Source organism: Grampus griseus (genome assembly GCF_964374135.1).
Source record: "Grampus griseus genome assembly, chromosome: 3".
NCBI lineage: Eukaryota > Metazoa > Chordata > Mammalia > Artiodactyla > Delphinidae > Grampus > Grampus griseus.
This window is the reverse complement of record NC_139019.1, coordinates 118,162,065-118,306,243: the sequence shown is the minus strand read 5'-3', so window position 1 is coordinate 118,306,243 and position 144,179 is coordinate 118,162,065. Positions and strand designations below refer to the sequence as shown.

At 43.5% G+C, this 144,179-nt stretch overlaps 1 protein-coding gene across 1 annotated transcript; it reads right to left on the bottom strand.

Moving 5' to 3' along the window:
• Positions 1 to 82,547: 82,547 nt before the first annotated feature.
• Positions 82,548 to 133,217, bottom strand: NDFIP1 (Nedd4 family interacting protein 1). Its single transcript, XM_082651257.1, has 8 exons — positions 132,961 to 133,217; positions 103,243 to 103,330; positions 99,394 to 99,524; positions 96,187 to 96,274; positions 95,100 to 95,224; positions 93,095 to 93,161; positions 89,846 to 89,951; positions 82,548 to 83,584 (listed from the first exon to the last, which is right to left on the bottom strand). Exons 1-7 carry the CDS (start codon positions 133,021 to 133,023, stop codon positions 89,848 to 89,850), a joined length of 666 nt encoding a protein of 221 aa, XP_082507383.1. The 5' UTR covers positions 133,024 to 133,217; the 3' UTR covers positions 82,548 to 83,584; positions 89,846 to 89,847.
• Positions 133,218 to 144,179: the final 10,962 nt, after the last annotated feature.

The following is a 144,179-nucleotide window of genomic DNA, read 5'->3' as shown; positions in this document are numbered from 1 at the left end:
TCTGGGAGCCTGTCTCTGACACCGAGTAGGCTCTGAGAAATGGTTATTGTACAGTAAAGGAGAGATCTTTCCTCACTTACTCTAGAAAACTAATGAGCCACAGATTGGGATAATATCTCTCTCCTTCCCTGTGAGTTGGGTGGCAAGAACATCAATAAAACATCAACAATAATAATGGCACCTAATATTTGCTGAGTATGCGTGAGAATGATAGCATCTCAAGAGCAGGAGCATTGCCTGCCTAGTTCTCTACTGTATTTCCAGCTCCCAGAACCAGGTGCTCAATAAATATTCAGAATTGAATGAATGCAATTCTCATTTCAATGTCAGAAGAACCTTATGAGGTAGACAATGTTATTGCTCCCATTCTACAGATGGGAAAATAGAGGCATAGGGAAATTAAGTAATTTGTCAAAGTGACATGACTAATAATGGTAGAGTTAGGATTAGAACACAGACAATCTGACTACAAACACCACCACCACCACCATGGTCCATAGAGACATCGAATGACAACTTGTGATGACTGAACCAGTACTGGTAACAATGGCTTGGTTACACTAATGGAAGGAAGATGAGGCCTGAATTAAAACAAAACACTGAATAATCCAAAAACCATTTTCATTTGGCCCAGGAATATAGCCAGAGACATACTCTCAGAGGAGCAGCTACATTCAAACCATATGGACTTGGCCCTGATCTGTATCCCGGGCGGACACTCTCTTGAAGGGATCCTCAAAGGATCCAGCTCTTGCCCTCCAAGCTGCCCTGAGCTAGGGCATCCCTAAGATTCTCCAGAAAAACAGTGTCCACCCACACCTCTGGAAGATATGTCCCTATTTTTAAGTCTCTTCTTCCTGAAGTCTCATGTATAATGCTTGTTTTGCAAACAGCATATTTCTCCCTGTTGTGCCCTTAGGATGAAAACATATTCCTTAATTTGAAAAAGTCACCTATGAAAAGGTCCATTTCTCAGCACAGGCTTGAAGGGCAAGCTGAGACTGTTCATGTTGCAGGATGAGATCCTGCTACATATTCTGACTTATTAACTATATCCAACTCTTCTAGTTTCTCAGAGCCCCTCCTGCCAACTACAGCAAACACAGGCGGATACCACTGTGCACACAGCCCACCTGTGGAAGCATGAACAAGCACAGAGAAATGCTTGTAAGGCTGGCTTCAGTTTGAGGCAGAGGGCAGGTTTCATGTGGAAACCTGGAGCCTATATGGTTTCAGCTCAGCTCTGGTCCTCACTCAGTAAACCATAAGCAAGCTACCCACTCTTTCTGGATTCAGTTTCCTTCTCAAGAGCTCAGAGATACATGCAGGGCTTCTCTTTTCCAAGGGGTGGGGTGAATATGCCAAAGGGATCTCAGTCCAATGTGGGTTCAGGTGAAAGGGCAAACTGGCCCTGAGAATCCCATGGGTTGAGTACGATTTGAAGATATTCTTTTAAAAGAACCATTGTTTCCTTAAATTTAAATTAGTTGCTAATGGTTAAAAAAAAAAAAAGAGAGAGAGAGAGAGAAAGAAAGAAAAAGAAAAAAAAGAGGAGGTTTTATATTTTTAAAAATTCAGAGATCCAGGAATTGGAAACTCTAACAACATCAGATGGATTGCATTCCCAAAGGGAACAGAGCTGAGTACTGGCTCTCACTGATTTCAGACCAGGCGGTAACTCTTTCGACCAGTTTACCCCAGTCTCCACCACTCCCTATTGCTTAACCCTGTTCCATGTTAATCATTATGAAAATGTAATTTAAGTATTGTATTTGTTTTCTTAGTAAATTACAAGCCTCATAATAGGTCAGAATGGCAAAATTTCCTTTGCGTAAAATTTGGTATAGTTCATAAAAGCCGAGTTTAGCGAGTGCCCTTGCTTTGCAGGTACGTTGTGCATATGCTTGGTTTGCCAACTGGGTAATCCTGACTTCTTTAAACTTTGGGGTCTGGGGCTCCTACCATGACTCAGGGAGTAGCTGACCAGAGTGGCAGAGCACTGTGAGAAAAGAGGGTACAGAGGAAATGTGGGGCTCATTTTCCACCCACCCTTAATCTACAGTCAAATGAGACCTGGCCTCAAGGGGATGGGGAGGGGGTTGGGTAGGAGTCTTCAGTCTTCCTAAGACTGGAAGAATTTGATCCTTCCACCCCAGTTCTGTGCAACACTAAAGTTTTCACCTGGTGCAGACAAAGTTCAGCCAGCAAGCTGGTCACCTGTTTGAAAATAAAGTTTTATTGGAAGCCAGCTATGCCCATTTATTTACAGGTTACCCGTGGCTGCTTTCACCGTACGAAGGCAGCATTGAGTGGTTTCCACAGAGACCATGTGGCAAGCCTGAAATATCTGCTATCAGCCCTTTATAGAAAAAGTTACCAATCCCTGTTCTAGCAACTCAGGTTAGCTCAAGCAAAGGATGTTTGTGGTCAAGACATAACAGGGAATGTGCTAGATGCCAGGGATAGAAGCCACAGAGAAATCAGGCCTCGGGGGAACTAAAATTGTAACTGCAGCTCTTTCTCGTGGAATTACTGATTCTCTGTTTCTTCCCTGGTCTCCTTCCACTGCTGCCTTCCCCAGCTTCCCTTGCCTTCCCTCAGCTTGCACATGGCTCCTCAGGGCTACCGACACCCCTTCCATATCGTGCAAACCCTAACAGCTTTTCAGCTTTGATCTCCATTGCGAATGGCCACAGCCTCTGAGTTTCCCAATTCTGAACTCCCAGGGGAGGAATGTGATTGGCCCAGATCATCTTTTCAAGTCTGTGATTCTTGGCGATTCCTGGCCAGCCTGTGACTGTCCTCTCCCCTCAGTCAGGAGCCCACCCTGGATCCACATCAGTGACCAGGGGGCTTTGCCACATGAAGCAGAAAGTGTTATCCCCTCAGCAGGGGCGGTAGGCACAGAGCCCTCCTTTAGAAGAGAATGCCAGAGGGCAGAAGCCAAAACTTAGCGAACTCAACTTGTGAGGGACCTGGGCTTTTCTTCAAGCCAAAGAACTCTCTTATTCACAGCATTGACCGAAAAGCCAACATCTGAACAATCAACATGCCCCCTCGGAGAAGGGGAATGGATCCCCCTTGGAGTTTGCAGCTGGCTCTTTTGTGAGCAGAGGACCAAGCCCAACTGAAGGAGAGATGAGCAGATCAAGTGTGGCAACTGGTGGAATTTCAGAAATCACTGTCTTGTCCTAACTGGACCAGCAGACAAGAAGCAGAAAGATATCTAGCCTGGACTCTACTGGTGGTCCGGTGGCTAAGCCTTTGAGCTCCCAGTGCAGAGGGCCCAGGTTTGATCCCTGGTCAGGGAGTTAGATCCCACATGCTACAACTAAGAGTTCGCATGCCACAACTGAAGATCCCACATGCTGCAACAAAGACCCAGCACAGCTAAATAAATAAATATTTTTAAAAAAAAAAGAAAGAAAAAAAGAAATCTAGCCTGGCAGACCTTCTCCTGGTTTTGCCACAAACAAACTGAGTGCAGACGCATGTGGTACTTCCTCCTGATTCCAGACCAGGCCTGTTTCCCACTGATCAAACGCTGGGGCTGAATCAGACCAGCGGTTCTCAAACTGCCCCCAGCCTAGCCAAGATCAGGCCGTGCCCCTGGCCACCATCACAAGACTGTTCTACAAGAGAGTCCTGGGCTCCAGAAACACCCAGCTGCTTCCCAGCCTGCTGGAAAATGTTGACTTTCTATTTCTCCCTTGGCCAAATTCTGCGGGTAGCGTGGCTCCCCGACACGTAGGCCACACAATCAGCTCTCACAACCCACTTCCTCAAGGTGATCCCATGTCGTTCTACTGTCCATGATAAACAGCTCCAGACTGGGCAGCCCAGACCCAGGGGAAGCCAGCCTGCTGTGGATCTGGAAAGTTCCCCAGAGGCAGATAGATGGCAGCTGCTTCTCTGGCCCAGGCTGAAGCCAAGCCACAAGCTGGGAGGACAACTCAAGCCCAGGCCTCCGACCACTGATGCAAATTGGGCCCGTAGAGCCTGGCCAGGTCAGAGGGGGCCCAAGGAGCTGGAACTCCGAGGGACAGCTGAGTGGGGAGACAGCCTTCATCATCCTACTAAGTCACTAAGAGGTTTCTGAAACAGGTGGCTCGAATTTCCTTGGAAACCCAGAATAATCCCCCATTCGAAGTGTTCGCGAATCTTGTTGTCACCACCTAGTATTAATGGGCAGGCGCTGCAGAAGGAAACAGAGTTTTCAGCTGCATTTTTGTACTCTGACTTGCCTGACAAGCTCAATAAAAGCTTAAACAAATATTAAAAAACACACAGAAAGTCAGGCTGGTTTAAATTAACTTCCCAAGCACTTCACCTACTGTAGGAAGAAATTATAATAAAATGTCAGAGCAAAAATAAACCGCGCGTGGAAATAAAAATAAAACATAAAATGCCCTCTTACAACCCACTGCTCAGTACGATTTAGTTCCTAACAACATATCATTGTACATGAAATTTTCACAGTCCTAAAGCGTATTTGGGCATTAGGAATGTTGACTCTGAAAAATCCATCTTTTACACATTGGGAAATCATCCCTTTCCCTGAAGTCTTACGGATATAAACCATTAAAAAAAAAAAAAAAGGTCTCTGTTAACTCTGAAATCATAATTCTCCCAAAAAGAATATGTTGCTGGACAACATGACCCCCAATTCCATTTCTCTTAGGCTTCCGCATCCTCAGTCTGCAGCTGGGGCTCCACAAACACTCTTTGCGTCAGTGCTCTAGAAGGAAGGAGTTGGAGGTGGAGATATGACAGGTTCAAGTCCGGCCATCCCGCAGGCTCACCCAGCGTGGAGTTTCAAACGGGAGAGATACTTTGTAATCCTTGGGTGCCCACGCTATGGCCTGTCACATCCTCCAACCTCAGTGCTTACAGTGAGCCGGATATACTAAGAGATTAAAGAGCAGGGGTGTTTGGTGCTCTGTTTGCAGGGTGAAATAAAAAGAAAGAAAGAAGGCGGGAGAAGGAGAGAGGAAGGAAAGAGGAAAGGGAGGAGGGAGAGAGCCAGGGGAGGAAAGTGGGGGGAGGGGAGGGGGCAGGGAGGAAAGAAGAAAGGCAGGCAAGTGAGCATCTCCTGCTCAGTTAGTTCGTCTTGAAAAAATTCTCTCTCGAGCTGGTTACTCCCTCTCGGTTTGCTCAGCCAAGCTGATAGACCCTCACTTTCCAACCAGAGAGAGTGCGGGTGCTGAGAATGACCTTGTGGGCCTGCATACCCCTCCTTCCCCCGCCAGGTTCCTGTCACACCGCGAAGGTGATTTTCTGGGAAAGGGTTCTCCTGGCAGGGCCTGGGTGGAGCAGCCTGGTACAGCCCTCGTTATCTGGCTCCCAGCAAGACTTTCCAGGGGGACCCATGCACGCCTCCCCTTCCTCCAGGGTCTGCGGAGAACTCCCACGGAGCTCTCCTCCATCAGGGAGCGGAGCCAGAGAAAAAGCCCTGGACGGCAATGGAGGGGAAGCAGGCAGCCATGGGACACACTTAAGTATATACACGTGTACGCCCATAAGTGGCATCTCCATATGTGGACAACCGTACAGAGGCACGTATAGCTTTCCTGGTGAGTCAGTCATGACCTTCCCAAGAGACTGGGAGTTGACCCACCAGCTGGCAGGGTGTGGACAGCCGTGCTAGGGATGGCAGGCCTGGCTGTCCCTCCAAGAGTGGACTGGTGGCAGTGGAGGGACACACAGAGACAGAGACAGAGACACACACACACACACACACACACACAGAGCGTGATCAGGTCCTGTCCAGAGGGCGAACACAGACTAAAAAATGCAACTATTCCTCTAATCTGCTTGCGCTGAGCGTGCCAGAAGCAAATACCAGCGGGCCTGGAAAACATGTTTCTGTTCCTTTGCTCGGCTCGGAGCCATCCGCCCTAACGTGGAAGGAAAAAGAAGAGGAACAGATTCCGGGGCTGTTTTGTCTGGCTCGCTGGACCCTCTGCCCCCTTCACCTCTGGGAGGGAAGGACGGGGGACTATTTGGAGCCCCCCATACGGAGAACCTCAAACGGCCCCTTCAGTTTCCCACAAACAAGCTTCAGAAGCGGAAACTGGCCCTGGCTCCCTAGGGCAGAAACTGAGAGCTCAACTCTGAAACACTTCCTTTGCTTGGTAACAATGCACGGAGGAATTTCCACAAATCCCCTTAGCTGTCATGACTTCCGCTCCTCAACTTGGGAAAAGACAGCCTGGGACATTCCAGCCCCCACCCCTACCCTGGTTGATCTGTTTGGCTCCTAGATGGGCCTTGGAGAACGACATACATTCCCCTTCCCTATTTTCCCTCCTGGAGACGAGAAACATCCAAGTCTGACCAGGCTGTGCAAAGAGGCCTGGCCAGGCCAGCGGCATCACCAAGAGGCTGTTCTCTGGCTTTGGAGAAAGTGGGAGTTTAAAGGGAGGGATTGGGAGGACCCAGGCCGTAGAGCAAACCAGCCTGTGTCTGTTTGGGCTCCACCACTTCCTAGCTGTGTCACGCTGGGGGATTACTCGAGCTCCTGTCTCACTAGGTGGTCATGGGGGGTGCCCCATGATGCGGCTTTATAAAGCATTCAGCACAGCTGGCACACGGCAGGAATTTGATAAATGTGATCTGCAGCAGTCAACCCAAAGGTCTGCTACCTTGAGACTCCCCTGCCTCACAATGGCAGAAAATCTGTGCCCCCCAGTCCCTGTGAGTGTCCCTCAATCCCATGTGCACAGACTGCAGTCACCACGTGGGGTCCACTCAGCTCTTCTGCTCCAGCTCACAAAACCCACTGGGACTCAGCTCGGAGCTCTGTGGTGACCTAGGTGGGTGAGATGGGGAGGTGGGGTGGGAGGGAGATGCAAGAAAGGGGGGATATATGTATACATATAGCTGATTCACATCATTGTATAGCAGAAACTAACACAACATTGTAAAGCAACTATACCCCAATTAAAAAAAAAAAAAAAAAACACTTGGGAAAAATGCCCCAAATCCACGTGGATATCCGTGTCTGCAGTGCTTCCCACAGGTGCTCCTGGAGCTTGCCACCCGTCTGAGGGCCCAGGTGGAGTGCTGAGTTCTGCGCAGAGGCCAGGAGATCCCTGCCAAGCTCTGGACCTCACTCGACCACCAGGTCACCAGAGCAGCTGTGCTCATGTCCAGAACTGCACAGAGTCTCTGGTCTAACCGCAGCTCCTAGTTTCCAAAATATGCTGGGAGGAATCATCTACCTTAGAGGAGCCTCAGTTTCTTCATCTGGAAAATAGGAGGGGGATATGGACTCAATTGTGTTCCCCCAAAATTCATATATCAAAGTCCTAAACCCCCAAGATATTTGACTATAGGACCTATAAGGAGGTAATAAAGGTTAAATGAGTAGGGTGGGGCCCTACTCCAGTAGCATTAGTGTCCTTCTAAGAAGAAGAAACATCAGAGCTTGCTCTCTCTCTCTGTGTACAGAGAAGAGACCATGTGAGGACATAGCAAGAAGGCAGCTGTCTGCAAGCCAGAAAAACAGGTCTCACCAGAAAACAACCCTGGTGATACCTCGATCTTGGACTTCCAGCCTCCAGAAGTGGGAGAAAATAAAGTTCTGTTGTTTAAGCCACCCAGCCTGTGGTATTTGTTTATGGCAGCCTGAGCAGACTGATACAAAAGTGGTGAATAGAATCAGTGCTCTGTGGACTAAGGGGTACATTGGAGGTGCCACAGAGGCTGGGAACCATGGGAGGCAGGGCAGAGGGAGGCTGGGGAGATGGGCCTCCAGATCCTTCATACCTCACTCCATCGGAAACAGCACCTATTTTAGTTGGTTTTTTTGTTCAGGTTTAAGCGCCTTTTTTTTTTTTCTAAAAAAAAAAAAAAAAAAAAAGAACGTTTCCTTGATGAACAGGTTTTTGAAACCCCAGGATGGAAGGATTTCTGAAAGCCCATGTCTGCAATCCTAATAGTATCTATTACCTGCACTGAAGCATTATGAAGTCTCAGGACTCAAGGACCTGACCAGCTTGAAGGGTCCATGGCTTGGGAGCCATTTTGGTTGCCAACACTGACGATGCCTTTACCATGTATCCCAGCTGCCTTCCACGGTTTACATTTATTAACCCATTCAATCCTCCCCAACACCCTATGAGGAATGCTTATCAGCACCATTTTACAAATGAGGAAACTATGGTTCAGATAGGTTAAGCCACTTGCCCAGGGCCACACAAAGTGATCTGTTTGATTCCAAAGCCCATGACTACCCTCACTATCTTAGAAGAAAGGAGAAGTCACAGGGCAGTCACTTGGTCAGCAGGTATCACCCCAATCTCACTGCAGCTGAGACCTGCCATACAGAGTGAGGAATCTGCCCCTAAAATCTCAGGACCTGAGTCAATGGGCTGTTTCCTAATTCTCCTCAGAATCCTATGTTCCTCACGAACCAGCGTTCAGCTATGCTGCTCCAACTAATTTTTGCATTTGCTGCTACATATTTGGATTTGGGCCTCTGAAACACTGAGGTGAATTTATGTAAAATGGGCAAATGATCATTTTGAATTTTGTAAATGTTACTTAATGTTTTCTTACTGGACCTGCAGAACTAACAATGTCTCATTAAAGATTCCAGACATTCAAGAAAGGATGAGTAGTGCTCGCTTCGGCAGCACATATACTAAAATTGGAACGATGCAGAGAAGATTAGCATGGCCCCTGCGCAAGGATGACACGCAAATTCGTGAAGCGTTCCATAATTTTTAAATTATTGAATGTGGAAGAGAAAATCAAGCTTAGTAGTTGAAAATTATTTTCAGAGCTTTAGATGGCCATCATGCAGCAAATGTCAGTCATTTTTATTGTTTATACATGCCTTCAACATTTTATTTACAACTTCCTTAATTATCTTTATGCCCATTATTTGATTCTTTTTTTTTTTTTTTTGTGGTACGCGGGCCTCTCACTGTTGTGGCCTCTCCTGTTGCGGAGCACAGGCTCCGGACGCGCAGGCTCAGCAGCCATGGCTCACGGGCCCAGCCGCTCCGCGGCATGTGGGATCTTCCCGGACCGGGGCACGAACCCATGTCCCCTGCATCTGCAGATGGACTCTCAACCACTGCGCCATCAGGGAAGCCCCTGATTCATTTTTTTGATTCATTTTTAAACTTAAGAATATTTTATATTTGTTGATTTGACTTTGTCCTGACAAATTATGTGTATATTTGTATATATTTATGTAATAGCATATAATACAATAGAAAACGTGTATATATTTACACACACAAAAAAAGAAAGGATGAGTAGAATAAAACTGTCATTATTTGCGGATAAATGATTGGCTACATAGAAACTCCCAAATGATATGCAAATATAGTGTCTGAACTCATAAGGGAGGTGTGCAAGATTGCTGGATACAAAAAGCATTTGCATTTGACTATATACCAGCAAGAATCAGTTAGGAAATGTAATTTTCTTAAAAAGATACCCATTTCTAAAGGCCACCAAAAAAAATTAAAGTACCTAGGAATAAATCTAGAAAGGATATGTAAACCCTTTGTGGAAAATGATCAAACTTTAAATGTCATTCAAAAAGATCTGAAGAGATGGAGAGAAGTACAATGTTCTTAGAAAAGAAAATTTTAAATCATAATTCTGTTAATTCTAGCCAAACTCATCTATACCTTTAATCCTTTAATGCAATGTCTATAAAAACATCTCAACAGTTATTTTCAAGGGACTTGAAAAGCTGTTTCAAAAATGTATGTGGGGACTTCCCTGGTGGCGCAGTCGTTAAGAATCCGCCTGCCAATGCAGGGGACAGGGGTTCGAGCCCTGGTCCAGGAAGATCCCACATGTCGCGGAGCAACTAAGCCCGTGAGCCACAACTACTGAGCCTGTGCTCTAGAGCCCACAAGTCACAACTACTGAAGCCTGAGTGCCTAGAGCCCATGCTCCGCAACAAGAGAAGCCACTGCAATGAGAAGCCTGCACACTGCAATGAAGAGTAGCCCCCACTCGCCACAACTAGAGAAAAGCCTGCGCACAGCAACAAAGACCCAATGCAGCCAAAAATAAATTAAAAAAAAAATGCATGTGGTAGAACAACTGTCCAAGACAGCTAAGACACTTCTGAAAAAGAGTTAGTAGGAGCATGGGGTACAGTGGCAGGGGGAGCTACCCAACCAGATACTATGACTTACTGTTAAAGCTGGAGTAATGAAGACTGTTCATTGGAACAAGGACAGAAGATGGACCAATGGAACACAATAGAGGAGCTCGATCAATACTCATGTATATGCAGAAGTTTGATTTATGACCAAGGGGACATTTCAGATAGTGATTAAAGCCTGGACTCTTTGAGAAATGGTGTCGAGACAATTGGTGAATTAAATACAAATAGGTGAAATTGCATCCCCGTCTCACACCACATAAAAAAAAAAAAAGGCCCATCCATTCTGGGACTTAAATATGAAATACAAAAGTGTAAAATTTTGGGACTTCCTTGGTGGCGCAGTGCATAGGACTCCGTGCTCCCAATGCAGGCGGCCCGGGTTCGATCCCTGGTCAGGGCACTAGATCCCACATGCGTGCCACAACTAAGAGTTCACATGCCACAACTAGGGAGCCCACCTGCCGCAACTAAGACCCAGCGCAACCAAAAAAAAAAAAAAAAAAAGTGTAAAATCTTTATAAGGTGATTAGAGAAATATTCTACATGCTCAAGGATAGGGAGGATTTTGTAATCAAGAAGAAAAAGCCTAAATGATAAAGGAAACAACTGATAAATTCAACTACATTTTAAAAAGAGTGCAAAAAGACAACTTGTTGGGGAAAGATATTTGGGACATATTTCACTAACAGGATTAATATACAGAATATATAAAGTACTTTCATGAATCAAAAAGAAAAAGTAAAAATAAATTGTAAACATGAGCAAAAGCCTTAAGGAAGCATTTCACAGAAGAGGAAACACAAATGGCCCACTGACATGTGAAAAGATGCTCAATCTCATTAGTCATCAGAGAAATGCACACTGGAAACCTTGATGAGATGCCCTTTCACACCTAGTCTTAGCACATGTACTCCTTCACACCTACCAGACTGACTATGATTAAAAAGTCACTCAGCCTAGGGCTTGGAGACGATGTGAAGCAATGGGAACTGCCATTCACCACTGATGGTGACATAACTTGGTACAACCACTTTGAAAAAAGCTAGACCTTTTCTAACAAAGATTAACATGCACACTTTCTACCACCCAGCAATTCCACTCCTGTGCTATGTACCCTAGACAGACTCCTGCCCAAGGGTTCCAGGTGACGTGTACAGGGGTTCATTGCAGGGTTTTTTAGTAGAGCCAGGACCTGAGGGAGAAAGAGAGGCTCCTGGGGCACAAAAGGTAAGGTGCCATTCACCCCAAGGGCTGTGTAGGTCGTTGACTCTAATATCACACCCTTGGTGTCTGCAGTGGGTTGAATGGTAGCCCCCCAAAAGGGGGCCTGAAACATATGAATGTGACCATATTTGGAAAAAGGGTCTTAGAAGATGTAATGAAGATAAGGATCTAGAGATGAGATCATTCTGGATAATCTGGATGGGCCCTAAACTTAATGACAAGTGTCCTTATAAGAGACACAGAGAGGAGAGACACAGAGGGAAGAGGGACAGTCAAGTGAAGATGGCAGAGATTGGAGTGATGCTGCCACAAGCCATAAACCAAGCAACACTTGGAGCCACCAGAAGCTAGAAGAGGCAAAGGCTCTCTCCTTCAAAGGGAGTGTGGCCCTGCCGACATCTTGATAACAGATTCCTGGCCTCCAGAACTGTGAGAGAATACATTTTGGTTGTTTCAAGCCACCCCACGTGTGGTCATTTGTTATGGCAGCCAAGGAAACTAATATAGGGTCTCTCTGCCTCACTGTAGCCCCAGCTCTGTTGCTCAGAAGAGTAAAAAAAGGAAACCATCCTACTGTCCAAAAACAGTAGAATACAGGAATAAATTCTGGTGTTATCTCACAAGGAAACATTACAGCCCAATGTATGAACTGCAGCTACATGGGTCAATTTGAAAGAACCTCCAAAAAATGAGTGAAAGAAGTCAGGGAAAACTACAGATATATGCTTCCATTTATATAAATTTCAAAAATAGGCAAAAGGAAACAATGTATTGTTTAGGTTTTCACGCACAGGTAGTAAAGCTATAGAAAATAGCAAATGACTGACTAACACAAAATAGTGACTACGATTATTTCTGGGAGGGAAGAGGCACTAGCAGCTTGCAAAGTCATGGGATTTTAGCTGGATGCTGGGGGACTTCCCTGGCGGTCCAGTGGTTAAGACTCCACACTTCCACTGCAGGAGGCATGGGTTTGATCTCTGGTCTTGCATACCACGCAGTGTGGCCAAAAAAAAAAAAAAAGCTGGACGCTGGGTACAACGGTATTTCTTATTTCTCTCTACACTCTACGTGTACCTTTCATAGACTTTTTGATACCTTTGATATTATTTATAACAAAAATGAATTAACAAAGAAAGTATAGGCTTATGGAAATTAATCTTGTCGGTATGCTCTCCTCAGACGAAAGATGCCACAGGACATGGGCTAGTTAGATCATAAGTCATTCAGTCCATCACCTGACACATACGCACCAAGCTCCAAGAAGGGCTGATACTGTGCTAGGCTCTGACCTCCAAAATGAGGGCACAGATTTGCAGAGAAAAGTCTTGAGAGCTTGGAGAAGACAGAGGAAAACACACTGACTTATTTGCAAAATTAATTTGCAAATTGAAACGTGTGTGTTTTTTTTTAACATCTTTATTGGAGTATAATTGCTTTACAATGGTGTGTTACTTTCTGCTGTATAACAAAGTGAATCAGCTATACATATACATATATCCTCATATCTCTTCCCTCTTGCGTCTCCCTCCCTCCCACTCTCCCTATCCCACCCCTTTAGGTGGTCACAAAGCACCGAGCTGATCTCCCTGTGCTATGTGGTTGCTTCTCACTAGCTATCTATTTTACATTTGGTAGTGTATATATGTCCATGCCACTCTCTCACTTTGTCCCAGCTTAATACGGTATTTGTTTTTCTCTTTCTGACTTACTTCACTCTGTATGACGGACTCTGGATCCATCCACCTCACTACAAATAACTCAATTTCGTTTCTTGCAAATTGAAATGTGTTTAGGGGTCACGACTTACAACATTTTCCGTTACCCCAAAGCCTGAAAGCTTTCAGTGTTTGATAAAGGGATAAATCTACTGACTGGATAAATTCCATCCGGTTAAAAATGGAAGAAAGAACACATGCACTTAACACCCCAAAGCTCACTAAAATAAGATGAAGGGATTTTTTTTTTTTAAGAAAGACATAAACCCAGAAGGACAACATGAATAGGAGAAGAGACAGCAGAAAAAAAAAAAAAAGAAAGAAAAAAAAGCAAACCAAAATAAACAAAAACCCAGCAACAACAAGAAAAAGAAAGCTGGAAAGCAGATGGATGAGTGGTTTCCAATTTAGCAGGCCCCGCAAAGCTGACTCCTAAGCCAGAGCCAGGCGGGCTGAGTTGCCATATAATTTGCACGCAGATCCCTGCAGAGGACTCAGGGCTGGCAGCCCCAAGTATCCCTAGAAGTGGGGGCGAAGGTGGAGCCTATGAGCTGGAGAATGCGCTCAAAGGCTGTTTAAGTGGAAGTCGGACTCCTTCCGTCCTCGCTCAGTGCAGTCCCGGGTCTGCCTCTCCCTGAGGCTGGTGGACCCCGGGAGGTTTATTCTCTGAAGAGGGATACACAGAGGGTCTCTTTCCTGGGGGCAGCAGCTCAGTAGACAACAGTGGGATTAAGTGAATGTCTGCCTACGGTGGCAGAGACACCCCAGCCCTCTGCCTCCATCGGTTCCCCAGAAGGTTGGCAGCCGGGGGACCTAAGGATGGTGATTGGTACCCTGAAGAGCTCAGTGCTTGCCAGCCCTCATCACTGTGTCTCATCAGTATGTCTCTCTCCCCTGGTTCCACAGCAGAGTGGTGGGACTGGAACCCAGACACCCAACCAAGCCTTCCAAGCCCATGTACTTTCACCTTTTTCTGCTGGCTCCCCCAACTCAGACAGATACTCCCCTCTGACCTCCACCCCCAGCCCACTGTCCCCAACTCCAATATACTTGTAGAAAGAATTAGCTGGCATTCCATCAGACACGTCGAGGGCCTGGCCACCCTTCCCTGACCTCGGTAAGCTCAGCCCTCACATTCCCACACCCATGGTACCCTGGTCCACAGTGGATTCCTCAGGATTTTCAGGAGGTTTTCTGAAAATCAGGAGGAGATCTGAAGAGTCCCCAAGGGTCCTGGGCCCTGGAGTGAGAGATGATAACAGAGGGCAGAATCTGGTCCTCGAGGGCCATGCTTGAGAGCTTCCTGGTCAGACTCACAGCCGGTGGGTGAATGGGTGTCCCCTTCCCCAAGTGAGGGAGGGGTTAAACAAGTGCTTCGAGACCATCACATGCAGGGAAAGAGGAAAAGCAGCAGCTTCTGTGCCTTCCAGACCTGCAATGAAAACCCCAGTCTCCCCGCTCCTGCCACCCCACTGCTGCCAACACTGGCAGAGATGAAGGGTAAATCACGTCTGTCTAAGAGCCTTCTGAGAAGGGTGGCAGTGAAGCCGTTTCCACACAAAAGGCAGCAGCTTCTAGACTAGCGGGAGGACAGGGATCAGGAGTTCAGGTGATTCGCAGCCCTGCCCAGGATGGGAAGCGCTCAGGCACAGCTGGCCTGTCTCCAAGGGCTGGCGCTGTTTGGTTCCATCTCTCATTCACAGATCTGCCTGACTGGTCCGCTCCAGAGCGGAGACCCCATAACGAGTCAGGAAAAAGAGCAGAAATACTCGCAAGAAACCCAAGAGGAATTCTGAAAAGATCCTCCACACCCACTCCCTCCCTGCTCCAACCCCAACTGTCATCAGCTCAAGCCACAAAGCCTTCCGTCCCTGGGGAGCCCCCAGCGCCATTCCTGCCTGCGGGTACCACACAGCCAGGACAAGAAAGCATTCCTTTCGGTGGGGCGAGGAGGAAGCGGGCCAGGCCCTGCCAGGCGGGAGGGGAAGAAGGATTCCATTCCCATTGTTCTCACTCAGACCGCCCAACAATGGGAGAAGGCGCAGGAGGAAGGAGGTGCCTTGGGAGTCTGTCTGACCTGCTGGAGCAGCAACAACCAGGGCATTCCAACCTCCCTACTGGTGTTTTCTCCCCCCTCCCTCCCCTAGAGTTTCCCACAGCATCCCTTCTTCTTCCTCTCCCTGCCCCCACCCTCCACTTCACCTTCAATCGGCAGGAACCTCAGGGCAGGGGCCCCAGCCCTGGTGCCTGTCACCTGTTGCCAGCCCCTGCTTGCCTTTAAGCTCTCTGCAACATTCCTTCTTGCAGACCTGCAGCCTCGACCCACAGAGCTAAAACCCAAACATCTCCCCAGTCTGTAGACCCCACACCACAGTTCCAGGGCCACAACCACGTGGGGTAGAGACTGCTAATCAAAATCAGTTTCTTCCATTGTAGTCATCACTGTTTTTCATGAATACGTGCCAGGTACTGGGGATACAGCAGCGAACCAAAGAAAGATTCCCGTCCTTATGAAGCTTATGTCCTCGTTTTCTGCTCTCACCTGTGTGCCAGGTCTATGTGGCAAGAAAGTGTCTCCTCGGCAACCTGGCCGGCGGTGTGGCAGTATGGTGCAGTGGTTAGGGGTAGGGTTTTTTGACGCCAACTAGACCTGGGTTCAAGGCCTGTTTCTACCCATGTGCAAATTATATAACCTTAGGAGGATTTTTCGTAGCCTTCTACGTCTCAATTTCCTCATTTGTAAAAGTAGGGGTTTAGTATGGAGATAAGCATTACTGTTAAAAAAAAAAAAATTTAGTTATCACAGGGGTTGTTGTGAGGATCCAGTGAGAACATGCATGTCAAGGGCTTGGCCCAGTGTCCGGCATGTAATAAATAAATGCTCAGTTAACATCGGGTGAGCTCATGGGACCACTCCTCCATGGGGAAGCTGTCTTAGGGAAGGAATCTTTGCTCTGGTTTACTGTGTACTTGCTAAAGTTCCACTTGCCCTGACTGCTCCCTTTTCTGCAACATCTTATTGTGAGCCAGCTCCCACCCCAGAAATTCACAGGGTTGTTTATTTTCCATTTGTCCATATGCTCACCACAAACACAGAGGAGCTTCTCAGAGAGGCTTACACTGAGGAGCTATAATCGCAACCTTGCAGCCAATGCATGGAGCCAGGGGACAGGATCCAAATGAAAACGCTCTCCATATGGTTCAGATTTCTGGGGTCCTTGAGAAGTACAACCCAGGAAGGTTTTTAATTATGTCATTGGGCTGTTTGAGAGAAAAGAGTACCCTCTGAGAGGACCCTTTCTGAGCTACCAAACTGGAAGATGACTCAGTCTCATCAGCTATCTCCTTTGGTGTTGGGACAAAAAGGCAGGTCCCATCCTCCTGAAGACCTTCCTTCCCAAGAGGGTGAACACAAGAAGGTTTGAAATCATTCAATGAACGCAGTAGGGGCAGGGCCAGGTTGGGGACTGGTGACCATACTGTCACAAATAAATCTTGCCCACAAGTGATGTCTACCTGTTCATGTTTGCAGTGGGGGTGGAAAACCATTCTCAGAGTAGATATAAAACAAGGCCCTGAACTCACGAAACCCAGCTTCCCCAAAGATGTTAAATCCTAGTCTCATTTGGGGGCCATTTATGCAGATATTGAAAGACTCAAGGAGACATCCGAGGAGAGCGTGATCTAATCCTACTGTCTTAGACGAAGGTGCTTTCCGAGTTCTTCTCACCATGAACTTGACTTACTGGAGCCTCACACTGCACACAGCCTCCTCATAAGTGTTACCACATTTGCTTGCCTGTTGTCAGTGTGCCTCAGATACCTAAGGAGTTTCCACTGAGCTCTTTGGCTTCTAGACACACAGGGCCGAGAGGAGGTGGGCACAGGCATCATGTCCCTGTTGACCTGAAGATCTGGGATTGGCCGAGGGAATCCCAGGATCCACACTGGATTTCTCTGTGAGTGTGTTAGGGGGTGGAGGCGAATTAGGGGTGCTGGCTTGTCCTTCTGTGTACACTAGTCCATTGGAATAGGGAATCTGGTGTCAGCTCAGAAAACCCCAAGGGGACAGGCCTGAAATGAAGACATATTAAGTGGCAGAAGGCATGGGACTGTGTTTACTAATTGTGACATCCCTCAGGGTCTGCCTGGCAAAGTGAATGGCACGTAGAAGACCCTGCATCAGTCAGAGTTCTGGTAGGAAATAGGGGTCCGCTCCAACCAGAGGAATGAGAAGTTTCATAAAAGTTCAATTTACAAACTTGAAGGAAAGAAACAAGGGATAGTGCAGTGTCCCAGGGTGAGTCATAGTGGGGGAGCCTGAAGAGGCAGGGGGAGGGGAGAGTGCCCACCAAGGCAACCCAGCTCACTCTCCCTTCTCCCCCCAGCCTCCTGCTGGTGCTTCCCATTGGCCAAACCCAACCAGAAACCAGAGGGAAGTGAGCCCAAGGTGCAGACCGCCCCAGTCCATCCCCCACGTCACACGGCAAGGTAGAGAAGGGAGACACTGGTTCTGGAGGGGCAAGCAAAAAGACACCCAGCCCAGCCCTCAGTAAGGATTTGCTGGTTGACTGAGAAGCCAGCATCTGACCCATGATGAAGCTAGAAGGGAAAGAGGCCTCTTGGTGCTCCTTTGTGTTATTGCTGTGTGGGGATAAAGTCAACACACTGAACACTTATTCACCAAGCACGGTATTAAGGGCATTACGTAAATGGTCTCAATCTTCACAACGGCCCCAGGAGGTGAGTGCTGCTATGATCCCCATTTTACAGGGGAAAAAACTGAGTCTCAAAAGGGTTATGTAATTGGCTTGAGACCCATACTTATTAAATGGATTCAAGTTTAATCTTACTGCTTTATTTTTATTTCCCCACTTTTCATTATGAACACTTTTAAATATAGAGAAAAGTGGAAAGAATAAAATAGTGAACATCCTTATATCAACCACCCAGATTCAATAACTGTAAGTACTTTGACATATTCATTTTGTCTATAAGTATATGTAAATATGTAGTGTTTTTTTTTTTTGCGGTACACGGGCCTCTCACTGTTGTGGCCTCTCCAGTTGCGGAGCACAGGCTCCGGACACACAGGCTCAGCGGCCATGGCTCACGGGCCCAGCCGCTCCGCGGCATGTGGGATCCTCCCAGACCGGGGCACGAACCCGTGTCCCCTGCATCGGCAGGCGGACTCTCAACCACTGCGCCACCAGGGAAGCCCTGTAGATTTTTATTTAGAAAAAATATAAGATAATTTGCAAATATTCCCTCATGCACCTTCTAAAATACGGACACTCTCCTCCTAATCACTCTACTATTATTACACCAAAGAACATTAACACCAATTTCCTGATAACAAGCAAACCAGTTTTGAATCAAATTTCTCTCGTATTCCCTAAAACATCTTTTAACTTATTTCTTTATTTGACCCAGGAGCCAGTTAAAGGTCATGCACTGCATGCAGTTGTTATGTATTTTTGTTTATTTGTTTTCGTTTTTGTTTAATGTACCTTAGCCCCTTTTAATCTAGAACTGTCCTCCCAAATTTTTTAAAAAAATTATATCAGCTTGGTGAAGAGTCCAGGCCTGCTGTCTTATGGAATGCTCTGTATTCTTGATTCATCTGACTGTTTCCTCATGGTGTTATTTATCTTGCTTCTGTATTCCTTTTTATTTTTGTACACTGGAAGTAGAGGCTGGATTAGATTCGGGTTAAACATTTTTGGTAAGAATCCTTTACAGGTGATGCTGGCCCCCCTACTGCATCTCCTCAGGAGGGCTGTGATGCCAAGTGACTCTCAGAGCCTGCACTCTGACCTGCCAATCAGAGGCCAGTTCCCCAGCCAGGTAGGAGGGGTGGCGGAGGGCTGGAGACAAGCTCGCCGACCATTAGAAAAATCCAGACTGAGGAATTCCTTACTGAGAGCTGTCTGGTTGGGAGAATGGAAAATCCATGGGAAAGAATAGGGTAAGATGGGGGAGCGACAAACGACCCTGCCTTCAGAGAGCCTTCAGTCTTCTCTAAGCAGCTGTGAAATAGGCCAAGAGCTCCGAGAAAAAGGCCAACTCCCCGCTGCGAAGCACACACAGAGAGACCTGTGCCCCATTCACATTTGAGCTGCCCCAATCCGCAACGTGACGCTATTTACCACCAAACATGTTTGCCTTTCTTTTTGTTCCATACATTTATGTATCATTTTATTCTTCTATAGCCACAATCAAATCTGAAATATGAGGTAAGTCTCCAGGGATTCAGTAAAGTTAATATATTATCTCCACAGATTGAAAATTATAGAAAGAGTGATTTGGTAAAAGTGTACAGTATCCTCACTTCATTTGTTTTCAAAAGTATTAAATTGCTTGTTCTTTTTTTAAAATTGAAGTTGATTTACAAAGTTGTAAAGTATCTATTTTATATATAGTGGTGTATAACTGTTAATCCCAAACTCCTGATTTAGCCCTCCTTCCCTCCCCTTTCCCCTTTGGTAACCGTAAGTTTTTCTGTCTATGAGTCTGTTTCTGTTTTGTAAAGAAGTTCATTTGTATCATTTTTTTATATTCCACATATAAGTGATATATGATATGTGTCTTTCTTTGTCTGACTTACTTCACTTAGTATGATCATCTCTAGGTCCATCTATACCACTGCAAATGGCATTATGTCATTCTTTTTTATGGCTGAGTAATATTCCCTTGTAAATATGTACCACATCTTCTTTATCCATTCCTCTGTTGATGGACACTTAGGTCGCTTGCATATCTTGTCTATTGTAAATACTGCCGGTATGAATATTGGGGTGCGTGTATGTTTTCATCTTTTCCGGATATATGCCCAGGAGTGGGATTGCTGGATCATATGGTAGTTCTTTTTTTCGTTTTTTAAGGAACCTCCACACTGTTCTCCATAGTGGCTGTATCAATTTACATTCCCACCAACAGTGTAGGAGGGTTCCCTTTTCTCCACACCCTCTCCAGCATTTGTTATTTGTAGACTGGATGTTTGTCTTTCTTATGTGGTCCCTTTTGCCCATCAAGTTATGTGGGTTTTGTTTTGGTTTGGTTAAGGATTGTCCTGTTGCAAGAAATAAAAATCCACCTCAGGTAACTTAAGTGAAAAAGTATATATTATAAGGGAATGGATATATTTAAAAACAGACAGACTCATAGGGGTCTCAGACCAAGAGCTGTCCTACTCCTCTCAAACCACATCCAGATGAGTAGAAACAGGGATCCCACATGGGTCCTAAAAGCCCTGGTTTTCAGGACCTCCTCCTTTGGGCATTAGATTAGGATCCGTGACCTAATCAGGATCCACCCTGGTCCCATTGGATTTCTGCCTCCCAGGAATTCAGCACTAGAACTAAGACAGGCGGGTCAGTCTCTGCTCGCTGCTGAAATTGAGGACGTGTCACTTTAGTGAAGCCGAGAAAGCCAGCGTGTAGAGAGGGAACAGTGAGGCCAATACACAGAGGCCAGAGGTGTGTCTCAGGGTCCCAGAGGAAAAAGAGAGGCATCCCCACCGGCTTCTGCATGAGGGAGCCCAGTTCCTTATACTATATGACCCTTTTGGCTTAAGTCAGTTTGTAATGAGTCTGTGTAACCTGCCACTAAATCAATGTGACCAGGCAGTAGCATACCAGGGCAGGGCAGAGGAGCAGCTTGCCCCGTGGGAAGGAACAGTTTATCACGGACATTGTTTAGAATTGCTGGTGTATGGCGAGCAGTCCTCTGCTTCAGTTTCATTCTTGACTTTTTATTCTCTGCAGAAAACACAGCCCCTTAGTGCCTGCACTGGCGGCCGCTCCCAACCGCCCTGCTCTTTGAACACCACAGAGACTAAGTCGGTGAGGACCAGACCAGAAGGGGTTTGGACAGGTTTCTTAAAGCCTTTGTTTCCCTCTGCTTTCCCAGCCCTAATTCAAATACACTCCTGCAAGGAGCGCCCCTGAAAGAATTCCCAAGGGGACTGAAATTTTCCCTCTTGTCAGCCTGTGCAGGGGCAGAGGACAGGTTCTGCCTGTGGGGAACTCAGCCCTGGATGTCAGCGGGCCTGAGCCTGAGTCTTCAGCCTGTTGCCAGCTCCAGCTAAGCACCCCGCCCCAGAGGCTGCATTAGTACCCAACATGGATTTCCTCATGTCAGGAGGGTGGCGGGTGTCATTCTCTTTCTGTGACATTCCCTCTTCTGTTTACTCAGTGAGATCCAGCTCTTAAGAGGAAGTGAGGGTCAAAGATGGGAGCCCAGAAGCCTTCCTGGTAGAGAAGATGAACTTGTACACAAGACCTCAAGACCCAACCCACTGTTACTACCTCCTCCAGAAACACTCCAAGAATGCCTGCCTCTTCCCAGGCCTGTGTGAGCTTCCCCCTGCAAGGCCGAGATAAACGCTATCTCAGGGAAGCAACACTGTCCAGTGGTTAAGAATGTGGTCTCTGTAACCCGGCTGCCTGGGTTGGAGTTCCGGCTTCACCGTTTCACAGCCAGTCACTTTAGACAGGTTACATGATCTTACTGAGCCTCAAGTTTTAAAAAACAAGTTTAGCGAAGTGTAATTGACATATCATAAAATTCGCAATTTGACGACCGTACAATTTAATAATTTTTAGGAAATTTACTGAGTTGTGCAACCATCACCATAATCGAGTTTTAGGATATTTCTATGACCCCATAAAATCCCTTGTGCCCCTTTACAAATAATCCTCATTTCAACCCTCAGCCCCAGGCAACCATTAATCTACTTTCTGTTTCCACAGATTTGCCTTTTCTGGATGTTTCCTATAAATGAAATCATACAACACGTGGCCTTTTGTGTCTAGTTTATTTCACTGAGCATAATGTTTTTGAGGTTTATCTACATTATAATATGTATCAGTACTTCATTCCTTTTTATTGCCAAATAATATTCCACTGTATGGAGTAGATAGATTTTTTTTTTTTAATCCATTCATCAACTGATAGATATTTGAATAATTTCCAGCTTGGGGCTATTATAAATAGTGCTGCTATAAACATTAGTGTCTAAGTTTTTGTGTAGCTATCTGTTCTCAATTCTCTTGGGTATATACCTAGGAGTGGAATTGCTGGGTTATATGGTAAACTGATGTCTAACTCTCTAAGAAACTGCCACACAGTTTTCCAGAGTGGCTCAGCCTTGATTTTATTATTGCAGACTCAGTATACCGAGTCCCTACCTTGTCTGGGTGCAGTGAGTCAATGCATAAATGAGTCAATGTACATAAAGCACTTAGCACAGGGCCTGGCTCGCTCAGGAAATGCTACTTATTATAGCTGGTGTAATTAGCTCCTGATTACCTGACTCAGGGAGTGTGTCTGATTTGAGTCTTTATCCCCAGACCTAGCAGAGTCTCAGAAACTTGAATACAGGGCCGGTTACAGGCAGAAGAGGGTCGAGCTGCCCCAGAGGCATGCAGTGCCGTGGGGAGGGTCCTGCGGAGCGCGTGTGGCAGGACTTCCCGGAGGCAGCGGCCATTGAGCTGGAAGGCTGCCTTCTGCAGGGGCACAGGATAGATCCCTAAAGAGATACCCTTCACACCTCAGGTAAAGCATCCAAAATACCTCACCTTGGACTGAATCCCGGGGCCCTCTATTTTCCTTTTGGCACAGAGGAAGAATAATGGGGGATACTTTCTGCCTACTTTCTCCGTTGCCCAGCAAAAGTTGGGAGAAGGACTTCCAAAGGCATGCAACCTGACAGCTCTCGCCAGCATCAAATTCTTTTCCCCATCCTCTGCCCTCGACCACTGAGGCTAGGAGCAGGCTCTGGGGTGCCCTTCCAGGGGGCTGGGCCACGGGCTTCGGAACTCGCCGCTCGCCCCTCCTTAGGATGCCCCTCCAGCTCCTTCCCACCCATCCTCCACAGCCCCAGGTCCCAGCCTCTGTCCCACTCATTGTCGTATGGTGAACTCCCCACACACCCACTGTGTTCCCCAGGTCCCCATTCTAGCCAGGCCTGTGCGCACGACAGTGTGTGTGTGGTGGTGGCGGGTTAGCGAGGAGGATCGGGGTTCATTAGGGCGCTTACTCTCTGCCTGCCTCCCCCTCACTTCCCCCCCCACCCCCGGTGCCCCTCACAAGAGCTGGAGGTAGAGCAGATTGGTGAGCGGAGATCTGTGCCCCCACCCCTGCCCCAGCCTGATTTATCTGAGGCTTTGGCTCTAATGCACTGTAGAAGTTCTCCACTGCGGGACCTGCAGCAGTCACACCTGCTGCTCACCTCCACCTCTCACATCTGCCGGAAGCCCCCTCCCCAGGGCCCCACCGGCCTAGGCAGCTCAGGCTGGGGGAAGGGTGTAAGGGAGGGAACACTTCCCATCCCAGAGGGCAATTTCAAAATCAATGCATTGCGGACCCAACAGCAAGCCAACTGCAGGTTTAAGGAAATCAGTGGAATGTATGCAATTAATTAAAGGGTAGGACTCAAGGCAGACTAAATACTGGAAATCAGGAACCGGAGTCCAAGTCCCTTCATGATCGGAAGGGGGAACTTCCCCATTTGATTGCAGAAAGCAATTTACTTCAATTAGCAGTGACATAAACAGGGTGATTGCTTAATAGGAGTGCCAAATCTCTAAAAAAAATAAACAGCCTGAATTTTATCCCTCACCATTACATTAGCGGAGCAGGATAGCTTTTCCCCAGACAGGTTGGATTAACCCTTCAGGAGCCACCCCACTCCTAAGCGGAGAGCTGCATGCCTCCGCAAGGTCGTTACATGGTGGTCCTAACATTTTTTGTGCATTTAATATGTGTGAATCAATTTGCTTGTTGCTTTCATGTCCTTTAATCCCCTCAGTAATCTTATGAGATATGTATTACTACAGCCATTTTAACAGATGGGGAGAATGAAGCTCAGAAAGTTCAAGGGGGTGAGCTTTTCAAATACAAATCCAATGACGTCATTCCCCTGCTTACCTTAAAACCATCCCACGGCCTCTAAACCCTTGATCGTGGCCTGAAAACCCCACAAGATCGATCTCCTGCCTGCTTCTCCCACCTCTACTCAAAACACTCTCCCACTAGCTCACTACATCATACATTTTGTGGCCACTGCCTGTTCCTGAAACATATCAAGATCGTTCCCACCTCAAGGCCTTTGCACCTGCTGTTCCCTCTGCCTGGGATGTTCTTCCTCCATTTCTGGGTAGAACTGACTTCTCTCCTCCAGATCTCAGGTCAAACATCACCTCCTCAGAGAGGCCTGCCTCGCTGTTCCCACTCCCTTTTGGCTTTTGACCTGACACTGAGAATTACCCAAAATTATCTTGTGTGTTTATTGTTGGTGTATTCCTTGTTTGCTTCCCTCCCTACCCCCTGACCCCCAGCCCCAAGCTCCATGAGGGCAGAGATCCTGTCTCCTGTCTGTCTTATTCACCGCACAGGGTCAAGCACACAGGAGGCAGACAGAAGTTACCTACTTAATAAAGGAAGTGTTATCCCTGCTTTTATATAAAGGAAGAAATTGAGGTCCGGCAAAGTTAAGCCACTTCATAACGCTGTCAAACAGCCGGTGAATGGCAGAGCTGGGGTTCGGACAGCTTCCTCCCATGTAGTTACACTACACAGCCCTTTGGATCTTTTTTGAGAAGTTTCCCTTCCCCCCATCCACTTTGCCCCGCCACCTTCTCACCCTACCCACCCGAGCCCTAAGAAGCAGGCACCCATCCAACCAGCTGGGAGAGCATTAAAATGGCAGCCCCAGGGCTTCCCTGGTGGCACAGTGGTTGACAGTCCGCCTGCCGATGCAGGGGACACGGGTTCGTGCCCCGGTCGCAGAGGATCCCACATGCCGCGGAGCAGCTGGGCCCGTGAGCCATGGCTGCTGAGCCTGCGCGTCCGGAGCCTGCGCTCCGCAACGGGAAAGGCTACAACAGCGAGAGGCCCGCGTACCGCAAAAAACAAAAAACAAACAACAAAAAAAACGGCAGCCCCAGAGCAAAATCTCTCCTTTCTGCTGAACCTCCCTCCATCATGGGTATCGCTGGTACTGTTACTCCTTAGCTGGGCAAGGTCCTTATTCCAAGAATGCAAATTCTGGAAGTTAAAGACCTTAAGACCGTCTTCCTTTGGCTCCCCATCTGGAAGGAACTGGGCTCCTCTTAGGAAAAGCACCCCCAGCCCCAGGGAATGTGGAGGACGTAGAAAAGTTGTTTGAAGGAGCTTATGCTGCCCAGTGACTGCCACACCACCCACGCCAAATCCCACCGTTGGCCCAAGCTCCCCATACTGCCAGTTGGGTAGGGACTGCCTGGCTTATCCTGGGCTGATTAAACTGGAAAGAGAAGGCTGGGGAAGCCACGGTCAGTGGCAAGACAAGTGGCCGGGAGAAGATCAGAGAGAGGGTGAAAGTTGTGGAAAATGGGACGCAAGAACCTGAGGCTTGGGTTGCGGGGGAGTGGGACTCTGAGCTTCTCCCTGCAGCCAGGAAGATGGGCTGGGGCTGACCTGAAAGCAAAGCTCTTCCCCTGCCTCTGCCCGCTAGATGCTGGCTGACTGGGCCTCACCATCTTCCTCTGGCCCCTCCACATTGTCACCCTCAGGTCAAGTATGGCTGTCATCACTGTCCCAGATTCACGGTCCATTCCCTGTGTGACCTTGAGCAGGGCTTTAACCTCTCTGAGGCCACTTCCCAGTTGATAAGGAGATCACAGTACTCACCCAACCTAAAGGCCGGGTTTCAACAACTTTAAATAAGGTAATGAATGGGAAAATGCCCTGGAAAGTGTAAAGTATAAAGAACACCAAGAACACTCTTGTTTCAGCCTAAGTAGGAACAAGACTTTACCATTTACTAAACATCTACTGCCAAAGGTAGTTTTTTAATGCCCCATGTTTAGAGGAAACTGAGGCTCACAGAGCACCTTGCCTCCAACCACTGAGCACTGAAGCCTAGGCGTCCATCACTGTCTCTGTTGCATGCTGGGATGTGACACTGGCACGCAGACCTGATCTAATCGGACAAAATCCTGGGGAGAGGGGAGCAGCCTGGTGCAGGCCCTGAATGTAGGGGAAGAGCATTGCGGGGTGAGGGGGCACAGGGTACAAGATGAAGATGGAGAGGGGGCAGGGTCAGATCATGGGGCCTCCCAGGCCATGGAAAGGGGTTTTCATTATTTGGTTCCAAATTGCAATAAGAAAGAGATTAAAAAAAAACAAAATCAATATCTTTAAAAGCAACCCTGGCAGCACGTGTAGATGGCCCTGTGGAAAATAGGGGCCAGGATGGGGTGGGAGGAATGATGGAGCTCGAAACAAGAGATATTTAAGAGATACTTTGAATTTAAGAGATACTTTGGAGGTAGAACCCACAGGACATGTTGGATGTGGGCGGGGATGGTCAAGAGAGAGCACTAGAAGTTGAAAATAGTTTACAAAGCAGTAAAGCAAAAATCCAGAGCTGGGGACTTCCCTGGTGGTGCAGTGGTTAAGAATCCGCCTGCCAACGCAGGAGACACGGATTCAAGCCCTGGTCCGGGAAGATCCCACATGCCGTGGAGCAACTAAGCCTGTGCGCCACAACTACCGAGCCTGCGCTCTAGAGCCTGCAAGCCACAAGTACTGAGCCCACGCACTACAACTATTGAAGCCCGTGTGCTCTAGAGCCCACATGCCACAACTACTGAGCCCACGTGCCACAACTACTGAGGCCACACGCCACAGCTACTGAAACCCGCGCGTCTAGAGCCCGTGCTCCGCAACAAGAGAAGCCACTGCAATGAGAAGCCCACGCACCACAACGAAGAGTAGCCCCCGCTCACCACAACTAGAGAAAGCCCAGCGCAACAATGAAGACCCAATGCCACCAAAAAAAAAAAAAAAAATCCAGAGCTGCCTTCTTGTTAGGGACACTTGAAACATTTCAGAAGATCCCAAACCTAGTGGATAAACATGGAAAAACTCTTGCAAACAAGCCTCATGTATGCCCTCAGGAAACAGGGACGTATGGCGCCTCTAACCCCATTGGCTAGAGCCATCTGCTCCTTTCTTTAATTAAGCTCCTCTCTGAGCCCCTTCACTGTTAATTATTCCCAGCTCCTGGGTGGGACAGGACCTCTTCTCATGAGACTGTGGCCCAGCACAGCCTTCAGAAACGACTTAGCGTGGCTTTACTTAGGCTTTGGCGCCAGCTTCGGGCCTTAGAGCCTCAAATTCCCTCGCGACCATGGGGAAAGAAGACTGAGTCCCATTTGAGGTCATAAAATGTTTTCTAAGGAGCTCAAATGTCACCTCCTCCATGAGGCCTGCCCTGACGACTCTGAAAAAAGAATTCCACCTCCCTGTTATTCTCTATGTTTGTACATAGGGGCTTTAAAAAAAATTTTTAGTGATTATCATAATTTATAATTACCAGTGACTCATTTGATTACCCTTTGCCATCCTTTCCCCACCAGGCTGTGCCCTCCTGCGGGCAGGGAACATATCTGTCTCTTCAGCTTGCATCTGCAGCCCCCAAGCACACTGCAGTCACCTGGTAGGTGGTTTACATATACCCATTAAACTCAAGGCACTCAACCAGAGCTTTGAAAGCTCCCATCATGCCTTCCTTCTTGTGGTCTCTCTCAGGCCCCGGAGCTCTGACTGCCACTGCCAACTTCTGTCCACAGGAGCTGTGTTCCCAGGGGGAACTGATCACTACAGTGGCTGCTGAGTGCATCATGTCACGGAGGTCAAAGAGGTTACTGATAACAGAAAGAAAAGCCAGGCTTCACTTGTTAAACGATGGTACTCAGAGGATTATTGCAGACGTAAGTTTTTCAAACAAGGACTCTGAGTGCTGGCCATATGCCAAGCACAATGCTCAGAGCTGGGACATGGTGGATAAGACCAACGTGGTCCCAGACCTTCTTGGAGCTCAAGATCTCATGGGCTCCTCAGGCTTTTCCAAGAGCCATTTGTTCCCCAGGGCAGATGTCCATGGCCAAGGAATCCAGCTCTTCTCCTCCCTTCACCCTGCATGGGGCAGCTTTCAAGTTCCCCAAGGAAGGAATCAATGCAGCAAACCCCACCTCTACTGACTTCAGGCCAAGAGGACACTAGGAATGAAGCCTTCAAGCTTTCATATCCCAGCCTGCAGCTCATTAACTACATGACCTGGAGCACATGACCTCTGTAAACCTCATTTCTTCCCCTGCAAAATGAGATCAAGAGTCCCCACCCCAAAGGGTGGTTATGAGGATTAAGTGACGTGATGATGATGATAATTGCTAACTTTTGGAGTTCGTTACTAATGCCAGACACTGTGCTAAGAGTTTTGTCTGAATTATCACATTTAATCTTCCCAACAACCCCACAAGGAGAGCTGTTATCACCCCCGTTTTTAGAGATGAGGACAGGCAAATCACATCATTGCCCGGTGTCAACTAGCCAGCAAGTGGCAGAGCTGGGATGCAGACCAAGCCATTGTCACTACAGTCTATACTACAACCCATTGCCTTATATGGCCTCCCCCGTGTAAATGCAGGCAAAGTACAGGTTTGGCGCCTGGTATGAAGTAAGTGCTCAATAAATGGTACCTCTTAATTAAGCAACCGGAGGATCCCAATATAAGGCTGCCCAGCGCTGGCGGTTCTTTGGGACTGGCCTGGGATCTCCCAGCAGTCACACTCTCCCTGACCCGTCCCTGTTCCAAGTCCCCAGTCTGCCTCCTTACAAAAGCTCAGATTGAAACAGACGGTGGCTGGACTTTCCCTGTCATCTCCCTGGCAGCTCAATCACCATGGGCCACCCAGCGTCTCAGCCGTGACTGAAGACCCAGACCTGAGCCTCCCTGAAGAAGCCAAGTGGCCAAGTCGTCTCAAGGGACTAATTTTTGCTCCCCCTGTCCCCTTCACCCTACCTGCAGGTGATGGCCTGAATGAAAACAGCAGGGGACTGGGAGGTAGTTCCGGGTACCGCTGGGACAAGCACGACTTGGGTCCAAAGAAAATGATAGTATGAGATCATTCATTATAATATTTAGCTCCCAGAAGAAACCACTGCAAGCCCCATCCAAACCACAGACAGCTTTGGCAGCCCTAGTATCCTCTTACGGTTACATAAGCTTTGCAGGGAAATAAATACCAACTCATCTTGAAGGAATTTTAAGGGCTAATAATCCTTAACCAGTCTGTGCAGACAGGGCTCCCTTCCGAGGGAGGGATTGTGGTTTTCGGGAGGAAGGATTGAGAGGGCCCTGGGGCAGGGCTTAGAGGAGCCCCCATGGGCCTGGCTGCAGGGCCATTCCTCAGAGAGGCTCGGTCCCGCGCGGCCTCACTCATGGGGCATTCATCCCCAAGGCCAGCTGCGGCCCTGGCCACCCCCTCCTTGTGTACCACCAGAATCCACTCTCCAGGTGCCTTTCACAGGTACTGAGCTCTCCATCACGGGAGATGCTCCAGCATACTCAAATATAAACTGCCTGGCTCTAAGGGATTCAGTTCCAGGAGTTTATTATTATATTATGTTTTTTAGGTATAAGAACTCGCCCTTGGCATCAACAAAAGGCAGGATGATATGGGAGAAAGAATTTGCATTCAGAAACCGAAGACCTGTAATTTTATACCAGTTGGGTCACCTTGGGCAAGTTGCTTCACCTTTTTGAGCCTCAGTAAAATAGAAATAACAATTACTCTCTTCTGCCTGCCCTGCCTGGTTGCTGGAAGGGGCAGGTAAATTGCAGGTGTGTGAAAAACGCCTTGCAAACAGTTAGATGCTGCAGACACACCAGGCATTAAGCAGAGATGGTGGCTTCCTCCCTGGGGTGATAGGAAAAGCACTAAAAGCCCAGCCTGACCATCACTCCATGCATGTCTAAGGCACATTCTTCCACTGCCTTGTGTCTTCTGGGGGAAGAAGTGTGTCTGTAGATTGTGGAGCCAGATTCCCTGGTTCTGAATCCTGGATCTGCCACTCACTAGCTGTGTATCCTCAGCCAACTCAACTTACTTGACCTCTCTGTGCCTCACTCTTCTCATTTTAAATGGGTATAGTAATAGTACCTGTCCTAGAGAGGCCTTAGGAGAATTAAGTAGAAAATAGATATCTAGTGCTTAGAACAGTGTAAGTACTATAGTGTTATTAATATCTTAACCAGCTAAGTAAGTTAACTTCTACTAGCCACTGTCACTGAGCAGAAAGAACAATCCTCACACCAGATGGGTAAATTTGCAAAGGGGTGACAGAAACAACTACTACCATTTAATGAGCAATTAATATATACCAGGCACTGTGCTAAGCATTTTACATACATTATCTTACCTAATCTTCATGACAGGTGGTAGCATTATTGTTCCCATTACACAGAAGAGGAGACTAAGCCTCGGCAAGGTCATGTGACTTGTCCAAGATGACAGAGCAGGTAAGTGATGGCGTCAGGACTTGAACTCAGGCAGTCTGGTACTGAGGTCAATTCCCTTAGGCTTATTGGAGACTTGGGTGTTATCATGGCCTCTGGGATCAGAGTCACTGTAGTGAAGGGCTAAAGGAAACAGGGACTTCTCTGGTGGCTCAGCGGTTAAGACGCTGCGCTCCCAATGCAGGGGGCCTGGGTTCGATCCCTGGTCAGGGAACTAGATCCTACATACATGCCGCAACTAAGAGTTCGCATACCACAACTAAGGAACACATGTGCCGCAAAAGGAGCCTGTGAGCCGCAATTAAGGAGCCCGCGAGCCGCATCTAAGACCCCATGCAACCAAATAAAATAAATAAAATTTTAAAATAGATAAAGGAAACAGGCAGATCACGTGTCATGAACACAATGGGTGGCCTGCAGGCCGTACCGCAGTCCCAGGCCATTCTCAGGGATCCTGGCATCTCTGGTTTCCAAGGAGGAGGGGAAGGGCCTCCCTTCAGGGCCAGATAAGACTGCAAGGTTTGGGGAAAAAACGTCAAATCTGAGGGACGAGTCAAGTGCAAGAAGAGACTGAGTCCCATCCCAGCCTCGGTGGCCTTTGTTCCTCTGTCTGTGGACAGAAGTTGGGGGACATCTCTCCAGAACAGTGAGTCTGGGTGAGCAGACCAAACGCCAGGAGCCGAGGCTGCTGGCTCAGCCAGGTAAAGCCTGTGGGAGAGGTAATAAGTAACTGGGCTCAGTGAGGTTCAGCCTGTGTATCCAGGGCAACTACGAGGTTTAATCATCCAGAGATCATAGCGCTGGAACAGGCCCCCCTGAGCCCCAGAGCTGGCAGGCCACATTCCCCGAGTGCCAGGACCAAGGTGCTTGGACCCCACTGCTCTCTCCCCCCCGCAAAGCAAGGGAGGCCCTGTGACGTCCTCTAGCAAAGATCCGATTGGCCCCCATATTAAAAGCAACAACTTTGATCCCTGCCCAGAAGTTCTTACTGGCCAACTATACTCACAGGAGAAAAAGAACCTGTTCAAGCCTCACTCCCCAGACTCCTGTGCCTCCCAAAACACTCATAGGCTGAGAATGCCCTGGAAAGGTGGTGGCTGGCCCCTCTGTGCCAGGCCTGTGTTAAGTGCTGCCAGGCTTCTGGAGATCTGGGTGCCGTAGGGCAGGCCGGGAGAGGGGTACAGCCACGAAGGGATAGGGGAATGGGAGCCTTGGAGGCCCTTGGAGAACCTCGGATAGACACTGCCACGTAATCCTGCCCATCTCCTCCTTATTTGCTAGCAGGCCCCGAGTTGGTAGTTTGGGTCTTCCTCCCCGGCCTGCAGAAGGGCTCCAGGTGGCCGACCAAAAGGCTCGCCGGCCAGCTGTGTTGGGCCCTCTCGGCCTACCCGGCCCCCAGCAGGGTACTCTTCCCGCAGAGCCTCACCCACCCTACCCGGCTCCCAGCAGGGCACTCTTCCCGCGGAGCCTCACCCACGTGGCAGCCAGGCAGCTGGCAGCTAGTTTTATGAGCATCCAAAATCCAAGGGGAACCACAAAACCACGCTGGGCTGCAGACAACCGATGGAGAAGGAGGCCGATGCTGGGGACGCCCCTGCATCCCCGTGGGCTAGGTTCCCACGGGGCTCTGCCTGGTGCAGGGCAGCGGTGGGAATCCACTCCCTGCCCACCAGGCGCCACAGCCTCCCAAGTCTCAGCATCAGCCCCGTGAGCTGCTTTCTCGCCAGGTAGACTCGAGAATGGGAGACAGTGGAGGACGGCAGGGGTGGGTGATTCCACGACATAGCTCAGAGGGTCAGTAACCAAAGGAGACTAGCTGGAACCTTCTCAAATATACGGAGCCTTTTCACTGCCCATTACTAACTTCTGACAAAGGGGAAGAAATCAGGAGTTTGGGGAACTCCCCTGGCTAAAGGATGGTATGTGGTAGAGGCAGGGGGGCAATGTTACAGAATTTTCTAAAACTGCTTTTTTTCACCAGACAATAGGTTGGGGATACTTTTCTGTGTCAGGAGATATAGTTGTACTGTATTCATTTTTTTTTTTTTTTTTTTTGCGGTACACGGGCCTCTCACTGCTGTGGCCTCTCCCGCCGCAGAGCACAGGCTCCGGACGCGCAGGCTCAGCGGCCATGGCTCACGGGCCCAGCCGCTCCGCGGCATGTGGGATCTTCCCGGACCGGGGCACGAACCCGTGTCCCCTGCATCGGCAGGCGGACTCTCAACCACTGCGCCACCAGGGAAGCCCTGTATTCATTTTATATGTTACTTTCAGGTGCCTTTTTTCAGCTGTGAGATTTGGAGGGCATAGAGATGGATGGATCAAAAAAGTGTTAGGGCTTCTCTCCCCTCTTTCTTGATCACAGTCACGATGGTATCACAGATCTTAAGACTGAAGGTCTTAGCTTAGGGCAACCTCCTTCTGAGTGCTCCTCCCTAACCACTTCGGAGGGCCTCTCTCCCCATTGGTCTTTACCTCTGTAAGGTTTTCTTCTCCTTCTGATCACTTCATCACAATGTTAACTAAATATTTTTTGATTGTGTATCTCCTTTGTCCTCCACTAGATTAAAAGCCCCATGAGCACAGGAGCTTATTTTAAGCACCTAGCATAATTCTAGTGAGTTCCCAATAATGAGCACTTCCTGATAATGAGCACAGAATGAGTCTTCAATTCATGTTTGTTAAATGAATGAATGAACACTAAGTTCAGAGGGAGATAGCAAGAGACATAAGATGTGGTCCCTACTTTTAGTCTCACTATTTAGGGAGTGAAAACGATGGTTGTAGACTTCCCTGGTGGCATAATGGTTAAGAATCTGCCTGCCAATGAAGGGGACACAGGTGTCTGCACCACCAGACAAGTCCCAAAACAAACTTTTTGATATGTGAAAGACTCTATTAAGAAGATGAAAAGACAAGCCACAGATTGGGAGAAAATGTTTGCAAATCACATTTCTGACAAAGGAATTGTATCGAGAATATAAAAAGAACTTGTTAAATAAACTCAACTGTAAGAAGATAAAGGATCCAGTTAGAAAACAGGCAAAGTCTTCAACAAATGCTTCACCAAAGAGATTATGCAGATGGAAACAAGCACATGAAAGGGTGTTCAACTGGGAAATGCAAATTAAAATCACAGGGGACCTGTGCACGTAAAGTGCAGGTAAAAATACTGGTGAAACTTGAACAAAATCTGTAGTCTAGTTAACGGTATTGCACCAACATCAATTTCCTGGTTTGTCAATGTAATACTATAGCTACGTAAAATGCTACCATTGGGGAAGCTCACTGAGAGGTTATTTTTGCAACTTCTCCAAGTCTGTAATTACTTCAAAATAAAAACTTTAAAAAAATAATAAGGAAGGTCAGTATGGGTTAAAGCTCCAAATGTGAAGAATGAATGTTAAAAGCTTTAAGCTCCAGGGGAGGTATCGAGTAGGCAGTGGTCAAGAAAAGCTTGTATTTAGTATTTAGTAGGTCCCTACCCCATGATGCATGCCAGGCATCGTGCCAGACAGCGGGGGGAATTTAAAAACCCTGGGCCTGGGACTTCCCTGGTGGCACAGTGGTTAAGAATCCACCTGCCAAAGCAGGAGACACAGGTTCGAGCCCTAGCCCGGGAAGATCCCACATGCCACGGAGCAACTAAGCCCGCGTGCCACAACTACTGAAGCCCGCATGCCTAGACCCCGTGTTCCGCAACAAGAGAAGCCACTGCAGTGAGAAGCCCGTGCACCGCAACGGGCTAGTTGTAGAGTAGCCCTCGCTCTCCGCAGCTAGAGAAAGCCCACGCACAGCAACAAAGACCCAATGCAGCCAAATAAATTAATTAATTAATTTAAAAACAAAACAAAAAACCCCCTGGGCCTATTCTCAAGAAACTTTGAATCAAGAGGGTAGGGAGTTGGGGGAAATGCCCATTGGTAATGGCAGGACCCAGTAGACACATCGTAAGCTGGATCTTGGTCAGGACTCTGTTTATTATGTGGACCCCTACAGTCTCATCTCAAAGGAAAACTATGGTGACACTTCAGGTCTTGGGGTATTGATGTCAACTCAGACCCTGTCTCCAACAGTCCTCAAATACCTAGGTAGTCCCAGTTCCCCAGTGCAGTGACTTGAATAAATGGCCACAGGTCCCTCTGAAGGAAGGATGGGGATATTATATGTCACAGCATTACAGGGTTCTTCTTTCTGGGAGACCTAGCCACCTCTTAGTCAGGGGCTTCCAGGTCTAAAAACTGGCTTAGGTCTGGAAACCTGGAAAAAGATGGTATCTTTTTATTGGACCCCAATCTCTAATTTGTCTCTCCTTGATTTCTTCTGCTGGTACAAGCTGAATAGTACCCTTACTAACTATCTAGCTATTTGCCCCAGAGACACTGATATACCAACCACCTCCATAACTTTCTGTCAGGCACCCTTGCTACCACTTCAGTTTTGCAGGCCATCGTGATCATTATGGTCCCCTGGCTTCTGGAGGTTGAAGCACTGTCCCCTGACCTCTATTATTTGGGGGTCCTATCATTACCACAGCTATTGGGGAGACAAAGTCTCAAAGAGCCACTCTACCCTCAGCCCTAGCCTACAGAGAATAGCCAACACTGAACTTTGAGTGATGCGGGGGCCCCTCTCACCAGCATATCCTTTTTACCTCTTGGCGACTGGTGTGTCCTCTGAGCCCTCCTGGGGAAGATGAGGAGGCAGGTGTTCTGGCTGTACTTAGTTGCTCTATTTCAGCACACCTACCCTCCAAGCCTTTTCACCCCCTCCTCCATCATCTGCCATGGTAACTTGGCATTTCAACTTTGCTTAGCAGGGGTGGTCACTTTCTCCATGCCTCTGGGAACATCCTAGGAGTGACTTAGTACCGCCTCCAGGGTCCTGCATCTCAGGAGAGCACACCAAAGTCAAACTCTTTCCTGTTCGATGTGAACGTTTTGGTCCTTTGATAGACACCCTAAGATCCAGGCCCATGCACACTCTCCCGACCCCTCCAAGCGCTGCCTGGCTTGGTCCTACAGCCCCGGTGGGATGAGCCCTTTCCTCCCATAACATCCCTCACTGGGTTATGCTCAACTTAACCGTAAGTTCAGGCCTAGTGGCCAGGAAGGAAGGTGAGGACAGATCCTAGAAGTACCTGCGCCTTCAGGGGAGAGGCCGTTGCACTGTTGTCCAGCACTGTGCTAGCCCTTACGAGGGAGGGCTGGGCCACTTCTGCAGGCTCCAAACGTCCAGCAGAATTTGGGGACTCACAGTCTTCTGGGGCACCCACCTGAGATGTCTCCATCCCATTTGTCAGGGTTCTAGGGTCTTGACCTTGGCATAATAGAACTGCTTGGTTGGGCATTTCACTTTCTTTGAAGGTTAGCCACTGAACTGGCTTGGGTCTTTGCCCTCTTCTGGAGATTAGAACATCTTTGTATGCAACAGAGAGGCCTTCAGGCTTTCACACTTGCCTTTCAGTTGCCTGTTACTGGAATCAGCTGTCTATTATCTTTCTGTACAGCATCAGTGGGGCTTAGTAATAGCCATCCAATCCCTTCATCCATACAGCTCTGTGAACTCCATACCTTGCAACACCTCCCACGCCTGCTAGTGCATCCTCCACTTCACCACCAGGTGAGTTAACAGTGGGCCACCACCTCATCCCAGGGGCAGCCTGGGTTCCACCTCTGCTTGCTGTCAGCCCTGGGATAAGTGATCCCGCTCCAAACCCCACCTTATCGCCTGCTTTCTTGAACCATTCCCCGGACCCACTGTCACAGGTTGGGTTCTCCAGAAGCAGACGCAGATGTGGAGTCTGGGGTGCAAGAGGCTTATTAGCGATCAACACCTGTAAAAGGAAGGGGGCAGAAGCAGAAGCAGCGGAGGGGAAAGTCCAGCTGCAATGCAGACCCAACCTGGCAGAAAGCCCTGGGGCCAATGGTGCACCAGATTTATCCCTGTCAGGCTGAAGTGGTCAGGCCTTTATACCCTTACCTCCCCCGGCCACTAGACGTGGGCCACCCTGGGGAGGGCACAGCCTTGGGTGGGACAGTTTCTAGCAGCAGAGGTAGATCCTGAGGGACGTGAGAGCTGGGAGCTGCCTGCTGACAGCCCTGCAGCTGGACAGCAAGTCCTGCCTCGAAGGGAAATCTGGGGGATGAATGAGAACGCCAACCCATTTTAGCTGATGAGAAACTTCTTCCCCAAAACTTGAAACATGGGATTTCAACAGAAAATAAAAGAAGGGAAAGTAAAAGAAGGGAAAGACTTTCCCAAAGGGAGAAAACACCTGACGGTTTCCCAGAAGACAGGAGAGTGAGAGGCTTGGATGGGGGAGCTCCATGGGGGAGGCTGTCCCCTGGGCCTGGGGACATGATCCCCTTTAGTGAACAAGACATGTTTGACACTTGCTATCTATCAGTTTCATGTTTTGGAAAAGTAGCTGAGACTATTGGTCATGAAAAAACCCCTCAGAGAGCAGTGGGCACCATCTTCAGAGAGAGGGCTCCCAACATTTCTCCAGGGGGGGAACCTGAAACACTAGCAAAGTTCTTGGGACAGGTACCTTCTCAAAAATTGTGCCAGCTGCATGAAAAGATGCTCAATGTCACTGATTATTAGAGAAATGCAAATCAAAACTGCAATGAGGTATCACCTCACACCAGTCAGAATGGCCATCATTAAAAAGTCTACAAATAATAAATGCTGGAGAGGGTGTGGAGAAAAGGAAACCCTCCTACACTGTTGGTGGGAATGTAAATTGGTGCAGCCACTATGGAGAACAGTATGGAGGTTCCTTAAAAAACTAAAAATAGAGTTACCATACAATCCAGCAATCCTACTCCTGGACATATATCCGGAGAAAAGAAACACGCACCCCTATGTTCATAGCAGCACTATTTACAAGAGCCAAGACAAGGAAACAACCTAAATGTCCACTGACAGAGGAATGGATAAAGAAGATGTGGTACATATTTATAATGGAATATTACTCAGCCATAAAAAAGAATAAAATAATGCCATTTGCAGCAACATGAATGGACCTAGAGATTATTATATTAAGTGAAGTAAGTCAGACAAGGAAAGACAAATACCATATGATATCACTTATATGTGGAATCTAAAATATGACATAAATGAACTTATTTATGAAACAGAAACAGACTCACAGACATAGAGAACAGACTTGTGGTTACCAAAGGGGAAGGGGGGAAGGTATAAATAAGGAGTTTTGGATTAGCAGATACAAACTACTATGTGTAAAATAAACAACAAGGTCTTACTGTATAGCACAGGGAACTATAGTCAATATCTTGTAATCAACTATAATGGAAAAGAATCTGAAAAAGTATATCTGTATCTATATATATGTATCTGAATCACTTTGCTGCACACCTGAAACTAACACAACATTGTAAATACTTTAATTTTTTAAAAAAGAATTTGTGCCAGCTGGCTATTCAACATCACTATAGGAAAAAAATAAATGGAGAGGGACTGGCCCCCTCAACTCCCTGAAGGAAGTCCTGGCATTAGGATGCGACCTGATCACTGATGATGACTTCTGCCCAGGAGAGGTTATAAGCAGGGTTTTCACACCGTCCCCCAGCCCAGACTGACTGAAGGCAGAATCCCTGGGGTTCCCCTACCACTCGGGAGCAAAGGGCCAAACCAGTAAAGCCTCACTGTTCTGTTAATTATGGAAAATAGAGAATAGCAGGACACTGGATTAACATTTCATCCTCTATATATACCTCATAGAGTACTGAAATATCTACTTCATTGCTTATTTTCAAAGACCTAAAAACTGGAGCCCTCGTAGAGAAGTAAAGCCCCCTTGATTTGAAAAGTGACTAACACAGAAAGGGATTTTTTTCTTTTTAATGTTTGCTTTCCATTGCACTTGAATCCAGATAAACTCAAAAGCCCCTTGACACCCCCCTCCCTGGTTACGATCCCCTTCCAGAGGTGACCACAGTCAGGGTTTATCTTTCCAAATCTGCCTCTATGCCCTTACAAACCTATATGTGTACAGATGGAAATAATTTTTGTGGAAGTTATTTTTTTAAACATTTGTCCATAATGCCCTGCAACTTGCATTTTTCACACATCAATTTGTTTGGAAACCTTTCCCCACCTGCAGCGTGGTGGTTTGTAATGCAGGGGTTTGGCAAGGCTGAAGGCCGGCTCAGGATCTCCCTTCCCAGTGTGTTTCCAGTTAGGCTGGGCTAGGAGACAGCTTTGCTGGGATTTGGAGGGCACATGTCACACAGTGACCATGCTCCTTTTTACTCCTGAAAGGTGAGAGCAGGGTTTCGGGTCACTCATAATGCCGTTCATCTGCTGGCCTGTGGCTGCTCTGCCCTTCCCATGTCTGGTTCTGTGATGAAAGGCATCAGCTTCTCTTGAAGAAGTTGGAGGTGGTGAGACTGACATGGATTTCAGTGGACTCCCGCTGGTCCTCACTCCCCCCACTTTTTAAAAAATAGATTATTTATTTATTTATTTATTTTTGGCTGTGTTGGGTCTTCGTTGCCGTGCACGGGCTTTCTCTAGTTGTGGCGAGCGGGGGCTACTCTTTGTTGCGGTGCGCAGGCTTCTCATTGCGATGGCTTCTCTTGTTGTGGAGCACGGGCTCTAGGTGCGAGGGCTTCAGTAGTTGTGGCACACGGGCTCAGTAGCTGTGGCTCGCAGGCTCAGTAGTTGTGGCACACGGGCTTAGTTACTCTGCGGCATGTGGGATCTTCCTGGACCAGGGCTCAAACCCGTGTCCCGTGCATTGGCAGGTGGATTCCTAACCACTGTGCCACCAGGGAAGCCCTCTCCCCACTTTATTTATATCATTCTTAAAACTCTACCTGCCTGCCTGGTGGACTTCAAGCTCCTGCATCAGATGAGGAGACTACAGTCTCCCAAAGACTGTTCAACCAGCTCTCCCAATTGTGTAAAGTCAAATCCCCATCACACACACACACACGTGCGCACACGCACACACACACACACACCCAGTACCCCCTGGTGGTTCCACTTCTCTAACTAAACTGATAAGAACGCATGACTATACTTCATTCTTTTGAACTATTATGGAAATGCCAGCGTTATTCAACGCTTTCCCTGCAGAAGGACCTTTGGGAAGTTCCTCTTTGTTGCTCTTATAAACCATGCTATAAGAAGCACCCTTGGGGCTTCCCTGGTGGCACAGTGGTTGAGAGTCCGCCTGCCGATGCAGGGGACACGGGTTCGTGCCGCGGTCCGGGAAGATCCCACATGCCGCGGAGCGGCTGGGCCCGTGAGCCATGGCCGCTGAGCCTGTGCGTCTGGAGCCTGTGCTCCGCAACGGGAGAGGCCACAACAGTGAGAGGCCCACGTAAAAAAAAGACTTATTTAAAGAAGCACCCTTATTCGTGCCCCTTTTTTAAAAATCACACCTGTGATTATTTTCTAGGACAGAGAAATGAAACTGATGACTCCAAAAGTTGGCACATTTTACATTTTAGCAGATACATCCAAACTGCAGGGAGGCCTCCTTTGCCTGGAACCAACATAGGTAGGGAACATTCACAGGGTAGTTTTAGTCTCCTCCTCAACAAGGATAGAAAAACATTCAGCAGCCATTGATCAGTCAGGGGGAGTACCTTCCTGGGATTCAGCAGCGTGGGTGGCACTAACACACACCCACATGGGGACTCACAGGCCATGTAGTGTGCCTGGAAAAGCGTTAAGGCACATAGTAAGTGTGGGAGGTGGGGTTACTGGTCCAAAACAGCAGTAGCACCCACCCAGACCTCCGCCGTGGTTTCATGGAGGGCAGGATGTGCCTTTCCACCCTTGACTCTGGGCCTTGTGACTTGCATTAGCCAATTAGACATTTCAGATATGAAGTGAGATGAAATCTGAAATATGGTTGTGCATGACTTCCTTTTTGGCCATGAAAAGAATGTGTCTCAGGGACCTGACAATCCAAGGAGGATGAGGGACACATGGTGCAGAGCTGGACTCAACCCACAGCCTGGAGCCAAGACCAGAGAGCCTGGCTTAGATCAGCTGAACCTTGGTGGCCCAGAGAGAGTTCAGCATCACACATTGACATCACGTCTGGTTAGCCTCCTTCAATTTGGAACAGGTCCTCAGCCTTCACGACCTAGACGCTTTTGAAGATTACTGATCAGTTATTTTGGATAATGTCTTTCAGTGTGGTCCTTATGATTAGATTCTGGTTATGCATCTTTAGCAAGAATACAGAGAAGTAAGGCTGATTGATATCCTACCGGTGGTGCATGATTTCAATTTGTCCCATTGCCAGCGATGCTCACTTTGATCATTTGATTAATGTCATGTCTGCCAGACTTCACTGTAGAGTTACTTTTTTCCCTTTTGAAATTAAAAATAGCTTGTGGAGAGAATATTTCAAACGATGTAAATATTCATTTCTAATTTATATTAGTATGTAATCAGGGTTTCCTAACTCAGTCAGCGGGTTATAATTCATCACTGTCATTATTTATTTTGTGGTTCAAATTGTCCCAGATTCGGCCAGGAGAAGCCCCTTCAAGCTGGCTTCTGTGTCCATTTGACATTTCCCCACCAAGTTTTGAGCACATCCTTGCTTTCTGGCACAAGAAGATGTTCCAGGCTCTTCTTGTACTTTCCATGCCCTAATCTAGGTATCAACCATTTCTCCAAGGAGCTGTAGTTCCTGATTGTGGAAAATGATATTTAGAAACCAAGATCTGGGTGCTAGGTGTGTTCATCGCTATTGAGGTGTCACTATTCCCAGGCCCTCAGTGGTCAGAGATAGTGGATATTTACATCTATCTATCTATCTATCTATCTATCTATCTACCTACCTACCTACCTATCTATGTGTTGAAAGCCATGAGTTCTGATAGACATCTCCAATTCCAGTCTAATACCACAGGGTTCACTTAAGTTTTATCCCTCTCCATAACTGTAACTCTTTTCTCTGACACTGAGAAACCTGGCTCTCATCAGTCCTAATCATCGATCATTCGATCATTTTCCCTGATGTCACCGATCTGCCATCACCATCCTTTCCCCTGGATGCCCTTCTTATCCTCTTGACTCCCACGCTGGTACAACCTCCACCCACATGGGCACGTTCCTCACTCTGCTTGGACTCTGAACCTTCGTGCCAGGCCCCTCTTCTGCACAGACACCTTCCTCACTCTATTTGGACTCTAAAACCCCATAACAGGGCATACCTATTATGTAGGTATATACCTCCCTGTAGGTACCCTCCTCTCCCACCCAGGTCTGCCTTCCCATCTTTCTACATGAGGGTGCTCCCTGTACCACTTGGACACCTTTTTCACCTTTCAAAGGCTCTGATATGCCTCCTCCTCGGATACCCTATCGTCCCTTTGGGTTTTGATGCCTCAAGCCAGGCAGTCTTTCTACACAGACCCCCTCCTTACTCTATTCAGACCCTGACTTCATTCTGGACCACAGCAGCTCTCCCCAGGTGTACCAGGCACCTATCATGCTTTGTCCCACCTAATGGCTTCAGGACCAATCTATTCATAAAAGGATGGGAAAACACAGGAGGGAAAGGGAAGGGAGGGAAGGGAAGGGAAGGACCCTCTGCCCCCTGGCTGCTGGGTGAAGAACAGACTGTGGGGAGGCACGAGTGAAAGGAAGGAGACGGTGGAGAGGCTGCTGCAACAATCCAAGTGAGATAATGGAGACTCGGTTGTCCTGGGGATGGTGAGAAATGGTCATATTCCAGATATATTCTATAAGCAAAGCCAGAAAGGTGTGCTGATGAAATAACTTGGGAATTCAACCAAGGATACCTTATTTTTCATATTGCTTAGTTAAGGTTCTCTGGTTGCAAGAAGCGGAAACCCATTCAAACTTGTTTAAGCAAAGAAGATGAATTTATAAGGATTCAGGTATATCTCTCGGAACCCAAAGACGGGAGGAGCATCTAGGTCTCGTGAAGGGCAGAAACCAGGACCTGGAGAGCCAGTGGGAGCAGGGCAGGCTCCCTTCCCCTCTGATTCTTTGGCCACATAGTCGCCTGTCAATGCTGCTCTCTGCACATCTGCTCCACTCTCCTCTCTTGGCAGACCTCCCTCCTCTGTTCTCCATTCACACGGCAGAAGATGGCAGTGATGATCCCCAGCTCCTGCCTTACAGGCCCCATTCAAAAGACTAGAGGAAACCAACCAGTGCCTGGTTCCCGGTCCCAAATTCCCCGGAGAGATAAACTGAGTGGTCAAGCATCAGTCAGAAGTCTACCTCTTATAGGGGAGTAGGGTTACACAGGACAAACTTGGCACCTGCACCCATTTTTGATGAGGGAGGGGGCACTCTTTAGTAACTAGGGGATCAATGGGCAGGTCAGACACCCCCTTCCCCAAGAGTGTCACCTATTCATCTATTAAAGGCAAAGGATTGAGTAGCTGCTGTGCAGTACACAGAAACATACAAGACACAACCCATATCTTTAAGCCAACAGTCTCTGAAGAGAACTAAGATATGAAGCAATAAGAAAATGATTTAAGACAGCCAGGGTCATATGGCAGGAGCTCTGAGAAGCGCTGGTGGCCTTCAGAAATGGAAAAACCCCACAGGCCACCAGGCTCTGTCAGCAGCATCTAAGTTTCCAAAACAGAGGCTGGTGGGGGAAGCAGGGGGGAATCTTTGGTTATTCTGCAGTGGACATGACAGGCCCAGCAGAAGCCCCGTGAGCTGGGCTGTCCTCTGATTCTGCAGGCACTGGGCCTCTTCAGGGCTCTGGACCCCCTCACCACTGATTTACGGCTTGTGCAGTCAGCAAATTTATACCCTCTGTGGCTTTGTTTTTATAGCATTGCTTCTCCAAGGGCTGGCTTCATACCTCAGACGTATAAATCTGTTAGGGGGTGGTATATAACCCAAGAGGTCTTTCCCAGGTGGGCAAGATTTTGTTCTCATCTATAGAGTCTTTCAGAGCCCTTCCAGCCTGACCCCTCCACACCCCCATCCCAAGCATTCAGGCTGTCTTTATGCACCAGAAAAGCCAACCCAATCTACAGTTCCAGTGTAGCTGGGAGATGGGGCCTAGCTCCTTCCTGAAGCCCTCAGAAAAGTTAACTGAGCCATTCAACTGCTGTTAGGCCACCACCTTGGAGAGTCAACCCAAACTGCTAATTTTGCTAATATCTGCCTGCTCTTGTTAATTCTACCATCTCTAAGACCTTGGCTAAAGGGGCTACATGACAACAAAACAGAGGTGGAATCTTGTTCCAACTACTTCCCGTTGTCATTCAAATCTAACGCGGCTAGGATCACATTTGTGGTCTAAAGCAATATGGTACTAGGGCAGAGAAGGAAGTGTCAGGCAGATTCTTGCAACGCCTGTTCATTTCCCCTCACCTGTTCCTTCTGGAGTGTTGTTTTGGTTGGAGGAGAGCTGTCGTGTTTGATGTAGGGATGGGTGAGGGAAAGGGTGAAGAATATTTACTTCTTGTGACTGAAGAGACCCTCTCCCACCTCCAAACCAAGAGCATAACCCCAACACCTTCCTCAGGAGCGACTTGCATCTGTCAGAGGTGGAAGGAAGCTGGTGCTGGTTTGTTTGTGGAAGAGAACTTGCTGGGCCCAAACAATAAAGCACTGTGACCCTCGGCTCTGCACTGACCATGAAAACCGTTTGGTCCTGCAGGCTCCCTCTTTGACTCAGGGATCACAGATTGTGTTCAGAAGGAAATACGAAGATAATATGAGTTCCTTGTTTTCCTCTACATGGTTCAGTCTAGGTCAGCACTTTCCAGAGAGGGTTCCATGCAACATTAGTCCCACGAAATGCTCATCAAAACATAAGTTGGTGAAAAGACAACCTACTGAATGGGAGAAAATATTTGCAAATGATATGACCAATAAGAGATTAATATCCAACATATATAAGCAGCTCATAGAACTCAACATCAAGAAAACAAACAACGCTATTAAAAAGTGGGTGGAAGAAATGAACAGACATTTTTCCAAAGAGGAAATGTAGATAGCCAACAGGCACATGAAAAGATGCTCAACACCACTAACCATCAGGGAAATGCAAATCAAAACCACAATGACGGGGCTTCCCTGGTGGTGCAGTGGTTAAGAGCCTGCCTGCCAGTGCAGGGGACATGGGTTCGAGCCCTGGTCCGGGAAGATCCCACACGCCACAGAGCAGCCAGGCTCATGTGCCACAACTACTGAGCCTACTTTCTAGAGCCCGCAAGCCACGACTACTGACCCCACGTGCCACAACTACTGAAGCCCGTGTGCCTAGAGCCCATGCTCCGCAACAAGAGAAGCCACCGCAATGAGAAGCCCGCGCACTGCAACGAAGAGTAGCCCCTGTTCACCACAACTAGAGAGAAAGCCCGCGTGCAGCAACCAAGACCCAATGCAGTCAAAAATAAATAAATTAAAAAACCCAAAACCACAATGAAATATCACCTCACACCTGTCAGAATGTCTATCATCGAAAAGAACACAAATAACAAATGTTGGCGAGTATGTGAAGAAAAGGGAGGCCTTCTACACTGTTGGTGGGAATGTAAACTGGTGCAGCCACTGTGGAAAACAGTATGGAGGTTTCTCAAAAAACTTAAAAAAGAACTACCGTATGACCCAGGAATTCCACTCCTGGGTGTGTATCCAAAAAAACAAAAACGCTAATTCAAAAAGATACATGCACCTCAATGTTGATAGCAGCATTACTTATAATTGGCAAGATATGGAAGCAACCTAAGCTCAACAAATGAATGGATAAAGAAGACGTGGTGTATATATACAACGGAATACTACTCAGCCATAAAAAAGAATGAAATTTGCCATTTGCAGCAACATGGATGGACTCGGAGGGCATTATGCTAAGTGAAGTAAGTCAGAAGAGAAAGACAAATATTGTATGATATCACTAATATGTGGAATCTAAAAAATACAACAAACTAGTGAATATAACAAAAAAGAAGCAGACTCACAGATACAGAGAACAAACTAGTGGTTACCAGTGGGGAGATGGGATTGGGGAGAGGAATATAGGGATAGGGGAAAAAGAGGTACAAACTATTAGGTATAAAATAAGCTACAACGATATATAGTACAACATGGGGAATGTGGCCAATATTTTATAATAACTATAAATGGAGTATAACTTAAAAAATTGTGAATCACTGTATTGTACACCTGTAACTTGTGTAACAGGTATACCATACAGCAACAATACTTCAATTTTTTAAAAAAATCAGTTTGGGCATACTAATATCTATGATAGTCCCTCCTGGGATTAATACAATGGTGTGTGTGGTGAGAGGTGTGAGAAGTGCAGGGGTTAAGAAGCCCGGTTAACTCTGTTTAACCTGTTTCCCCAACCTCTTTGACCTGAAACACACACCTTCTGCCATTGTGCCTTCTTTACTAACAATGAGCTTAAGGACACATTTCAGAAAGTGGTGCTCCCGGCCGACTTGTCCAGGTAAGGTTGAATTTGGGAGTCAAAGGGGTACCATAAAATACTGACCTACTTAGATCCGTCCATGAACCAGGAACATTTTGGTTCTGAAAATATGCCCTCTTCTATAAAAGAGGCCTCTGCATCTCAAAACAGATGAATACAGAAATATTTGACAAATTAAATGATTAAAAAAAAATTTTAATCAACAAAAGCCTACCTATCTAAAGTGAAAATTGAACTTGACAAGCCAAACATCAAACAAACATGTGGTAAGTCTGCGGAAGAACAAAAAAATCTAATATTGGAAAAGTTATCTCAAATTCAACATCTACCATGACCTTCTTTTATTAGCTCCTCTCATTGTGATCTATTCGAGAACTTAAGCTCTTTAAGCCTCAGTTTACCCATCCACCCTACAGGGAGGTACACACTCAGTATGCTGCAAGGCTCCAGACACCAGGCGTTGAACATGACTCTGATGTCTTGGTGTTTTCTGAGGTTCTGTGGCCGAGAACAAAATCACTGACGCCAAGGAGGGCACTAACTCACCAATGTAGGAGTGAAAAGGAGGTTGTCAAAAGTGATTAGACAACTCTTGACAAACACCCACTTTAAGGACATGAAAGGAAAAGACTGAAGAAGTTAGAAATGATCATTTCTCTGGAGAAAATGACTGCTGTGCATAGGCATCCCTCGCTGCCGTTGGCCATTAAGACGTAGCCATGAGGTTGGAGTTGGGAAAACAAATAGAATGGAGAGGAAGGAAAAGCCCACCCCTTCTCGCCCAAAGGACTGTGGGGAGAGGATGGCAAGCAGAAACATCAAGAGGTTGACGTGTAGGCGTGTATTTCTCAATTTTCTCTCAGAGAGGAGGTGGGAGCTAGGTCAGGCGAAGAACGCACAGTGAGCAGGGGAGCTTCCTGCCCCGCTTCTGATGTGGCCTCTGGAAGGGTTTCCAATACAGAACAGCGGGCCAAGCAGCCTGGCCAGAGGAGAGGGTCCGGGGGGCCTGTGGAGCTTTCTCGGTTCCTGCTCGGCGGGCACACTGAGTACAGAACCAGAGGCCAAGGGTGGAACTCCTGCCCAAGGGCAGATGGAGGACCAAGCAGAAGCACAGGAGGGTCTACTGAGGGTTACACAGGTCAGCAGGATGTCCCAACAGCCGCTATCTGAGCTGAGTAGGAATGAACTCAAACGTACAACAGACACCATGGTGACCTAGCGACAGGAGTGGCCCCAAACAGTCCTCTGTGACACCAGCCAGCTCACACCCAAGGGCAAGCAGAAGGACAGAGGAAACCCTCACCCCAGACTGTGAATTCCCCCAAGCCCCTCCCTGCACAGCCTCTCAGACCAGAGAGAAGAGACTGAGTGAAACCTCAAGAGACTATTATTATTATTATTTTTTAATATTACAATGAGGTATGTACTTTTTTTTAAAATTAATTTATTTTTTGGCTGTGTTTGGTCTTCGTTTCTGTGCGAGGGCTTTCTCCAGTTGCGGCGAGCGGGCGCCCCTCTTCATCGCGGTGCGCAGGCCTCTCACTGTCGCGGCCTCTCTTGTGGCGGAGCACAGGCTCCAGACGCGCACGCTCAGTAGCTGTGGCTCACGGGCCTAGTTGCTCCGCGGCCTGTGGGATCTTCCCGGACCAGGGCTCGAACCCGTATCCCCTGCACTGGCAGGCAGATTCTCAACCACTGAGCCACCAGGGAAGCCCTCAAGAGACGATTTAAAAGATCAGACTCTGTAAATCAACTATACTCCAATAAAAAGTAAAAAAAAAAAAAAAAAAAGTCAGACTCCATCATAAGCTACACTTGGCTGCACTGGCTTTTTTTCTGCCACCCAGCAGGTAGGGGTAGGGTGGGGCTTCTACCAGTTACAACCTTAAATAAAGAAGCTATAACTTTCTCCCATTATCTTGTAATTTTAAATGGACCATAATCTATAAAAAATATTGAATCATTATGTTGTATTCTTGAAACTAATATAATATTGACAATCAACTATATTTAAATAAAAATTTTAATACATTGTACTATTAAAAAAAAGATATACTTTCTCTGCACATCTGAAAGTGGTGTGAACAAAATTTATGGCCCTACTACAAACTAATGAAGATGTTTCTTTTTATTAAATAACGATGTTACCTCTTTTCGATAGAACACAAATCGGGCTCCTTAGTATGAATCTGTCTACAAGGAATCAAGGTTCTTTTGGAAACAGTTAGTTGTTCACTTTTAAAAATACTTCTGGGCTTCCCTGGTGGTGCAGTGGTTGCGCGTCCGGAGCCTGTGCTCCGCAACGGGAGAGGCCACAACAAGAGGCCCACGTACCGCAAACAAACAAACAAAAAAAACCAATTTCTATTTCATAACAAATTGCCAAAGGATGGGTCAGACGCGTCACAGTGCCAGGTGGGCAGTGCTTTCCGCACAGGGCCTAAGGTGTGGACACGGGAAGCAGAAGGACCGGGTGTGAAACGCTGCTTCCACTGAGCCCTGGCTTCACGCCCTGGAGCTCCCATCTCTCTTTGAGGTCAAGTGCTCACCAGTAAAATGAGCATGACACTCACAGGAGTGCGACCTCACAGGGCTCTTCTGAGGCATCAGTGAGATAAGGCTTAGAAGCACTTGGGACAGGGCCTGACCCCTGGGCTCAGCAGTTATTTGTTACCATTATTATTTCCACATCTCTCTGCTTGCTGCACTGTAAGGCACAGGACTACAGAGTGATTTTTTTTTTTTCCAACGAACAGCAGAACTTTTATGTCTAGAATGAACATCATTCACAGCCATCTCCATGGGACTGAGACCCACATGAGTGATTATGTCACAGCCACGCCCATGCCCACCCCTCGGGACTGCACTAAGCGCTGCTGGGAAAGGGGGCTGGGCATCTTTCATCACTGTATCCCCGGGGCCACACACAAGGCCTGGGACACAGCAGGGGTGACATGAAAGCTTCCCCAGTGGAGTCTTGCCCCGTTTGCCATGTTTCTTGGCCTCTTCTTTCAGAAGGGCCATCAGGTTCTGAGCCAGCAACTTTGGTGCAGCCTCGGTGGTGGTGAGTCTTCACCTTTGAGGATGGGCTTTATTTTTGGAAACTGGGGGGTGTTCGGAGCCCAGACAGCAAATAAGGTGGGGGGGGCGGATCTTGTCAAATAATGCTGAGCGAAACCATTTCTTGATCCAACGAGCTAGGAAGCTGTTCAGCGTGCGGCCTGGTGAATGCAGAGCGTTGGGAAGAGAACACGCAGATGTGTGTACACCACCAGAGGCAGTGTGACTGGAGGTGTGGCGGGATTTCTCTAACTCTGTGGCCTCAGCTCAGGGAGGCGGGGGAGTGGGGAGGGGTGTTTGAAGTCACTGCTGTGGACAATTCTAGTTGTTTTATTTTAAAGAACAACAAAAATAAGTCACCATTCAGTAATGTATATGTGGGACATTTTTCTATGAAAAAGAAATAGTGTGTGGACTCTCAGGAAGGATGCCTCTGGGCTGGTGAGCAGGGCTGCTGGGCCAGAGGGTCCGGGCGATAGACTCTGCCCATAGAGCATTTGGTACCGCTTAGAGTTGATCCTGTTTGCATGCTATTGCCAAGTAGACAACTAACAGCAACAAAGCAGGAGAGGCAGGAGGGAGCAGCATTCCTTTCCTCTACAAGAAATATTTAACCTGAATTTTCTCTACAAAACAAAACCAAAAAAGTAAACCATAAAGGGATTAACAGGAGGCTAATAACCCCATTGGGAACTGTTAATACATCCATCCCAGGGCTGTTGGCCCAGCCGGGCCAAGAAGGACATTTCACTTCTCCAAACTGTGTAAGTTTGTGGTTGGAGAAAATATAGACCCTTGACCTAAACCTGTATAGACAGTCTGCAATAATCCATTTTTACAAATTCTAATCCTGTAACTGGATTTTGAAAGGGGCCACTCTACCAGCTCCTGCCCTCCTCCCTTCTGGGCCTTTTGTCCACTCAGCCACCGTCCCTCAGGGCAAGAGGGCTGGAGAAGGGGTCACATCTAGCCTCGTCCCCACCCACCCTGCGAATGCAGAAAAACCAACGATAACCAGTGATGAAACCCAGGCTTTGGGATCATTGGCAATTATTCTTAGTCTACCTGCAGTTTTTTGTTTGCCACTGTTGGTCCTGAGATGAAATGAATTGGCTTTACCTGAGCTGCTGGATCCCCAAATCCCTCCCCCTGGTGGATTTTCTATCCTAAATGAATGACCGTGTGAGACGCACCATGAAGGAACCATGGACAATGACTTGGGTCCCTGACATTCCCCATGCCCTTTCCTCTGCCTTCAGGAAAGAGCCTCCAGGGCTGGTCTGGGCTCCACTCCTTCTCCAGGCTCAAGGTGAGCTTCCAGAACACAGGCTTTGGGGTGGAACACACCTCCCAGCCTGAGCCAATCACTGTGCCAGGTCCCCTGGGCCACAGGGCTTGCATCCAGGATGGGAAAATGGCCCTGGGGAACCAGAGCCAATGGGCCACAGGGGCCTTGCTGGGGACCCAGAGGTTGAGACAGGTACTCTGAACCGAGAACCCTGAGGATAAAGGTCCAGGCCACCACCCTCATGTCTCACAAGGAGTCTAAGGAGAGCAGAGGAGATCTGAGAGACAGAGTCCTAGCTTGATGATTGCCATCTTTAAGCCCTGACTCCAATCCATTCCCACCTCCACCCCTAGACATCTTAGTATACGATCCAATAAATATACTTTTATTTTTTTGCGGTACGTGGGCCTCTCACTGCAGTGGCCTCTCCCGTTGCGGAGCACAGTCTCCGGACGCGCAGGCTCAGCGGCCATGGCTCACGGGCCCAGCCGCTCCACAGCATGTGGGATCTTCCCGGACCGGGGCACGAACCCGTGTCCCCTGCGTCGGCAGGCGGACTCTCAACCACTGCGCCACCAGGGAAGTCCGGGAGGGCATTCTTGTTCTTCGCTGAGGAGAGCGTGTTTGGGTACAGCTCTGCTGAAGGCAAATTTGCAGTTGCTACCCAGAGCAGAAATGTGCATACCCCTCGAGCCAACAATTCCCTTCTAGGAATTAACTTAGAAAACACTCCCACCTATTTACGAAGATACAGGAAGAACAAAGATACGCATACGCTTACGTTCATATATAAATGTGTAGCCAGTCTCCAAAAACGGCCCCCAACGACTTTCCTCCTCCTGCACAGGCATGGATGCGGCTTCCACATCAAGAGGTAGAGCTTGTCCCCCGCCCCCTTGAATCTGGGCCTGCCCCGTGACTGGAGTTGATCAACAGAAAATGGCAGAAGTGACATTCTGGAACCCAGCCCCATGCTGTGAGAAACCCAAGCCATGTGTAGAGACCACTGAGAGGACAGTCAAGGTGCTCCTGGTGACAGCCCAGCTCAGCTCCCAGCCACCAGCCCGCACCAACGGCCAGCCATGTTTTAGATACTCTACCTTTGCCAACACCACATAAGGCGGAAGAACCACTCAATTCATAGAAACATGAGAAAATCAGAAGTTGTTTTAAGCCACTAAGTTTTAAGGGCTTTGTTCCTCAGCAGTAGATCAGAGAAACAATATTCACTGCCGTCTTGTATGAAATAAAGAAAAATTGGAAACAACTTAAAAGGCCATAATAGGAGAACTGTTACATAAGTAATGGTCCAGTATTCCTACACCAGGAATGCTGTGCTGCCATTGAAAAGACTGAGGTCAATCTGAACGTAGTGACAGGGAAAGGCCCCCGATAGAGGCTAATGAAAAAAGCAAATTTCAGAACATGCCTAGAATAATTTTACGTAAAATGTATATTATTTACGTAAATGCATACACACCAAACCATTAATAGTAGTTATTTCTGGAGAGAAAGATGTGTTTGAGGGTCAAAGAAGGATCAAAAATTTCTTTTGGTTAAAAGCTTAGGATAAACAGGAAACCCATGTATTATTTCTAATTCTCACAACAACCCAGTCAGGTGGGCCTTATTTTTCCTACTTCAGGTGTGTGGACCCTTGGGTTCAGAATGGACAGGTAGCTTTCCAAGTGTCACCCAAATGAGTGGTAGAACCAGTATTTGAACCCAGGTGGGTCCCACTCCAATGCCTGGGTGCACTTTCAGGGAAGACCTTGGCCCTGCCTGAAGGAGCTGAAGGTCTGTTTGGGTACAAGGACTCACTCAGCTGAGAGGCACTGCTTCACAGGTTCAAATCTCAGCCTCACCGCTGATGAGTTGGGAGGCTGTGGACAAGTGACAGCCTCCTGCCTCTTATCCAACCATCAAACAAGCCTTTACTGAGTACCTCCTGGGTGCCGGACACTGCTCGTGCCAGGCCCCCAACACCTCCGAAGGGAAATCCTTGCCCTCGTGGAATTCATGATACAATGTGGGAGCCAGATATGAAACAAGTAACCAAATAAACACATAATGGACCACAGAGGGTGATAAAAGCTAAGAAAGGGGAACACAAAAATGCCTCAGTTTCCATGTCTGTAAAATGGGATACCAATGGTGCCAACTTCATGGGATTCTTGTGCTGAGTCATCAAAACATTTCGTGTAAGATGCTTACTACCAAGTTGAGGACAGACTGAATTCCAGTAAACAGGAACGATGATAACAATGATGACGATGATGATGATTAGCTAAACCGTGTAGCTATAGGTTGTGATAAGGAATTTTTTTAAAGGATGCATAACAAACATGTGTTAAATGAATGCAACAAAAAGAGGTAACCCACCTGGGCTAGAGCAGGCAAGGAGGCCTGCCCAGAAGAGGTACCACACAAGCCTGTGCTCAAACCTGGACCAAGCTTTGTTTACAGGACAAAGGACTCCACCCTGCCCGGGAGGCTCTAGAGTAGCCAAACACCGGACAGACACAAGGCAGCCTAGCCATCCCAGGCTAAAGTGGTTAGTCATGGCCTTATCACAGAGAGGAGCAGGGCCTGCTGAGAAAACAGACTGGAACAGGCCTGCTGCTGCCACCACCAGGAGGGCAGTGTGGGTGGGGGGCACAGGAAGGCCTGGGGGAGCACTGGGTTATTTGTTATGGGGTGAAGAGGAAGCTATAAGTGGTCCTCTGTCCTCCATTAACAGCAGGATGGAGTCAGGCTGGAGCCGCCGGCTGTGGAATCAGCCTTGTTTTTTAAACACACATGGCTGGTCCAGGCCTTTTAACCCCCAAACACCCCAGGGTTCCTGCAGGAAGAAAACAGTAGCCTTTGGTCTAGAAAATCTACAGCTGGGGTGGAGCTTAGGGCATTTCTGTTCAGCTCAGAAACAAACAGAAGATAAGAATATTGTGACAAAAGGAACTGCATTTTATAATGGAATATTCAAAGCCAGGGAGTCTGGGCTGGTTATAATTCTTTATAATGGAGACTCCTCACTGTACATCCTCAAAGCTAAGAGCGAATAATAAAAATGGATTACTCCCGTCTGCAAAGAAATACAAACTATTTATTTCTACCTCATCCACCCTTCTGAGGGGAGGGGACAGGTATCTCACCTGTTAGCAAACGTCACCTGAAAGTATGAGGTCTAGAAGAATTTAGACCCCGCACCCCTCTGTGCCCCAGCCCCCACTGTATTCCTCTGGGACTTTTCTACAGCACCCTTTGGTGAGGTGATTGGTGAAGTGGTGGCGATTACACCAGTGATGCTTCCCTTTCTGGAGAAGTCCAGACACCTTGGCAAGTTCATGGAGGCCAGGGACCCTCTCCCCAGAAAATGCACGTGTGCCCACCACACAGAACTGTGCAGCATCAGGGGCCCAAGACTCCCCCTCTGCCCCCAAGCACATTCTAAGTCTCCAAGGACCCCAGGTTCTGCTCTTCCCAGATCAGACTGACTGGTAAGCGTCCTCCCAGCCCTCATTCTCCAATTGCTTTGATTCCATTCTCTACACGAGATAATCCTTAGCAATCAGAGGCTAATGACAAAAAAATTCAGGGCTCAGAAACACCCAGGCGAGTGGGGAAGCTCCAGTTAGCAGGAGGAGAACTACTACCACTGGGGAGACCAGGGCGTTTGAGCAAGACCCTGGACAGTGGCTCTGAACCCAACTCTCATGCATGTTGCGGGGAGGGTCCCTAGGACACTTAAGGCTCAACAGGACTTCCATCTGTCTCATCAGACCCACTGCTTGGCTAAGGAGGCACTGATGAGAAAGCGGAGGGTCCCCAGTCCCCAGAGCCACCCGCCTCTCCTGGGGCCTCCACCCCACACTCCACGATGGGGTCCACAAGGCCATGCTGCTGAGCGGGGGCAGCCCTGCCTGAGAGTCCAGACCAGACTGGCTGAGGCTCGCCAACCTCAGAGAAAGGTCAGGAGGTGAACACTTCATATTCACCGTGACTCGCGGACTTCCCTGGTGGTTAAGACTCCACGCTTCCAATGCAGGGGCCCGGGTTCAATCCCTGGTCAAGGAACTAGATCCCGCATGCCACAACTAAGACCTGGCACAGCCAAATAAATAAACAAATAAATACTTTAAAAAAATTCACCACGACTCGTATCTAGCCTTGACGAAGTACAAAGATCTGGGGCTGCGTTTCAGCCCCCAACCCCACCCAACTGACCACTGATGGGGGCTGTCTTTCCCAGAGCCTTCCATCTTTATCTACCGAACTGGGGTTCCGTGCTACCTTCCCACGCCTGCCCCCACATACACAAGAACCATCCCAGATCTTCCAGAAAGCAATGTGCAAGGCAAAACTGCCCCAAAGGCAGTCCCTTCAGAAACCAGGGTGATCAGGACAAAGGAACGTATGTGAGGCGGGAAGGTTAGGATCCACAAGCCTCTGGTCAGGCTCAGCGGGAACAAGCCAGCCCCCAAACGCGGGAATGATTACTAACAGACCGTGGCCCAACCTTACACGTGTTCCACATCCACAAACTGGAAAAAATGTCGAATTAAATATGAAACAGGAAACGGAGATAAAGAGCTATGCACACAAACACATACACACACTCTTCTAGTTAGCATGGGAGGAAAGCCAGTGGTGGTGATTTTTAATTAGAAAGGAGGACTAATAGCCGCCTCCCAAGGCCAAGGTCTTCACCACTGGAGCACTGGGCCAGCGTTAACCCTTGTGGCCCCAGTGTGGGTGCCTTGCTATCAATGACCCCACTCTAGAGAAAGCTCATGGGGGTTTTCTAAGCCTGGCTCGTCAACCGAAGTATCTTTAAGACAGAGAAGGAGGGAGGGAGGGATGAGAGAAGCGAAGGGTCGGGAGAGAAGTGAGTCAACCCCTCTACCAGGATGGTGTATGGGTGAAGTCACCTGAAGCCTGAGAGAACTGGGTTCAACTCCCAGCTCTTCTGTGTACAGCTGTGTGACCATGGACTGCTTACTTACTCCATCTTTTGGTCTCAATTTTCCTTGTCTGTGAACTGCGGATGATAGTACGAATTGGACAGTGTTGTGAGGATTAAATGAGATAACGTATGAAAAGCATTATATATGAATGTATGCCTGGAACATTATAAGGACTCAAACATGGTGGCGACTGCAACTATTAAATTAGTTTTGTTATCACTCTTTAGTCTGCTTCACGTGTCTGAGGCAGCCATTTGCTCCAATGAAACACAAGGGGATAAACCCCCTCCTGAAGAGACTGAGCTCAAAACGTGTGGGAGGTGAGGGGAGAGAGAGTAGATGCTCCTTCCGTTAACAGACGGAAACCATCACCCCACTGAGAGTGAAACGCTGACAGCCTGGAGCGGGGAGTCCATAGGCTGTCCTTTAGGGAAACCCCCCATCTCTACAGAGAGAGCAAAACAGAAGCTGAGGCCCCTCCTCCTCCAGCCCCTTCCCCACCCATCACTCCCCTGAGAGGCATTTGATTTGAGCACGGACAACAATACAGGTCCACGGGTTTTCCTCCTTTCTCTTCCCAAGACTGTGTGAGCTAGAACAGGCAGGGAAAAGTAGCCTTGGTTGTTTCTAAAACAAAAGTGATCATTTAGAGGTAATCATTATGGTCTTGAAAGAACTCTTCATAGCTCAAAGACCATTTAAACAGCTAGTGCATAGAACAGTGCTAGGCACACAGTAGGTGCTCAATAAGTATCTGCTGAGCGACCAAATGGACAAGTGTGATCTGTCCCCACAGTGGCTACTCTTGAGGCATCCACAGTCCAATGAAAGAGACGCACAGAAAGAAGCTACTATGCCCCCTCACCAAGTTTCCAGGTACAGGGTCACAAAAAGCAGTTAAATTATAGCCTCCAAACACATTTCTCATTTTATAAAATCAGTTTTGGAAAGAACTGAGGTTTCCTCTCTCTCTCTCTGCCTCCCTGTCACCTATTACCCACATATTCATACCTAAGACATCCGACCCAAGACCTGACACATAGTAGGTTTGCAATAAATATTTGTGGAATAAAAATTAATTAAGAAATGCATTTACTGACATCAAGAGCCACAGTGCTGGCCTGATGCAACTGTCAGAGAAAGATGGCAGCAGAGCCTGGAGCAAGCCAGCCCTGTGAGCTTTCTTCCATCACCATCTCCTACCATGTAGTATTTGCCTAAATGAAAGCAGACCTGCTTTCAGGTCCAGACCTGCTTCTCACTCCAGTGACTCAAGAGATACGTTTTAGAAAAGCACAGTCCACCTTAATTATTAGCAGTAGACACAGTGCCAATAATTTACATTTTGTGAGCATTTCTATGCCAGGCACCATGCTGGTTGATTTACATCCAATGTATCCTTTCAGTCTCAGAAGAATAAAAGCAGGTTATATTATCCCCATTATATAGATAAATAAACTATGGCTGACAGAAGTGAAATAACTTGCCCAACGCCACACAGCCAGTCTGTGAGACCCCAGAGGGTCTTCCTACCCCACCTCTCAGCACATCTCTCCAACCCGTGTCAGCTTCCAAGCCCGCCCAGCTGCGTCCATTCCTCAGAACACCTCGGACCCGTGTTCAAGCACTTTCCTTGGCCTGGAAAGCCCTTCCCCACTTGCAAGGCTGTGCTCAAATGCTGCTCCTTTCTGGAACCTCCCCCACCCCAGCCCAGGCAGAGCACCTGCTCCTTTCTCTGTGCCTTGAGCATCGTGCCACAAACCCAAGACAATCCAAGCGAGGGTCGGGAGCCAGTGTCACCTGTACTTCCAGCACCTAGCACGGTCACCTGTCTGCCCCACAGCACGAACATAACGCATGTCCTACAATTAAGTAAAATCAAACACACCCTTCCCCAAATAGCAAAATGGAGAAATAACCCCCCCAACCCAGGGACGTGCCCATTCTGGTCCCATCTGCTCCCCGGGATGCGGCTGACCAATGGGGTTGAAGTGCAGTCAGAAGAAGATAAGAATTGGGCTGGTGCCCCAGACAGCCCCGGGCAGGGGTCCAGGCCCCAGGAGAGGCAGTGGTGGCTTCCTCTCCTGCCCTCAGCAGGTGCCGGGGTGCGGGGCGGGGGGCAGGTGCCAGTCGGGCTGAGATGGTTCCAGGCCAGCTGGGTTCTGGGTGGTGGCGACCCTGACCCCGCAGACAGGGTCACAGCCGCAGCCATGCCGCCCCTGAGGTCTCCTGCAGGCCACTCCCTGGCCTCCCCTCTGGGGATCCCCACGAGCTCATTGCTTTTATGCCAAGGAAGCCAGCAGAACAAGTTACTTCCTGGGCTCGTCTTCAAGGCCAAGGGCTTTCTTCCTGTCAGAACAAGAGGCCATTCCCCCAGAAGTCCCAGCTTTTCTTCTCTCTCTTATCAGAGACTTCTGGGTAGAGAGGACAAGGTTGGCGGGTGGTGCTGCACGTGGTGGTGGTGAACCTTCCTGTTGAGACGCCTGTAAAGGGCTGGATCCAGCACCTGGGAGGGAGGCATGGGGTCCCCCTCCGTGGAAGGGCTGGGGGGCTTGCTTGTTGTCTTCCAGGAACAGAATGAACTAAAAGAACCATGGGAAATCCCTTCCAACCCCCAAATTTTGTGTTCTATCTGGAGGCTAGTCCTAGGTATCTACAGTTCAGGTGGCTACAATTTATTGTCCAAACCAAGATACCTTCTTAAATGAAAGGGGTCAAATAGGCATAAACTGGGCCTGCCCCCTGGCAAACTGGGACATCTGGTCCTTCTACCTATGTGGTTGAGGGCAGGGAACACCTTCCCAGAGTGCAAGTTTGCCTGGCTCCGAACCTGGAATCACGGTTCAAACTTTTCAACTTCTCAAAAAAGATTCTGTCAAACCACTTCTCTGAGTGACATCATAAGATACGTAATAAATCATAATGTAATCTGCCCTTTGCCTGAAGTCCTCTGGTTTCTCCTGTAGATGCTCTAAACAGAGGTGCATGTCAGGGGCCTTCTTTGGGTGGGGCCGACACCCCCAAAAGAGAAGACAGATAATTCCAAGTGGCCTGTGCTACTGAATGACTCTGTCTGTACTGCCTCTTCCGAGAGGTGGGTGCAGGGAAACAGGGCCTTTAACCAACTTTCCCAGGTGGCAAAGGGGAGGGAGACTAGCCACTGATGACCAGGTAGAGTCCCTTTGGGTATCGTCCTTTGGGGTGCACCTACATGCTCCAGGGAAGTGAGAGCCGGAATAAGGGGGTGGTACTTGTCTTCCCTCCCCCAGAGCAGGATGTGGGTCCAGGCTCCCCTTTTCTCCGTCCCTCTGGCTCTGCTGTGAGAGCACAATGCAGCCCAGGGTTCAGTTTCAGGACTGTGGGAACTTAGGGGCAGCCCACCCTGATGAACTCAAGCAGACGCAGGGCTCCCCTTCTGGCTCCCCTGTAAGTTAGGTAAGGGAAACTCTGGGATGGTCTCAGCAACCTTCCCTTGCATTCCTGCATCCCTTCTGTAACACTGGGGATCAGGGACAAGTGACCATTGGTGATCAAGAATCCTTGACCTTCCAGGATAGTTATCTCAGGTATGTGTGTATGTGTGTGTGTGTGTGTGTGTGAAACTGGAGATCAAAGAATCAGATGCTGTGGGAGAGTCCCTGTAGGGAAGCTCGTTTCCCCAAACTTCAGTCAGTTTTGCCATGCCCCTGTAGCACCTACACTCTTTTATTTTATGTAGTCCCCCAAAGCAAGTCCATTTTTAAACTTAAATCTACAGTTTAGCCTTACACCAAAAAGAAACATTTGTGAAACAATAGATTTTATAAATATGTTTTTACATAAATAAGATATAAGCATTTAATGTGTGTATGTTAACACATGACTATTAAACTTTTAAAAATCTTTATCCAGGGACCTCCTAAAGCCATCTCACAATTTGGGAAACGGAGGTGTAGGGGGTCAGAGGTCCGAGCTCAGGGCACCAGCAGGAGAGGAGAGGAGGAGGGCGGAATGGAGGTGGGGGGCTTCTTTTCCTGGCTTCCTCCCTGCAGTCATCTTGAGCTGGCCAGGTCCCTCCCTCAAAGCCACAGATCCTGGCAGGGACCCCCTCTGCATATCATCCTTATCGGGGAGTGGTACCTGCTCCCTCTTGGCTTCTTGAGGTGTCAGAGTGGTCGCTCAGGCCGATGCTCTCTCCTGTTGGTTCCTCAAACCCCGCTCACACCGCTGGAAACTGTCCCTTTATTACACTCTTTGCAAACTATCCAGCTGAATGCGCCATCTATTTCCTGTCTGGACCTGACTCATATAAGTAAACATCTCATATAAAACAGAAAACTATGATAAAGGCCCCAAGAAGTGACGAACAAAGCAAAATTCATATAGAAGTAATAAAAAACAGTGAACAAATGGTGGGCAAGTATTCAATGTATTTATATACATTAAAAAGTCCAGGCTTCCCTGGTGGCACAGTGGTTAAGAATCTGCCTGCCAATGCAGGGGATACGGGTTCAAGCCCTGGTCCGGGAAGATCCCACATGTCGCGGAGCAACTAAGCCCGTGCGCCACAACTACTGAGCCTGCACTGTACAGCCCGTGAGCCACAACTACTGAGCCCGTGTGCCACAACTACTGAGCCCGCGGGCCTCGAGCCCGAGCTCCACAACAAGCCAAGCCACCGCAGTGAGAAGCCCGCGCACCGCAATGAAGAGTAGCCGCCGCTCGTCACAACTAGAGAAAGCCCACGTGCAGCAATGAAGACCCAATGCCGCCAAAAATAAACGAATAAATAAATATATTTAGAAAAAGAAGTCTAAGGACTATGTTATACCTTTTTTTTTTTTTTTTTTTTTTATTTATTTATTTTTGCGGTACGCAGGCCTCTCACTGTTGTGGCCTCTCCCGTTGCGGGGCACAAGCTCCGGAAGCGCAGGCTCAGCGGCCATGGCTCACGGGCCCAGCCGCTCCGCGGCATGTGGGATCCTCCCGGACCAGGGCACGAACCCGTGTCCCCTGCATCGGCAGGCGGACTCTCAACCACTGCGCCACCAGGGAAGCCCTGTTATACCTTTTAAATCAGCAGAAAGTAAAACACAAGCCAAGAGCCTCCCCAATGCTGGCCAGGCTGGGGAAGAAACGGCACCCCATCGTTTGCTGGTAGCAAGGAATGGTATATAGTCCTGCTGAAGAGCAATTCAGCAAAATATATCAAGTGCCAAAAAACCAAAAATGTTCACATCTGTGAACCAGGTAACCGACTCCTGGGAATTTACTGAGGAAATACATCGTAAAATGATAAAAAGAAAACTGCACAGAGACCCTCCCTTGGGCTTTTTCAGATTAAAAAAAATTAAAAAGTGTCTAGATGAGACCCAAAAGAGTAGATTGGTTAAGTAAGTTATGCTCCATCCTCCCCATGAACTTTCACCCAGTCTTTAAAATCATAAATATAATGACTTCACAGAAATGTTTATAATACATATAAAGCCAAACAAAAAACCATGAAATAATACATGCACTATGATTAACACCATGTACGAATACCCATACCCAAGGGCAAGATTGGAAGCACTTATTAAAGTGGTAAGATCATGGACATATTTTTTCCTACAAATATTTTCTTTACGGCTATAATATATTTAATACATTGCTAGCACAATATTATTTTGACAATCACATGTAGAAGGGAAAAGTTTAAATTTCCAAAGTAACAAATATTTTGTGGATAATACCTGTAGTTAGTCTCTTCCCTTCTCTAAATCCCTGGGTCTTTTAACTGCTGGTAACAGAACACCATGATGTGGTGAGTGGAGCATGGGCTTTCAGACAGAGCTGAGCTCCTGGATTTAAGATCTGTGAGGCCTTGGCTAAGTTATGTAACCTCTGTGAGCTCCAGTTTCCTCACCGAAATATAGGATGATAACGTTTACCTACCTTCTAGGGATTTTAAAGGTAAGTGCGTAGTATAGAAGAAGTGTTCAATAAATGATGGCTATCAGGCCAATCCACTGGAGCTTATTTCTACAAGTCTATTTGACACTGCTTTCTACTCCACTTCCTACGTGTATCGCTTTCCTCCCAAATTAGACAGTGAATTCCTTAAGGGGCACTTCCTCCAGAGTTAGCCAGAGGCTGAAGCCCACAGACCACACTCCATAAATATTAGGTGAACGATGATGGATAGATAACAATTCAGTCCCTTGTTAATCATATGAAGGGGGCAAAAATAAAACCTAGAAACATTTGACCATTCAGGAAGAAGCTGATGAAATCTATGGTCTCCCACAAGCAGAGAGCCAGGAGGAACCCCCGAGAAATAATGACACTACCCACCCCCCAACTCCAAAGGCCCTCCCAGCTCATTCCAAAAAATGGAGCAAGCACAGGACCTGGAAATGAAGCACCCCTCCCCCGATCCCACCCAGGGAACTAGCCTGCAATGGGAAAATTCCGAGTGGAGGACTCCACTGCTGAGGAAGGGCAGTTGGCCCCATGTGGTGCTTCCAGCCCATTTCTGAAGACTTGAGAGATCACAGTGGAGAAAACAAAGGAACAGAAAACCTTAACCCCTCATTATATTCAATCTTCAGCCCCTTAAAGGCTAAACACTTCCCCCACTCCTCACTCTGAAAATTGGTCATGATAAGGAAAGAATCTAGCATTTATCCCATCTTTTCAGAAAGCACTGTATTTCAGGGTAATCAGATAGTGCCACGCAAGGAGGGAGAGCTCTTCTTTACAGATTCTAGGTAATAAACGTAGAAGGAACAAAAAATTAGAAAATCACCTTTTGCAACATCAGTGACATAACTGATTCAGTCAGGGATCATCAACGGATGCACTGGTTTGCGGTGAACTGGATAGTACTCAACGTGGGACCAAAGTCCACCTCACAAATTGTTTGCTGGTAGCAGCGTGGAAAATGACAGTGGCAGGATCAGGCAAGAATCTCTTACCCCCCCAATCAATCTCTGCCCCAGGCACAGAGGGACCCACAGTAGGACCACCAGACAAGATACACCTCCCGATTCTAGGCAATAAGAAGTGTGCAGCGTGGCCACACCTGAACCTAATCAGGTTCCGGGTCTAACTTCAGTTTACGGGAAAAGAGGCCAATGGAAAAGGAGTTAACATCACCACCATCAACAATCAGACCAATCCAGAAGGACTCTACAGAGAATCTGCCTGGTTTCTTCAACAAGCCAGTCTCACAAGGGTGTGGAGAGGTGGGGAGTGAAGTTCTAGAATAAAAGCATCTTAAAAGCCATAACAACCAGATACAATTTGTGGTCCTAATTTAAATAAACCAGCTGTAAGAGATATTCTTAGGACAACTCGGGAAATTTGAACATTGATTTGGTATTATACGATATTAAAGAATGAATGCAAATTTTATAAGTTGTGATACACGGTCCTAAGGTAACTTACGAATATATTCTTACTTCCTAGAGACGTATACGGAAATATTTAGGGAAATGTCACGATGTTTGTAATATACATTAAAATACACCAGTGAAAAAAAGATATGACAAATAGAACCAAATATTAACGGCTGTTAAATTTAGTTGGTGAACTTGTAAGGTACCTAGTAGAGCTGACTTCATAAAGACAAAGGAGAATAGTGGTGAGGGGGGAGTTGGGAGTGGTTGTTTAATGGATACGGGGTTACAGTACGGGATGATGGAAAAGTTCTGGAGATGGGAGGGTGGCGATGGTTACACAACACTGAGTGTACTTCATGCCGCCAAACTTTACACTTAAAAATGGTTAAATGGTAAATGTTATGTTATGTGTGCTTTATCACAATCAAAAAATTTAGGTGGTGGGTGTTCATTATACCACTGTTATTCTTTCTACTTTTCTGTTCGTTTCTACTTTCTACTTTTCATAATAAAGACTAACTCTCCTCTGGTCACACACTGTCCCTCGGTCTTTACTCTTAGTTAGACCCTATGTCTTCCAAAAGCCAATAGGAGGTCGAAGCATTTTTTTTTTTTAACTCTCCTTTTTTCATTAAAAGCAAACATCTAGGATGAATCCCTTTCTGGACCTGCAGAGAATCTGGCTCAGAGCAGAACGGAGGAGGTAGATCCTAGAAAGAGAGACTCAGAGCTGGAGGCCTGAGAAACCGAGCCTTGCCTGGAGTGCCCAACACAGCCGGGCGCAAGATAAGGCAGCCAGCCCTTCAGATCACGTGAGGTCAGCATCATCCTCCACTGACAGTGAGGGAAACAGCCTCAGAAAGGTTAAGTAACTTGCCCAAAGCAGCTCAGCTGATGTGCGATGGATTTTTCAGAAAGCAGAGCCTGAGTTAACCAGCCGTGGAAGCTAATCTGTCTCCTCTGCTAGAGAGACTGCGGGGCTGTCACCTCCAAACACAGGGCTGGCCAAAAACTGTGTTCGGCCTTTTCCGTACCATCCTGCGGAAAAACCCGGATGAACATTTTGGCCGGCCCAATACATCACTCCTGCCACAGGGTTCAAGGTTGGTCGGTCAGTTTGGAAGCACTGACCCCCATTTACCAGGAACTCTAAAGTGGGTGAGGCTCACGCAGGAGTCGCGGCAGAAACCTGGCCTCTGGCCTAAAGGCACTTCCGAGCCGAGCCGTGTGTGGCGACAACACTGAGAAACGCACTGTAACTAGGAGTAACAAAGCAGATTGTGTGGTACCTCCCCCAGCAGCACCTTTCGCACTTGGTTCCTCTTGCTGCCATGCGTGTGAGGACGTATTTAGAGAGGGTTCTCTGCCTCTGCAGTTTATGGCTACGGACTCCTTAAGCTCAGGATCTTGTCTTATCTTTATGCACTTAATACCTGCAGTGCTGCCCGGCACAGGGAGGGCGCGGGCAATGCCGAACGTGGTGGGAAAGTGTGACGAAGTGCGCAGAGATGGCCCGAATTCCCCCTCCTTATCTGCCCTTCCCCCACCCCAGTCATTCCAGAATCCCTCCAAGGGGCCTGGGTTCCCTTGACTTCCTCCCCAGCTGCTGGAGGATGTGCTGTCACTTCTGCCAGAGCCCCACACAGATGCTAAGGGCCCTTCGGGAATCTGCTCCGACCAAAGGCCACCTCCAGGCCCTGAGCCCCGCCTGGTTGTTCTGTCCTTAGGCTGATGGGTACCTTGTCAGTGCTGGTCCCCATTTTCCCCAGCCCCTGGCTGCTAGGCCATCCAATTTTCTCCATGGGTGACAGGGACTCACCAGGCAGATGGGATCGGCTGCCTCCAATCCAGCCCTGAGACCTGGGCAAGGTGACGGAGATAGCAGTAGAAGTCCCCACCCCAACCCCCATCAGGATAAAGGCTTGTTTGTGTGCAGAGCGATGCTGCTAAGACCATTTCCGGGGTCAGGCCTGCCCCCCAACCTCAGCAAGTCCTCTGGGCTCCAGCAGGACGAGAGCATGACACACAGCCAGGCCACAGCGTCCAGGTGCTCAGGCCCCAAGGACGTGGGTTCCCCCAAGAGTCCCTAAGTAGGCAAATAACCCCTCCCAGACCTGGTGCCACTGTCTTTCTGACGGAGCGGGTGGGTGGGCAAACAAAAACCTTAGCAACAGCAGCTTCTCCCAAGGAAATCTCCCTCCCCACAACGTCCATGCCTCTGTGGGCTGGCATTTCATTCGGTGCCACATTTTCCTCCCTCCTTCCCAGGGATGGCACTGAAAACACACGATCTCCAGGCTCCCATGTGTCTGTAATGACTCCAGTATTCCTCACCGTATGCTATTCACTGACACAGTTTTTAAATGCTACAACATACACGAACTGCCAAGCACATTCTTGCCTTCCAAAGCCTTTTTTTCATTTTGGTCAAACAGGTCAAAATTATTAGTGTCACAGGCCGGATCTGAAGGCAGAAGAAAATGTGGACAAGCAGAAACCTGGAATTCTGTCCTTGTTTGTTTTTAAAGCCATATTCCAACTTTTTTTTGAATGTGCACTCAAATTTGAGACGGAACAATTCTGAGGTTACATATTTATACTCGAAGATATTTGAACTAGAAAATTCAGTTCAACATAGTAAACACTTGAAGTTACATCCTAGCCCAAGACGCCAACACTCAGTGCAGCCGCATTAGTCCTACTTCCTGTTGTTTATATGACAAGTTCATATAAAACTATTCTGACGAGGATACTTCCAGGACCCACCCTCCCCGCCTCCAACCCCAGTTTTTTGTGCAAAGTTAGTTGCCTAAATACCACTGAACAGTGGCACTTTTTACAACTTTACTTTGTCCTGTTAACTATAATTAAGTTATATCTCTAAACTTTCCCAGCTAGAAAGCTTCTGTAAATGCTTCCTAATGAGGTAGCGTGGCAGGATGGTCTGGGGCAGGTTCTGGAGTCTGACCTGGACTGGAACCCCAGCTCCACCTTTTCAGCTCTATGGCTTTGGGCAAGCAACTTAACATTCCTCCACCTCAAGGTCCTCTCCTGGAAAAGAGAGAAGCTAACAGGCCCCAGCCCAACACACAGTAGGGGCTCTGTACATGCTCACCACTCGTCTCGTTCTGCTCGTCCTGACTTGGCGTTTTCCCTAATTGCAATCCCCCGCTGCCGACCTCACAGGTAGAAAACACATGGGGGCAACAAATAGGCAAGCAGTCTGCATAACCTTGGCGGCCAAGTTCCCCGGTGACCCAAGTATGTTTTAGCATCACGACCCTTGGTCTGGCATGGACCCAGAGGAGCACAGGCACCTAGGAAGGGAAGGAAGGCTCTTCCTGTTCTTTCAAGCTCTCAAAGCTCTCCATGTCACTGCCCTCAGCAACCCCCCACTCCACCCCCACTGGGCCTCCACAGCCAATGTCTCCTTGCACGCAGGAGGGCCTGGTTGGCTCTCATCCCCCTCCTGCAAGGTTGCTCTGTGTTGTCCTCAAGGTGCCTCGAACATGGTCCAACCCAGTGAGGGTCCAACTCTCTCTGAGAAACCAAAGTCTCCTTCCCTCCAAAGCGAAGGCAGAGGACACTGAGCTCACCTGGGAGGACTCAAACCAGCCAACGCTCGCCCTTTCAGCCCAAATCCCAGTATTCAGGATGTTTCCACAACATAGCTTGGGGGCAGGGGGGAGAAGAGGGACGGCAATTGGGACGCAACTTAAACATTCAATAACAAGAGATTATTGAAGTAAATTACGGTATAGTCAGGTGATGGAATACGACCCACACTTAAAATGATGAGATGCAGGCAATGAAAGGAGATGCTTGGGATAGACTGAAACAAAAAGCAGGCTAAAAAGTTTGCACAGTGTCATGCAGTTTGAAAGTTTTTCATGAACCTTTCCCACGCCTATGTGTTTATACATTTCACACCCAGATACATACACAAGCACCAAAATCATACTGCAGTCACCGCACGGTGGAGTTGGGGGAAATCAATTTCTTTCTCCTTTTGTTTATCAATAGTATTTTCAATAACGGTCATGCATTACTTCTGGAAAGAGGAGGAAATTAACTTCAAAAGACCATGAAGTATCGTCTCACCTCTAGTCTCTGTGGCTGAGTCACATCTTACAGAGAGAAGAGACGAAGGCTGGGCGGAGCTCCCCAAACGCGGCTTCCCCTCCCGTGCGTGTCACTGACATTCCTTCCGAGTGGCAGAGAATGAGTTTCTCGACAGCAGAGCCGGCCCATCTCAGGGCCAGGATGGTGCTGGCAGGAGTCACTTTCTAACACGTCCCGACATGTGTTTCCAGTAACGCTGTTTGTGGCCGCTTTCTTCTCTTATCGCTCCTCCCGTGACCTTTGCTGGTTACAGACTTACTGGCTGGAGCCAGGTGGATTTGTGTGATTTTTGTTGATGGTTATTAGGAAGAGGAAGTGCCAGAAGGGATTACCTCAAGTTTAAACCTATTTCCAGCAGAGTCCCGGGGCCTTTAATTACACATCTCGGGTCTGTTTGGTAAAGAAGTGGTCAAAGATGTGTTTTTTATCTCCCTCGGAATCTCCTGCGACTGGCAGTGCTCCATGTGCGCCTGGTGTTGTGTCAACTCCAGCCACTGGCTCCTGGGGGGAGGAGGGCGGCGGTGGAAGATGGGATGTGAAGAGGGAGGCCGGCGGCGAGAGGCATTTTAAACAGCCCCATACCTGGGAATCCTTGCTCAGGCCATGCCATTTTGCGGTACAGACAGTAGAGGAACTGCACTCCCAGAGAGCTGGAATTTTGTTTGCAGGACCAGAACTACTGCAGCTTCCAGAGGAGTAGCCCAATTCAGCTACTGCTGAACTACAAGGATGAGGACAGTCAGAATGTGAAATGCCCAGACCAATCCAAGAGCAGACTTTTCTTTTTTTTTTTGCGGTACGCAGGCCTCTCACTGTTGTGGCCTCTCCCGTTGCGGAGCACAGGCTCCGGACGCGCAGGCTCAGCGGCCATGGCTCACGGGCCCAGCCGCTCCACGCCACGTGGGATCTTCGCAGACCGGGGCACGAACCCGCGTCCCCTATATCGGCAGGCAGACTCTCAACCACTGCGCCACCAGGGAAGCCCAGACTTTTCTTTCTTTCTTCCTTTTTTTGCAGGTTTGTTTTCACATCTTGGTACTGAAATATTAACAGCCTGACTCACCGTGAGGCAATCCTTGACTGGAATGATCAAGGTACCAGATCAGCTGTGGGGCAGACCAACGTCACTTCCGCTACAGGTGGGTCTAGTCAGAGAGATCAGAACCAGCTGGTCCTCAAAAAGAACCTTTCCCACTGTGATTTCTCGAGGCCGGGGAAAGAAGACAGATTCCTGGAATCCACCCCCCAGGCCCTCCTGTGTCTTACTTGCCCGCTGAAGGGACTGCCAAGTGACAAAGTTGCTAAAGGTCCAAGACCGGGAAGTTTAACACGTAAATTGAGACTTTACTGGGGGAAAAAATGAGAATGCTCGGTCACTGAGGGTCTTAGCACGTTTTTGGCATAACAGCGAAGTCAGGAAATGAGGAATTGTTCTTTAGCTGCTTATATTAAAGACACAGCATTGTAGGTCAAATGCACACACAACTTCAGACAATAGGACTCCAAATTTCCCTTTAATTTACGGCCCAGAGGGGATGGAATTTGGGGAGGAACATTTGGTTAGAATGGAAACGGGAACAAATGGGGTTTAGTTAGAGGCCTCTTTCATCCTTCATCTGAGGCTGGGACCCCTTAACCACCCAAATTCTGCCCCTGGCAAGGCTGTTTCTTCCATAATCCCCAGAATCCCAACAGTTCCCTTTCAGGAGGAGCACACAGCATTGAGTACAGATTCTTGCCCCAGTCTCTGCAATCCTGAAACCCCCTCACGGCAAGCTAGGTAATACGCTTTATCTTGGCACTGCTGCCTCATTAGTGCAATGAAAACAGGCCCTGAAAGACACAGAAGAGCTTCTTCCCTGGAGTCAACCCAGCCAGCTCTCTGAGGCTCTCAGCACCATGCTCCATGAGGCGGGCCTGGGTGGGAAAGGCTGCCTGGGGTGGGAGTGTAAAGGCTATTTTAGTTCACCCACAGTTCTGAAGCAATAGGGAGAGCCTTTACATCTTACATCAGGATTGTTCCAAGTGCAGTGCCCATACCTTGAGGGTACCTTAAATGATGTTAGGAGGGGCATAACATTTTTCATTTTAATGGGTATGTATTTATTTTAGTGTGAATTTGAGAAAAATGAAATTAGCACATCAGTGGTTATTTCACGGATGTTGTTTAGGATGAGGCTAAGTAATAACAAATTGAATAATAATAAAAATTTTAAACTAAGGAGTAATTTAATAATATAGGTGATATAGAAATAGGACAAAATCCATGAAGCCAATTTTTAGATGACCAAAGTTTGGGACAAGTCTGTGCCAGTTAGACAAATTAACCAATGTATATGCAAAGGCTAGACAAGTATATTAAAACACTAGAGACAGCCTTCCACGGTGCTAAGGACTATGGAATCAGAAAGCCCAGGTTCAGATGCTAGCTCTATCGTTCAGTTAGCTCTGTGACCTTGGACAAATTCCAACTCTTTAAGATTCAGTTTCTTCACCTGTGAAACAGAAATGAAAACTCCTAACTCATTAGATTATTCTGAGCATTAAATGAGGTAATATTTATAAAGTCTTTAGCATAGCACCTGGCATATAGCAAGTGCTTTCAAAGTAGGAGTGAGGCTCACAGAGGCAAAGGATTCATTTCTAAAGTAGGCTACTCATCTACCTGTCCTAAAGGGTTCCTTCCAGGAAGATGCAACCCAAATAGTACACGAACATTTAGCCTTTGGGTCATGGATCTGCTCCCAGACAAATATGCATGCAGACATGCTTGCAAATGCCAAAATTGCATACAATTTTAAGGTGTTCACAGTTGCCACCTCCTTTAACCACTTCCTGAGCTGACTGCAGACCTGGTAAGCTAAGATGGAGAGCCAGGGTCACAGGAGGGATCTCCACTACTTCTGCGCCAGGGAGGCCGGGCGTCATCCCATCTCCTGGATGCATTCCTAAACTAGATTTTGGTTCTCTCAGGCTGCCTCTAAACACAGAGGCTACCACAGCTTTACTCTCTACGTGGGCAGAATGCAAATAAGATATCAAGGACCACCCTCGGCACCACCACCACACTCAGTAACCGGCTTGTTCTTCCTGCCCTATCTCGGTACAGTACAGCCTGGCCTTGCAATTTTTAACTCGGTGCTAATGGAGCTGGGTAAACTCAAGAGACCAGCAAATGTACATGGAAAACCAGGGGCCCCGATAAGCTGCTGATATGGTGTGCCTGCGCTTCCGTCCGTTCTATTTAAACACTGATAGACCCCTGCACAAACAAGAAACTCTTTGTGCTCTGAGCATCCGCAACTGCCATCCGGAGTCCATTCTGGACACGGCCAAGGCTTGGAGTAGGCGGAGTGGGGGTGGGAGAGAGGCAAACCTTGCCTGCATTTTATCAGACAAATGCACACGAGGAGGACCAAGCTGATCTTCAATCCTAAGGGCTCCACATCGTTCTGCCCCCTGTCCCACCTCACAGTGCTCTCTTAACAACTGAGACTGAGAAAATGTCTTCTAGAAAACTGACTGCAGATCCTTCAAGCAGGACACATGGGCTAGTTCAAGCCATGACCCACCCACATCACACCAGTAAGTAGGAGATGACTGACTCAGCTCACAAAGAAGCAAGGAGGTGGAAGCTGGTGAGTTTCCCCACATGCACTAACATCAACCAAAAAAGGAGTCAAGGTCAAGCCCAAAGAAACTCCAAGGAAGTCAGATTGCTATGGAGCTGGAGTACGGAGGCTATTTGAGTTTTGGTTTATTTAGTAAACAATGTTTGTAAACTCAAATTCTGAATTTGAATTTCTTTCTTGAATATTAAGATGGTAAGAGCCTCACTCCTCAAAGTATGGTTCTTCTGGATGGGTAGTTTGGGCATCATCTGGGAGCTTGTTACAAATGCAGAATCTTGAGGCCCAGACCAGACCTTCTAAACCAGAAACCGCATTCTAACAAGATCCCTGGGCAATGCATATGCACGTTACGGTTTGAGAAGCACTGCTTAGAGTATTTACAAAGCTCTTGGAAAGGTCTATTAGAGGCTAATAAAACTATTATGGATTATGTCCTTTCAGGTTTGCAACAGATCTTCACCTAAATATCGAGTAATAAAAAATAAAGTTCAATTTAAAAGGAGACTAATAACAGTAGACCTATAACTTTTGTTTTCAGTAATCAGTTCTCAAATCTAAATAAAGACATTTCTCACAAATAGCTCAATAGAGATGACATCAGCTGGGCAGCTTCAAACACCCTTCTCTGACTTGAAAACAGGACTATTCTTAGCAGTCCAAAGACTACAATACATGCCCTTCCCATGAAGGTTCACAGCTGTGCACATGTGAATTAGTGGCACTTTGAGAAGTTAAAAATGTACTTCAGATTTAGCATTATGACAGAAGGCGAATTTTACAAAATCAGAGAGTAAATGTTTCTATAATCAACATGGATTACCTTTGGGAAAAAAAAAGCAGAGGAGGTTGAAGATGTTTCGATTAGTGGTCAACAGTGGCTGGGTTTGGGGCTTCCCTGGTGGCGCAGTGGTTAAGAATCCGCCTGCCAATGCAGGGGACATGGGTTCGAGCCCTGGATCAGGAAGATCCCACATGCCGCAGAGCAACTAAGCCCGTGCACCACAACTACTGAGCCTGCGCTCTGGAGCCCGTGAGCCACAACTACTGAGCCCGCGTGCCACAGCTACTGAAGCCTGTGTGCCTAGAGCTCATGCTCTGCAACAAGAGAAGCCACCGCAATGAGAAGCCCGCGTACTGCCACGAAGAGTAGCCCCCGCTCGTCACAACTAGAGAAAGCCCGCGAGCAGCAACAAAGACCCCGCGCAGCCAAAAATAAATAAATAAATAAATTTATTTTAAAAAAAAAGAGAGTGGCCAGGTTTGATGTGGAATCTAAAAAAAATGATACGACTGAACTTATTTACAAAACACAAATAGACTCCCAGACATAGAAAACAAATTTATGGTTACAAAAGGGGAAAGCAGGGGAGGGAGGAATAAATTAGAAGTTTGAGATTAACAGATACATACTACTATATATAAAATAGATAAACAACAAGGACCTACTGTATAGCACATGGAACTATACTCAATATCTTGTAATAACCTACAAGGGAAAAGAATCTGAAAAAGTATATGTATATTATGTTATACATATATATTATATATAATATATATATAAAACTGAACCACTTTGCCGTACACATGAAACTAACACATTGTAAATAGTATAAACCAACTATACTTCAAAATAAAAACAAAACTCGTAAGCTAAAAAAGAAAAGAAAAAAAAGAGTGCCTGCATTTGGATCCTTGCTTTGTGTGCTGTGTGACTTCACCTAAGTCACTCGACTCCTCTGAGCCAGCTCCCTCAGTGTAAAATGGGGATAACAGAACTTTTACTACTGATTTATTGTAGGATTAAAAGATATTACGCATGAAAAGCATTATAACAGCACTTGGACTCACTAAGTGCTGAATAAATGTAAGCCATTAATAAGAAATTAGTGTTGAAATACTGTTTCAAGATGTCATTCTGCGTAACTTGAGAGCGAGAGAGTGAAGGACACCCGGGTCTTGTCCTGTCTCTGAGAGCCTGCAGGAATCACTTCATTTGAGCAGTAGCTAGAAAGATCCACATCAGCAGCTAGGCCTGCCTCACTGGCTTAGAGGGGGGATTAAAGAATCCTGGGGTACGAGCTGGGGAGCCTGAGGCCAAGGTCAACGGCTGTGTTAGGGTAGATGTTCTGTGCCTCCAGGCCAGAATCCCCCCACTGCCACTCCAGTGAAGGGGAGTTGGCGGCTGGGAGCCTGGGGGAAGGGAAATAGTGTTTGCGGATCAAGAAGGGGCAGGTGCACTCCCAGGATAGGTGCTGCATCTTTGCTAAGAGTTCATGTTCTGACAACACCAACCAAATCAGTCTCAGCCTCATCACTTAAGAGCTCTAAGGGGCAAGTTGGTTAACCTCTCTGGGCCTCCCTTTTTTAAAGTATAAAATGAGGATAATAGTACTACCCACTTCAAAGGTTGGGGATGATGATTAAATGAGGTAATGTGTATAAAGAATAAAGCAGGTTACTTAGCACATGGTAAATGCTCCATAAATAGTACCCATGACTATGTATTTATGATAGGCGTCTGCAACACAGCAATTTTACTGTAGGTTGAACTCCTGGGGCCAAGGAATTGGATATAAATTTCAGATGAACAGAGGACTGGAAATGTTTTGGTCATCCTATGAGTGAAAGACTAAGATTATAGGAAGGCTTTGTAATAATTGCTGCAAAAGCCTAGTCATTGTCCTTAGGAATCAAACAGTGGAAAGAAGAGGAATTAGAAGTTGGCTTTAGGGACTTCCCTGGTGGTCCAGCAGTTAAGACTCTGCACTCCCGATGCAGGGGGCCTGGGTTCCTACCCTGGTCAGGGAACTAGATCCCACATGCTGCAACTAAAGATCCCGCATGCCGCAATGAAGATCTCACACGTGGCAACGAAGATCCCACGTGCCGCAGCTAAGACCCGGGGCAGACAATAAATAAATAAATATGTATTTAAAAAAAGAAGTACTGGGCTTCCCTGGTGACGCAGTGGTTGAGAGTCCGCCTGCCGATGCAGGGGACACGGGTTCGTGCCCCGGTCCGGGAAGATCCCACATGCCGCGGGGCGGCTGGGCCCGTGAGCCATGGCCACTGAGCCCGTGTGTCCGGAGCCTGTGCTCCGCAACGGGAGAGGCCACAGCGGTGAGAGGCCCGCGTACCGCAAAAAAAAAAAAAAAAAAAGTACTACAGAAAAGTTGGCTTTAAAAACATAACCATTTAGGACTCATCAGAACTCGTCGAAAAGCAGGACAAAGCAAGATAATCTCCACTGTAGCAAGAAGACTGTAAAAAATTTCTTTTTAATGTCTAACATGACCAGAATGGCTTAATAAGAGACCTCATCTCACCAGACTATACTGGTGGCTAGTACTACACTATGTAAAAATGATAAAGCCACAAAAACAAGGCTGAAACCACCCCCCAAAACAGTTGCTTTTGGGGGGTAGTGGGATTAGAGTTGATTTCTAGATTTGGTTTTTTTTTTGCAAAATCAGGGTATTTTTGAAACCCCTGTAAGATCAAGGGGGGAAAAATGTATGACGGTCTGATAGTTTCAGGCACAGTGAGAGATGATTTGGGGCAGTGCTTTTCAAACCTTTTTTCCGGCTGTGGAACACTTTTTGTAAACAAAATCTTATTGAAACCCCCATCTATAAAGCAGATAAAACATTGCTTTTATTGAATAAATTCACTTACAGGTTCAGTTTTAATCCTTGCTCCACGTAGGTCTCTAAATGAGAGCACAAATGTGTACTGGTTGCATACACATTTCAATAAAGACATTCTATTCGATTTTTTAACGGTTAAAGATAGTTTTAGAAGATAAAATTCCAAATAAAAACACAGAATCCTAGTATTTCTTGGAAGATGGTTCAGGAACATAGAGAGGATTGTGAAGATGAGGGCTAGCCGACTGCCAGGCACTTTTCCATAGGGACCACAGCTTCCAGAGCTGCATGCAGAAGTCATCTGTGTACATGTAGGGAGAGGAGGAACAGTGAGCGGAAGACACCCCGATGTCTTCTGTTTAATGACCAAACCAAACTAACACAGAGGGGTATGGAGAAGAGGCGAGTGTGGGGACACTGTGACAAAGGCCTCATCTGTGCAAATCTCCCCAGGTCCCAAATGAAAGGAGAAAACAGGCAGGCGTACCGGATGGGCTTGGATTTGCTGGAAACACCTACCTGGGGGCATTCAGGAATCCTAACTGGCGGGCTCAGGAAGGAAAATAAAGCATGTGATCTTCTTGTCCGGTGGGGCTAAGCAGGAAGGTAAAGAAGGCAGAAAGTAACTAGAGTTGCCGTGGCCTAGGCAAGATGTAGAGAAAGGAAAGGGTGAGGGGACTGCCGAGGAGATGGTCCTCTCTACGGCGGGAGAGAAGAGACTGGTAGGGATTTGGTTCAGGAAAAGGCAAAGCCAAATAGAGTGATCTAAAGTACTGGAAACCTTGTTAGGGGGAGGTACAGAGCGGCAGGTAAGGAGGTCTGGTGAAGAGCAGGGAACATAGCGAAGCACTTAAGGCGAGCGCAGAAAGAAACAAGCGAAGGGTAAGAAGTTCAAAGGACGCTTTGAAGACGTAAATCCACACAAAGACAGTGTACGGCAAATCTTGTCATATAATACAAATGGCCCAAGAAAAACGGAGGCGAGAATTTCAGCCTACAGAACTCAGGAAATGAGAATCAGAGTTTATTGGCTTTATAGAGTGTTTTGATGTGACTGAGTGATGAAAAATTATTTGCCGGGGTGGCTTGGCGGTAAAGAACGCGCAATGATCCCTTTTATAGTAATCTGTGAGGATCAAATGAACATGGATATAAATATAAGGGCCTACAGAAACACATGATGGTATTACCAGAAAAGCAAGAGTAGGTCATACTCTCATCTGGGCAGCAGGAATTTAGGTAGAAAAGAGCGGTTTGATTTGTCAGGGATGGTCTAACGACAGCCTTGACGAAGGAAGGAATGAGGAAAGGCAGAATTTATGAAAGCTATGTGGTCCTCAGAAGGAAATGAATGCCTGGGTTTGAATGATAGGTTGGGGTTTTTAACGTCCTGCCCTTGGATCCAGGGCTGGAGCTGGCTGGAAAGCTGTAAAGAGCTGTCTCCTAAGTGCCTGGCCCTTTAACTACATTATCCCATTTAGAACTAAAAGCAGCCCCGTGAGAAAAGATTCTGCAACACAGATTAGAAAACCAAAGTTTGGATAGGCCAAGTGAATGACCTAAGACAACAAAGCTGGCAAGTGGGGAGCAAGGGTTCCGGCCCCGTGGGATGGACACATGCGCACATCTCCCCTCGCAGTGGTTTTCCAGGTCCCAGCCTCACAAACGCCCTGAGATGCTTTCCCATCCATCCTTCTAGGCCTTTGGGGCCTGGCTTCTTCAGGTGGTAGGAATCTCTCTTTCCTTGGAGGGTATTGGTTTTAGGAAGACTTTGGTGCTCTTCTGGTGAAAACTAAGTTAGGGGCAGGTCATCACAACTTGAAAAATGCAAAAACCTTCTTACACCTCTATGCAAATAAGGCAGAGAAAATGATGGTGTATTATGATTTCTTGGACAGGAAAGCACTTTGTCTTATGCCCTGCCCTCTCCCTCACCAGAACCTCCTTGTGCCCAGGGGCTCCCATGCACAAATCTTGCATACCCTATAGCCAGCACAGGGTCATACACATCATAATCAGCTAATAGAAATTAATTTATCAAATGAAGGCCTAAAACATCTATATTCAAGAAGCCGGAGCATTTCCATTATGAGTAAGTCCCAGCAATCTACTGCACAGCATAGTGGCCGTAATTTAACAACACTGCTGTGTACTTAAAAACCTGCTGAGAGGGTAGATCTTATGTTAAGCGTTCTTATCATCAAAAAAAAAAAAAGATAATACTAATAACAAAAGAAGAAACTTTTGGAGGTGATGGAGAGGTTCACGGCACAGACTGTGGCGATGGTGTCACTGTATACTTATCTCCAAACTCATCAAGTTGTACACATTAAATACGTACAGCTTTTTGTATTCAATCATTATCTCAATACAGTGGTTTACAACAAATAAAAATTAAAAGTCCAGATCAAAAGTATGTATAATATACAGAAACTATATTTTTCAGAAGGTGGACTTTATCACTTCTAACACACAGGTGATTGTCTAAGTTTCACCTGTAATTCTTTCTGAGGGGAATAAAATACGTAGATGGAGGCGAAGCCAAGGCCACTTGGGATGTGAAGATGCAGGAAGGTGTCTTGGCTTCCCTTCAGGTGTCTGATGTCACTAAAGCAGTGCTCTAGAGGGCCAGCTTGGGTAAACTTATGAGCTCTGTTTTGCCCTGTGTTCCTAAAAGTTTTATGGGAAGGTCACTAATAAACTAAGTGTGTAATGCTCCACCATCTAGTTAAAAAATAATAACTGCTACTGGAGCTGACTTGCACTACATATTTTCTGCAAAACACATTTATTTACCTTTCCTTCTAATAAAATACACCCGGCAATAAATAAAAGGCAGTAAAAGTATCCGTGCCTTACTATTAAAATTTGATATGTTTTTAGTGACAATTTTTAGTATATTGTTTTTGAATGGATCAGGTACTATTTGAAAATAAGCACCCAATGAAGACACGATTGAGATTGGCACCAAGTTACAAACATAATAATTTGTCCTAAGTATAGTGTCTGTACTCAGAGAATTTAAACGTCTTACCCTAAAAGATCCAATTGCACTTTAAAATGGTCAACGTACTTCTACCAATGAGCCGCTTGTATAAAAATGCCGCCATAAAACACATTAGTCTTTTTATTTTTTAAGTTTAAACTACAGTCTAGTGAATTTAGTTCATCACACGCTTACATAAATCCTACAGTGGAGGTGGGGGTAGTCTTTGGAATTTCAGACTTCTTTTTTTAAGAAAACCTCTCAAGAAGGTATCCAACCACTTCTTGGAGACATAATCACATCTAAAGAAAAGTGACCCGAATAAAGGAGGGATTTAAAAAAAAACCTTTAGTCAGTCTTTAAATTTATTCTCCAATTTAGGCCAATCCTCTTTTATAGGGGGCTCCTAGCAATTAGCTGGCAATCTTATCCTGTGAGTCTAAAGGATTAAAGCAGAAGCAAAGAACAAAAGGAACCGATTTGCTACACTCTTCCACAGGTCCCCTCTCTTCTTAACAAATCAGACTTCATTTCCTCCAGGGCCCTCCTTACCCACCTAATCTTCTTTCTTTCTTCCTCCCACGGTCCCTTAGGAAAAAGATTCTTAAACGTAACATTAGGGAATGCCATCTAAACCAAATTCCTTCAGAATATAACAAAGGTTGAAAACAACTGCAGAAACTAGAGGGTGCTTTTTTGAGTCCTTGTTTTGGGATTCTGACAAAGTGTAACTTTTTTGATAACTGGATCTTAATATAAAAGGTAGCAGTAGGTAATAAGCCACCCAAGTTAGGTTTCCCAGAAGTTTAGACACACTCCCTTCCCTCTTGCAGACTATTTAGGACAGTGCTCACAGAAGGTCACCACATTAAAGAGAGCACAGCCTGGGAATGGCAGACGTGACATCTGTCGAACTTACTGTTCCATCTGTCACTGACATGGGTCACATACAAACCTCTAGAGCTCTGAGGGACTTTAAGGGGCCTGCTAATCCACTCCTTTTCCTTTACCCTTAAACCATTCCAGAGGAGGATCGACCCTACTTTTAAAGACCTCCAAGGAAGAGTCCACAATCACTCTTAGCCAGCCAAGTATTTGGAAATCATTTTCCCTATGGCCTTTCCCCATTGCTCTGCAGACACATTCCTTCCCATAGTCTTGCCATAAAAAGAAGAAACTATGGTAGCCACGAGCTTTGAGAAGATCTACATGAAGACAAAATAACTCTTCATTTCACCCAAAAATCGATGCCATGAAAATACCCTAATGAAAAATTAACTCATAATTTTAAGCGTAGGTATACATGCTCTGCAGGTTTCTTCTATGGAAAGTGAACGTTGGAGATGAGTACTTACCCCTTATCCTTATTTGGAAGCTCTGTGTAACTGCAGCAGGAACCAAGTCTGACCATTTATAAATTCTACGGGATGGGGATTAGAAAAACATAAGTTTAGTTTCAATACCTAAATCTTGAAAACTGCTGTATCACAGAAGGGCTTAAGGTCAAAATTAGTTGGGAGACCTACATACAGATTAAAACGCATCCCACACATACAGCCACAGGGAAAATACATACAACTACCCCAAAAAGGGCTTTTCTCATACACATGACCGTGATTTATAGAGATCTAGGGTTTGAGAGTCATTGAGCCAAACCTAGAAAAAATGGACTGCTAATTTTGATCCTTTAGCCCACCAGTGCCCACTTTTTAAAAGAACTATATAGTAAGTACCAAGTGATGCTAGTGATAAAAGAGTTGCTGAAAATATTGATCCATCCAGTGGCTCGCTTAGTAATTTATCTGCAATCCTAGTTAAAATACCAACTGGAAATAAATCATGAATATAAAAATCCTCAATGTCAATAATCAGAGAAAAAAACAACATACTAAAATGACCACTAAACCTAGTGACTGCCAAATACGGCCTGAGAAATGTTCTGTCAAAATAAAGATGTGGAATCAGGAAACAGATGGCAAAATTCTTTCTAAAACCTCACTTTAAGGGAACATTTTAGGCATTTTGGACTGTTGTGCAAATGAAAAAAAGAATGTTTCATCAAGTGTAACTCTAGCCGAGTTATGATGATAGGTTGCTCCAATCCTCTCTCCTTGACTCAGGAAGTAATGGGCTTAAATGGGGGAAGCAGCTCTCAGTAGGGGATGTGACTGCAAACCTTAACTAGCATGGTGAAAAACGAGTGCAGCTTGGGATGAATTTCAGAAAAGAGTCAGGCTGGGTTTCAGAGTCAGAAGGCAGCACTTCCTGAATTCTGTAGTTTAGCTGATGATGCTTTGCGGCAAGAAATCACCTTCTCTATTTGAGACGGTTTTTTTTTAGGTTTTTGACCCAATGATGAACCTTCCAGTCAACTAATGAATAACAATGAATACCGTCTTCTCAGCACTCCAGCACTAATCTTTGTAAGATTTAAGGAAACCATTTTTCTCTGTTTTGCTGTCTATTAACCTGCAATCACATATGGATGAGAAAAAGCTTATGAAACATTTCATTTCTCACATAAATGATAACAACTATTCACTTTAGAGCAGGATGAACAACATACAAAGCAGGGTTGGGAGATGTCTGTTTCATACAACTACATCTCAGTTTCTGACCTGGATGAAATCCTGCATAAATGCAAGAGAATTCTCTTTATTTCATATATTCTATACTCAGGTTTAATAGATTTGCATTTCAGTTTACATCTTATTAATTTGCCAATTGAGTTAAAACTCTCAAAATCAGAACACAATGCTTTTTGGTAAAGAAAAAACAAGACTTTTCAGCAAAACAGGCATCAAACCAAAACTTGAGTAATGTATCTATTCTACAAGTGACAAATTCTGAGAATAACTGGAGGGCTGAGGGGATCAAAATGCCAGGCAGTAGATAGGACTATTTCCAATTTCTAGTCAGAGAAACTGTCCTTCAGGAGGACAGCTCTCCATTTAGGTTGTCCAAAGAGCAGGTCTTTCTATAGGCCATAAAGTTGTAAGTAAGAAAGTTGTAAGGAGTAAACTGGGTAATAAAAGAGCCCCTTTTTAGAATGACACAAAATTAGTTTCTGTAACTCTTTTCCTCCTGAAAGTCTTTTACGCTCAACCTGAACTTATCCTCCCCTTCAAGAATTCTTGGTGTCTTTCTCTGAGATGTCCTCCATTTTAGCAGCAGAGCCTACAGAGAACCAATACACAGAAGTTCCCTGTCACAGAGCACTTTCTGTGGGTGCTCTAAATGAGTACAACCATCCACTGTACAAAAGCGTACAGTGTGTGCAAAGGGAACGTTAAACCTCGAGTACCTACCTTTAGTATTGGTGGTTTAGCAAACGCTCTCACTCCATCCACCTTATCGGCCTTACACACTTTATAAATGCTATTTAGGCTTAAAGATATGCGAAACAAGATTTTTTTAAACCCACACACCATCTACAGAAACATGTGTGCATTTTGTTAGGCCTCTCATCACCCTTCAAATCATCTTCAGAAAGCCTGAAAAGGTGAAAATCTAAAGAGCTAAAAAACATCAGCAGAACCTGAAAATTATTAAGCTACATCTTGCACATGATTTTCCTGTATTCATCACTGAGGTTTCACCAAGAACCAGATTCAGGTAGGTAGTAGGGGCCACACTGCTTTTTCATAAATTATTCCCTCATACTGTACATAACGTACAGTTCTATGTCTGTTCTTGGCATGTTTTAAGTTAAAATTTGATCATCGGTGTTTTACCAGCATCGTCAGGACCAAGTAATTTTTCAACATCTACTATTCCAACCCTTCAAGAAGGTCAGACATCCAGAAGAGGTGGTAGGGTTGGACTCAAAGCTGAGGCCAACACTCCATTTGCTGTGTATATTTTTCCTGATTCTCACCTAGAACCCTGCCACCTCAGGCAACCACTTAACTTGAACTATCACTTGGCCCTGAAACTCCCTTTCAGGAGTTATTTCTTCCCTTAAACATAGTATAAGAATATAATGAAGGTGAAAAGAAATTTCATCTGGGTTACAAATGACTCACAGTGGGACACAGCTCAAGTCAGATTGCTTAGTTTGTATCATTCCAAATGGCAGCAACAAGTAAGAGACATGAGGGACCTACCTCTGTAGTCATGGATGAGACCCAATTGTCCCCTAGCCCAAGGTCAAAGCCAGTTTATTCCATAACCTTACGCAAATAACAGTGGTTCCTCAGTATCCCCTTTCAAATAATTTAAACACTCCTCCTTTATCTGAAAGGGTTATTCTTAATAATGAACCTACCAAAGGGAGACAGAAAAGAATGAAAGACAAAAATAAAAAGTAACAGTGCAGGATAAACATTTCCACCCTAACAGTAAGGCCTCTAGGTAACATATGGTACCAACTTTATATATTTACAAAGACTTTAATCTTTAGAACATTAAAAGGAGAGAAATCACCTTCCTAATTAATTTTAAAGCAAAGCAAACTGTAGGTTTACATATGACAGAGTCTTAAGGACCACCAAATATGCAGAAATAAGAATTCCAGATATTTCAGTCCTCAAATATACAAAGCCAAATAAGGCACAGGACCTAAAGAATAAACACAAAGTGAGACTACAATGTTTTAGTTCATGTGATTTAGGGCCCCTCTATTTGGTCCTGTAAGATAATTTAAATAGTTCTCTCTGTTGTACATGTCCAAATTTATTCAGACTGTTTAGAGAGATCTTCGTTCTGAAACATAGAACACGATAGGCTATAAACTCCTCCAAACTACATTGTTGGTATAATCTAATTCAAAATATAAAAAATCTTCAGAGACTTTCAAACCCTGCCCCACTAATCTACTGCAAAATATAACTTTTAAACAGAAACATACTATACTATTACTTATAGTAATCAATAAACGAGTTAGAATGAATGATCACTGAAACGTTGATCCAGGAGGCACTGTTTTCCTGCTTGGTTTTCAAATAATGTACATTTCTGTGCACTACATACTGACACCCCTGAACAGACTTCCTAAGCTGATCCTGGATGTTCACATGCAGCAGATAAATGAATATCTGCAGGTATCATACCAAGCTAGTGCTGGTTTGTGTAGTTATTGGACCATCTTGCTACATTTTTTTCTTCATATTTTGAATAAGTGGAAGAGGTGGAAAATAGCAAATGACTGATATTGTAAGAACCACTGGTCTCTAAATTTAACACAATTGAGACAAAAATAGAAATCAGGAGGAATGAGACATTTTTAGCTTCAACTGGATGCTCATAGGACTTAAACCAGTTGGCTGTGTTCACCTGAGAAAAAGGGCAAATGCAGGGAACACGCAGAAAACATTGGAAATAAATTATCTGAGATTATGTCTAAAAAATGAAGCATAATTGGGAATTCCAGAATGATTTAAGAGCTCTACAATTCCTCCCTCTTTTAACCCATTATCTTTTGAAGAACTAATATATTTTAAGGAATATATTGAGTATGATATGAAAGAACTTCCCCTGCTGAAAAATTGGCCCAAGACCAATTTCTTTTTTGTTTACTGAATGATTCTGTATGAATCTATATGAAGATCAGAAAAAACTGCCTTAGCAATTAACAAGTGCAAACCAAGATATTAAACACTAATCCACAGCAAAAGTTGCTACACAAGAGACGTTTATTAATGTTCTGTTGTATTTACAGCTTTAACATACCAAACCAGGGTGAATACCACTTGGTAGAAAGCACATCACTCTACACTATAACACATTGGTCTCTGCTAACACATTGTAAAAGCAAGTAGTACAGTATGTTAGGGATCATCTCAAAAGTTCCAAGCTAATTCTTTCTTTGCTCCTAGTACCTAATCCCCTCCCTACTCCTAGCCCCTGGCCTAATCATCAGGAGACAAAAGAAAAAGAAAAAAAAGGGGTAGGGATTCTAATCACAGAAAGTATCACCAATTGCATTTTATTAGTAATTATGCTGCATTTGTCCTTGTCCTTTCTATTTTATACAGTGATAACACCTTTACAATCCCTTAGGTACACAACAGAATAAGGTACAGCAAAATTAGAATACAGACTATAAAAAATTAATGCTTATCATTTACCAATTAAGAACATATTCTTGACCACACCTTAAATGTATTTTGCACTATGATTTTGTTTCTAGGTGTTCACAGTACAATTAAATAAATTTCTAGATTAATTTTAACAGCAAAATGGATTATGTGCAGAAATGCAGTCATAACAAAAGTTATACTTTTGAGAAAACCCCTTTTTTAAATGGCCAGCATTGTACATATCTTACACTAAAATATTTAATTCCAAATTCATTTTGAGATGGAGGATGAATAAAGCAAGATTGCCCCCTACTGACTACAGGGACAAGGCTCATGCTATTTAAAATGACTACAAATAGATAAGGCATTATTAGTACACCACAGACTTGATTGTGAGAGCTTTTTCAAACATTAACCACTAATGATTCAATGATTACAGAATTTTGCATTAACTATTAAAATTTTACATCTAGGAACAAATAGAGAGAAATGATCTTTGTCAACAGTACTTTATTTTTTTAAAGCAGGTGATTATTCCTCTGTGTTCCGCCTCTTGATTCACTTCCTGCAGGTGTTCTCTTGCTTCTTGGGAGAGAATTCATAAATGCAGGAAGGCCTCTGCCAGAAAACATCTGCCAGAGAAGGATATTGAATATTGAAACTCTGGTTAAGTTGTTATTTTGGCTAAAAGAAGGATGTAGTCACAAAAGAAGGCAGGATGTCTGGAGACACAAGAAGTACATTTTTACATAGCTTTAAGATTACTATACACTGACATCATAGTATTCAATAAACGTTACATTTTTGGTTCTTAAAGTTATAAAGGACTGTAGAACTAGAGAGAACTTGAATGCTTTCTTAAAACCCATGAGGTCAGGGGTCTCTCTCTCTCTCTCTCTCTAAACCTCCTAACAAAAGAACAGAATTCAAGTAGCACTTCATCCTACACTTAACCTCAACAGCAATGACTGAAATTTGGGGACAAAGACACAGTAGAATCCAAATGCATAGGTAATTTTCCACACACACTCGAAGCTGTTTACCCTGCCAATTCTGCCAAATCTCACACGAGGAAGATTTCCAATAAGGATGCCAGTGATATCAGTCTATACTTGAAGCAGGGCAAAGTTAGGAAACAACTATAAACTCACAGGTACCACAAGTACTTTTTCCAATCAATTAGAAAAAAAGTGACTGTATTTTGGGGCATGTATCTCGGGGTGGGGGGACTGTATATAGCCCCAATTTTTAAAAAGCAATATACATGACTAAAATAAATACTCTCAAAATGATGTCCATCTATTTTGTTAAATGCAGTTTTCATCTAATACTCTAAGGCACTTTTGTTTTGGCATATAAATTGGTTTGGTTCTCATGGAAATAATGGAAAAAATACAAATAACTCCCTATATTACTGCTAAAAAAAAATACTCTAAAGAGATATATTAACAGCTTAACAAATATTTATTGAGAAACTACACTGTGATACCCTATACCGGAAGAGAGTTGGATGGGCTCATACATAGGCCCCTAGCTCACTTTTCCATCTTTCCAAATTACTGTAAAAGCCACAAGCAGCCCTTCTGTATCTTTTCTAATTAGACTACTGTATACGTCTTTAAAAGGCTGGCAAGATGCAGAAAAGCTACAACACTGGAGGAAATCAACATGTTCTTTTTGAACACTTAATATTTCCCAAACCCCAAATTCACTAACACTGGTGTTTTGATTTGAAGTAAACCAATGATATTGACGTAAGAGCAACTTTTTTTCATGGAGACTTCAGAATGTGCAGGGACAAAGACACAAGAATATAAGGAATCATGAAGGGCAAGTAGAACCAAAAAGAAAATTGGTAGACAGATGTCAAATAGAGATTTTTCAATGAGGCTAGCTAGCTACACTCACTACAAGCCTAAGTAAATTCAGTTTTACCACTTTCCATTAACAGATAAAAACTGATAGAATGATTACTATAAAGTCAAAACACTAGAGTTTTGCAAGAATATGAGATACAGTTCAGATACAGTTCACCTGGCCACTTTCTTTAGTTCATGCTGCTTCCACGGAGGCAAATTAGTTTTAATAGATCCCTCAAAGTCAGAGCCACCCAACAAACATTAAAAATGCATTAAGAGGTCCTACCTACTGTACAGCACAGGGAACACTACTCAATATTCTGTAATAACCTATATGGGAAAAGAATCTGAAAAAGAACAGATGTATGAATATGTATAACTGAATCACTTTGCTGTACACCTGAAACTAACACAACATTGTAAATCAACTATAATATTAAAAAAAAAATCCATTAAGAGGTCCTAGATAGGTTACTAATGGGTGATCTCAATCACCATACAAATTCCAAATGAAAAAGATTGCTAGAGAGGCACTCACTGCTCTCTAAGACCCAGAGGCCTGTTCTGATCAACTTGACTCACAAGCTGTTACAAAAACAGTGATGGAATGCCACGTTTTAGGGACTGTGGCTATCATTACTAAACTTTAGATTAGATCACTTCAGAAACAAAAGGAATCCAACAGCCTACAGATCATTTAATTTCAAGAGGAAGGCAACAATTTCTTCTAGGACACTGTGTGATTTTTTTTTTTTTTAAGCAAAAATTCCCCTGGAAACATTTTCTACTATCTTGCTACTTTACAACACAGCCAAATAAGTGAAACTAACTTGAGGTGAATTAAAAATAAAGACGTATTAAGAAGGAGGGGGAAGGTTATAGAAAAAGGGAAATGAAAACACTTATCACTACGTGGAAAAAAGTTAAGAAGATATCTGATGCCTCATATGTATAGCTCACCAGGTCACAGCAATCACTATTTAATTATGAAGGGCCCTATCTCATTCATGCCGCGAGGGCTTACAAATTTTCTTCCCTCCTATTTCAGATGTGGTTAAAGTAACAAATTTAAGATCCATTATACTTCACATATACAAGTGCTTTTGCAGTAGTGTTAGATTATCAGTTAACTGTGTTACCACCTTACGGTTACTATAACTAGCTCCTCAATTATCTGGCAGCATCAAAAGAAGTGGTACTCCATAAAAATTTATTTTCCAGTTCATTGGTAAATAAGATAAAGTATGGACATTTTACATTTTTGACCATTTCAGATAAAGACGTTTCTAAAAGGTATCTGTTTCTTTTTAAACAACATAGAAGGAACATTTTGTTTTTCCTGCTTCCTCACAGTCACACACTTCTTGCTGCCACTGTGCCCAGCTCTAGCAGTTCCTTCTGGCTTTTTTTGCTGTGAGGCAGGAACCCAAATTTCCTTTATAAGCTTATAAATAAGTTCTGAAAGGGAACCTGAGAGTTGCCCTATGATAGTAGTACGTGAGCTTTAGTGTTCAACTCTTGTAATATCTACTTTGGCCGGTTAGAAAGAAGGCCTTTTGAGGTCATTTCACGGTGTGTGTGTGTGTGTACTATATTTTGGGCAGCCTAAATAGAAAAGTCACTATTCTTACACTTTTTTCTAGTACAGTGCCAGATCTTAGCACGGGAATTGAGTTATTTTTCTCTATGGCAAAGTTATTTTAGAAATTCCCTACCTGTGGCTTTCTGGCAAAAAGGAAGCCCACAGCTAGCTTTTAACTAGTGATACCTCCAGTAAAGAAAGTAAAAGGTCTTGGTGAAAGAAAAGAAAATCTTCACACCTTACATGATGGTTTTCTAGTACATCTTCAAACTAAATTAAACTAAATTTCCTCTGAACTAGAGAAAGAAAACATTCTACTTTTGGATCTGGATGGACAGTTCTTACCCCTGTCAAATGGACAAAGGAAATTCAGTCCCATGAGATATTACAGCTTTTTGGGTTCCCTCTGGGGATACTGAAAGTTAGTAAGGAAGTTATTAAAATTCTAAATGCTGCTGTAAGTCCCTAAACCCCTAATTTGGAGCTCTGAATCCTCTGGGCATGTCTGGGACAATTTCAAATCAACTAGGATATCAAAGTCAGACAGGAAAGCAAAGAAACCCTACTATGCCCTCCACTGGGGAACTTTATTCATATACCTCTAAGTCTGACAATGCCTAAAGCACTGTAAGGCCTCTGGCTCCAAAATACAGAGAACACCAAGTCTATAATATCCTTTTACCCCTCCAACAGCATTATTACTTAACTAAGGGCTGCCTACTTCAACTCATAACCCTAAAGATGCTTTGTTTTACATTTAGAATATACCCATAAAGCATTTCAGAAGTTTTAGAAAATCAAAACAATAATAACAAATTTTATAAACAAAAAAACCCTCCAAGTCCCTAACAATACAGGAAAACTGAGAAGTTCAGGCTTTCTCTCAACCTGTATTGTCATGTCAACCTGTCATGTATTAGAAGCAAGAACGTATGCATCCTCTAATAAAGCCTGAAATTGCCTTCTAACTGAAGAATGAAGAGAACAGACAGCGTGTGGCCTCATTCCATTTAGAAAGTCAAAGCCATTAGACTAGACCTATAGAATCTGTGAAGGCAGGAAGAAAGGGAGGGAGGGAGGGAGGGCAGGAGGAATCTGTCCCCTCAGGATATGTTGGGCACCAATGGATTAGGGGAAATCTGCAGGTGATTTCAAGCATTCATCCTAAGAAGAACTGTGGCGACCCCAAAGAATTAACCTTTTTTTTTTTTTGCGGTATGTGGGCCTCTCACTGTTGTGGCCTCTCCCGTTGCGGAGCACAGGCTCCGGACGCACAGGCTCAGGGGCCATGGCTCACGGGCCCAGCCGCTCCGCAGCACGTGGGACCTTCCGGACCAGGGCACGAACCCGTGTCCCCTGCATCGGCAGGCGGACTCTCAACCACTGCGCCACCAGGGAAGCCCAAGAATTAACTTTTGAGTCTATGGTAGGTAAGAGTTAAACCTAGGGCTTAGAAGTAACTACAAATTATAATCAGATATGTAGAGGAAGAAAAAAGATGACAATGGCTAACTACAATAAAACCACACAAAATATCTGACAAGCCTCTTAAAGTTAGGATGTCCCAGACACAAACACAGGCACATCACAGGCATTAGGACCTAGGCCAGTGGTGTCAGTGTCCATCTGTGCCCAGACTGTGTAACTGAATTCAAATTCAGGACACACCACTCAGGACATTTTAAACATGCAACAAAACATTCCCTTTCTTTAAAAAAAAAAAAAAATCATACACACAAGTGGTACTCTTAATGGCTAAAATTATCTCTCAAATAAAAGTCCACGCTCCTTTGAAGAAACTGACTTTAACCAACAGAACCTAAGTTCTTTCCATGCTTTCTTTAACTTTTATAAGAAATGCCTTATGAATATACTCTACCATGCATGTATCTGAGCTTATCTGTCACTGTAACCTTTGTTACTTATGTAAGAACATTTAATTATACATGTAAAGTGCTTAGTACAGTATCTGATATATCAAAAAGTTGACAAACATTAGTTATTACTATTACGCCATGCTTGAAAAAATTTTTGTTTCATTTAAGTAGTTCTCATCACATTATTCTGTTGCTTAAAAACTTTCAATACCATCTCACCACCTGGCAAATTAAATACGGTACTTTCTTTTCTAGAAGCGTATATTCTGAGACCACCACGAATCTTCAAAACTGAGAACTCTACTCTGCATGCTAAGATCACCGCAAATCTTCAAAACTGAGAACTACACTCTTAGCATATGATTACTTACATAAACTATGATAACCCAACAGCAAATACAGAACAAACTGATGTTCACATGGAGTCAGCCTTGTGTTGAGCCAACACATCACTGGGTTTAAAGGGCTGCTCTATGAGTTCAACACTTCCAGCGCAAACGGGCTTAGTGCTCAAGATATTTGAGAACACTTTCTCAGCCTGGCTTTCCAGCCTTAATCCTCAACACTCCCTTATGCTACAATCACACTGCTGTCCCTTAAGCCAGCTCCGTAACTTCTCTGCCTCTATTCCTATTCAATGCTTGGCCTTAGGTGACTCTGAAATGCTTCCCCACCCAACAATTTCCACGATCATTTACACTTCCTACCTATCATTTCAGGTTTATCTCAACTGCTACAACCTTCACAAATCCTTGCTTGAGGCCTTCAACCAGCCTGGTCCCACCTGTCCTCAACAGTCTTAAGTAACAAAGAGTCAACTCCACGAAGGTTAGATCTTGTAACCAGAGGCCTCTCTCTGGTGTACTCTTTCCCAAGATTCCCTAACTCCTCCTTTTTGTAGCTAGTGATGTAAGATGGAGTCAGCCTCTGGGGAAAACCACGGGTGAACCAAAGAGCCTCGGCAAGGCTTAGTCCTCCTGTTCTAGGCAAGGGAAAAGGCCCTTTCCTCCCCTTCCTTTCCTAGGGTTTGACACTACCACCAGAATGGTAACATTAGGATGGGAACCTGAAGAAAAGGGATCAGCAAAGCCTCTCTGACTAACCTGAGAAGATGGAAGCCTTGATGGGCTTGTCAGTGGCCAGGCAAAAGGAGTTCCTAAAGTACTCATGGTCCTGTCAGCTCTGGGGTTTAGGGCCCCGCATAACTGAGCTGAGTGATCAGGCCTGAGAGGCTCCTTCTCGCTACAGTCCTCTGGAACCGGTAAAACTGCAGGCAGCAGTGGCTTTGGGATTCACGATTCAAAGATCTAGGACCCTGAGTCCCAGTCGAGCCTCTTCTGCATTGTCTAAACATGAGATAATGTTTTCTCCTTCGGCAGTTTTTCTAACTTGCCTTTTTTAATAGTTTTTTTCATAGAAACACCCCTTACTAAACTAGAAACTAAAAGACAAGGCTTCCTTACCTTCTCCATATCCCCTACCGCAGGGTGTACACTCTACTCTAAACCTGAATAGTCATCTGCAATGCATCACATGATTATACTGGGACTACAATAAAGTTTTTTTCTTTAATACCTTTAATAAATAAAGAGAACTCTGGTCCTGGGGAGATTTGAGAAAGTTTCTGGCATCTTCCGGACTTTTGCATAATTGATAAATCCTCTGAGAAACAGGAGAAAGCCTAATTTAAAAAAGAGAAGTCAAGAATGAGTTTATAATTCCCATATTAAGTCCACTCCCCAGAAATATCCCTTCTGATACCAATACTTCATCATTTTTCTGCTAAAAACTATCAAAACACAATTGCCTCTAAAATTTCCAAAGGATTTCCACACCAAATTTTCCACTTCTCAATGAGAATACATAATCTCAAGAGCCAAAACAAAGTCTCTTTTGCACATTCAGAATCTAAGTGGTCTAAAAAGGAAACAAAAATAAGATGGGGCCAAACATTTACATTTGGAAGCCTCATTGAGAAGCATTATCAAAACCTACCTTCTCTCCCCTGCCCCGACTCTGGCCTTGCCCCACGGCTCCAGGGATCTTAGTTCCCCAACGAGGGACAGAACCTGCGACCACAGCAGTGAAAGGGTGGAATCCTAACCACTGGACCACCAGGTAATTCCCAAAAGCTACCTTCTGAGTTCCAAAAAAGTATTCCAAGATAATATACTCTTTTTAGAGAGGTTATAAACTGTTTTTCTCAAAAAAAAAAATTCCATCCTTTCTTGCTGTGGGCTTCTTTTTTTCCAAAGACAGTACATAATGTTGTCCACTAGATGTCAGGCTCCCCTTACCTTTACAGCAATTCTCATATTCTCAACTGTATTTCTCTACTCTTAATTTAGGAGTCAGCGGGGAAGGTGACGAGCCCCCTCCAATGGTAGCTCACATACTCCCGGCCCTCCTCCTCCAGAGATGGTCCCTGAGTCTTAGACACATTTTTTTTAAACACCTTTATGGAGATATAATTTACACACCATAAAGTTTACCCATTTAATGTGTACGATTCACTGGCTTTTAGTCAGTTAAAACTATAATCCAATTTTAGAACTCTGTCGCCCCTAAAAATATCCTGTACCCACTAAGGAGCCATTCCCCATTTCCTACCCTCCTCCCATCTCCCCAGCTCTAAGCAATCACTTTCTTTTGGATACATTTTAAAATATACTCAAGGAGTAGAAGACTCTTTGTACTCAAATAGAAATGATTTTTGGCAGTAACCAAGAATCATCAGCACTGAGCACAACATCATCCTTTTGGCACCAAAATCAACAAGCCAGCTCCAGTCAAAGGATGGGTGCCATGTGGGAATGAATATAGGTCAGTTTTGCTAGACATTTCAATTTTGAAAGGTTAAAAAATGCAGGTATTTTATATGAAAATTCTTGATTTTCATGCGAAGACAACTAATAATAATAAAAAAAAAACTTCTTGGGGCTTCCCTGGTGGCACAGTGGTTGAGAGTCCGCCTGCCGATGCAGGGGACACGGGTTCGTGCCCCAGTCCAGGAAGATCCCACATGCCGCGGAGCGGCTAGGCCCGTGAGCCATGGCCCCTGAGCCTGCACGTCCAGAGCCTGTGCTCTGCAACGGGAGAGGCCGCAACAGTGAGAGGCCCGCGTACCGCAAAAACAACAACAACAAAAAACTTCTGAAAATAACTGTGGAACATACAAACCACAACTGCAGGCTAGCTATAGCTTATAAGCTGCCAGCTTGAGAACTTTGTACAGACCTGTTCTCTGCAGGAAAAAAAAAAAAAAAAAAAAGTTCTCTCTGCAAGGGGTTCCAAAAATGACCCAAACACTGGATCCAAATACACTAAGTACATCCAAAGTCTCACTACTTTTTGCTTATCAGTAAGCAGTAAGATAGCAAGAATGATGAATTACAAAGTACTATAAATTCATCTCCCATGAAACTTTAATATATGAAGGAAATCAGCCCATTAAATTTCTTTAAATTATCAACGCTGTCAACAATCAACCTAAAATTATGCTTAATGACTCTTCTTTGGTCTATTCAGGATTTGCTTGGACTTTAGGCGGCTTGGGGGAAGATGAGGAGTCAGACTTTCTCTTAAAGGTACAGTTTAGAGAATAAGCAAGTCAAGGAACTACTCCTCTAAAGTAACTCTCCTGTAGGTCACTTTTAAAAAAAGTTTCTCAGTAATCAAGGGAAGGGGTAAAAATCACTCTCTCTCTTTCCTTGGAATGCCAATGACCAATAGTAGAGCAGATGATGCTACTGGGGAGGTGGGGGATGGCATCATGGATGACTTGTATTTTCTAAGTAAAATTTAGGGTCAGCAATACATGGCTCTATTACCCTGGGTAAAACAGGTAGGTCCTGAATATATTAAGCACCTGTCAGGCATGGGTTCTACACTGTGCTAGCCAGACCCATTAGCAGCCCTGGAACAAAGGATCCTAATCAAGGAGACAACAAAAAGGCCTGAAACAGGAGAAATGTTAGGATAGGAGAAAATGATGTCACAGAAGCAGAGTGAGGCAATTATACCATCTTTAGCAGCTACAGGATGTCTCTGCTATTGTAGAAATGACAGCAGTGATGATGGTCTGTTACTGTATCATATGTATTTTCTCTACAATGAGGAAACCAACAGTATTCACCACACTGCTCATTTCTTTGCTTTAAGATATCTTGGAAGAAAAGATTTTAAAATAAAAATTTAGAGTAATAAGTATAATCTGAAGACCAACAACCTGAAATGGCTGGTATATTTTTTTTTAAAAAATTCCTCCCTCTCATCACAAAATAATTCTTATTCGCAACAACAGCAAACTAAAGAATTCTGGAACCCCAATTCTTACTAGACATAACTTCTGGTGGTTCTTCCAGAAGTTATGTCTAGTAAGGTTATACATTTTCTGTTTTCTACCGATAGATCCAACTGAATATAGGCCACATAGACTCATGAGTAGTTCAGCTGGTTACAATATACCTATAAGCAATTTGGGGTTGAGCTTGTGAATGCTTTGCGGCAATAACTCACAAGGGGAAAACAGATCTATGGACTATAAAGTTATCTTATCAGTGTGCCCCTCTGGCTACACAGGAAATGTGAGAAGTGTATATGGATGGGTTAAGAGAAATTTATCACCACTAAGAGACGTTCTATGAACATTTATATTACTCTGATGGTGACAAGAGCCTAATCCTTGAAATATTTTAAAAATTATACTTACTATTGCTAATATATTACTGTATAGTAAGTGAGATGAGGGCTTAACAAAAGTAATTTTACTTCTAAAATTTAACATAATCTTTCCTCTCCTTTGTCTTTGTTAAGAGCACTTACCTAAAACCAGGAACACCCACCAGAGCCAGTACTGACCATCAAAATATCCAGGGAAGTAAGTGGAAAACTGAAAAATAAAGCAAAATACTTCAGAGCACCTCAGCAGATATAATTTCACATTTTAGCTTAAGAGTTTACAAAACACAAGATTTTATCTTGTATACTAATGCTATTCATTTAGTTCTTACAAAAATTTCTAAGAAGTTAGTGAAAGTATTTTATACAGTACAGATCTGAAATGATTATGATATACGCAAACATATTTTCTTTCATGGAAAAGCAATCTTGAAATATGATAGCTTTCGGCTTTACATACGCCTTGTTTTGAAAGTGCTCAAATCTGCTTGTTTTTAAAAAAAAATTTTTTTTTTTTGCCCACGTTATTTTCCCTTGTAGAAATATGTCTTGATGATAACTTTCATTTTGCTTACCCAGTGCCAAACCCAACTATCTGACCTCTTTTCTAATGATCTCTGATTTTGTTCCTATGCCTCCAGCCATGTCTTGACCTTGGAAAACTTTTGTCACATACATCATGATGATCACATTCCTTTGCCAGGGACTAGCACATAATGTTATTCTGGCCAATGGAACTGAGGGCTGCTGAGAAGGTTTCCTAGCTCTTAAGAAGAAAAGGAGGAGAAGAAATAGTTCCCTTTCTTCTGTTGAACACTGTTGTGTTTCTGACGTGATGCGTGAAACTGCCTTGGCCATCTTAACCCTGAGGGTGGAGCAGCTATACTAACATGTTGAGCAGACCGTCAGCTGTCCTCGATGATGTCAGTGAAACATTTAACTAACCTCCATGTCAGGACTTATTTTCACTGGAAATAAAGTTTCCCCATTGTTTTCTAAGCCATTTTGAGCTAGGTTTTCTGTTACTCAAAAAGCCGTCCTAACTAATACAAGCTGATTCATTCAATTCAGTTAAAAGTTTAGTAAAAATAAAAAGATTGGTAACTAATTTGATCTTGTTTCTATTGGAGGCTTTACACAGTATGGACTTTAGCACAGTTTGAGCATTAAATACAGTATTTTATTTCTTAATAAAATAACAAGGTTTATAGAGAAAGAATGAAAAACCTCTTTAGGGCTTGATTTCTTAACTTAAAGTCCATGTTTTAGGTGAGTACACATTAGCCATCTAGGAGAAAAGCATGTAACTTTTATCAGATTCTCTAAGGAACCTGGAATTCTAAAAACGTTAACAATTCCTTTAGAATAAATAACTTTGAAAAACTCCAATGCTCAGTCAACACTCATTAATTAGTTAATGTCAATTTATGATAAACACATTGGTTTTATATATAAAGTTAACCATGGCAGTAAACCTATCCGAAATCAGAGGACACTTTAAGAGACTAGGTATTTTACAACTTTAAATTAACTTCATGCAATTCTAACTAACTGGTAACTCCTACATCACTGAAGATCTCTCTCTAATTTACCTTAGAGATAAGGGCCCCTAATGGAGTAGGGCTTGTTAAACAGTTAAACAGTTTTGGCTCTCCAAACATTATGGCATAACCAATGATGCTACTGATAACCAATCCTGGAAGGAAGGATAGGAGGGAGGAAGGAGGGAGAAAAGAAGAGAGGGAAGGAGAGAAGAAAGACTAAAACTTCAGTAGCATTAATGAGAGGAATGTCTGCTTTTGATGAGATACCAGAGAGGGGACAGAGTCTTTCTTTTATTATAAAAACAACTAATTTCAGAACAAATACATGTATTATCACATTACAAACATTAAAAACAGAGAAAGCAGCTGGTGAACAAGGATAGATGGATGCCCTTGGACCACCAATATTCACTAGATTTGACTACAAAACTTGGGTGCATGAACCAACTGCAACTGATCTAGGTTCAATTTCATGAAACCAGAACAAAGACAAATCAAAAATCATTTTTAAGTGATTCCAAAAACCAGATAAAAAAAAATCAAATATTCAAAATTATTCTACTTATTGCTTCTCTACAGACTATCATTACTGTTGCACAACTTACCCTGACAATCAGGATCCACTTAATTAGAGAGAGACCAAATCCTGAAATGGCCCCATACCTTCCTGCAGCTGAAGTGGTCAGGCAAAAAGACAGGAAAAACCCAATCCAGTTAAAGAGGAATGCCACTGTAAAAGCCAAGAGAAAAAAAGAGGTCAGACATGTCCTGTTACCCAAGGAGCAAGAGTGCCCTAAGGGTGCCCTCTGTACTTGCTTCTGCTTAAATGGCTTAGCCCACCCTCCAAAACCCTTATCCCACTTCCCCAAAACATCCATCCTCCCAAAAGCAAACAAGAAAACACAGTCTCTGGATATCAGGTGTTATATTATTACATCTACTGCTATATACGCTTTCAAAAATGCCTTAATATCACCACACTGAATACTTATGACTTGTGCCCTTTACTGTATGTGTTACACCTGAGTAAATAAACATTATTTGAACATTAAATTAGTGCCCGCCAATAATCTGATTCAAGTCATTCACCTCCTGCTTCTATGAATTTTGACAGCTTATGTAACACGTCACCTCTAAAAGCACTGCATTTGCTTCATATCTTTTTAATACAGTAAATTAAAGAAATTGTTGCTCACTTCCAAGTCAGGCATATGGAAACCTAAATGCAAAATAACATCAAGGGGGAAAAATCGGGCTGACTTTGACGTATTAGAAAATAGAAGCTTGTAAAATAAAATTCATCGAAGGCATTTAATTCCTATTCCACGGTCAGGAATGAGTAGGAGGAATGCTAAGGGGCCTTGAAGATTGCAAAACTGAAGCTTATTAGATCATGTAAAAATGAAGCATCCCCCAAAACTGCTTTAATTACATTTTGCATAGGTATTCACAGAAATAAAAGACAAAGAGAAAGGATATTAAAAGTGTACTAAGCTCTGAACATCTCAGGAAAAGGCATCAAATATAATGTAATATATTAAATAAAATGTATTAAAATAAATATAATGTATTAAATATATGTAATAAATATAATGTATTAACTCAACTAGTTCTTTTAATTCAGTCATATTCACTCATAATCCAAAGCACTCTGGTTTGTGGGAAGTGGCTCTGCTGTGTGTATATACTTACTGAAAAAAGTTAACATGAAAATCCCATCGTTTCCTATCCTCATCTGGTCAGGATCATCAAAATCATCCCGACCCACAAAATCCTCATCCTAAATGAAAAGAAAAGGTAAATTCACAATAAATTATTTCAAGGCAAAGGAAAGACATCAAGAAAAACAGAGAAAGGGACGAAAGTGAGTTCCAATGAGAAAATATACTGCTTCGGCTCAATTCAAAACTAGGAGCATTAAGGCTTTAACTATATGTTAAAATTTTCATTTGTCTTATAAGTAAAAGATATAATTTTTCTCAGTGAAAGGAATTTTTCACTTTATAACCCAAGTTCTTTAACAATACACTTCAAAAATTATGAAGTTCACAAAGAACTGTTCACTCTTCCTTTTATATATATATAAATATAAAGAAAAGAAATATATACATAAAGAAAAGAAAAAGAAATTTTTCTTACACATTTGGCTTAAATTCTAGAATATCAGCAATCCAGGGCCTGTTTAGCCCAGAATATTCGTAATCCTGGGCCTATTAAGAAGATACCATTGACTAGCTCAAGTGCTTTATGAGACTGACTTGGGGTGGGGTGGGGTGGAGCGGTGGAAGAAGATAGTGTAATCATACGTGAAGAGTCTAACAGCGCTGCCCACTGCTCCATAACCATTTATTTATATTGGTACATAGGTCTGAAACAACCTCACTTCCAATCTTGTCGGCAGATAGGATCCTTTCCATCCTAACCTGAAAACACAGTGTTGCAAGTCTAGAAGGAAGATGATCTTGACCAACAATGACACCAACATATGCAACTTACCTTTTCAACTAATTGTAGATAAGTGTTGAGATATTGAAAAATAAATGAATATACGCTTAAAAGTAAAAGTGGTAGACTTGTACACAGTACAATGAGGGTTCCTCAAATGAAAAAAAAAAAACAAAACTTGAGGGAGAACCAAAACTTGCCCTACACAGAAAAAGGACTGGGAAATCCATAACAAGCTGCCAACTGGCTCCCCTGGGGGATGGGAACTGAAGAAGTGGCAGGGGCAGCTTTCATCTAATTTAACACCTTTCCTCTATTGTTTGAAATTTATATTAGAATGTATTCGTTTTATCTTTTTAAAAATACAAAATAGCTAGTATTATGAATGCATACTAGTAGGATAAATAGGCTTTGCCAAATTAGAAAGTAATTCTGTTTTTTGCATAACTACTCAAAGATGTACTACAAAAATACATGAAGTAATGCCTAATCATATTACAAATGCCTTCTAGCTGTTCTTTCTGTCCTTGGTATCTCTACTACCAGGATTCCTCCTACAAACTGTTGCCAGGTTAATGTTTCTAAAACACCATACTTGTCTTATCATACTCATGCTTAAAAACTCTGAAAGATTCTGTGTGACCTACGTGTAAGTCTAAATGCCTCAGCCTAGCATTCAGAAGATTCTACAACCTACAGTTCTGGTCACGAACTCTTTGCTCAAGCAAAACCAATTACTACAACCACAGAACCTGCCCTGCACCTGGCTGATTCACATCTGCTTTCTGAGCTTTTCCTTCTGGAATGTTCTTATCCATCAAAAATCGGGGCCCACTTCAAATCCCATCCCCGTGATCACAAAGTTAAAGTCACAGTTCTTAACGCTCACTGCTCTTGTGCTGTTCCTTAGATATAGGTCTTCGTGGGCCTTTTCCCCAGCTGCACTTTAAGCTCTTGTATGGCAGGAGCATTGCTTTATACAAAGCCTTCCACCTATCCACTGCAAAATACATAGCACATTATATAAAAAAGTGTTCTATACGTGTTGGCTGAATAAAAGAGCCCCTTAAGAAGTTCTTAAATGTGTACAAAAGCATTCTAAAGAGTTCTGTGATTAATCAGACCTAATCTCCTGGTCTATTTCATGGGACAGTTACCATAATCCAAGAGGTCTGGAGAGTACATACAAGGACTTTGGAGTCTAGAATATCTGGGTTTGACTCACCTATGCTACTTATTAGCTATATGACTTTGGGCAAATTATTTAATCTCTCTGGGCCTCAATTTTTGCATTTGTAAAATAGGGATAATATAATCTCTACCTTGCAAAGTTATTGTGAAGACTGGAAACAACATACAAAATACATGTAAGCATCAAGCACTGTACCAACCACGTTGTTTGCTTCCAATACATGGTAACTATATTAAGACTGTTTTGTCTTTAGAGAGTGAGCTGCATGAGGGGTCTTAGTTTCTCCCTAGCACCTACAAGAAGTGAATGCATTTCACCAGGTAGAATCAGCCTAGACTAGGCTTGTAAACTATTACTTCTGCCCAGCAGTGGTTTTATGAATTTCACCCCTCATAGTATAAATATGATCTGCGAACAGTCTACTATCCTAAGGCCCGAACTTCTGGGGCTTGTGTCATTGCACTGCCCAGACCGAATTTCTGTTCTTGTTCTTATCTTTTACTCTAGTTTCCTGTCAGGCCTAGGGTCTGGAGCCTTGATTGCCCCACATTTATGGGGACTGGATCCTGCTTTCCTTTCTCTCAATATCTCACCCAAGGCCCCACCTGCATCAGCTTCAACCTGAATGAATATTTATGAAAACACAACTGTATCACTTATAGGCCTGACATCACGAACCAAGAGTGTCCAAAATTCTCCATGGGCTTTCATCACACCCCACCCCCACTCCCATGAATTAACATCAGGCCAGATGGGATCTGAATTCACTGTGCCTCCACAGATGGCATGATCTGGACCGCTGGTGGCATGGGGTTCATCTAGATGATTGTTAGAGCCCTTCTGAGTTTAATTCTATGAAGTTCCACTTATTTATTCTCTCCATAGACTCCCTAGCAGCTATCTACCTAACACCAAAATATTCAGTGTGCAGAATCAAGGCAAAGTTGGTGTATTTCCTAAATCAGGCCCTGCTCCAAGATGTTTCAGCCATGCCAGGAGACTTGAGAAAGTGATGGCAGTAGGAGAGATATAGGGAAAATGAGCTGGCTTGACTAGTGATTTTTCTGCTCATTTGTATCTTTTACCTCATCGTTTTCAGGAAAAGATAAGAGTTTATTATCCCAAAAGAAAATGTATCTGCTTTTAAACACTAGCTGTACTTTTACTAATCAATTTAATCATAAGTAATATCACAAAGTGGATAATGCAAAGAACTTAATTCCCATAAACCAGCACCAAGTAACATGGTAAGTTGGACTTACTCTTCCAGGAACCAAAGGGATAGTAGCTTCAGCTTTGGTTCTCTCAGCTTCATCATAACTGGGCAGTGTGGTAGCCACATTGTAAGATGGGGGCTTTGGAAACCCAGACTCATCTTTGTAGTCAAAATATGCTGCAGAATAAAAAGGAAGTCATAATAATCTGAAGATTAGTTGAAATGAGGAAAAAGAGGATTTCTGCTAACTCTGGCAAACAAAAACCAGCCATTCCTCTAACAGTACATACAGAATAATTGAATCAAAAGGTGTTTAAAGATGAACATAAGACTGGGAATGATTTTTAAATGTATCCACTTTTCAATTATCTAAATTCCACATTCACTTTGCCCTCCCAAGTGCTTCTGAACACTTTTTTTTTGGCTGTTTATGTGGTGTGTTCACAAAAGGCATGTAATATTAATAATGGAATAAGGTAAAATTAAACTAAAAATAATTCACCTGTGTGTTTGGAAATCTGTACCATGGTGTCCTCCCATTTATAAACATGAAATAAACTTGAAGAAAAGTTAAAAGTCATTTCTCACAGATTTTGGCCCTTTTGATTCTTTCACATTATTTTTGCCATGTATTGTTTTCTGTGACATGCCTAAGGTAATTAGGTAATTACAGGTTCAGTTACAGAACCATTATTTATTTGTGTGAAATCTTGCATTCCTTCTTTCTAATACTGCATCTTCATTTTCACTGACTTCTATTATAAAAGATTCAATATGTATTATTAGAAAAGTTCTATTTACAAATGGATTAAATTTCTATACAATTTTTGAAAACACTTAAGAATTCTGAAAAAATTCCTATACTTCATCAAGATTAACATTTTTCTTTTCTTTTTTCTCTTTGGTTAATTATAACTAACTTCCAATTTTACTGTAGTATATTACTGAAATTATCAATCAATAGAATTCACCTCATTAACAGAAAAAAGGAGAAAAATTCTGTCTTCACATGGGCAGAAAAAGCATTGATAACATACCTATTAATAACAAAAAAACTTAGCAAATTAGGAATACTGTAAAAGAAAACTATGATTCCTTAACCTTCTCACAAATCTCTATGAAAAATCTAGAGTAAATATCATAATTAATGGTAAATTATTAAAAGCTTTCTCCCCTAAGATTAGAGAATCAGACAAAAATGGCCCACCATTCCCACTTCTAATCAAACATTATCTTAGAGGTACTACTAGTTGATACAATATGGAAAGAAAAGAAAATGTAAGACATAAGGATTGGAAAAGAAGAAATCTATCCTTAACCATGGATGACATAGTTACATATGTAGAAAATCCAAGAGTATCTACAAACTATTAGAATTAATATATGAATTTAGGAAAGTCTCTGAACATATAGTTAATATAAACCATCAACTGTATTTTCATATGCCAGCAACAAAGAGAAAATAAAATTATACACGGACCTTTTATAACAGCACCAAAATACACCAATACCTAGGAATAAATCTAATTATCTCTATATTGAAACTCACAAAATATTATTGAGAGAAATTAAAGAAGATCTTAATAAATGGGAGGGATTTAACATAGACTGGAAGATGCAACATTATAAAGATGTTAATTGATACACAGATTCAATGCCATCCCAACTAAACTTCCAGCAGAATTTTTGTTTGTTTCATCCGTTTTATGGAAATTGGCAAACTGATTCTGAAATGTAAATAAAAATACAAAAAGCCAAGAAGTATCAAGGAAATCTTGAAGAACACAAAGGCTAAAGGACCTAATTACCAGATATCAAGATTATAAAGTTCTGGAATTAAGAAAGTTAAGCACAGGCACAAAGATGAATAAATAGACCTAAGGATAGAATATTTAGTCCAGAAAACAGGCGTGCGCGCGCACACACACACACACACACACACACACTCACTTGATTTATGGCAAAGGTGGCATTACAGCAGTGGAAGAAGAATGAATGGTCTTTTCAATAAATGGTGTGGGACCAAATGGATATCCATATGGAAGAACAACCTTGACCACTACCTCACACTACACAGAAAAAACAATTCCAGATGGAACGCCCATCTATCTAAATGGGAAAAATAAAATATCAAAGGTTTTAGACGAAAATTAGGAAAATGTGTTACTGAAACTAAAGCTGCCACCTAATCCAATTCATGAAATTTGTTTTTCTCTATGTCAAAATAACTATTTTACATACATTACACATACACATACATATATACATGCATGTATGTGTATATAAAACACTGTATATATAATTTCCTTAAAAATTTCTTTTTACTTTTAATTTAAAAGTTAATTTACAAATTGAAGGGTACAATCTGCATTCGCCCACAGCCACAGTAATTCTGAATACATGAACAAAACTGATACCTACTACCTTAAGGAAAACTTTTTTTTTGGCTGCGCCACGCAGCTTGCGTGATCTTGGGTTCCCCGACCAGGGAAGGAGCCCAGGCCGCAACAGTGAAAGCCCGGAATCCTAACTACTAGGCCACCAGGGAACTGCCCTTACTACCTTAAGTTGAGGGAAATCAAGAACATTTTTATTTCCCTATTTCAACAGAGTTTTAAAAAATGGGATCCATCAATATAGACACCTCACATAATTTTAAGTTTCCATGAAAAGTTTAACGACAATCTTTTCCATTTTATTTAATACATTCAAAACAAACAAAAATCCAATATTTGTTAGACTGTCCAAATTTATACACCACAAATTAAAACAGGTAAAATGAGTATACAAAATAGTGACTTGTGCCTTTTATCCCCCTGCCAACATGTGTGCACCACTCTTATTTCTAACCATCAGCCATGTACTTGCCACTCTGCCACAATTGTTTCAGAGAATATGGAAGAGGTTCCATCAAAACTGGTCAATTTTCAGTAATTAAAGTAGAACTGGTTATCATAAAGATCTAATTACCAAAAGTCCTGAACTACTGCAATTTTCTTTCTTCTCCCCCACCCCTTCTAAACATGCGTGTGCAAATTATAAAGATAATCTGGTATAAGATGGGAAGATGAAAGGTTAATTAAGGATGGTTTTAAACTATGAGAAACAAAATGAAAGAGTTGGGAGACTTCTAGTTTTTTTATTAAGAATTTATTAGCATAAAAGAAATCTAACATACTATATTCCAGGTCACAGGTACTAGAATCAAAAAGCAAAACAGGGGGCTTCCCTGGTGGCGCAGTGGTTGAGAATCTGCCTGCTAATGCAGGGGACACGGGTTCGAGCCCTGGTCTGGGAGGATCCCACATGCCGCAGAGCAACTAGGCCCGTGAGCCACAACTACTGAGCCTGCGCCGTCTGGAGCCTGTGCTCCGCAACAAGAGAGGCCGCGATAGTGAGAGGCCCGCGCACCGCGATGAAGAGTGGCCCCCGCTCGCCACAACTAGAGAAAGCCCTCGCACAGAAACGAAGACCCAACACAGCAAAAATAAATAAATTAATTAATAAATTCCTACCCCCAACATCTAAAAAAAAAAATGATTAAAACAACAGGATTTGGTTTAAAAAAAAAAAGGCAAAACAACTAATGAGCAAACTACAAAAAGAACAGCAACAGAAAAAGCAGGTGATCACCTGGTTCCTGAATTCTACCTCCTTTATATTAAGAGTCTCTTGGGATGAAACTGAGTTCCGTAAGAAAGCCACATTGGAATGGGGTTTTATCTGTTTTTCAGAACAGTGACTTTTTTTCACCGCAGACTACAAACTAAAACTAATGTCAAAGATTTCTTAAGGAAAGCTGAAGCAAACACAAACACCAACAAATACATAGCAGACAAAAGCCTCTGGCTGATGCATTTCAAGAGCTCAGCAGCCACCTCACCCTGTTACCTACCTGCACTCTCTGCAGAGATGCTGCTATAAGGTGGAGGAGCGTCCCCTGCAGCTTGTTCCGGCTCTCCAGGCTCTTCTTCATTCTGCAACTAAATAAAAATTTCACATTTTAATGCAATCATAAAGCCAATTAGACAGAGGAAAACCTGAAAACTGGAATAGCCTTTCTGGAAAGCTATTGTGCAATGTGTTTCAAAAGCCTTAAAATGAGCAAATCCATTGCGAATTATTCTACTCCCAGGAGTTTATCCTAAGGAAGTAATCAGACAGAGGCAAAAAAGGTAGCCATAAATGCTATTGCAGCAAAAATTAGGAACAACCTAAATACCAATCATTGGGGACTTATTAAATAAACTACAGTTCATCTCACAAAGGATTACTAAGTAACCACAAAAATGAAAATGAAGAAAATTCGATGACTTGAACAGATATTCGTGCTGTACTGTTACATGAAAAAAGCTAAGTTTACCAAACCGTATGAATCATATAACTTGGTTTTGAAAGACAGATATGTGATGGAAAGCAGGTCTATAAAGATAAACATCTACAGTTTACACTGGTTATCTCAGGAGATGCAATTAGAGGGGATTTTTTCCTTGTGTATATGTATGTTCTAATTTCTTGTAATGAACATTTACCACTTAATTTTTTCCATTAGAAAAATAATCTAATAATAACAATCTGTTAAGGCAAAGACAAATCACAGTAAAACCAAAGTTTACCATTATATCCAGTTTGTGCATAGAAATTATCTTAAATAATTGAGATATTTACAAAAACATAAAATTCCACCTAATTCTACATATAACCTCTGTCAATACATCTTCCTCTTCCATATCTCAGTAACTTTCTCACTAGTCAAATCTACAGCTCCAGTTACTTTAGATAACTGACACTGAAAGTGTCTTCCTACCACTGCCAGTCTATATAGTCTATGCAACTCATCTTCATAAACAAAGACATGTGATTTAATTTTTCCACTGTCACGACTACAGCTCATTTAAAAGATGAACTGGCTAAGAGTCAGTCTATTGATGGGCAGATGGGAATACGCTTCAGAGGTGATGGAAGTATTATTACCTGGTCTGGGTGCTGGTTTTGTGAATGTCAACTCCATTAATGTTTAGTAAATGTTATATAAATATATATGATTTATGTAGCTTTCTGTGTCTATATTTTACAAAGGAATTTTAAAGAAAAAATTAAAAACATTAAAAAAAAAGATGAAGTGGCTGAGAATGGGAGTCAATCTGTAAAGTACTAACAGAGTATTTATCAGTGTAACTGACTTGGGGGTCTGCGTCCCAGCTGTGTAACATCAAGATATATAGAGCCAATTGAGCCAGTTGTAAAATACAAACCCCTCTAAACCAACTGCTGCAAAGAACTCTATCCTGAATTGAAACAGAAAAAGAGAAAAGCCTGACCTGTCCTAACATGAAGTAGATATTAAAGTAATATCTCACCCTCCAATCTCTATGCTATTCAAAATCGGAAGCCAACAAAACCTTTCTGATTAATACTGCCAAGCATTCAACTTCAAATGAATTCTTCTCCCAAATTTTCATCAACATCTACCATCTGGGCACATTTTTTTGAACCCTAGTTATCTAATGTTAAACCTAAGGCATTCCCAAAATAAGTGCATTGTAACATAAGATGAATTTTCCTTTCAAAAGAAAGGAAAGGACAAAATAGCTACAGTAAATCCAAATGTTCCTGGGAGACCAAATCAGTAAATTATTTAAATAGAGTTCCTGGGGCCATGTTCACTTGGAATACTTTTAACATCATCTGTAGCTCTCTAGACAGGGTATTCTCAGCCTACTCCTACCTAACCACTCTTGTGTGCTGCAAAAAGTACAAAAAAGCAGCAAAAAAAAAGTTGCAAAAAGCAGCAAAAAGAGTCAGCAGCAAAAGCAGAGGCAAATACAGACTCACTTTCAAGAATGTTGCCTTAACTTACTGTAGCCAGTCACGTTCTTTATTTAAACCCTGCTTGATATTGTTTTTTTCCAGCTTGATACTTTTGATTTGATAATTCTTTCATCTCCTGAGCTTGGTCAAATAATCATGTTACCTCTGCATAATTTAGGTTTTAGAAAGAAAGCATGAGAATTCTAAGAAATACAGAATTCTAAGAAATAAAGCATAATGGAGTTTTAATGCCTGTATCTACAAGATAGGTTGCCTGTCTCCTAGCAACCTGGAAATGTGAAATTTGATCATTCCACACCAGGGTAACAGATAACAAAGCAAAGAAATTCCAATTGGCTCAGAAACCCCCATTTTCTCTTTGATGAGGAAAAAAGAAACATTTCCAGATGAAAATTTTTACTCCATTAAAATTCACCACTTCAGAATCATATTATTATTAATAATTAGTAATTAATCATACTAATATTATTTCTAACTGAAAAAACATAACCAACAAAAAACACCCACTATGATTATGGAGGCTCCCCACATACTGGGATGATCCCAGGACCTCACTCTACAGGGTTCCCAACTCTGGTGTTTTCTATAATGCTGGTGATAAATTTAGGCTCCACCAAGAAAGGTGTTTAAAATGAAACACTACGATGTGGGAGGGAAAGAGGCAATCACCTTCAAGAAGTATTTAGTGACCACCATCTGTGTGAATAATAACTTGTTATATAACAGAAGCCCTAACTATACATCTTTTTACACTTTGGGGGCATCTATTGCCATTAATTTGGCTCTGCCAGCCAAACAAGCCAGACACTCACTAACAGGGGCGGGGGGGAGGGGAAAGGTGGGGAGGACTAGAACTAGAGTGGGCCTTACCTATAAGGCTATGAAATTGGTTACCTGGTTCCAAAATGTATTTTTTAAAATATTTCTTTATTTTTTAAATTTACTTAGGCTGCACCAGGTCTCAGTTGTGGCATGCAGTATCTTTTAGTTGCAGCATGCGGGCTTCTTTAGTTGCAGCATGCGAACCCTTAGTTGTGGCACGCGTGCAGGATCTAGTTCCCTGACCAGGGATTAAACCCGGGCCCCCTGCATTGGGACCGCGGAGTCCTACCCAATGGACCACCAGGGAAGTCCCCCAAAATGTATTTTTAAGGTTCTCCTTTTCTGTCCTTGGGAACCTTTCCTGTGCAGCCCTCCCTGCCATATCCCAGGGGTTCAGGGATCCTCAGGCTCTCCCAAGGCTAAGACAATAAGTGTCACTGTCAATTTGGGGCTGGCGTTGGAAAGATGCCCAGTCTCTTCTAGCAACTGGGTCAGTGGAAGCTTGAGTGCAACCTACCTGTTACAGATCCCTGGTTGTAGGGGATACTGAGAGACAAATCTGAGAAGTGGTGGGACTTTCTGCTCTCTCCCTACTGCGGGGGGTGGGGGGGTGGTCCTTTGATTGTGTAATTGTGACAGATAATAAATACCTTCGCGGCTCTGGATTCTTCTCAGTCACATAATTTTTTTTAACAATTCTCATCAATTTTACTTATCTCCAAATAAGATTTAAACTGTGGCTTTTCCAAACAGAATTATACAATTACCTATACATGCCATATAAACTACTGAGTTTAATACAAAAGTATGTCTCCACTGCTGACAAAGGAATAATTCAATCATGTGAAAATTCAGATGGTCTTTCTCTTTGCCACTCCCCGGACAGTGCCCTTACTCCCACTTTCCTGATTACCTGCGTTCCTCCTTATACTCTGAGCAGACTCTGTTATGGCTCCCCAGAAGAACCCTAAAACTCTTCCACATTCCCATTTTATAAATATGTCACAATCTCCTATGGTACTTCTTAGCCTTGATCGCCCTCAGGTTGAAAAAAAAAATTACCTACAAATAAGTACTAAAATGCTTTGTCCTCTAGATGTAGCCTGTGAAATACAGCACATCTAAAATAAAGGATGTTTTTCCTTCCTCCGTATCCTATCCATATTGTTGCTATTAGAAATAAGTATATGGTGTTTTAGTTGGACAACAGAATCTCCCATATAGAAATCATACATAGCTCCAGTTCTAACAGAAGAAAACTTGAATTAACAAGTTTAAAGACACGTAAACCCTACAGGTTTAAATTCTTATTTGAGCTCCCACCCCAGTAAGAAGGCTTCCTCATTGCCCTCCCATAAGTAGTTCTAAAGATGTTCTCCAATTTAGAAATAAGCTGTTTTTAAGCAACGGAAGAGCAAGGGCTAGGATTAAGCCTAAGTAAGGGTCAACATTTACAACTGTACAGGACGGCAGTACCTAAAGGCACTTACGTAAAAGTCATTCTTGGATTCTATTTACTAAGAATGGGAGAACAACAAGAAAACCTACTAAACAACAAAGAGAAAAGCCAAAAACTCATAAATCCATGAGAAGAGGTATCAAAATATGCCTCATAATTCACACAAACAAATATGTGGAAAATAATGCTGAACTTATCCGATAAGTCCATAAAGTTACAAGTATTTTCACCACTCATTTTTTTCTTGGGTGAGTCCTATTTAAACGGCAAGAAAATTCTGGTAAGTTTTAAATCACTTCTTTAAGTTAGTAACAGTCTCAGAAAAGCCTAAACTTTAGCTTTAAGTGCTATTTACCACTTCTAATTTTAGAGTTAATTTCTAAAACTTTTACTTAAAATGCAATTTTTTAAACCTCTCATTACCAACCCACTATTTCTGTGTACTCTTTAAATCCCACCAAATGAGACAGTATCATTACCAGAAAGTAAACAAGCACATTTCTTTAGGTAAACAACTGAGTATGCTATTTTACTGTGTTGTTCAGAAACAGCTGAAGTTTGTGAGGACTATAAATTTTCTATTGTATATAGACTATAGTTTTTTTTGTAACTGAAGTATAATTGACATTCAATATCATATGATATTACTTTCAGGTATACATTATAGTAATTCAATATTCATATACATTTCAAAATGATCATCACCGTATCTAGTTACCATCCATCACCATACAAAGTTGTTACAGCACTACTTACTGTTTTCCCTATGCTATACATTACAACCCCGTGACTTACTTATTATATTTTAAAACTGGAACTCTGTACCCCTTAATCCCCTTCACCTATTTCACCTGCCCCCCAACCCACCTTCCCTCTGGCAACTACCTGTTTGTAGATTTTTAATTGTATATAGTATATTGACTATAAAATATTCTACCACCACCAAATTCTTTACATTCAAGAATAGTTCTCCTGGGACTTCCCTGGTGGCGCAGTGGTTAAGAATCCACCTCCCAATGCAGGGGGCTCGGGTTCGATTCCTGGTCAGGGAACTAGATCCCACATGCATGCCACAACTAAGAGTTCGCATGTCACAACTAAGGAGCATGTGTGCCGCAACTAAAGGAGTTGGTGAGCTACAACTAAGGAGCCCACCTACCTCAACTAAGACCCGGCACAACCAGAAATAAATTTAAAAAAAAAAAAGAAAAAAAAAGAATAGTTCTCTGCTAAAGGTAATTTTGACAAAGAGAAATTCAACAATAAAAAGACAATCTAATTTTAATAGACATTTCTCCAAAGAAGATATACAAATGGCCAGTATACATGAGACGCTCAACATCATTAGTCATCAAGAAATGCAAATCAGGGGCTTCCCTGGTGGTGTAGTGGTTAAGAATCCGCCTGCCAATGCAGGGGACACGGGTTCAAGCCCTGGTCCGGGAAGATCCCACATGCCACGGAGCAGCTAAGCCCGTACACTACAACTACTGAGCCCATGCGCCACAACTACTGAAGCCCGCGTGCCTAGAGCCCATGCTCTTCAGCAAGAGAAACCACCAGAGTGAGAAGCGCGTGCACCGCAGCAAAGAGTAGCCCCCGCTCACCGCAACTAGAGAGAGCCTATACACAGCAAGGAAGACCCAATGCAGCCAAAAATAAATTAATTAAAAAAAAAAAAGAAATGCAAATCAAAACCACAAGCTACCTCGTCACACGAATGAATATGGCCATAAAAAAAAAAAAAAAGGAAAAAAGGGGGGCTTCCCTGGTGGCGCAGTGGTTGAGAGTCCGCCTGTCGATGCAGGGGACACGGGTTCGTGCCCCGGTCCGGGAAGATCCCACATGCCGCGGAGCGGCTGGGCCCGTGAGCCATGGCCGCTGAGCCTGCGCGTCTGGAGCCTGTGCTCCGCAACGGGAGAGACCACAACAGTGAGAGGCTCGCGTAAAAAAAAAAAAAAAGGAAAAAAATCAAATGTTGAATATGTGGAGCAGTTAGAACCCTCACACACTGCTGGTAGGAATGTCAAGTAGTACAGCCACTGCGGAAAACAGTTTGGCTGTTTCTCAAAAAAAAGTTAAACACAGAGTTATAAAAGGATCCAGCAATTCCACTCCTAGACATATACTCAAGAGAAATGAAAACAAATTTTCACAGAAAAACTTATATATGAATGTTCATAGCAGCATTATTTACAATAGTCAAATGGTTCATCAAATGATGAATGGATAAACAAAATATGATATATCCATACAAAAGGATGGATAGGAATAAATCAACCTAACAACAACAAAAAAATGGCGGTAAAGTACTGATACGTGCTAAAACCTGGGTCAACCTTGAAAACGTTATTATGCTAAGCAAAGGAACCAGTCACAAAACGCCACATACTGTATGATTCCACTTATATAATGTCTCCAGAAACGGCAAATCCAAGAGAGACAGAAAGTAGACTGGTGGTTGCCAGGTGCTGGGGAAGGGAAGAAAGGGGAGTGACGGACTGCTAATAGTGTCATGTTTCTTTTGGGAGTGATTCAAATGTTCTGGAATTAGACAGTGGCAATGGTTGCAAAACCGTGTGAACACAGTAAAAATCACTGAATTGTACACTTTAAAAAGATGAATTTTATGGTATGTGGATTACATCTCAAAAAAAGAGTATTTTCTAAAACTGCAAATCTGTATAATGCACATTTCATTTAAAATGACACTGAAAACTGACTATTCCAAATCAGTATTTCCTTGCTAAATCAATGTCTATGTCCTTTAATGGGAGGGGATAGGTCCTGATCCCATAAATATCTCCAGAGCTTAACACGGAACACATATATATGAATGGATAAAAAGAAAAAAGAAAAATAACACAATGAATTATAACCTCATCATGATTTTTAAAAAATTCCTTAATATTCTCCTTTCCTGAAAAGAAAAATATTAGGATCAAGAAATTAAAAGATAGTTTGACAAACAATCTGTTTTAAGAGCTGAGAATAAACATCATGATTTTTTTCTACTTTGTTTATCTAAAGATAACTTTAAAAACAAACAACCACCGGATTTAGACTATCCCCAACAGCAGCTCTCATGGCAGAGAGAAAAGATAAATGCAAATCCTCTTAATAGCAAAATGAAAACACAATTAAAAATCAAAATTCACCAAAGCAAAGTAATTAGAATAATGCTTTAAAAAGACAATGGCAATAAGAGGTGAAAAGTATACTACAGTAAACCTCCTCAGAAAGGCCAGCAGTTTGTAAAGTTTTCTATTTAAAGATGTTTGTGGTTACCACCGTTAACATACATAAGAACAACTGATGAATATAATCTGGTTTGGAAGGAGGGAAAATATTCTAACTCAGTATTTATGTTAGTCCTTAGAAATGAGAGCAAATGCTACAAACTATGATCACCAATTTGATGGTTTTTCTTCTTTTTTTCACCTGAGGTCCAAATAACAAGTGAAGGCATACCATCCAGAGAGAAAAGAGGAAGGCAAGAAGATAGTAGCCACTCATCACCAACTCCAACTTCATTAAGAAGCCAAGGCACTAGGAGAAATAACTCCTCATCCATGAAGGCACTAAACTAGCCAACTATGGCTATGACAGTGGCATTGTGAGATTTCTGGGTGGCACCAGAAAGCTGCCATCAACCTGCCAACCCCTGGGATCCACATCTTACATCCAAGTATTTTCACTACTGATGGCTTCACCAAGGCACTGTCAAGTAAATGGTGCCCAGTGTTTTCTGTCACCTAGCTTCAGCAAAATCTACAGCCAAGAACCTTCCAGGTTAATGATAAGTGCCCCCCCATCCCTTGCCATGCTTCATGATTTTATAAAGATTGGGGAAATAAGGAACAATCACATGGTTTTCAAATAGGTAAGTCTCTCTGCCCCTGAACATAACATGTTTTAAGAAGTAGCATCCAACTATGTACTAACCAATCCATGACTTGATTCTTACCTCTTCTCCACTTTTTGGTTCCATAAGAAAACTCAGTTCTTAGTTCAGCGCTCCAGAACCCACTTGGAGAAGGAATTAAACGTCCTAGCAAAGGCAAGTTGAGCTGGAGACTGAACACCTGGCTTGTTCCCCTTGCCTCTGACAGGACAGTTCATCTTTTGTTTACAGAATAAACAATATGAAAATAGGAGCTAGATCAGATTCATTTTAAAATAGTTTACATAAAATCTAGTCCATGAGTGGTAAATACTGTTTGTGTTTTTAAAACCCTACATGTTGTCCTCGTCTAAGATACGTTAAAGCTCTAAAATATCATCATGAAAGCAAAACTGAACTCCTAATTATTCACCACTTAAAAGGATATATTAAGCAACACTTTATGAAAAAAGAATTGTCCCAACAGAACGTGGACTACAACTGGCATCTATTCAATGGTTCTTTTAAATTTCAAGAACAATTTTTTACAATTATCTGTTCCTATTTATAAACTCACAACAGAACTGAAAGGATTTTGGACTTGGCATGCAGAACATTTCTAGTCTCCATTAAGATTTTATACACACATATACACACTAATACACACATATACATGTATGTGTAAATGTACACATATAAAGACATATATATAAAGATACATATATTTAAGATACATATATACCATACATACATATATATGTCTCTCCTAAAATCCTGACTGGTAAAACAATTATATAATGCAATATTAAAATTACAAAAGAAGTCAACCCTTTTAAATCAGTACAATGCAAGGCTATCATCAAACTACATGCCTATCTAGCAATATATTTAAATTAGTTTGATTTGTACAACTTTTCTGAAAAACAGCTGTACTGCAGAAAGAGTATTTAGAATGTAAATGTGGCGACTTCCCTGGTAGTCCAGTGGTTAAGACTCTCCATGCTCCCAATGCAGGGGGCCCGGGTTCGATCCCTGGTCAGGGAACTAGATCCCGCATGCCACAACTAAGACCCGGTGCAGCGAAAAATAAAAGTAAATGCTATTAATGTAGATACATAACGTACAGGAATAGAATTAGATGTAAATATGTTGTGATTCATGCTTTCCATTCTCTCCATTGCCTTTTCTTCTGCAATAGCCCACAACAGCATTCCTCATGGATAGTCAGAAATTTGAATGATTTCATTCAATGAAATTTTACCAGGCACTATTACATGCCACAATCACACCAATTTGACTATTACCCCTTAATATTCCTGAAAGAACACTTCCATTTTTTCATTAATTTACTAGAAAGACTGGTTGCTATTTTAAGCCATAATAGTATTATTTAGGCTGATAATTTGGGATATTAAAAAGTTAACTTGATGAAATTTGTTAAATGATGCTTTATGTACAATTATTAAGATCAACATTTGTCAACATGGACAAAATAACTTTTCCATTAAATCTACTGACAGAAGCACTATTCCTATATACCATTATAATAAAATGCCAAAGGAAATTCTTTCTTAGGTACAGTTACTGGTTTCTTCTGGGCTCTACTTGTTTTTCATATGTCAGTATTTTCTACTCTGTGGTCAGCTTAGTGTTTGGGTCATCACAAGGGATGGCATATTTTTATCAGCAAGTTCCTGCAGAAGTAGTACATATCCATCTTACAGATCTTCAAAAGTGAACTATCAATTTCTTCATTTATCGTTAGCTTTTTTGTGCACAAGGACATGAAGATGTTCACCCACATGTGCTTCTCAAATTAAGAACTTTTATTCATTCAAAAGACCCTACTGAGAGAATGAAAAGACAACCCAGAATAGAAGACATATTTTCTGGCCAAGGACTCATATCCAGAATACATTAAAAAAAAAAACTTCTAAAAAGCCGTAACAAAAAGGAAAACACCGAACAGAAAAATGGGCAAAAGTCTTGAATAGACACTTCACAAAAGAAGATAGCCAAATGGCTGTTAAACATATTTAAAAAGTGCTGCATTTCAATAGTCATCACAGAAATGCCAATTAAAACCACAGATAATAGTTAAAATAAAAAAGCAGAAAATACCAAATGTTGTTGAGGGTACATAACAACCAGAACTCTCATACTGGGAATGTAAATTTGCAGAGCCACTTCAGAAAACTGTTTAGCAATATCTACTAAAGATGAATTCATACATACTGTATGACCCAGCAATTATACTCTAGTTATACATCCTGACAGAAACACACATGTTCACCAAAAGACATACCAGGATGTTCAAAGCAACAGTATTCATAAAATTGGAAACTACCCAAATGCCCATCAAGAGCAGAATGGGTAACTAAATTACAACTTCACACAATGGAATATTATACAGCCATGTGAATGAATAAACTGTAACAACACACAACAGCAAGGGTGAATCTCATAAACATAATGCTGAGCAACAGAAACCAGACAAAGGAGCATTTACTGTACGATTACACTTATGTAAAGAGCAAAACCGGGCAAACCTAGTCTGCCAGCTGAGTGGTCACCCAGGGCATGGGCACAATTGGAAGGGCACATGAAGGGAGCTTTTGGAGTGTTAGTAATGCTGTTGCTTGATCTGGGTACTAGTTAACGTGCATGTTCAGCTTGTGAAAATTCACTGAACTACAATACACATTTATGATTTGTGCATGTTTCTGTATGTAAATCATACTCACTAACAGTTCCAGAAGGGGAGAAAAGGAGACTGGCAGAGGATTCGTGAAACCGCGTCCCCCTAAAACTGAGTTCCCCTGCTCAGTCTATGATTAATCTCCTCCAAAACTTTATTTCATTTCTGGTTCTGCCCCTGTTCCTCTCAGGATTGAGGGCTATCAAAGAAAAGGGGGAAATGAAACCAAACAGGACCCTGTAGGGCCTTCCCAGGTACAAAAGGCTCTTCTTGTCCTTTGTTTCTTTTTTTAAAAAAATTTTATTTATTTTTGGCTGTGTTGGGTCTTCGTTGTTGTGCGCGGGCTTTCTCTAGTTGCGGTGAGCGAGGGCTATGGGCGGGGGCTACTCTTCGTTGCGGTGTGCGGGCTTCTCATTGCGGTGGCTTCTCTTGTTGCAGAGCACAGGCCCTAGGCGCACAGGCTTCAGTAGTTGTGGCTCGCAAGCCCTTGAGCACAGGCTCAGCAGCTGTGGCACACGGGATTAGTTGCTCTGCAGCATGTGGGATATTCCTGGACCAGGACTCAAATCCGTGTCCCCTGCATTGGCAGGCGGATTCCTAACCACTGCGCCACCAGGGAAGCCTGTCCTTTGTTTCTTGTTTGCAGAAAGAAAAGCTTTAGTCTCCTAGGCTGCAACTACTGAAGCCTGCATGCTCTAGCACCCGTGTGCCGCAACTACTGAGCCCATGTGCTGCAACTACCGAAGCCTGTGCACGTAGAGTCCGTGCTCCGCAACAAGAGAAGCCTCCGCAATGAGAAGAGTAACCCCTGTTCTCCGCAACTAGAGAAAGCCCGCGTGCAGCAACAAAGACCCAACGCAGCCAAAAAAAAAAAAACCCTTGCCTGAAAGCCATCAGAGAGTTTGGGTCTTTTGAGCATAAGCTGCCCGGTGCTCCTTGCTTGGCATCTTCAAATAAACCCTTATTTTGCTGCAAATACCCACTGCCAGAGTTTGGCTTTCTGTGCCACAGGCACACGAGCCCTTGCTGGGTTAACAGTGTAGACTGTGAGCCCTCTGCAGACTGGGACCTTCATATGGTTCACTGCTGTATTCACCCCAGCACTTAACAGTGAGTGGCATATCATGGATACCTTATTAGCACATGTTGACTCAAGCAAGCATGGAGGTATAGCTTTAACAGAAACCTACCTGAAGAAATGGCAGCTAATCTTAATGCCATCTTGACTTACTAGTTCACATTTATCTTATTCATATTACTTTACAAATCACCAAATAATATAAGGCTAGGTATGGAGCCACATGCAGATGACTGCTGTATCTGTGGAAGGGACAGTGATGATGATTCCATGAGTGATCAACAGCAGGTGGCATCCCCATCACTACTTCATGCTTCATAAAGTACTATGCATTACATACATCAACACTATGGTTCCAGAGTTACCTAGTTTAAAAAGAACTGGTAACAAGAGTATGAGAAACAAAAAAGAGAAACAGACCTCTCCAACCTTCAGCTCTTAGGAAATAAAACATTTAGCATAGTGTATTGGGTACAAATAGGTATTCAGTAAATGTTTGTGGTACATACGAAGGAAAATTGGTATTTTGATTGATCACACTAATTCCTAGAAAGTTTTCCCTTCTAAAAACTACCAATTGGCATATCCAAAAAATGGAATATTCTACATTAAAATGATAGTAAAGGGACTTCCCGGTGGTCCAGTGGTTAAGAATCTGCCTTCCAATGCAGGGGACATGGGTTCGATCCCTGGTCAGGGAACTAAGATCTCACATGCCACAGGGCAACTAAGGCCACACGCCACAACTACTGAGCTCACATGCCACAACCAGACAGAAGCCCGCGCACCGCAACTAAGACCCGATGCAGACAAAAATAAAGAAATATTTTTGAAAAATAAGCATGATTATAATTTCAAAAATAATAATAATAATAAGATAGTACAGTCAAATGTACAGCCCCAGAAAGTGACAGACATGCCTAGAATCCAGAGACTCATGCTGACTGCAGCCTGCTTGGCTCTGCTAGCCCCATGAGCTACCAGAGCTCTCTCAGCTATGCTTGCTCATTATTATTATTATTATGTGATGATGATGATGATGCCTGGAATACAGCATACTGAGACAGAGATTACGGATGGGGAAAGGTATTCTATTCAAGAGGCTGCCTTAACTTAGGCCTGGTCATGAGGTCCCCTTCTCCTGCAAGAACGAGAACCAAGAGGGAGATTCATTAAGCATTTCATATCTGTCCCTTCACCCTATCAGAGAATGTTCCAATATGCAAGTGTATAATTGCTTGCATTTTATAATTAACACCACTCAAAGAACATGTCAGGCCATGACTGATGTTTTTTACCTCTCTAAGTCTAGAGCTTACCAAAGAAAAGACCATCAAAAGAAGTAATTACAATCATAATTTTCCAGCTGAAGATTAAACACACACATTTGCCTCTTATACCTTCCAAAATCCTCTCAAATGTAAATGTTATTAAAGTTTTATTAAATTTGAGGCCAAAAAAAATTCAAAATCGATTAACAGGAGACGAAGCAGCAATAAAATCCCGCAAGTTAGAAGCAGGAAGACAGGAAACAATGTACACAGCAGACCCAAGAAACCTGAATCCTAACCCAGAAAGCAGAAAATCAACCTGTCTTGCACTATACCCTCTAAAGGCTCAAGAATCAGTGGTAGCAGGTACCAGCAGAAATAACAGTGAAAATGAGATTTAAAAGCAGAAAGGGAAGTTGGAGATCCAGTTATTCATTCATTCATTCATTTATTTATGGCTGAGTTGGGTCTCTGTTGCTGCGCGTGAGCTTCCTCTAGTTGCAGCGAGCGGGGGCTACTCTTGGTTGCAGGGTGTGGGCTTCTCATTGAGGTGGCTTCTCTTGTTGCGGAGCACAGGCTCTAGGTGCGTAGGCTTCAGTAGCTGTGGCATGTGGGCTCAGTAGTTGTGGCTCACGGGCTCTAGAGCACAGGCTCAGTAGTTGTGGCGCACGGGCTTAGTTGCCCCGCGGCATGTGGGATATTCCCGGACAAGGGCTCGAACCAGTGTCCCCTGCATTGGCAGGCAGATTCTTAACCACTGCGCCACCAGGGAAGCCCAGAGACCCAGTTAAACAAACACAGCTCCGGGAATCCCCATTAGAAGACTCTCTCTGGAGAGACTGAGGTGGAGAGGTCTGGACTGGAGACACCAGAGCTTAGGAGAAAGAACAACATATCAGAAAAGAGTGATTAAGTGAGAGGTTTATGTACTAAACCTTGAGATATCCCAGTATTCCTCCGCCAATCAGCTCCCAGAACAGTAACAGTCAGGCCTATTCTCTGGGGAAACTGACCAGCCCAAGAAGAAAGATTTAAAAACACTGTCACACAAAGAAACAGCCTAGTTAGATTAGAAGGCAAGAAGCCCCCACAAGAAGTTCCATCAAGCGTCCTGAGCTTCCAAACTGCTTTACTGATTGTGCACTCTTAACCAAGCAGACAAAGACCACCACATACTTCTAACTAAAAGGTCATAAAAGACCAAAGCAAAGAGAATAAATGCAACACGGAGGAAAGAACTACGCAGGAAGGTGTAAACTTTAAAAAGAAAGAAAAAAACTTTCTGTAATCTCAGAGAAATAAGAGAAAAAAAATTAAAACCATAACACGAGGACAGTGTGCTACTAAAATAGGGGGTAGGGCCAATTAAAGAGTTTTTGAAAATTAAAAATAACAGATTATTAAAATTTTATCAAAGAGTTAGAATATAAAATTGAGAATCTCTCATAGAAAGTAGAGAAAAACAGGTGAAAATACGAGAAGAGGTTAAAAAAATTTTAAGGGACTTCCCTGGTGGTCCAATGGTTAAGACTCCGTACTCCCAATGTATGGAGCCTGGGTTTGATCCCTGGTGGGGGAACTAGATCCCACGTGCTACAATTCAGACACAGCGCAGACAAATAAATAAAATTTTAAAAATTAAATAAATAAACAATTTTAAAGAATCAGTATAAAAGATCCAAGATCCAAGGAGAGAAGGAAAAAAAAATTAAAGCAGAGAAAAAATATCAAACACTTTTTAAAATTTCCCAGAACTAACGGACATTAAGCTTCTAGACCAAAAGGACCCACTGAGTGCCTAGCACAACAGATGTAAACAGATCTATACCAAGGTACAACATAGTGAAATTTAACAACACTGGGGACATAAAGAAGCTCCTAAAGGCTTCCAGAGAAACAGAGAAAGTAGGCCACATTTAAAGAATCAGACATCACAATTGGCTTCGGTCTTCCTAATAGTGGAACCTAGAAGGCAATGCAACAAATGGCTTTCAAAATTCTAAAGGAAAATGTTTCCAACCCAGAAGTCGAAGTAAGGGTGAAGATTAAAAAAACACAAAACTTTAACCCCCATGCATTCTTCCTCAGAAAGATACTGGAGTGTATGTTCCATGGATATGAGACAATAAACCAAGAAAAAAAAAGATGTGAATCAAGGGAAAGGGCTTCAATTTAAAAAGTTGGAAAAGGAAATCCCTAGGATAACAACTAAACAACAGATCTTGAGAACAGCCTTCTAGAACAAGTCAAAAAGCCAGGAAAGAGCCACACACACCACCCTAACAATGAAATCAATAAAATAACTGATGTGTTTGAAAATATCAAAAAACTATTAAGAGGGGCTTCCCTAGTGGCACAGTGGTTAAGAATCCACCTGCCAATGCAGGGGACACAGGTTCGAGCCCTGGTCCGGGAAGATCCCACATGCCACGGAGCAACTAAGTCCGTGCACCACAACTACTGAGCCTGAGCTCTAGAGCCTGCGAGCCACAGCTACTGAGCCCACGAGCCACAACTACTGAGCCCGCGCCCCTAGAGCCCGTGCTCCGCAACGAGAAGCCACCGCAATGAGAAGCCCACGCACCACAACAAAGAGTAGACCCCGCTCACTGCAACTAGAGAAAGCACGCGCACAGCAACGAAGACCCAGCACATCCAATAAATAAATAAATAAATAAATCTTAAAAAAAAACCAAACCCCAAAAACCATTAAGATTATTAAGTGAGAGTCTGAGGGTGAATTCATGTTATAAGCAATTTATGATATATACGTAGAAAATCAGACAAACAAAAAAAAATGTTGTTAACTAGGGAAAATAAGGTACTGTCAGGCAAGGAAAAGTAACCACAGCATACAACATATTACTGAATACTGATCTAACTACATTGTGGATATAACTATACTAGAAAAATGGAGAGACAGGAACTGGGAGTACATGCAGTTGTGGGAGGGTGGTAAAAGAGAGCTAAATCCTTAAATCTCCTAGTGGTAAGTCAATTAAAAAATTTTTTTAAACCCTGAAAACTGAAAAATCAAGAAGTAACAGCCTATAAATGTTTTTTACCTTCACAGATAACAGCGAAACAGCAAAAGAAAGAGCTAAGAAGCAGGTAAGTAAGCAGGAGACTGCTGTTTTGGGTAATAAGCCTGTAAGATCGATCTGACTCTAACCTATATGTAAGTATAACTATCTGAAAGATATGAAAAATAAATTTAAAAAGATTAAAATGTGATTACAAAATGTGTCATGAAAGAGTAATCTCGTATTCATGGGAAACTAACCTAACTGGGGGAGAGGGGAGGTACTCAAACTCCCCTTAGGACAGACTACCTAAACTGAGAGGGGAGCTGGGAAGAAGGGAGCATTCCAGGTAGAGGAAGTAGAGCAACAGGAGAGCTCCTGGCCAGAGAAGGTGATGTATTCCACGAAGTGAAACAAGTTCCCCAGGGAAACAACAAATCATGAGAGTCCAACTCCACCCCTTCTCCCAAGTCCTGGTCTCCCCCATCTACCTCTTACCTATCCTCCAAGGCCAGGCTCAAGTTACATCTTCTCAGAAGCTTCCTAAGAAGTCTCTGGAAGTAGGTGATCTCTTCCATCTCAAGATAATGCCTTTTATCTACTATCTTATTTTCTGAATTAATATAATTAATATTGTATCAATACCATAATACATTCTCATGGATTGAAGTCATTCAACAGGTATTTAGTGAATACTTACTATATGCGTCAAATTGTGCTGGGTACTAAAAGTAAGGGGAAGAAGAAAAGGAAGGCAAGATGCGAAGGAACGAGGACAAACAAAGCAGCACTCTACAGGCACTTAGTCAACTTTTAATTCCATAATATTTAAACACGCAAGCTGGCACTTCATAAATGCCTTATTACGCAGATTGCAGATGGCTCACAAGATGAAAAGTCTTGGATGAATGGAAGCTTGACACTTTAAAAACCAAGATACAAATCTGGGGGGAAAAAGTATACTCTATACATAAGACAAGCATAAAAGTAACATTTTCATAATAATAAACAGCACACAGCGATTTTTAAAAATTCTTTTTTCTAAGATTCCTAGGCTCACAAGGAGAAAACCTGACAAAAATACAGAGAAGAAAATAAAACCCACCACAATCCCATCTTTCAGATATCCTTCCAGCCTTCTGGGGGAATACAAATCATCTTATAACCTTTTTCACTCACTACACGGTGGAATTTTCCTTCATTATTAAATATTCTTTTGTAATATCACTGTAGCATTTGAAAGTCAGTCTATATTTTTCTCATGGGAAAAAAAGTTCATTTCTTAGAAATAACTACAGCAGTAATTAGGTACAGCTAAATAATATTTAAAGCAACCTGCTAAGAGAAATACAAAATCAGTGTTAAAAAGGTATATGCCAGAAATTGCTGAGATCCATTCAAACACAATTACAGATTCTTACTTAAATATTTTCACTAAAATGTGAAGTCCTAAATATAAAATGGCATTTGGATTACCTTAAACCTAACTGATACATAGAAAATAAGATATTTTAACCTTCCCAATAATGGTGAAGCTAATAAGCCAATAATTACCTTTCATGCCCAGCATAATTTGCCTTTTCTCCCCCTCGACTCAGCTAGTCATTTTGGCCAGAGCTGAATGGTGACAAGATGGCTGTAAAGCTTACAACATCACATAACTGTGATCACCTCAATTAACTCTCACCTAAAATGAAATTGGACCAATGTGCTTGAGAGCATTAATGCTATCCACCCTCACATGCATGACTGAGCAGATCTGATTTTAAGTATGTACACTCTAAAATACTATTACATCTGAAAATGCAATTCTGCTTCACAAGGACAAGTGTTGAAAGGAATCTCCTATCAACAATCAATCATGTGTAAGATCCCCAAGGCTGCAGATAACCCTCAATTCATACTTCTTATGCTATTTCTATAATAACATGAGCAGATTTTCCAAACTTGTGAAAATGCAACTGCTAAAAGCAGTGAATAAGAATACTAGAAATCAAGAGCCAGTTTCCTTTAAAAAAGCTAAAAAAACTTTTAAAATTGGTATTTTCTTCCTTTTAAAAGATTATTGATTTTATTGTGAACCTAAAATTGCTCTTAAAAATAGTTTATTTGAAAAAATTTTAAATTATTGATTAACTTTTCTGATTTCTAAAAGCATCATTAACTTTTTATTTTTTAATGAATTTATTTATCTATTTTTGGCTGCGTTGGGTCTTCGTCGCTGCGCGTGGGCTTTCTCTAGTTGCAGCGAGCGGAGCTACTCTTCGTTGGCGGTGTGTGGGCTTCTCATAGTGGTGGCCTCTCTTTGTTGTAGAGCACGGGCTCTAGGTGCGTGGTCTTCGGTAGTTCTGGCACGCGGGCTCAGCAGTTGTGGCTCGCGGGCTCTAGAGTGCAGGCTCAGTAGTTGTGGCACACGGGCTTAGCTGCTCCGTGACATGTGGGGTCTTTCTGGACCAGGGCTCGAACTTGTGTCCCCTGAATTGGCAGGCGGATTCTTAACCACTGCGCCACCAGGAAAGTCCCATATCATTAACTTTTTGTCATGATACACCATGTTTGTTTGAAGCTGACCAGAAGGGAAAGACCTACAAACAGAATGTTTTAACTAGTGGGAAATTACAGAACAGTACTCTGTACTCACCAGTGACTCATTCTTTTAAAACATAATATTAAGGAGATTTTTCTATTTTTTAAACCATGCATAATTTTAAAAAAATCTACTGGGCATATATATTTACTGACATCATTTTCAAAAATAATTATTCATCATAAAAGAAATTTGCTAAATCATCAATAGAATGCTATCTCTTTGGATCAAAGCCACCAACTTCTATAAATAAAAACAATCAATCATAAAGCTGGAAGGAGACAAAATGATCTAATCTAACTACTACTTCATTTTATGAAAGGAGGAAATAAAGCTAGAAAGAGATTGAAGTTCTAAGTTCTAGCCCACAGTCATATGACAACTACATACTTCATTGCAGAAGTCAGGCAATATATTACTGATTAGATGTTTTCATAAAGTCCTTTTTTGTTCTCCTGAATCAGTCTCTACTTAATGTCCAAATTGAGCCTTCCAGACACTGAAGTGTACATCACACCCTTCAAAAACTGCTTTTTAACACAAAGTTATATGAAAAGTTTGGACGTTATATCATAAAGCTCCTAAAATGAAAGCTTCAAGATACTAAGAACACTATATTCCTGACTACACAGTCCACAAAATTTCACCTAAATTTAACAAGGACAAAACAAATTTTTAAAATTAGTAACAAAGTAAACAGCAAAATAAGCACTGAGTTCCATAGAGAAAGGATTGGTGGTTAAAAGGACTTGAGTTTTACCTGCAGTGCTTTCAATTTTTATAGGATTGTAGTCATTGTTAATCAAATCTTAATGTTTACGATGAATCTGGGCAATACATACTATATGGGTATTATTTTATACTATTCCTGCAGTTTTTATTTACTTCCAAATAAAAAAAATTTTAAGGAATTTTTTAAAAAGAAGCAAAACATGATCATTAGTGGAAAACTTGCAAAATAAGAATGAGAAATCACTCATCATTTTTCTTTAAGAGTAGTTTGAAAAACAAAAAACAAAAAGGATGCTATACATTTGTCAAAACCTATATTTGTCTAAACCTACAGAACTTTATAGCACAAGGGGTGAACTTTAATGTATGTGAAATACGATAAAAAAAATTTAATGTATGTGAAATAATGTATGAACTTTAATGTATGTGAAATTTAAAAAAAAATGTTAGGTGGTTGGTGGTTCCCAGGATGGTTTGCAGAATGTGACAAAACAATCTAACTGTGTTATAAATTTATGAAACCACCTCATTAAAGAGGGTGAGAAGAAAAGGTGCTGACATAAGTACCTAAGTAACTTTGGAAATGAGTAGTCTTTATAAGACTAAAGGCAAAAGAAACTGTACATATGCCCTGTCCTCTAGTTGATAAAACTGTTTCCCATAGGGGTGTAAGTTAACAATTCTGACACTGCTACACATGTACATGTACACATGTACATTAGAACTGAAGTTAAATTAAGTAAATGGATGGCAGGTGGGAGGAGCCAGGTCTCTCATCGTTGGAGTAGAAGTTTAAAAATGAGAGGGGAGGAGGGTAGAGTGATCCATGTAGTAATGGATTAGAGTCAGTTTAATATAGATAGATGGTTACATATGAAATGTTTATGGATATACACACACACATATATTTCTTTACTCTGTCAGCCTAGAAGGCCTAGAAGCAATGACACACCAGCAGCAATGAGCACAGATCTTGGTTTCTAACATCATTCTCCAATAAAAGGAACCAGGGTTCCTTGGAGAAATAGCTGATTCCAGGATGGCACAGAAAATATACATGGTGAACCTGGTGCCAAAAAGTAAGGAAGTGCTTTAAAAAAACCACAAAGATGGAGCTCTGTCAAAGGGATACAAGTGCCAACTGAAAGAGATCCCAATGGCCAAAGCTGGAACAATTTGAGCAACAAAATAAAATAGTGTTGGCTTATAACCCAGAGTAAAATTAATGAGTTCATACTAGTATCACTGAATAAATAAATTAATGGAGAAGAGACGAATGTCCCACGCAGAAAAATTCCAAATAATTTATGTAGATACACTGCCCCCAATGAGGTGGTGGAACTTAACTCCCCAAACCTTAAGTATAGGCTGTGCATAGTGACCACATTGACTTCCTTCCAAAGAGCACAGTACAAAAGGGGGGAAAGAGTCATTTTACGTAGAGTGATCTGACAAACACTACTTCAGCCAGAAGATCAAGGTCAACATCAACAGTGGTAAGTCATGGGGACAGTATGCATTCTTGATATGACATGATGTAAAATGGCACTTTACCTCTGTGGTCTTCCTCCCTCCAACCCACAACTCTAGTCTAATCATGAGAAAAGCAACCAACAAATCCCTGGACTTCCCTGATGGCGCAGTGGTTAAGAATCTGCCTGCCAATGCAGGGGACACAGGTTTGATCCCTGATCCGGGAAGATTCCACATGCTGTGGAGCAACTAAGCCTGTGTGCTACAACTACTGAGCCTGCGCTCTAGAGCCTGCAAGCCACAGCTACTGAGCCCGTGTGCTGCAACTACTGAAGCCCACGCACCTAGAGCTCGTGCTCCGCAACAAGAGAGGCCACCGCAATGAGAAGCCCGCGCAGTGCAACGAAGAGTAGCCCACACTCGCTGCAACTAGAGAAAGCCCGCGCACAGCAACAAAGACTCAAAAATAAAATAAAATAAATTAATTTATTAATTAAAAGTAAATTAAAAAAAAATCCCAATTCAGGGACATCCTGCAAATAACTAATACTCCTCAAAACTGTAAAGGTCATCAAAAACATGGAAAACTTGAAAAACTGTCACAGTCAAGAGGAGCCTACGGAGATACAATGACCAAATGTAATGTGGAACAGAAAAAACACACAGATAAAAACTGAAAATCTGAATAAACTATGGACTTCAGTTAATAACAACATATCAATACTGGTTCATTAATTGTCACAAATGTACCACACTAATATAAGATGTTAAAGGGTTAACTGGGTCTGGGGTATACAGAAACTGCACTATCTCCAATGTTTCTGAAAATCTAAAAACGTTACAAAAAGTAAAGTTTATTTTTAAATATTTAACACTTTTAACATTTTTTTTTTAAAGGAAAGGAAGAAAGCCTGAAGAACGCACACCAAACTTGAGAAGCAGTTACACCTCTGGGGAGAGACTAGAAGGGAAGTCAAGTTTTCCTTTACAAGTTACTGTTTGACTCCAGTACATAAAGAATGTATCTGTGTACTATTTTATCACAAGAAATGTTTAACATTTAATGCCACATTTAAACACTGAATGACAAATAAAATGAAATTGTTATTAAACAGAAACCCTCCCTAAACCTTTGTATGTCTATTCATAAATATCCAATCTCCAGAAAGACCTCCAAATCACATTCAAGCCTCTGATTTACTACTAACTGATATTATTGCAATACACAAATTTAAAAGAGAAACTGTCAAAATTATACTAAATTGCTAGGGGAGAAGAAATATATAATACACGTGAAAGAAACTGCTTTAATCAGAAAATATTTCACGAGAAATGTTCTTAAATTGGATCAATATTTAGAGCTGGTATTTAGAACTTTTAATATAAATTGTGGTATTCAGAAAAAATGAGCCTAACTGTTACAGAAGGATGTGCAAAGTGATGTCTGATAACACTCACTTTATTACTACACTTGGTGAAAGCAACAACATACACTGTACTTCTATCTAGACAGCCACGAGAAGCAATTACAACTGGAATGTGTAAAATTCAACAGATTCAATACATGGTATTCACCAACTGCCTGGCATACTGGCAAAAATGACTTGAGAATAAAGATAAGATCACCAAGTTGATTCTCAGCAGTAATCTCTAATTAAAGTGTTAAAAGTTGCTTTAACTAAATGGGCATTATCCACTACTACAAGAATATGATTCCACTAAACGGCTGTACTTGTTCACAGATAATGTAAGAATAAATGATTAAGAAACCAAAGTAATTATTTTAAAGCCCTAAGAACAAGTAAATCAGAGACTGTCACTTGAATTTCTTCGTCTTCCTTTTTTTTTAATTAACAAAATACAAAATTACTCTCATGGTAGGATTTATTTTATAATCGAATTTAATGTAATGTAATATAATTGGTGTCCAGGATAAAGTAATTTGAAGTTATATGCAGGCAAGGCAGTGGGTGGCATCAGTTTAGATGATGCGAGGATTTCCTAGAGCACCTCATAGAGAGTGAGTCAAATACAATGGATAGCTGCAGATCTGCAGCTCCTGACACTCACAAATCCTGGTTCCACATTCATAACAAATTACAAAAGTGCTCTCATGACATATTTCCTCATGTGATAATGTCTGCTTAAAATATCACACCATTATCTTTTACACACAGAAATATTTATGGACAAAATGACATGATTTCTAGCATTTGCTCCAAAATAATGGTAGAGAGTGTAAATGAAAAAGATTAGCCATTTGTTTTGTTTGTTTGTTTGTTTATTTGGCTGTGTCGGTTCTTACTTGTGGCACGCGGGATCTTTGCTGTAGCATGCGAGATCTTTCGTTGAGGCGCGTGGGCTTCTCTCTAGTTGTGGTGTGCGGGCTTAGTTGCCCCGTGGCATGTGGGACCTTAGTTCCCTAACCAGGGATCGAACCTGCATCGCCTGTATTGGAAGGTGGATTCTTTTTTTTTTTTTTTAACGTCTTTATTGCAGTATAATTGTTTTACAATTTTGTGTTAGTTTCTGATGTATAACAAAGTGAATCAGCTATATGCATACATATATCCCCATATCCCCTTCCTCTTGCGTCTCCCTCCCACCCTCCCTAACCCAGCCCTCTAGGTGGACACAAAGCACTGAGCTGATCTCCCTGTGCCATGCGGCTGCTCCCCACTAGCTATCTATTTTACATTTGGTAGTGTATATATATATGCCCATGCCACTCTCTCACTTAGTCCCAGCGTACCCTTCCCCCTCCCCGTGTCTTCAAGTCCATTCTCTACGTCTGCATCTTTATTCCTGTCCTGCCCCTAGGTTCTTTAGAACCTTTTTTTTTTTTAGATTCTATATATGTGTTAGCATGCGGTATTTGTCTTTCTCTTTCTGACTTACTTCACTCTGTATGACAGTCTCTAGGTCCACCCACCTCACTGCAAATAACTCAATTTCGTTTCTTTTTTTGGCTGAGTAATACTCCATTGTATATGTGGAAGGCAGACTCTTAACCACTGGACCACCAGGGAAGTCCCAAGGTTAGCCATTTGTTGATAATTGTTGAAGCTGAGTGATGGGTACATAGGATTTATTACGCTAAATTTTTGTATATGTTTGAAATTTTCATAGTAAAAAGTTGAAAATGTACATAAAGAAGATGTGAGATACACACACACAAACACATACACCATTATCTTCTTAATATATACATACAATGGAACATTACTCAGCCACAAAAAAAGAATGAAATACTGCCATCTGCAGCAAGTGGGTGGACCTAGAGAATATTATGCTTAGTGAAATAAGTCAGAGAAAGACAAATACTGTATGATATCACTTATATGTGGAACGTAAAAAATAATACAAATGAATGTATATGCAAAACAAACAGACTCACAGATATAGAAAGCAAATTTGTGGTTACCAAAGGGCAGAGGGAAGGAGGGAGGGACAAACTAGGGGTATGAGATTAACAGATACAAGCTACTACATATAATATAGGTAAGCAACAAGAATATTCACATAAAGGGAATTATACCCAGTGTCTTGTAATAACCTATAATGGAGTATAATCTGCGAAAATACTGAATCACTATGTTGTACACCTGAAACTAACACAATATTGTAAATCGACTATACTTCAATTAAAAAAAAGAAATTATGCCTACAACTCAACAACAAAAAGCAAACAATTCAAAAATTTGAATTTTTGAATTTGCCCAATTCAAAAATTGGCAAAGGACTTGAATACACATTTTTCCAACGATATTCAAATGGCCAACAAGCACATAAAAAGATGCTCAATATCACTAATCATTAGGGAAATGCAAACCAAAATCATTATGAGATGCCACTTCACACCCATTAAGATGGTTTTATCAAAAACAAAACAGAAAATAACAAGTGTTGATGAGGATGTGACAAAATTGGAATCCCTATGCACTGCTGGTTGGAATATAAAATAGTGCATTTCTATGGAAAACAGTATGGCAGTTCCTCAAAAAATTAAAAATAGCAATACCATATGAACAAACAATTCTACAAATTGTTGGTTCATACGGTAAAACCTACAAATTATACAAATTCAACAATATATCCAAAAGAATTGAAAGCTGGGACTCTTTTGATACTTGTTCACCCATATTCACAGCAGCATTATTCACAATGGCCAAAAAGTAGATAAACAAAATATAGTATACACATACAATGGAATATTATTTAGCCTTAAAATGGAAGAAAATTCTGACATATGCCACAACATGGATGAACCTGGAGGACATTATGCTGAGTGAAATAAGCCAGACAGAAGGAACAAATACTATATGATTCCACTTATATGAGGTACTTAAGAGTAATCAAATTCATGGACAGAAAGCAGAATGTTGGCTGTCAGGGGCTTGGGAGGGGGAAATAGAGAGTTATTGTTTAAGGGGTATGGAGTTTCTGGAAATGGATGGTGATGAAGACTGCCCAACAATATGAATGTACTTAATACCACTGAACTGGGACTTCCCTAGTAGACAGTGGTTGGTTAAGAATCCGCCTGCCAATACAGGGAACACGGGTTCGATCCCTGGTCCAGAAAGATCTCACATGCCGCGGAGCAACTACGCCCGTGAGCTACAACGACTGAGCCTGCACTCTAGAGCCCACGAGCCACAACTACTGCAGCCCGCCGCCTAGAGCCCGTGCTCTGCAATGAGAAGCCACCGCAATGAGAAGCCCGCGCACTGCCACGAACAGTAGTCCCCGCTCGCTGCAACTGAAGAAAGCCCGAGCACAGCAATGAAGAACCAGTGCAGCCAAAAAACAACAAACAACTACTGAACTAACTGTACACTTAAAAACAGTGTACAGTTAAAATGGTAAAACTTCATATATATTTTACCACAACCAAAAAAATTCTTCTAAGAAATAATTCTACCCATCTTCTCAGTATTTTTATAAAAGTTTTCTTTGATCATTGGCAATACAGGCCATTGGCAATACAGGCCACAAATACGCCAAATAACCTCAAAATCTTGACATGACATCCGAAGGGGCATTCCATGATATAATTATAATGTCTTCTGAAACTAAAAAAAATAAAAATAAAAAAATAAAACCACATGGGCACCACTCACTCCTTCCTCTAGGATCATAACGTCATCTAACACTTGAACATGAAAAAGTTTGGCCTGCCGGAGATGAAATTCTTTCCCTCATCTATCAAAACCTTCCTTCACAATCCTGAAAGAACTTACCCAAAACTGCTTTACAATGTCACCAAACTACACCACAAACTTATTAGTGATGCCCACAAGCGAGCAACTTCTTTAGCAGACAGGGAGTCAGATCTAAAAGTAAACATTCTGCAGCCTTTTTTTTTTGGCTGCACTGGGTCTTCATTGCAGTGCACGGGCTTCTTCTAGTTGTGGCGAGTGGGGGCTACCCTTCGCTGCGGTGCACGGGCTTCTCATTGTGGTGGCTTCTCTTGTGGAACACGGGCTCTAGGTGTGCGGGCTTCAGTAGTTGTGGCACGCGGGCTCAGCAGTTGTGGCTCGTGGGCTCTAGGGCACAGGCTCAGTAGTTGTGGCGCACGGGCTTAGTTGTTCCACGGCACGTGGGATCTTCCCAGACCAGGGCTCGAACCCGTGTCTCCTGCACTGGCAGGTGGATTCTTAACCACTGCACCACCAGGGAAGCCCTCTGCAGTCTGTTTTTAAGTCTATATGGCAGTGTCATCATTGCCTACTTTCAATGGATTTAAATCCAAATATCTCAGAACATTTCAGGAAGTATTTGGCAAAATGCATGATATAGCCAAAGATCTATTACAGTGAGGCAGAGAAGGCTTGGAATGGATGAACAGGGTAAACATCCTCAGAGAGATGAAAACACAACAGGTTTCTCAACACTGGGCCTACCTAGAGCTTCCTGAAACAGTGCTTCAGAATGTTTGGACACACAATCTCAGTTTCAAAATGCAAAAAGGGAAAAATAAAGCGACAGGAAACCTATGAGCCCAGCCTATCTGTATAGTCTGTGGTAATGCTAAGTTGTGCACATATTGCTCTACCAATCAAAAGGCCATAAAGGCAAAACCACTGTTTGCATTTATGAATGAATCATACAGTTTTCCATTACACTTACTTCACTAGAGGACCAGCTCAATTTGACTAACCAGATCAAATAGAAGTCAGAACGGCCCTTTGTGACAACCAAAGAGTATCATGCGCCTATCAAGTTGCCTGGACAATTCAACATTCCATAATTCAAAAGCCTTTTAAATATGTATATTCTCTGACCAAGCATTTACATGGCTAGAAATTTATACTACGGAAATGGTTGAAGATGTATATAAAAGAAACTTCAGTGACAGAAAAAAAATTATAAACACCCTTAGAGACCAACAATAGCCAATTGATTAAATTATGGTTCAGCTATACAACTGCATGCTCTGCAGACATTAAAATATGAATCCATTTTATTATATAGCTATATTGTGTGCCTTTGTACATATATGTGCACAATACATACACGTGCAAATTTGTGAATGCACATGTATTTGAGAACATGTGGGTATGTAAACATACATGTGCAAATATGCACAAAGTGTGTGCAAGTATAATCAGGGGCCCTTGGAACTGCACGTATGTACAAAGATGTGCCTGTATATGTATGTATAGGTACATAAAAGAATACATATGCACATGTATATATCTGCTAATGCATATGCTTATATTTGGGCCATAAGCCTGTGTTTTAAGTAGGTAAGCATGTATTTATCCTTGTAATCACTACTTAGAAGCTGTGACCTTGAGCAAGTTACTGAGCCTCTAGGGAGTCTTGACTTGTCATCTATACAATACCAAACCCTGCCTCGAAGGGGTTTTGTGAGGATTAAGTGAAATAATGGATATAAAGCACTTAGTACCATGACTGGCACATAATAAATGCTCAATCAATATTAATTTTCCTTATCTGTACATGTACACACTCATGTATACTTACACAGCTATGAGTCCACAAGAATACACAAAATATTAACTTTGGTTATCTATTTGTGATAGGTTTTTGGTGTGGGGTTTTGGTTTTTTTTGGCTTTCATATTTTGCAATTTTTCTAGGAAGATTAGGTCTTTCTTTTTTTTTTTTGAAGATTTCTTCAAAATAATAAGTTTTAAAACAGTAAAAACGATGGCCTGTCCTTAACATACCTCTGTTCTGCATATTAAAAGCTATTAAACACTACGCTGAGAAATACGTAATTTTGTTACTCCACCAAATATTTTGTATTCTAGCGTTATGTCAGCATTACCTAATAGCTCAAGAAGATGGCAGTACAAAGAAAAGCCACAGCTTTTTGCTTCTTTGCCTTATCCAAGGCAGGATGAAAAGAATGAATTAAATCACACGATGGGGTACATGTGATTTGTGAACACCTTGGTGACAGTTAAGTGATACCTGTCAATCATATTTTACTAAAGCAGGGAGGAACCCAGGGCCTTGCCCAAGGTCATACAAAAAAGCATGTACCCCAGGCTGTGAGAGATCTAAGGACTAGACTCCATTGCCACAATTTGGGCGTGCTTATGAAACCAAAAAGCTGAATTCTTAAAATCGGTCATATCAGGAGTCTGACTGTAGGAGGGAGGAAATTACAACAGAGGGCTGACGACAGCAAAACAACCCAGTAACTGGCCCCACCAGGGTTAATCTACATGTTTTAATCATACTGGTTTTCCTCACTTCTAAAATATAAAACTGTATATCATCTATGATAGGACATTTAATTTCATAAAAGCACGATTGCCATTTGTATGCAAATTATAGTGAAAGCATCTGAAACAAAATGTAAGCAGTTACCTGCAGTTCCAATCAACATCAGTTACCAGCTGGCTCAGTTGCCATAATTACGGTGTCTTAGATTGAATACCTCTAAAAACCCTGCAAAATGTCTTCCCGAATTTCCGAGGGAAACCCGGCTACAGACAGGCGAGTAAAACAAGCAGCTGTTTTCCCTAGGGCCTCAATTTATAAATCGTACCCGAGATAATAATCCAATCATCTCCTATACATTTTCTCCCCAGCTATGCTATTCAATCTCTTTAAACGTCATTTCCAATCTCTGAAAACACACACTCAGGCACACGCCCTGCAGCCTGCAACGTAGCTCGACATTATAGGGACATCGCCAGTTAATCGCCTTTTCCAAATCTACTGCGAACTGCAGACTTGTTCCTCGTCTCATTTTGACTTTTGTCTTGAAACGCAAGCGAGGGGGATGGGTTTCGACGAGCAGACTAGGCTCTGAAACCCTGAGTAATCGCATCTCGCTGCGGAGGGCTGTCGGCAGCAGTAGCAGCGATTTTAATCTTTCATCTCCACCCAGTTTCCTTTCCCATCTCACGCTTTTTTTTTTCTTTCTTTCCAGTGACATCAAATTCAAGGTGGAAAAAAGGAAAACTGAATGCACCCTGGTCGACGCCTCCGGAGGGTGGCGGGTTCCGACCCGGGGACCCGCCCGCCGTGGGAAATGCGAGAAACACTGTGGGGCGGAGGTTTTTCCACCGCCCGAGTCCCGGCCCGGGTGGCGGAGGGACAGGCCCAGCTCGCGGCCGCCTCGAATTCGAGCCCGGGGCCCGCCCGGCCCGCCCAGGCCCAGCGCGGCCTGCCAAGCCGCGGCATCGAGTTGGCCACAGGCGGGGCCGGAGAGGAGGCCTGAAGCGGCCAGCGGGTAGGGCAGGGCCGGGGAGACACTGGGCGCTGCTTACCTGCTGGTACCGGCTGCCGCAGGCCGGCTCCACCGCCGCCAGCGCCGCCAACGCCAACGCCATGGCGCAGCCGGCCGCAGGGAAAGAGGGCGAGCGAGCGAGCTGAAGGTGCGCGGGCGCTGCGGCCTGGGGGCGCCGGGAGGCCGACGGGGACGCGCCTCGGGTGGGTCTGGGTGGCCACCGCCGCTGCCAAGCCCGCCGCTCTCCTCGGGCTGTAAACGCCGCGGCTACCGAGGTTCCGACGCGGCCCCTGGGGAGGAGGCGGGGACGACGACGACGACGCTGCGCCGCCGCCCCGCCCCCGACTCGCGCCGCCCGGCCCGCCCGGCCCGGCCTCGCCCCGCGGTGCCGGCGCCCCGGGTGGGCTCCGCCCCTCCTCCCGCACCCCGAGGCTGAGGCTTCGGAGTCGGTTCCGCTCGAAACCCGGTTGCTCCCAGGTCACCGCAGAGAGGGCGACGCTGTAAATGGGCCCCTCGTTCCAAGCACCGAGCTTCCCCTGCGTGTCACTTGTAACCCTCATCACGAACCCCAGACACGGGGGCCGCAGCCCCGTTGCAGAGGTCGTTGGCGCCCAGGGAGGTTGAGACAGCCTCACGCAGCAGCCATCTGATCCCTAATATCTGGCTGCAGAATCTCGGTTCTTCTCCACTCCCTTCTTGTCTGCCATCCTCATATAGACTAGGGGTCAGTCCGCTACAGGGCAGAGGCCAAATCCGGTTCAGTGACTGTGGAAAGCAACGTGAAAGTCAAATTTCTGTGTCCATAAATTGTTTTATTTGGAACACAACCGCTCCCATTTGTTTAGTATGGCCTGCAAATCCTAAATGACTTGCTATCTGGCCATTTAGAGAAAAAATTTGCTGACCCTAAATCCCGGAGAACTCCTTGATCTCAAAGCCTGTTTCGGGTGGCTGATAATAATAGCATCCGTATTTTTATGTAGTCCTTTTCGTGTTTTAACAGCCTCATCCGTGGATAAAGACACGATATTTTCTGAACTAAAGCTCTCTGACATGAAAGGCAAAACTTCAAAGATGTAGCCATGCTAAGAGCTTTCCAGGTAACAGGAACATGTATGCAAAGGGGGTGAGGGAAGTGAAAGCTTGCCTTGTGGAAGAATGGAAAGGAGGCAGCATAACTGCCATATAGGAGATACAAGTATTGATGTTCCACAGATGAGGGAGTAATGCCTGAAGACATTAAGTATTTTACCCAAGAACACAGTGCTGGTAAGGGTTAAAGCTGGACTGTAAACCCATCAAGTTGGCTTTCTAAACCATTATCATGCAACTAAATTAGAAACTTTATGAAGATGAAACTATTCGTCTTTTAAATATTTTGATATCTCCCCAAGTATCTAGCACAGTATAGCTATCTGTACTAGAGCAGGCATTTGAGGTCTGCTGTTTTATCATACCCAGACATCTGGAATTGCTTCTACTCACATGTCCAACACAGAAAAACACTTGATCTCTGAAGCCTGTCGCCATTCCCACTTCTTCTTGATTGCCTTTCCAAGTTGGTAGTCCAGAATTGCCACTAATCTCATTATTGTTTTATCTTCTAATTTTCAAGTTATTTAACTACATATTTTAAACCTCAGCTGCACGTTTTGAACCAACCCTGAGGTCTCTGTATGTAGAAGCCAACTGTAATCAACAAAAATTCTAGGGGCTTCCCTGGTGGTGCAGTGGTTGAGAGTCCGCCTGCTGATGCAGGGGACGCGGGTTCGTGTCCCAGTCCGGGAAGATCCCACATGCCGTGGAGCGGCTGGGCCCGTGAGCCATGGCTGCTGAGCCTGCGCGTCCGGAGCCTGTGCTCCGCAACGGGAGAGGCCACAACAGTGAGAGGCCCGCGTACAGCAAAAAAAAAAAAAAAAAAAAATCTATATATTTCTCTTCCTCACTTTGAGTTCTCTACCAGTATCCAAACTCCAACATGTCTGTCCCTATTTCCAAGCACTGGCCTCACATATGTCCACTGTGGGAGAGTGAACAAATCCAGCAACATGCCAGTCCGAGAGTTTCCAAGGGGTCTGCTGCTTAGTCTGTCCCACAATTGTTCTTTTTAATCCGGAAAAACAACCTTCAAATGTAACGATGTACACTGAGTCATTCCAAACATAATCTCCTACCTTGTGGTTTTATATAAGGGAAAAAAAGTCTAATTTGAAATTTTAAGAAATCTCATCCTTGGAAAGTAGAAATCCAGACTTCTTTGCTCAGATTTTCTAAATTTATGGGTAAGAAGGAATAAAAAAAAGATGTCTGTGCTGAAACATATGGCTACTGGAGCAACTGCTGCCACCTTCATGCGTGTCTGCAGCACTCTTGTGGCTTCTGTGGATAAGAAGTTGCTGTCCTTCTCATCTACTTCTTTCCTAAATTACTTTCTCCCTCAATAGCTATATACTCCCTGCATGTGGACATACATATTTATCATAATATAAACACTGGGCTTTCTCACAGGAATATTTTCTCTCAAAAGAAAAAAAAAAAGTGGATCTCCAGCTTCCAATCTCCCTTTCTTGCTCCTTTTCTGATGTCCTGAACCAGTATGTTTTCTGTTAACGGTGAGGACTTTTTTTTTTTTTCTCTGAGTTCCCCCAAAGCCTTTTGTAAGTAGATTGGGAGTTCCCTCGTGGTCCAGTGGTTAGGACTCCATGTTCTCACTGCCGAGGACCCAGGTTCGATCCCTGGTTGGAGAACTAAAATCCCATAAGCTGCACGGAGTGCCCCCCCCAAAACAAGCCTTTTGTAAGTAAATTGAGGTGATGTGTGTTGATTCAATGGCTGCGTGAACTGGGGAATTGAGAAATTGAGTCACTGCTGTGTAAGGTCTCCAGTTGGCGAGCAAACTGTACAGCAAAGGGGCAAACTCTGAATTTCTGACTCACGGATCCGTGCCTGCTACAAGCCAAGCAGACAGAGAAGATAATCCAAGGCTGTAAAAATTGCACTCTTTGGCTTCATCTTGAGATGTTGTCAAGAGAGTTTCCACAGAGAAAGTTATTAATTTCAGACTGCTGTACTTAGAAGCTTATTTCCCCACAGAATAGCAGTAATACTTTCCATGTGCAATTCTTTTTATGTGAATTGCTGGCTCTGAATCATCCATCCTGAGAGAGAAGAGAAAAATTACGGACAAGTAAGAACATAGCTCATGTCTGTTTCCCCACTCCTACCCCAATTTAAACAAAAATCTCCTCCAGGATAGATGTGGTCTTCTTTCACATCACCTGAGGTCTGTCCAAGGCAGTACTGAGCTCAATAAGTAACCAAGAAAGGTTTGTTAAATTTTAAACAAAGTCTCATTGGTCTAATATCTCATTTCAGGCCTTGAATGTCTCCAGCTAATCTTTACAGGACTCCAGCTGAACCGTGCAGCTCCATTTCTAGTGACTTACTACTTCTTTGAATTCTCACTCCATCACTATGAGTATCATTAAGGGCAAAGGTAATGTCTTGCTATTGCAAATAAAGAAATTATCCACTGATAATTACTACTGTTTGTGGAGCACCTCCTGGGTCTTGGACCCTTTCATAATCATCTCCTTATTCTTCATAACAAAACCCTTCTGCAGATGAAGAGATTCAGGAAATGTACATCACTTTCTCAGCTAGTGAGTGGTGGAACCAAAATGCGAACCTGTCTGACAACAAAACTTGGGCACTGCCCTGTGTATGGAGGGAAATATAGGACATAGAAGAACCTTGGAGTCTTCACAATGAAGTAGAGAAGATAGGAAACACATATTCAAGACATATTTTTAAATATAAAAATTGCAAGTTAACTATATTTGTGTTGGCCTATATTAAGTAATGCCAAGAGGTGGTGAAGAGAATTATGTGACCAGGTGTGATAATCAGGTAAGGACTGAGGAGAAAGGGTTTTGAATGAGAGTAAGGGTTTGTCATGATGGAAAGAGGGAAAGGCATAGCAAGTCATGAATATAGTTGTACAAAAGCTTAGAACAGGGGTCCACAAACTTTTATGTAAAGGGATAGATAGTAAATATTTTGGGCTTTGTGGACCACAAAAGCTTTGTGACAAGCTTTCTGTCACAGCTACTGCACTTTGCCATTGTATCATGAACACAGCCATAGAAAATAGTAGACAGATTGGCGTGGCTGTGTTCCAATAAAGCTTTATTTATGGACAATGAAATTTGAATTTCCTATCATTTTCAGGTCATGAAATATTATTCTTCTTTTGATTTTTTTTAACTATTGAAAAATGTAAAAACTATTCTTAATGCAGGTCATACGAAAACAGGTGGTGGGCTGGATCCGGCCCCCAGGCAGTAGTTTGCCAATACCTAGTTTCACAGCAGAACAAAAAAAGTTTATGTGCTAAGAGCTTGACTACGTAGTTTAAACCACAGATTGATGCAGAAGGCCTAATGGAGAAGAAAGGGAAAGAGTGAAGAGGATGGGAATTTATAAAAACTCTTAAAACATAAATGGCTTGTGCAAAATAGTAAGAGGAAAAGGGTTAGTCAAGTAGGAATCCAACATGAGACTCCTGATTCCTTAGTTTACCTTCTTGCCACTGGAATGCAACTGATTCATTCATTCAACAAATATTAATTTAGCACCAATATGGGCAAGTACTGAGGCTTTCTGCCTAGAACCTGAAACTGTAAAAGAATAGTTTCTCATTTATTCTCTGAAATGAAATTAAGTAATGCTAAGAGTGGTTATTTACTTATTTTAGTTAACAGATAATAAGTTTTGGTATGTTATGGCCTTATTTTCATTCATCTCTAAGGATTTTCTAATTTCCCTTGTGATTTCTTGGACTTGTTGATTATGTAGCAGTGTGTGGTTTACTTTCCTTATATTTGTGCATTTCCCAAATTTCTTTCTATTATCGACTGCTAATTTCATTCCATTGTAGTTGAAGAACATACTTTGCATTATTTCAATCCTTTTAAATTTATTGAGGTTTGCTTTTTGCTATAGCATATGGTCTATCCTGGAGAATGTTCCATGTTTACTGGAAAAGAATATATATTCTGCTGCTGTTGGGTAGAGTGTTCTACAGGTGTCTATTAGGTCTAGCTGGCTTATAGTTAACTCAGATCCTCTATTTTCTTGTTAATCTTCAGCCTAGTTGTTCTAGCTATTATTGAAAGTGGATTGTTTTGTTTTGTTTTGTTTTGCTGTACGCGGGCCTCTCACTGCTGTGTTCTCTCCCATTGCGGAGCACAGGCTCCGGACGCGCAGGCCCAGCGGCCATGGCTCACGGGCCCAGCCGCTCCACGGCATGTGGAATCTTCCCGGACCGGGGCACAAACCCGTGTCCCCTGCATCGGCAGGCGGACTCTCAACCACTGCGCCACCAGGGAAGCCCTGAAAGTGGATTGTTGAAGTCTCCAACTGTTATTGCTGAATTGTCTATTTCTCTTTTCAGTTGTGTCAGTTTTGCTTCATATATTTTAGTGCTTTATTGTTAGGTACATATATATTTACAGCATTTACTTATTTTTTACACTTTCTTGATCCAAAAAGGATATAAGTGCTTACAGTATAGCAAGAAATCATAGATTAGAGTAGATGAGAAAGAAAAAGCAAAACAAGAGTAGCAACATGAAATAGACTTTGCCTTCTTGTTCACTGTTGTCTCTATGTGAACAGAGCCTGACACATAGTAGGCCCCTGTAGGATTGAAATAACATCAGGAATGAGGTTAACACAAAAATGAAGTAATACATATTACAGGCACACCATAAATTTGGCATCCAATCATAGTGAAGACTTCATTGTTTATACAATTGATAGTGAACCTGAGCTAAATAAAACGAGAAGGACTTCCCTGGTGGCGCAGTGGTTAAGAATCCACCTGCTAATGCAGGGGACACGAGTGTGAGCCCTGGTCCGGGAAGATCCCACATGCCACGGAGCAACTAAGCCTGCGTGCCACAACTACTGAGCCTGTGCTCTAGAGCCCGGGAGCCACAACTAATGAGCCTGCGTGCCACAACTACTGAAGCCCACAGGCCTAGAGCCCGTGCTCCGCAACAAGAGAAGCCACCGCAATGAGAAGCCTGCGCACCGCAACGAAGAGTAGCCCCGCTCACCGCAACTAGAGAAAGCCTGTGAGCAGCAACAAAGACCCAACCCAGCCAAAAATAAAAAGATAATTAAATAAATAAATTTACTAAAAAAGAATAATAAATAAATAAAACGAGAAGATACCGAAAACAATGGAGAAATTTCTTCCAAGAGTCTTCACTAACATTTAATTATAAAGATGCTAAACTGACCCCTCTGTCCTGAACAGAACATATGCTTTAAGTTTTGGGAATCCTCCCTGCCAGGAATGATGCTACAGCTTGTCCACGTACTTACTGCCATATGTGATTGTGCACGTTGTGCATTGCCCCACTGCAGGAATGGCCATCCCATTGTAGTCTATGCAAATGACGCCCACCACCCTGAATTTGGGCAATATACAATCTGTGCAACCATAGGAGGTGAACCCACAAAATCTCTGAGTGATCCCTCCCCTGACAAATGGCTCCCAGTTTATTTAGGGGCATTGCGGGTGGCAAAGGAATGAGGAACAGCAAAGGGTCCACAAAGAAATCAAGTGAGTGGTCCTCAGCTTTGGACAAAACATACCAACCAATTGTATTAAATAGTTCTTTGAAAAAAAGAACAAGGTGATTAGGGCAATGCTTAAATCTCCAACCCTCAGGCTGACTGGAAGGGTAAGAAAAGGGTTTGTCACATTTCCCAGGCTAGTAGTTTTCTTCCTGTGTTTAGGGAGTATAATAAGTAACACAATTACACAAGGGAAATACTAAAGCTCATATTTATTCCTGTGGTGTGTCGGGAGAAAAGATGTGCACTAATTATGACACAGAAGAGAAGCGACCCGCAGGGGGCCCCCACTGGAAGAAGCTGAGGTTGGCTTAAACTGAGCAGCAGCTTGTGGGCATGCATGCTGGTTCCTACAGGTCTTCAGGGAGCTCCTCCCAGGTGACTTAGAGCAGGCCTCAGGCAAAGTACAAGAGAGAATCTCGAGTTCTAAATGAGATTACAGACGGACCTGGAAATTACACCTTAGTTTCTAAGCAGTGTTGACATCCCGGCCAAATTATTCAGGAACTCCTCTCTAACATTATTCCTCTGTGGGTCTCGCCATCCTCACCACATCTTCAGTAACTAAAGCCCGTAGATGGAACAAAGAGAAGCCCCCTTGTATGCCAAATTCCTCTCCTTGAGTCAGCAGTGCTCCACTAGGGTAGTGGTACAAGGTGGGATGGCACTCTGGGAACGCAGCCTTTCCAGAATTGATTGCAACAAAACAGGTCACAAAATCTCACATTTCAATTTTAAGTGGTATAATTGGCTACCCTCTTGGTGGCGGGGATGGAAGCTGTTAGCTCTTGAAACACCAAACATCCTCTTTCCTTGTCTTTCCTTTACCTGTTAAGCCAGTGTCATTCCAGTAGCAAACATGGTCAGTATACTCATCTGTAGGTCATCCAGAATACCAGCTTAATTCCCACTGATGTTTGTCACGCTTTTTATTGTCCACCGCCCTAACAAAGCTGCCTCTGACGTCACTGGCCACATGAACAGTGCTTTAATAACTCACATGTATTGAGCACTTACTTTACACTGGGGACTGTGCCAAGCAGTTTACATTTATCTTTTTACCACTCATAGTAAATACATGGGGTAGAGTCTGTTTCTATCTCTGTTCTATGGATGAGGGAACAAGTTGCATGAAAGTTAATTATCTTGCGTGTGTGTGTGTGTGTGTGTGTGTGTGTGTGTGTATCATCGAAGACTGGGGCTAAAAGGACCTTAGAAATCATTTGATTTGATCCTTCACTTTACAGATGAGGAAAGTGAGCTCAGAGAGGTTAAGTCACGTGCCCATGATCACACAGCCAGGAAATGGCAGAGCTGATCCCCAGCACAAGGTTCCTTCCACCTCGGAACTATACCATCTACCATTTTAGGTTAACACACATCACCCTGGCCTCCTCTCTGTGAGTCTGAGGCCCAATCTTTTACGATTTGAGAATTTGTACCATCCCCAAGTGTGCTGTCATCATGCAACCAAATGTGATTCAAAACAAGGCCGGGGCGGGGTGCGTGGGGGCGTTTTGTGCTCTCTCTGCAACAGATTGATGATGAAGTCAAACATCATGACTCAGAATACGTAGAAGCTCTCCAGCCCTTAACAACTTTCCCCACAGGAAACCTTGTGCCAGGTGCTTGGTTACCTTTTGAGGTCTTCGTGGGTGGCAGAGAACGCTTCCAAAAATAGATCTGTCCTCAGTGCTGTCAGAAGAGGCTTGCAGCCTAAAAGTGTCACTCCCTTCTCCCTTCCAAAACACAGACATCACTGCCCAGGGCGTAGCCCTTCCTTACTAACCCACCAGGTGCCTAAAGATAAGCCTTCCTCCCACCTGGAGTCTAGACTTCTTTTATTGGGGAAGGTAGAAAAGTGTCTCTTGCCAGCAGGAAAAAACCACCTTTCTTATGAATTTTGGCAAAAATTGCTCTTCTAAAGCAGATAGATTTCAAGGAAAAAGGTGTGGGTCTCTGACTTAGTCTTTTACCTCCTGAAGATCAACTAAAATGGATAATGTATGTAAAAGTACTTTGTAAACTGCAAATATCAAGAACTATCACGTGTTTCTGCCTGTGGTCCCTGCATCTCCAAAATTGCAGTGAGTGGAAGGGATGACTTCTCTAGCGATACTTCTGGTGACACAGATTTTCCAGCCGCAGAGACCCAGGGAGTTTTCGTGGCCTGGGCTTTCTGTGGGTAACTCCTTACTTGCTGAGATGAGATTAGGACCACTGCAAAAAGCAGTCCTGAGGCTGGACTGATGCTGGCTAAACCGGGGTGCAGGGCGCTAGAATGAGCAGAAATGAATTCAACCAGACAGCAGAATTGAGGAGACTGGGAGAGAGCATTGTTCAGCCGTGGGCGGACCTTCCAATTGAGTTTCTTCTGCTGTGTTAACCTGGAGTTGGTCTTAATACAGAGACCTGTTTGCTAGCTTCTTGCCAGGGGCATGAGATGCTTGAGCTCCGTGGAACACCTTGTCATGTCAGAGCTGTTTTCAGTTCTTTTATTTTATTCATGTATTCATTCATTCATTAAATAGATTGTTAATTCTCACTCCATGGGCAGCTTTCTCTGTTTCAACAAACCCTTCCATTTTCTGCCCACATACAAAGCCCACATGCAGTGAGTATAATTTGAAGGTAAACAGGTTTTGTTTGAATAAAAAAGTAAAGATGTGCCTTCTTCTAGTGCACCCAGCCCCTGCCACCCTCCTGCCTCCACACCATAAACTAGAGGTCACTCTGGGGATATTTTCTGGGTGTGGGAACCATTCGGCTCCTGGAAAGCACTAGTTTCAGAATGCCAGGTACTCTTTTCAGAGTATTTTTTATAGCATTATTACAGTATTTATTGGGCACTCTTGTACATAGCTCCACGAGAGATTCTGAGGGAATATAAAAAGCAATAACAACAGTAGAAACACAAAGATATATCATTAAGAACAAGAAGTGTAAGATGTGGTCCCTGGGCTTTAGGTACTTAGAATGGGATGCCCAAAGGCAGAGGAAACGCATGTGACTCATGCCACCTATCCCAGGCCCCAGATAGATACCAATAATTGATCACAACACTCCCACCGAGGTCAGTGCAGCTCAGAATCCTTCTCAACACAGTGCTCTGAATCACCACTGCCAGTTGTCTGGAGCTGGCAGGTAAAATACAATCCATCCACCTCCTCTTTCCATCCCTATATTTTTGACCAAGTTCAACAGAAGTTCAGGAAAGGAAGAAATGATCATATGTGCTACAGTGGCTGGGAAAGATGCCACAGGGGAGAGCAATTTTAGCTCTACCCTGAAGGACCGATCAAATTTGAGTAGAGTGAGTAACTAGAAAAGAGGAGAGAGGAAGGCTATTTGCGGTACTGAAGTTTCTTGCATTTTTTTAAAAAGGTAGTCAAATCTATGTCTCCTTTTTTTTTTAAGTTCTTGCTTTAATTTAGGAAGATCTTTCTCATCCCCAAGATCATGAAAACATTCACCTATATTTTCTTCCAATACTTTTACGGTTTTCTTTTTTATGTGGACATATTTGATCCAGTTCAATTTATTTGGGGACAAGGAATATGATAGGAATCCATTTTTTTTAATGGCTAGCTAGCTCTCCTACCATTTGTTGAACAATCATTTAAAAAGTCTCCTTTATCATATACAAAATATCCTTATATACATGTGCTTATTTCTGAACCCTGGATTCTTTTTTCAGTCATCTGTTCATAAGTTTATTGTGAGTCCTGAATTTTAGAAAACTCAATTCACAAACTCAACATACAAATTAGATAAACTAAGGAGATAGGATTCTTCAGGCTGCAGGTCGTAAGCTACCCTAACCACCCCTGAAATGATTCAATTTTTCAAAAGCTTAAATGTATACATCTCTTTTATTATGTAACAGCTTTATTGACATACAACTCTTATACCATACACCTCTTCCATTTAATATGTACAATTCAATGGTTTTAAGGATATTTGCAGTGTGGAACAATTTTAGAACATTCCCATTCCCCCCAGATCTCCAGTCCTGTGCAACCATTATATATTTTCTGTCTCTATGGGTTTGCCTGTTCTGGGTATTTCATTACCAATGGAATCATATAATATGTGGCCTTTTGTGTCTGGCATCTTTCACTTAGCATGATGTTTTCAAAGTTCATATTTTAGCATGTATCTGTACTTAATTTCTATTTTTTAAATTGAGATACGATTTATATAACATGAAATTAACTCTTTTAAAATGTACATCTAGTACCCTCATTATGTTGTGCAACCATCACCTCTATCTAGTTCCAAAACATTTTCATGACCCCAAAAGGAAACCCTGCGCTCATTAAGCAGCCACTCCTCACTGGTCCCCCTCTCCCAACAGCCTCTGGCAACCACTGATCAACTTTCTGTCTCTATGGATTTGCCTAGTCTGGACATTTCATATAAATAGAATCATACAACACGTGACATTTTGTGACTGGCTTCTTGCACTTAGCATAATGTTTTGAAAGTTCATCCATATTATAGCATGTGTATCCATACTTCTTTTATTGTTATTGTTGAATATACCACACTTGGTTTATCCATTCATCAGTTGATGGGCATTTTTGTCATCTCCACTTTTGGGCTATTATG

Bases quoted from the DNA above. Each gene is read 5' to 3' on its own strand.
- NDFIP1 (XM_082651257.1), bottom strand. From the start codon at position 133,023: ATGGCGTTGGCGTTGGCGGCGCTGGCGGCGGTGGAGCCGGCCTGCGGC. The intron at 96,275-99,393 runs GTAAGTCCAACT...CTTTTCATTTAG, and splicing joins TCCCTTTGGTTCCTGGAAGA to GATGAGGATTTTGTGGGTCG. The intron at 89,952-93,094 runs GTAAGTGCTCTT...TTTTTAAATTAG, and splicing joins GTGGGTGTTCCTGGTTTTAG to GCTTTCTCCTGTTTCTCAGA.